This window comes from Lampris incognitus, chromosome 7 (genome assembly GCF_029633865.1).
Source record: "Lampris incognitus isolate fLamInc1 chromosome 7, fLamInc1.hap2, whole genome shotgun sequence".
In the NCBI taxonomy this organism is placed as follows: domain Eukaryota; kingdom Metazoa; phylum Chordata; class Actinopteri; order Lampriformes; family Lampridae; genus Lampris; species Lampris incognitus.
In genome coordinates, this window is record NC_079217.1 from 14,630,311 (window position 1) to 14,774,489 (window position 144,179).

General features: G+C 42.0%; 5 protein-coding genes across 5 annotated transcripts; 3 read left to right on the forward strand and 2 right to left on the reverse strand.

The window, feature by feature from the left end:
• Window positions 1-3,907: 3,907 nt before the first annotated feature.
• On the reverse strand, window positions 3,908-4,843 carry LOC130115862 (olfactory receptor 51I2-like). Its single transcript, XM_056283714.1, has one exon. It carries the CDS (start codon window positions 4,841-4,843, stop codon window positions 3,908-3,910), a length of 936 nt encoding a protein of 311 aa, XP_056139689.1.
• Window positions 4,844-13,485: 8,642 nt separating this feature from the next.
• Window positions 13,486-17,421, reverse strand: chrna10a (cholinergic receptor, nicotinic, alpha 10a; the record flags this gene model as incomplete). The annotated part of the gene is made up of 4 exons (XM_056282785.1): window positions 13,486-14,192; window positions 14,844-15,376; window positions 16,928-17,082; window positions 17,269-17,421. Coding segments are annotated over 4 exons (1,548 nt in total), but the record flags the coding sequence as incomplete, so codon positions are not given.
• Window positions 17,422-25,122: 7,701 nt separating this feature from the next.
• Window positions 25,123-31,757, forward strand: LOC130116091 (post-GPI attachment to proteins factor 2-like). The gene is made up of 5 exons (XM_056284030.1): window positions 25,123-25,293; window positions 25,385-25,634; window positions 27,992-28,098; window positions 28,768-28,876; window positions 31,627-31,757. The coding sequence occupies exons 1-5, from the start codon at window positions 25,126-25,128 to the stop codon at window positions 31,755-31,757; spliced, it is 765 nt and encodes a 254-aa protein (XP_056140005.1). The 5' UTR covers window positions 25,123-25,125.
• Window positions 31,758-35,990: 4,233 nt separating this feature from the next.
• Window positions 35,991-96,744, forward strand: LOC130115553 (stromal interaction molecule 1-like). The gene is made up of 13 exons (XM_056283254.1): window positions 35,991-36,097; window positions 36,983-37,121; window positions 55,012-55,142; window positions 58,124-58,238; window positions 62,072-62,183; window positions 62,447-62,562; window positions 70,299-70,476; window positions 77,699-77,876; window positions 84,440-84,607; window positions 85,004-85,104; window positions 87,605-87,837; window positions 89,666-89,729; window positions 92,223-96,744. The coding sequence occupies exons 2-13, from the start codon at window positions 36,995-36,997 to the stop codon at window positions 92,740-92,742; spliced, it is 2,043 nt and encodes a 680-aa protein (XP_056139229.1). The 5' UTR covers window positions 35,991-36,097; window positions 36,983-36,994; the 3' UTR covers window positions 92,743-96,744.
• A 525-nt stretch (window positions 96,745-97,269) lies between these two features.
• On the forward strand, window positions 97,270-107,851 carry LOC130115169 (protein sel-1 homolog 3). The gene is made up of 23 exons (XM_056282786.1): window positions 97,270-97,323; window positions 97,425-97,899; window positions 98,459-98,585; window positions 98,676-98,797; window positions 98,922-99,037; window positions 99,146-99,210; window positions 100,149-100,281; window positions 100,386-100,521; window positions 100,635-100,772; window positions 100,888-101,093; window positions 101,215-101,394; window positions 102,431-102,550; window positions 103,399-103,539; window positions 103,659-103,721; window positions 103,856-104,029; window positions 104,137-104,264; window positions 104,373-104,456; window positions 104,555-104,645; window positions 104,834-104,921; window positions 105,046-105,143; window positions 105,239-105,366; window positions 106,455-106,557; window positions 106,914-107,851. Exons 1-23 carry the CDS (start codon window positions 97,270-97,272, stop codon window positions 107,004-107,006), a joined length of 3,063 nt encoding a protein of 1,020 aa, XP_056138761.1. The 3' UTR covers window positions 107,007-107,851.
• Window positions 107,852-144,179: the final 36,328 nt, after the last annotated feature.

Genomic DNA, 144,179 nt, shown 5'->3' on the forward strand with positions numbered 1-144,179 from the left:
TGTTTTTCCTTATATTCTTTTCTTAAGCCATCTTGGTCTTAGTTTTTTGATGTTTATGTCAGTCTTCTATTTTGTAGCAAAGAAAATAGGAGAAGCTACCTCCGTCCTAATTGAGATGAAAACCTTTCTGCCCAGTTATTACAATATCCCCAATCTTTTCTAGTTCCTACTTTGAGCTTTTCAATCACTTGGCCAAATCTGAGTTCATAGTTTCCCATGTCTCCATGCATGCTCAGTAATCCAGGTGGAGAAATACCAGAAAAGTTGAATCAGTTTTTCTGGACGATAGTTTCCCGTGCAGGCCCCCTCACTGTGTCCCTTTGGCCATTTCACTTTGGGTGAGATATTCTTTTGCGATCCGGCTGGCTAAGGTATAGCGGCTGTAGGCAACCTGAAATGCTGCAAACTTGGATGCGAGATGATCACTGAACTTCCCCGGGATGACTGAGCTGAATTAAAACTCATCATCACGAGGTCCCCACACGTCCTTTCTCAAGTTCCTCGTCTTTTCTGTGCGTCGCGTGACACTTCCCCAGTCACAACAGCAAAGCAGTATGTTTATATATCCTAAACTAAGGTCGTACGCTATCATTTTATTAGTTATGTGTTGGAAAGCTTTGTGACAGTATTTTTTTCAAAAGTCAAAAATCTCTTTCTACAGCATTTAGGTCAGCTGCCGTATGTTACCGCTAGTAAAATAAACACCTGGACTTAGCGCTACATCAGCAAATGAGAGAATTTGTTTGTTTTTTTAGCTGAATGGGAAAATGTATGTATTTATTTATTTTGTTCTGCTGTCCAATAAATGTGCATTAATTGAAAATTACCTGTGCCTGTATTTGTCTGATAGTGGGAGACTGTCCGCCACCAAAAAACGACCCCACAGGTCGTTTGTACAAGCAGCTTATTACGACCTATAGTTACGTTTTAAGCTACTTCCTGGCGGTCCTCCATAATTATAATATGTTACTTTCCCTCTAACAATAAGCCATCTCCTTCCATAAGCTATCGTGAGAACGAATATTAATAAAAACAAAGTTTAGTGTCACATAGCGGTTATAATGTCCATGCTAGCTGACTTTCTAACTTTTGGCTAACATTAAGTTAGCTCTTATAACGTTATTCATAGATAAACATACTGCCAACACAAAAACGCACTGACTACATATTCTATTGTTCTCAAATTGTTTTAAAAACCCACAATGCACAGAGGTGGAAAGTATCTGTATCTGTGAAAGTATCATATCTCCTGGCGTCGGTAGGGGCGCTAATTTAGGAAAGGCTCCTGTGGGTCGTATTAGAGGACAAAGGATCTATGTGGTCGTATGGGTTGGAGGACTTGTTGGATGGTGGGTATGGCAGATTTAGAATATGATTTAGTAAATGTATTTATGCATGCTCAATAATCCAGGTAAGAAAATCCCAGAAAGTTGAATCAGTTCATCCTGACACAATGTTAATTGGGAGTAGGTCTACAGGCCAGTGGCCACTCCTTCAAGGATGAGGATGTGCATGTCCTTGATGGGGAGGAACGCTGGTTTGAAGGGGGAGTCAAAGAGGCTGTCTATGTGAAGAGGGAACGACCATCCCTGAACCGAGGGGGTGACGCAAGAGTACATCTGTCACCATCATACAATGCGGTGATTGCAAACATTCCCAAATCCTCTGTGAATAGTACACATGACCATTATAACTCTAGTTAATGCTCACGACAATTTGCATAAGAAAGCGATCATTAGTTTCAGTCGTTATGCCACTGTATTGTTATAAGGGTGGGGATACCTGCAGTCAGTTTAGACTGAAGGTGTCACTAATGCCCCTTTTCCACTGCATGGTACTGGCTCAACTCAACTCTACTCTATTCGACTCTACTCACTTTACTTTTTGGGATTTCGTTTTCCACTGCAGATAGTATCCCCTCACAACGAAGCCCCACTGGTCATTTGTGGGCATGTTGACTAGGTTTTTTTTTTTAATTATTTTATTTATATTTAAATAGATATACATATATTTAGATTTTATTTATTTATTTATTTATAGTGGTATTTTCATGTCACCTTTTGGTATCGGCTCAGCTCACTTGGAACCTCAATGGAGGTGGTGCCAAAAAAAGTATCTGGTACCAGGTACTATCCCTAACTTTTGCCCAGTGGAAAACCAAAAAAAGCGAGTAGAGTTGAGTTGAGCCGGTACCATGTAGTGGAAAAGGAGTATAAGATGAGTGAAGAAATGTTTCTCTCTTAATAAACCTGTGTCCAGATGAACTGATTCAACTTTCTGTGATGTTTTAGTAAAATCATTTTGTATGTATGGGACACCACCATCTGAAATAATGGGAAAACATTAGTGTCATTTGTACACAAAATATTCTGTTTCACTTTTGTTATGAGGTACACAATTCTATCATACTATTTAATAAACGCAGGTTGTCTTTCCTTTTCACCCCAGGCTGAGCATCTTGTGTACATGACACTTTAATAAAGTGAACTGTTGAAAAACAAAATATCAATAATTGAGGAGTATCGATTGCAGAATTAAGTCTTCATTACTGAATCCAACAAGTAGCATCGTTTAAATGTATCACAATTTTCTGGCTGCCACTTTTGTATGTTACAAGGCTCTTATTTCCTCAACCGTCCATCCATCCATCCATTATCCGAACCGATTATCCTGCTCTCAGGGTCACGGGGATGCTGGAGCCTATCCCAGCAGTCATTGGGTGGCAGGCAGGGAGACACCGTGGACAGGCCGCCAGACCATCAAACAGGGCCGACATACATACATATACACACACACACACACACACACACACACACACACACACACACACACACACACACACACACACACACACACACACACACACACACACACACACACACACATTTATACCTAGGGACAATTTATTAGTACGGCTGATTCACCTGACCTACATGTCTTTGGACTGTGGGAGGAAACCGGAGCCCCAGAAGAAACCCACACAGACACAGGAAGAACATGTAAACTCCACACACAGAATGACCCGCAAGGTTGGACTACTCCGGGGCTCGAACCAAGAACCTTCATGCTGTGAGGTGACCGCGCTAACCACTGTGCCGCCCAAACATGTCCCGTACTTCTAAAATCCAAACAGTGTATGTTGTATGCATGAAGTGTAGCATATTAACATCAGAATACTGACTTAGTGATTGATCAGATGAGCAGTAGTATGTTAGGAAAAACAACTTCCCTTTATTCCTTTTATTGCTTTTTTATTTTCTCCAGTATCAGTACAAATCAATATACAGCAACACATCCAAGTATGCCACAACGTGATAACAAGAAAGCAAAAAAAATTATAGTGTCTAGGACTATTTGATTTTAAGTTGCTCATGTTATCATGCTTTTGAACATTTACATTCATCACATGGTAAAAAGTTGTGTTATAATATCAGAAAGAATGTCTTGAATTAACCCTTTTTACACAAGCACAGTTCATATCACACGAAATATGGCAGTTTCAGTTAATATCTATCCTTTATGATTTTAGTAATTCTGTATGCCAGACATAACTTGACTGTTACTGTCCTTATCTGTTCCAAACCACTGCACAACCTAAAAAACGTGGTTTACCTTGTCAGTTGGGTGACGTTATAGGCCTTTCTGCAATTTTCTTAGTTTCCCACATTATGTTAAAAAAACGTACTTACATCTGTGTCAACATGCACCTCTCAATTTGCAGTAAATCAAACTATGAGGAGCAGGGTTTTCTTTCCTTAAAATAAGAATACAGGCTGATGTGATTGACATTGCTCTAATTAGTGCAAGGCGAGGTCGATTCTCTGCAACACAAAAGAATGCTTCCCAGATGAGCGTGCGGCCACAGTGTTGAGTCAAACCACATTCGGTTAGTAGAGCGTGTGACAACTCATACCAACACCTTATTTCTTAAGACTCTCAGGAGACTTCTCCGTATTTCTCTTGTATTCAGTCCATACACAATTGGATTCAGCAGCGGAGGTACAAGAAAGATCAGCATGCCCATTATCTTTTGCAAGTCAGCCGACACATTCTTGAACCTGTGGGATAAAATGGTGAAAGTCCCCACAACTTCAAATACAATAAATATCACCAACTGCGCAACACATGTGTGGAGAGCTTTGGTCTTTGTCTCAGACCTCCTTGTAACCATGCACGTGAGCAGAATCTTTACATAGGAGAACATCTGCACAGACACACTGATGAGCTGAATGACCGCCGTGTTGAACAACCCTATTATATTATTAACTGTGGTTTCGCCACATGCAAGCTTCAGTAGAGATGGATTATCACAGAAGACATTCATTATGGAAGATTTGCACCTGGGAAGCCTTGTATGCAAAAAGAACAGTGATACAATTAGGATGAAGTCAAGACCCCAAACCAAGGAGTTAATGGAGATGACAGCTCGAGGTGTCATGACTGAGCTGTATCTTAATGGCATGCAGATGGCAACATAACGATCAAAGGCCATGGCCGCTAGAATAAACAGCACTCCCCCACCATAAATGTGAAGCAAAAAACCTTGTAAAACACAAAGAGGATAATAGACCTTGTTCGTCCCCATCACAATGTCTGAAAGCACCTTCGGTAGCATTGCGGATATGCCCATCAGGTCATTGACAGGAAGGCTAAGCAGGATAAAATACATGGGCTTGTGAAGGCTCCTTTGAAAAACAATCAAAGCCAGCAAGGTCAGGTTGCAGAAAATGCAGAAGAAGTAAATGACAACACCAAGGAAAAATATGGGATACTTTCCTCCAGGTGGAATTGAAAAAGGGTCCAGGTATAACTCAAGGCTGACCCCGTAGGATTGGTTTTGCATGGTTGCTTAGCTTTGGCTTTGAAAACCAGAGAAATAACAACCGCAAAATTTACAATCGACAAAAATCAAGTCAATTTATGAAGCAGGGTAAAAATGACACTCCATCTACAGGTGCCTCTTTGTGAGTGTTGCACTGCAGTGTGCTGCACAGCACTGCCTGTCTTGCCATATTTATGTGATCGCAAGACATGTTTACATCACCTCAAACATCCTGTGGGACAGGATACCGTAATCAATGGTTAAACAGTTTATTTTTAAGAGAGAGATGTTATACAATACCAGCAGAACTTATACACCCGTGTAATTGTCAGCCTCTTTTCGAGGATTTAGGAAATGGATTGAAATAGTTTTATACTGTTGAGAAGGGAATGGAGAGCATTTTAAAAAACAACTTTGAATACCTTCAATATTTTACAGGCAACTCCAGTCATTTTCTTCATTTTGTTTTCTCTGTCACTTCGTTATCCCTGTTTAACAATATTTGTATATTCAGAAGCTAATTACAATAGCCTTTAAGCATTTCACCATTCAGCAAAAATAATTTCTACCTGGAAAGATTTTTGTCAAAAACTATATATATATATATATATATATATATATATATATATATATATATATACACATTTTTGCAATGAACTGTCTAACCGAATTGATCAGTTCAATGCCAAATGTATGTTAGCTTATACTACTGTATGTGATGACTGCTCAACATGTCATCGCTTATACTACTACTACTACTATTTAGTATTTACGGAATACCTATGCGTGAATGGGAGTGAGGACAGTGGAATGGTGAGGATGCAAGGAGTAGAGGTGATGAAGGCATATGAATTTAAATACTTGGGGTCAACTGTCCAAAGTAATGGGGAGTGCAGAAGAGAGGTGAAGAAGAGAGTGCAGGCAGTGTGGAGTGGGTGGAGAAGAATGTCAGGAAGGATTTGCGACAGAAGGGTACCAGCAAGAGTTAAGGGGAAGGTTTACAAGATGATTGTGAGACCAGCTATGTTGTATGGTTTGGAGACAGTGGCACTGATGAAAAGACAGGAGGCGGAGCTGGAGGTGGCAGAGTTGAAGATACTAAGATTTTCAATGGGAGTGACGAAGAAGGACAGGATTAGGAACAAGTTTATTATGCCCCTTTTCCACTACATGGTACCGGCTCAACTCGACTCGACTCGACTCGCTTCTTGTCGTTTTCCATTACCGTGACAGTACCCACTCAGTATAGCCGGTCATCATACAGGTCTGCATTGATTTTGGTACCCACTCCAGTTTTTTTGGAACCTCGACAAAGGTGGTACCAAAAAAGTGGTAAAAGTTACCAAAATGCTGGTACTTTCCAATAATGGAAAACGGAAAAAGTCGAGTCGAGTTGGGCCAGTACCTTGTAGTGGAAAAGTGGCATTAGAGTGACAGCTCAGGTTTGGAGACAAAGCAAGAGAGACAAGATTGAGATGGTTTGGACATGTGTGGAGGAGAGATGCTGGGTATATTGGGAGAAGGATGCTGAATATGGAGCGGCCAGGGAAGAGGAAAAGAGGAAGGCCAAAGAGGAGGTTTATGGATGTGGTGAGAGAGGACATGCAGGTGGGTGGTGTGACAGAGGAAGATGCAGAGGACAGGAAGAGATGGAAATGGATGATCCGCTGTGGCGACCCCTAACAGGAACAGCCGAAAATAGTAGTAGTCGTAGATCACTTATACACTGCTGTGAAAAAGTATTTGCCTCCTTCCTGATTTCTTCTATTTTTGCATATTTGTCACACCGAATGGTTTCAGATCTTCATACAAAATTTAATATATGACAAGAAGAACCCGAGTAAACACAAAGTACAGTTTTTAAATGATCATTTTATTTACTGAAGAAAAAAAGTTATTCAACACCTATATTACCCATATGAAAAAGTAACTGCCCCCCTGAACTTAATAATTGGTTTTGCCCCCTTTAGTAGCAATAGCTGCATCCAAACAAGTCCTATAGTTGGAGATCAGTCTTTCATGTTGTTGTAGAAGAATTTTGGCCCCTTCTCCTTTGCAGAATTGCTGTAATGCAGTGGCATTGGAGGGTTTTTGAGCACGAACTGCTCGTTTAAGTTCCTGCCACAGCATTTTGATGGGGATTAAGTCAGACTTTGACTAGTCCACTCCAAAACCTTTTTTTTGTTTTTTGTTCTTTTGAGCCATTCTGAGGTGGACTTTACATGTGTTGTTTTGGATTGTTGTCCTGCTGCATAACCAAACTACGCTTTAGCTTCAGATCACAGACTGCTGACTGGAGATTCTCCTTGAGAATTTTCTGGTAGAGAGCAGAATTCATGGTTCCTTCAATGATGGCAAACCTTCCAGGCCCTGAGGCAGCAACGTATCATCACACCATCACACAACCACCATCATGTTTGACTGTTGGTATGATATTCTTATTGTGAAATGCTGTTTGCATTACACCAGACATAACATTAATTAAGTTTCCTTTATTAATCCCCTTGAGCAAATTCAGCTACTGCAAATTAACGTATCCTAGCTGTGATCTGTGTAACTAGGAGCAGTGGCCTGCCGCCTTGATGCTGTGTACCAGGGGACCAACTCCAGTTCTTTTCCCAGTGCCTTGGTCAGGGGCACAGACAGGAGTATAAACCCTATATACATGTTTCTTTTGATGGTGGGGGAAACCAGAGCACCCAGACAAAACCCACCGCAGACACGGGGAGAACATGCAAACTCCACACAGAGGACAAACTGGGATGACCCCCAAGGTTGGACAACCCCAGGGTTCGAACCCAGGACCATCTTGCTGTGAAGTGACAGCGCTAACCACTGAGCCACCGTGCCGCCATGACACTTGTCTTGACATGACCCGTGTCTTCCAAAGAAATTCCACTTTTGACTCGACTGTCTACAGAACTTTATCCCAAAAGGCTTGGGGGTCATCAATATGCTATTTTGCAAATGTGAGATGAGCACGGTTTCTCTTAGTTAGCAATGGTTGGTGCCTTGCAACTCTCCCATGAATTCCATTTTTGCCCAATCTCTTTCTTACTGTCCAATCATGACCAATGATCTTAATAATAATAATAATAAATCAATCTTATATAGCACTTTTCTAATACTCAAAGTTGCTTTACAATAAACGGGTGAAACAAGACGACATATAAACATAACCCAGACATACAGGGGTGGATGGGAAGGGGGGCTACGAGAGGGAGAAGCGACAGCCTCACACGGCACCAGCAGTACTCTCCGACTTCGACAGATACAAAAGGGAAAGAAAAACAAACATAAATTACATAAATCACAGATGAAGTCTGAAGAGGTGAGTCCCAGCCAATGACCTGAATGTGGGCATTCAGGTCATAGGTCTTAGCTGATCTTAGCTGAGGCTAGAGAGGCCTTAGCTGAGGCTAGAGAGGCCTTAGCTGAGGCTAGAGAGGCCTTAGCTGAGGCTAGAGAGGCCTTAGCTGAGGCTAGAGAGGCCTTAGCTGAGGCTAGAGAGGCCTTAGCTGAGGCTAGAGAGATCTTAGCTGATCATAGCTGAGGCTAGAGAGGCCTTAATGCAATGTTATGTGAGCCTGTCATGGAAGGTAGTATATTTTTATGTTGTTTTGAGCCCTTAATCTAAGAACATTTTCTATCAATATGTGATAGACAATTTTTTTTTTAATCTTGAAAAGGAAAGGCCTCTTTCCAATAATTCCTGGATAAATGTCAAAATATCCACCACAGAGCTCTGTAACGGAATTATATATGACAAGCATCAAATAAGCACCCCTTGAGCATAAAAAACCCCTGTGTGGACACTGTTCTGGGACTCCAGGCAACCCAGTCAATGTGGCCAGGCCCACAAACCCCAGATTTACAGGCACGGATGCCAAATCTGGAGCATTGGCTTCCTGTCCATGTTAGATCAGACTTTAAGGTGCTTCTGCTGACTTAAAAAATCCTAGATGGACTTTTCCCATCATACCTGTCTGATCTCCTTAAACCATGAATTCCATCTCAAGCTCTTCACTCTCAAAATGCAGGGCTCCTGTGTGTACCCAAAGTTAAAAAGAAGTCAACTGGTGGCAGGGCCTTTTCATATCAGGCTGCCTGCTGCCGTCAGACAATCACCATCTGGAGTCCTACAAATCCAAACTTAAAACTCATCTTTCTGCCTGAACCTACAATTAGTTGCCCTTAAATGAGATGATGTTATGATATGATATAATGTAATGTAATAAATATGATATAATATAGGAGACAAAAGAGATAAGAAGACATTGTACCCTTCCACTTGCTTTCTTTCGCGTGCTGAGTTGATAGTGGCAAATCAATTGTGCTGTGTTAGGTAACAAATGAAAATAGCAAAGCTGAAGAATTAAAAAAAATCTCAAAATGTATCAAGACACTTGGAGAAATGCCAAATTGGTTTTAATTTCTACTAGAAGAAGGTGAAATCACTTACTAACATGCTGTAGATTTGTCCCTACAGGATGGTAGCCTCAAACACAACTGGAGTCTCCATTGCATGAGCATAAAAACATCCAATGAAAGCTGACATATGGGATGAATCAGTACTCAACTTTAAATGTGTTATTTCAGTTTAAATTTTTTGCCATGTTTCATATCAACCTTTTCTGAAAAGTCCTAAAAGGTAAACAATACCTATATCAACCTGTAACTGCCTTGCTTTAAAATCTATGTGTAGAGTTTCTCAAGATCCTTGTAAATTAATAATCCATCTGTAAACCAGTGGGTGAATTAATCAAAAATCAGTGGGACTATTGTGACTCACTTGGTTTAAGGCATCTCAACATTTATAGGTAAAAACTAAACCATCAATGCTAAATCTTATTTTTTGACCTTTAGTTCATTCATTCATTCCAGGGTCGGGTCGCGGTAGCAGTAGGCTAAGTAGGGCACTCCAGAAGTCCCTCTCCCCAGCAACGCCCTCCAGCTCCTCCTGGGGGATCCCAAGGCGTTCCCAGGTCAGATAGGACATGTAGTCCCTCCAGCGAGTTCCGGGTCTACCCCAGGGTCTCCTCCCAGTTGGCCGTGCCCGGTAAACCTCCAAAGGAAGGTGCCCAGGAGGCATCCTAATCAGATGCCTGAACCACCTCAACTGGCTCCTTTCAATGCAAAGGAGCAATTTTTTTACCTTTAGTCTGCACCTTTTTTCCCATTCACATTAGTCACATCATCAGGTTATACGTCAACCAGGTATGTGGAAGAATTGGAGAACAGAGTTATCATATGAAGTAGAGGGCATTGTCACCACAAAAGAAACAAGACTAGGTTAAAACCTAGTATATGGCTGGACCGCAACTACATTTGTTAAGCGGCTGTTTTTGCGCGACTTCTATGTTTAAATTGACGACCTTAACAGTGACATGAAAGCAGTGAAAGTGACTGTATAGAATTTCAAACTGTAATTAAGTCCATTCCTGATCCTGCTTCTATTTAACCCCATAGATAAAGACCCCAACATGCCGTTTATAAATTTATTAATTATTCTTGACAGATTCTTTGTGCATAGGACGAAATGGGATGAGGAAAAAACCCAAACTAAGTGTATTCTTGATGGACATGCAAAACTACATCGAGACCATTCATTTATGTAAAAAAAAAAAAGAACTGTTAACATTTTTGAGAAATGTAATTTAATATTTGAATAATTGATTGTACCCCTGTGTTTAATGTTAAGTTTATGTGTGTTTATTGTATTATTGTAATGTCTTGTATGTTTGTTCTTTATCATTTAAAAAAAAGTATTATCCATCCATCCATCCATCCATCCATTATCCAAACCGTGTATCCTGTTCTCAGGGTCGCGGGGATGCTGGAGCCTATCCCAGCAGTCATTGGGCGGCAGGACAGCCGCATGGGTCGGGCTGGCACCACTGTTGCCGTCCAGCTAAAATCGCTACCAAGAAGACTGGAAGCTTAAATTTGCTCAGCACAGTATTTAGACAAGTTGTATTTTGCTGCTCTCTTCTGGCTATCATAGCTGATAACAAGTGGAAACAGCCAGCCATGATCAGCAACCTTTATCAAATGCGAGCAATTTTAGCCATGCAGTGCCACTGGAATGACATGAAAGGTTTAATTAAATAATGATGTAAAGATGTGCATTGTGTTTTTAAACAAAGGCACGTAAATCACATGCAAGCCAATGAAATAACAGCATAATGTGTCTTTTTCTGTTAGCTATACACAGATATTTTCCACTTCACCAAGACAGGAGATTAAGTCACTATATCATCAAAAACAGTGATGATAAACATTTATTTCACATCTGTATTTGCAATTATTCAAACTTCTCTAATGAGATAAGGATGGGGACTATTAACATTTGTTAAATGTATAATATGATTGTACAGTTGAGATGCACATAGTGAAGCGATAGAGAAAATAAATCAGCCAGTCTCTTTCTTGGAGAGGATCTAAAATGCTACAGTATAAATACTGGATCAACACTGCAACTGCATTGCTCAGACAGGAAGAAATAGAAAGAAAGAAGGAGGAGCTTGCACTGTGGCTGTTTTGTAAAATTTTTACTTATAAAGAACGAAACAACCCAATGAAAATGCATATCGTCAAACAAAATTTCTTATAAAATTGTGGAAATTTGTGTTAAGTACATTAAGACTAAGCTGGTCCAAATAAATCCAGTCAAAGTGAGGGGAACTTGCAGATGGGTTTACTGTCTCATTTTATGTCTGTCATGATGCAGCAAGCGATCTGTTATTATCATATTTTGTAACTATAATTACTATTAGCATTTTATTTCAATGCTAGCGTCTAAACTCAAAGCAGTATGCCGAGCAGATCAACCCACATGAATGTCCAATTGTCAGTGTGAAACCAATAGCAGAGGGTTCAGATTCTCTCTGTTGGACTTTCATTTGACCATGTTTACTCAAAGGATAATCCTCAAAAACCTTCTACCAACTATGCCGTACGATTCCCATGTCATGTGACTTTTCAGTCTATGCTGGAATAGTTCTCGACCAATACTTCCCATGCAGTGACTGGCCTCTTGTGTCTTTGTGCTGAAACTGCATAAAAACCTTGTTCAACAATCAGCTTTTTTTGCTGTTTTGTTGGATTAAATTCCATTAAACGAGGGGATTTTCATGATGATTATCTATTAAATGATAGGTTTCCTATACCTTTTCATGGATAGTGTGGAAGTAAAATGTATACCAAGTTTTTTTCCCCCTGCCCTAACAGAACTTTATTCTGCCTTACAGTATATTCAGAATGAGTCCCAGCTAGATAACTGATACAAACTCTTGATGACTTCAGTATCTCTGATTTGCTCAATAAAACTGCCTGCGGTAGTCTTTTGTAAGATTTATCTCCCACTGAAAAAATGCCAGGAGGCCAGAGAAGAATGTTTGATTTGTTTTCGTACAACAAAGGCCAATCTCTTCTTCCAATACCAAACATTTTCTCTCTGTACTATTTGCAAATAAGAGGATATGACTGCTAGTTGTGCCCCTTGTGTAATTATATTTTCTGAATATAATGACTCCCTTGAGAATAGCTTGAGAAAGACAGAATTAGTTGCTGACCACTTTTTGGTGTATTTTGCTGCATTCCAGACAATTTGGAAGTTGAGATCTTCCGACCTCCTACTAGAAAACACACAAGGGAACACCACTCAGTCAGAGTTCTTACTTGTAAACTTGTTATACTGGGCTGCAATATTCTTAACAGAGCTCATTATTATGATCATACTATAGAATTATGCCCCTTTTCCACTACATGGTACCGGCTCAACTCGACTCGACTTTTTTGTTTTCCATTACTGGAAAGTACCGGCATTTCGGTAACTGTTACCACTTTTCTGGTACCACCTTTGTCGAGGTTCCAAAAAAAAAAACTGGAGTGGGTACCAAAATCAATGCAGATCAGCTACACTGCGGGAGGGGGGATACTGTTGCGGTAACGGAAAACGACACTCTGCGAGTCGAGTCGAGCCGGTACCATGTAGTGGAAAAGGGGCATTATTTCTGCATGTTCAAAATAGTGCAATGGGAATATTCAGAGACTTTATCATCTCTATAATAATTCTCCCTTTCTTGTCTTTCTTGTTCATTTTCCCAAACTTCTCATTTATAGTTCCTGAAATGTAGAAATACAAGATTGGTTCAGTGAAACTAGCGGGTAATTCTGACTTTGATCTCAAGCTGAATTGACACGGCAGGAAACATGCCAAAGACGGACGAGTGTGACTGATTCAGGGTGCATAGGTTTATTGGTGCGTCAGTGGTATTAAATTTTATTCATTTACACAAGATAATTCAGGATTGGGGTGGAGTGAGGTAGGGTGCTGATGGGGTGAGTGCGATGTTTCTCATAAACAACACATGGACACGTTTTTTTTATTTTAGCCACTGTCTCCTGTCAGAGTTGTAGTTATTGACTCACAGTTCTAGTTGTACAGGTAGCTGTCAACTATTTATGAGCCTCCTGATGAATCCTGTGACACGTGACTTCTTTAAACCTGAGTAGTTCTGATACAGTAATATTAGCACGATCATTTGATGAACAGATAAACTGAGTGTTCATATTGTACTGCAATGAATCTTGCACTAATCGTCTTCATGTGACATTCAAACCAACCAACACTTTGCCTCATCCCTCTAAGAGCTCTTTGGTTAAATGGCTTTGCCCATAATAAGGAAGCTCATGAGGAACACCATGATGAAAAATATCCACATAAAGAAGCGATCCAAAACCTTGGCTACCTTCTTCCACTCCCCAGTTCTTCTCTGTGTGGCTCTCTGATCTCGGTAACAGTTGGCGATGTACTCAATGTTTTGCAAGAGCTGCTGCTCCTGGCATTGATTTTTGCTAGAGGTCTCTCTCTCTTTATTCTCTCCGTCACTCACGCCTCCCTTCCTGCACCTCCCTGGAGCCCCCAGCGAGTCTCCACAGTCCATGCTGATGAAATTGCCGCTCTTCCAAACGCTGTAGTGGTTGGTGGGGTTCCTTCCCATTGAGCCAATTGGACTCATTATCTGCTCCAAGTCCTCCCTCTCTTCTGAAATCATTCTTGTGACTCCTTCTTTTCCCCTCTCCACCTCCAACACATACTCCTCTCTGCCAGGACCAACCTGTCCATTCAAGGTGCAGTTGGTGGTCTTTACAGAGGGAGGAGGCTCCTGTTTCTCTGGTTGCGGCGACATGCAGTTCTCCCCCACTTCATAAACGAAGCACATCCTGGCCAGGTACTGCAGAATGACCTTCTTGACCCACTTGGGCACAGGCTTGGCATCTGGGCCGCAGTGGTGTATATTCATAATAAAGATGGTCAGGGCAGTAGAGGCCGTTATCATGGTCATAGTTGCAATATAATACTTTCCTACAGAAGAGAAAAAAAGACAAAAAACATTGAATTCTCAAAGTATTTTCAAGAAGTCTCTGCTGAGTTGTAACTGATAGTCATAATCATTAAGCAATGAGTGTAACTAATTTTTGAAGCTGGATGTGGGTGTGTGTCCTGGTCGCTGCACTAGTGCCTGCTCTGGTTGGTCGGGGTGCCTGTTCCAGGGGTAGGGGGAACTGGGGGGACTAGTGTAATCCTCCCATGCGCTACGTCCTCCTGGCAAAACTCCTCACTGTAAGGTGAAAAGAAGCGGCTGGCAACTCCACATGTATCGGAGAAGGCATGTGGTAGTCTGCAGCCCTCCCCTGCTTGGCAGCGGGGGTGGAGCAGTGACCAGACAGCTCAGGGGAGAGAGGTAATTGGCCGGACACAATTGAGGAGAAAAAGGGGGGGGAAATTCAACAAAAAAAAGAAGGAAAAAAAAGAATTCACCTGGTTGCAATGGCAGGACAAATGACCCCTTCCGGCTCCCCAGCCAGGAGGGCTGTTATAATTGCACTCCCCATGACACCCGGCTGAGACAGAGGCAACACCAGGATTCGAATTGTAAGTCTTAGTATTAGGATGCTAGCGTGTTAGTCCACTTCACCTCCCCAGCACACCTCAAACCCATTTCATTGACCTTACCAATAAGTGGTACATTCTCGGAGGGCGGCATTATCTCGGCAACCAGCAGCTGAAAGACCGTGAGGGCCAGCATCACAGTGACGCCCAGAGACACCTTCTCCCCAGAGTCAGCCGGCAGGTAAAAGCCGAGCGGGGCCAGAAAAGAGATCATCACGCAGGGGATGAGCAAATTGAAGACGTAGAAGGACGCCCTCCTCTTGAGTTTCAGAGTGTAGGTTACATCGGGGTAAGGGTCAGCACAGCAGCCGTACAGAATGACGTTCCTCTTGGCAGGCATACCCAGGACCTCCCACTCCACATTCTCCACCAGGTCAGCCAGGTCAGCGCTGTCCATAGCATTCAGAATGTCCAGCTGGTTGCCGTTGTAGGTCCACGATCCATAGGTGAACCTGCACTGCTGGGCGTCAAAGGGAAAGAAGGACACGTCTACTTTGCAGGAGCTCTTGGTAATAGCTGGGGAATCCCACATCGTCTGTCCGTCATGCCGGATCACCACGTTGGTGTCCATGGGGCCAGTGAAGTGATCATCAGCACTGAAATACAGAGACACATTTTCTAGAAAAAAAAGGACACTTATTATAACTATGTGACTCGATATATTGGAAACTTTTTTTCATAATCATTCAAAAACTGCCGAGGTCCATTTTGATCAATCTTGCAGGGGTGAGATTTAAAAAAGGTATATGTTGAACACATTCTAACAGGCGGCAATTCCTTTTTAAAAAAAAACTAAGCAGGAGGCAAAGGCACAAGTACACCAACTGAGGGAAGAGTCAACTCATTTGGGAGAGTTGTACTCATGCCTCAGCATTGTTTCTGCATTTTAGAAAAATCAAGTCATGATAAAGGTCATGTGTAAGAAGTACAGTATCTTTATAACTGTGTTGTTTTGATGGCATCAGCTGCTATCACATCATCTTCTTCAAGATATGGTGATTATTGTTGACACAAGAACATGCAGGTTCCTAAACAAGATGTGCCATTGAAATCTCCCCCATAATGCATCTAATATTGTGCAAGGATCGGGTCCCCCAGCACAAACAGAGCAATATAGTGTACACTGTTAAGTGCTGGGAGGATTGCTGTGACTTTTACATCAGGGAAACCAAACAGATGCTGGCCAAGAAGATGGCACAACACAGGAGAGCTAACATGTCAGGCCAGGACTCCACAGTCTACACCCATCTACAGGCCAGTGGCCACTCCTTCAAGGATGAGGATGTGCACATCCTTGATAGGAACGCTGGTTTGAACAGGGAGTCAAAGAGGCCATCTATGTGAAGAGGGAACAACCATCCCTGAACCGAAGCGGGGGGATGGCTAATGCCCCTTTTCCACTACTTTGTACCAGCTCAACTCGACTCGACTTTTTCGTTTTCCATTACTGGAAAGTACTGGAATTTTGGTAACTGTTACCACTTTTCTGGTACCACCTTTATTGAGGTTCCAAAAAAACTGGAGCGGGTACCGAAATCAATGCAGACCAGCTACACTGAGGGGGCATTGTTATGGTGGTGGCAAACAACACTGCGAGTCGAGTCGAGTTGAGCCAGTACCATGTAGTGGAAAAGGGGCATAAGAGTGCAATGGTCGCCATCGTAGAATGCTGGGATTGCAACTATTCCCCAATCCTCTGTGAATAGTACACATGGCCATTGAAACACTAGTTAATGGCCACGCCTAATTGCATATGAAACCGATCGTTGGTTTCGGTCGTCATGCAACAGTGCTGTTTATAAGGGTGGGGATACCTGCAGCCAGTTGAGACTGAAGAGGTCACTTAGATGAGTGAAGAAACGTTTCTCTCAATAAACGTTGTGTCCAGATGAAGTGAATCAACTCTCTGTGACTAACTTAGTACAGTATAGCTTTGCCTGTCTGAATGGCCACCTCCTGTTTGGGGTCCAGTATAAGACACTGCTGTTATGCTGGTGTATAAAATGCAGACAGAGGCCTGAACACTCCCATGAATAATGGCTTCAAAGAATGTTCAGCTTGTGCCTTTGCACTTACAGCGAGGAGCTACAGTCACACGGTGGGAGTGCAGAAATTTACCTGATAAACCCAATACCAGTCCGACCTACTTGTTATATAGGACTATGTCAGGTCTCCATACATAACTACTAGGTATGCGGATGGTATCGAGTCCATCATAGTCATCTTTATTCCATTTGAGGTGGGCGTCGACCCACACCTGCCGTATCCATAAATATGCCGTCAAAATTTGGTTTCGCTCATCCTGTAAAGAATGTGAAAGAATGTAAAGAATACATATCAAGCAAGGCAGCAAAAGGAAAATATTACAGAGTATCGCAGTAGCTTCATTAACTAATTAGTATATTTTACACGTATTGGCAAGAATAGCTGGTATGGATAAAAAAACAAAAAACAACTATGGATACTTGAAAAAACTGCAGCGTTATACCATGTCAATGATTTGGGACAGTGTAACCTGGAGGGTAACATTCAGTATGTTGTCCGTGTCCTCCACAGGCCTCAGTGCACTGGTGTAGTTGGAGAATAAATCGTTCAGCAGCTTCTGTGCATATTTCCCATGTGCACACAAACAGACTGGTACAGGGCGAAAGGAAGGGGAAAAAAACAATCACGAAAGCTGTTTTGCGTATCAGATCCACACCCTGTGTTCTGTTTTTTCTTTTTCTTTCTTTTTTTTTTCTTCAATGCAACCTAAATTTTAAACATTTGCTGGGAACAATAATCTGATTCTAATGAAATGCTGTCTAGCTTTGCCCTGGCCAGCGGAGGCTGATGAGGTCGACCGCCGGAAAGCATTCAGTACATTCACATTCTGGGGTAAAATGCTATTATGTGTGCCGGGGGAGAGTGGCAGAGAGCATGTGAACACATGACACACATGACAGATGGCACAGGGGGGACAAAGGCGATTTCAGACTGGATTGCCCTTCTATAAAGCTCTGGTAAGAGCTTTGGTAAATCTGCCTGTATGACCCAGCAGAGGCTATTTCTTCCTCTGTTCATCCCGTGTTAGCATGTGCAATTGATGTCTCAGCTTATAAGACATATAACTCCCATCGGCACCCATATCTGTTAGGCCGAATGTAAACAGTAAACTGGAAGACCGATGCACTGGAATCACGGTATTGTTGGAATCAAAGGTCATTTTGAAATGAAATTGAGTTGTTGTTGTTTTTTTTACGCTTTGGCAAATGCTATCATAAATCACCTCTTTCTATCAAAATTGTGCACGGAATTACTGATTCTGCCTAAACATGATTTTTAAGCAGGAATTAATTTGAAATTAGTTGCAAACCCAATCAAATTTATAATAAATAAATAAATAAATCATTCAAAGTATCCACAATGGATTTGGGTAAGCCAGATGTCTAACATGCATTTCAATAAAGCCCTTTGAGTATGATACAGAGAAGGACCTCAGGATTATGGTGATAACACAATCCCTGTACAACTGGCCGTGCGTTTCTGACTTCTATAAAACAGCTGCATAACCTGAGAGGAAATCACATGTAGTGCCATAGACAGTGTGAGAAAGTTATGTCAATAAACATATTTTTATGTGATTATTTAAAATGCTTTGCAGCCTTACAAGTTTCAAATCCTGTTCATTTGAAAGAAACTATATGGTGTGCGAAATCCTCCTTGCCACCATCTCTTGGATCATGATAGAAATATCCCATAAGATGCGTAATGGCAGACCCGAATAGGTTTAAGGAAGCACAATTATGAGCCTTACGCTAATATAGAACTGTAACAAGCAGTTGTTTTTTTCCTCTGTATCCTCTCCGTATCCTTCTCTTGAACTTTCATTTCCTATTGGTACAAAATAATCATCTCCAAGGTTGAAGAAAAACACCAGGTCATTGCTTCAGACCATGTAGTAGGCACAGTCAATAATCTGAATTAGAAAATAAACAGAAATGGAAACTTACGTACTTGGTAAAATACTAACATAATGAAGTAACCAAAATGAAATCTGGATTCTCCATAGTTTCATTTTGCTGCAACTAGTTGTCCCGATCCAAGCACCATTTGAGCGGCTCTGTGTCAACGAAGTCCCACCAACTTTGTTTAAATGAGAGCTGCTGAAAGCTGTACATACTGTAATGTACATGTCCTAGTTGAATACCGAGTGCAGGTCAGCGAGAAAGGAGGGGCAAGGCAGTGGATTTGCAGATGTCCCAAGTGTTTATATAGTATCAGTGCAACCTACCCCTAGCAAGCGATTTAGAAACAGTGGGCTCCGTACACATTCATTTCTCTGGAAAATGCCTGAACACGACAAGATGAAAATGAACAGACTTACGTTTGGTTTAACTAGAATAACAATAGAGTTACTGATAGTCAATATCCAAAAAAGATCACTTAAATTCTGGATGCGCCTTAAATCAAGTCCCCACGACACATTGCAATTTAAAGCATTTCAAATCCAAGAGCTAAGAAAGAGTCCCCTCAGTCAGCTGGTTCTGAAACTCACTAACCCCGTAACCACTAACATAGATGAGTTTCAGACCAGCACTGCTAACCAACCACAGATTAGAGTAAACCAAATCGTCAAACAATGCAAAAACTCACATTTGGAACATTGGGGCATAGAAACCAAATTAAAACACAAATTTCAACGTTATTGGGCCCTAAAAAAGAGAATACAAATGGGCTGACTATCTCCCCACTGTCAGAGATAGTAAGCAGAGACACATCCTTACCAAGTACAGGCTCAGTCGCCACAGTCAAGCCATTGAAAAGGACAGACACAACAAATCTTGGCGACCAAAAGAGCAAAGAATATATGTGGTCGCCGTACGGCGGGTGAGGTCGAGACAGAGATGCACTTCCTCCTAAATTGTGAGGAATTCCAAAACATGAGAGAAAAATACCAGGGGAAATTTGAAAACCACATTCCAAATTTTCTACTCCTGGGTGAGAAAGAGCAACGGCCACTTATTTTAGGAGGGGGCCAAAGTGCACACCTTGCGGCACAATATGTGTCAGAATGCCATAGGCTAAGGGTCAGTGAGTGACCAAAACACTGTCAATTACTGTTCCAGTTACTGTCAGGTGCTGTTCAAGTGCTGTTCTATGTTTCTGCCAGTTCTACCTATTCCTTCATTTATTTGTTTATTTATTTATTTATTGGGGAATATGTTGACCAGTTTCGCTGTCACCTGTTTCTCTGTCACCTGCTTTGGCAATACTGTAATGAATGCAGTCATGCCATTAAAGCATCATTGAATTGAATACTCTGGGTAATGAAAGAGACAGGATCATGTGTTGTTGTTGTTATCAAGTCAAATAACTGCACATATTTTGAGTGCACTTTCTTGCGACAGATTTGCGTTTTGCAGCATACTGAAATCCCTTCAACAGTGTACTTCTGTAACAGATATTCATTTTTATAAACACATAGACGCATCAGTCACGAAGTCTCTCTCTCTCGCTCTCTCTCTCTCTCTCTCTCTCTCTCTCTCTCTCTCTCTCTCTTGCTCTCTCTCTCTCTCTCGCTCCCTCTAAAATTCAGATTCAAATTTAGTTTTTTTATTGGCATGACTATAACAAACTACAGTATTGCCAAAGCATTGTTCAAATAACAAATATGAACAAATACTGTATACAGACAGCTATATACATGAAAGTGTAAAGATATACATACAGAAAGAAGACAATAATATAATACATATAATACATGAATAAAAAGAAAGTAACTCCCCCCCCCTTTTCCCTCCCCAGTTGTACTTGGCCAATTACCCCACTCTTCTGAGCCGCCCCAGTCGCTGCTCCACCCCCTCTGCTGATCCGGGGAGGGCTGCAGACCACCACATGCCTCCTCCGATACATGTGGAGTCGCCAGCTGCTTCTTTTCCCCTGACAGTGAGGAGTTTCACCAGGGGGACGTAGCATGTGGGGGGATCACGCTATTCCCCCCAGTTCTCCCTCCCCCCTGAACAGGTGCCCCGACCGACCAGAGGAGGCGCTAGTGCAGCGACCTGGACACATACTCACATCCGGTTTCCCACCCGCAGACACGGCCAATTGTGTCTGTAGGGACGCCTGACCAAGCAGGAGGTAACACGGGGATTCGACCCTGCGACCCCCACGTTGTTAGGCAATGGAATAGACCGCTATGCTACCCGGACGCCCAAAAGAAGGTAACTTAAACTGATGCCTGATGTAGATCAGCAGCTCATTCTGATTCCCTCATGTGGTGGCAGGCAGAGATAAACTGTCCTGCGAGAAGCAACTTTCTTTTATTTCCCCCAGTATAATTTTTAGTTTTTCATTATCGGATTTGATAAAATGTGGGTGTTTATTGCTGAATTTTGGGAAATATATGTGTGTGTGGGGGGGGGGGGCTGTGACGGCCTGGCAGCCTGTCCAGGGTGTTTCCCCGCCTGCGGCCCAATGACTGCTGGGATAGGCTCCAGTATCACCGTGACCCTGAGAGCAGGATAAGCGGTTTGGGTAATGGATGGATGGATGGATGGATGGATGGATCCTAACATACTACTAATTTAAGAATCTTATTTTAGGAGCGCATAGTCTACTACTACTACTACTTTCTGGTGCTCCCGTTAGGGGTCGCCACAGCGGGTCATCCGTTTCCATCTCCTCCTGTCCTCTGCATCTTCCTCTGTCACACCAGCCACCTGCATGTCCTCCCTCACCACATCCATAAACCTCCTCTTTGGCCTTCCTCTTTCCCTCTTCCCTGGCAGCTCCATATCCAGCATCTCTCCTCCACACACGTCCAAGCCATCTCAGTCTTGCCTCTCTTGTTTTGTCTCCAAACCGTCCAACCTGAGCTGCCCCTCTAATGCCCCTTTTCCACTGCATGGTACCAGATCAACTCGACTTCACCCGCTTTACTTTTCTAGATTTCGTTTTCCACTGCTGATTGTACTCCCTCACAGCAAAGCCCTGCTGATCACTTGTGGCCATGTTGGCTAGTTTTACCTCCCTTCTCTACCAGCCTCCCACAAGTGTTTTATTTTCAAAAAATCCGCAAGACCAACTCAAATGGGCAGTTTCACATGAACAGTATCAGTGTAACTAAGAGATTCGCTGAATTTTTTTTATTTTTCCTCATGGATCGATTATCAATTATGATACAAGTTTTCCCCGCCTGCCACCCAATGACTGCTGGGATAGGCTCAAGCATCACCGGAACCTAATTAGGATAAGTGGCTTGGATCATGGATGAATGGATGGATGGATGGATACAAGTTTCACGAGTCTGGCTTTAGCATTTCCTGGTTGTAAACGGAGCTGGTCAATTTCTCTCTGACCAATCAGTGGTCTGCAGTGTTGTCAAGTGACCCTTTAGTATCGGCTCAGCTTGCTTGGAACCTCGACGGAGGGGGTACCAAAAAGTACCAGGTACCACCAGGTACTATCCCTAAATTTTGTCCAGTGGAGACCCCAAAAAAAGCAAGTAGAGTCTGGTCTAGCTGGTACCATGCGGTGGAGAAGGGGCATAATATAATCGTTCCTAATCCTGTCCTTCCATATTCAGCATCCTTCTACTGTGAACAATAGGAGAAAAAGAGAAAATACATCAAAAATACAATGGATTACTAGAAAATGATCTGACCAACATAACATCTTAAAAACTAACTAATCGTTTAGTCAAACCTTATTTACGATTTAGTTATGTTATTGTTATTTTGCATTTTATTCTGCTTAATTGATTTATTTGTGGTTATTTTGTGTTTTATTCTGCTTAATTGGTTTATGTTATGCCTTTTTTGTATGGTTTGTGTACATGTTTTACATCTCTTGTGGTGTCTGCTCATTGTTTTCTACAGGATAAGTTTTCAATTGCATTTGAATAAAAATAGTCATAATTTTTTTTTAAAAAGAAAGGCTGTGCCACCCTTTTTTAAAATAACTTTATTCAACAAAACAATGTACATATGTCAGGTACAAACAAGAACACACAATACAGGAGAGCTGATAGCAACATCCAAAAAAGATCAATATATATGAGACGAATGATATTCTATATAAGTTGAAAATGAAAATTATAGTAACCCTTCGCGAGTTGCGACGCTTAATGATGCTCCTATCGCCCCCCTTCTCTTCCGGTTCTGCACCACTTTCGCCCCCCCTCCCCTCCCGTTTATCCCTCTCCCACACCATCTCTACACGGGTTCCTCCTTCAGTGTGACGTATGTACAGGGATGCTGGACCTGTCATCCACACTGGTGTAACCGTTCTGTTTCTCTACGTGCTTCTATCTGGTATAGATGTGGTATAGGTGTGGTATAGATATGGTATAGACGTGGTATAAATATGGTATAGGTGTGGTGTCCTATCTGAGCTGCTGTAGGGGAGAGAATATTTTTGGGGATTTTCCGTTTTGTTTTGTGTGTGTGTGTGTGTGTGTGTGTGTGTGTGTGTGTGTGCGTGTGGTTGTTGAAGATAGAAGAGTAAAACGAGGCAGCTGTTATTTGGATACAGGTACTCTAAAGTCTACCGTCCCGTTCCTCGTTTTCCGGTTAAATTACGCAGTCCGGCGAACTCAGAACGCGCGTGTTGCGCCGGTTTGGGAAATGGCGTCAGTAACGTTGAAGTAAAACGAGACGGTGGTTTATCCTTCCCTTTCCCTCCTGCGCTGAGCAGCCCTTGCTGACTCGACGACCGCTTTTTTTGCGTCCCGCTAATAACGACACAAGGAAGGGTAGTTCTGTTCAGGAAATATAACCACAAAAAGACAAATAACAACGTGGGGGGGGGTGTCATGCCGGGGTAGTTCTTATCATTTTTTTATGCAGGTGGCTGGTGTGACAGAGGAGGATGCAGAGGATAGGAAGAGATGGAAACTGGTGATCCGCTTTGGCGCCCCCTAACGGTAGCATCCGGAAGTAGTAGTTGTTTTAAGAAATGTTTTACATAATCGTCGTCCATATGCATGGTTTCATAGTATTTGTGCCCGTACCTGTGTACTCCTGTGTGACTGAGTACACGTGTTAACGTGCAGATGTATCTGGATGTAAACTTGTATCTTAATGCACCGATTGTGGCAAGAAGTTTTCTCAAGGACAGTAATAAATATATCTTAGCCCAGATTAAATACTGATCCGAATGTGCACACCCGAGGCATGTTTTGGGTGATCTTTTTATTTACATTTGAAATTATTTAGTTATTATCTTTCATGTGTTATCAGGGGCGGATCTACAGGGTGGCAAGGGGTGGCAGCTGCCACCTCTGGGACACAGTCTTGCCACCCCTGTTGCCACCCCATTTATAAATCAGATAATATGTTTTTAAAGTATATTTTATGTACATGCATGGTGAAGGTCAATGAGACCCGCACCAAACTCATCTCAAACAGAAGTCGCCGATTTAGAATCCCCCTCCCCCTAACAGGCGCTGATCTACAGGGTGGCAAGGGGTGGCAGCTGCCACCGCTGGGACATAGTCTTGCCACCCCTTTGCCACCCCAGGAAAAAATCTCTAGATCCACTACTGTGTGTTATGTAGTTGGGTTCGAGCCCCGGGGTAGTCCAACCTTGGGGGTTGTCCTGGGTCGTCCTCTGTGTGGAGTTTGCATGTTCTCCCTGTGTCTGCGTGGGTTTCCTCCGGGTGCTCTGGTTTCCTCCCACAGTCCAAAGATGTGCAGGTCAGGTGAATCGGCCGTACTAAATTGTCCCTAGGTGTCAATGTCTGGGTGTGTGTGTGTGTGTGTGTGTGTGTGTGTGTGTGTGTGTGTGTGTGTGTGTGTGTGTGTGTGTGTGTGTGTGTGTGTGTGCGTGCGTGTGTGTGTGTGTGTGTGTGTGTGTGTGTGTGTGTGTGTGTGTGGGGGGGCCCTGTGTGATAGCCTGGCGGCCTTTCCAGGGTGTCTCCCCGCCTGCCACCCAGTGACTGCTGGGATAGGCTCCAGCGTCCCCGTGACCCTGAGAGCAGGATTGGATAATGGAATGGATAGTTATTATTCCCTTTAGTAAAGCTCGTTAAGCTATAATAGCTCGTGTCTCCAGTTTTCGAAGACTCATCAGGCGCGAGCGGAAAAAAATATTTTTAATTCAAAACTTTTGATTAAAAACTTTACTTTCTCCTTTAGCACCCATTTCTTAGTGTAAATTCTGTTATCGTGCATGTTTAGCAGCAGATGTGCAGAGGAGATCAGAAGGCAACTCGTGTGTTGTGTTTGTGTTATTGTAGGTTTATCTATATGCAATATTCTAGCTTTTGTAAAGCGCTTTGAGTGGCTGTTGCAGGTAAAAAAGTGCTATATGAAATGCAACTTGACTTGACTTGACTTCATTGTTCCAAATCCAGTCCAGGATGCTACAAGGTTCAGATATCCTGGGGCATCAGAGGCCTCTGATCATCAGGTTACCATTCACCGCATGTGTTCTGGGAGCTGTCTGCCTGCCATTGTTTGGCCTAGCAACCTGTGTCCTCATATCTTATGTTTTCCATTTTGAGGACTCTACTGGTACACATTGTCAGGTAACAAATCCTTCTTTTAAAATGTGTTCAAACTAATGTGCTGCTTGCCTCACTCTAATAATCTATATAATGATATATTATCTGTTCATAGGTTCCTAATTATCTGCCATCCATCAGTGCCTCAATTAGCCTGAGCCCTGAGTGCTACATCTGGCGGTTCTGCATTGGGCTGCACTCGGCACCAAGGCTCTTAGTGGCATTCACCTACTTCAAATTTTACCATGGGCGCTTTGCTTCAAGGTTCCCGGAGAGTTGTGTCTGCTGCTTGAATCTTGCTTTTTCCTTTTTTGAAAACCTTGGCCTCTTTCTCCTTACTTACGTGTCATCCAGTGAGACCTACTGTGAGTAATTCATGATTGGAATCGTTTGATAATTCAAATATAATTTCATTCCATAGTCAAATTCACAATAACTGTATGATTTCCTCACTTGAACCCATGTTGCCCCACCGCTTTCTTCAGAGATTTGATTCATTGAATGGAGGGTACTTTCTTTCTTACTTAAGTTGATTTACTGGAATTTTCTATAGGACATGGGGTATAAAGTGTAAGCTTCAAAATGTGTTATGGTTGGCTACTATTGAAGTGAAGATGCCTTGTGGTTGTATTAATTGTGTGTTAATTTAAAAGTTTATATTTTAAGTAGTATCAAAGGTTTTAATTGATTTTTGAAGGACTATATCCAATTGGCAAATTATTAATTCCCGGGCAGGTTGTTTCAGAGTTTATTCAACATTTAGAATTAGTTTACATGATTCTGAAGATATTATTCAATTTGTAGTATTGTTTATTGTTTATTTAGATCCCCATTAGCTGTTACCCAAGGCAACAGCTACTCTTCCTGGGGTCCACATTAAAAACATCCAAGTATACACATGCTTTCACATCTATGCATACATAAATAAAACACAATTGCATCAGTAAATTCAATTCATCCCCCACCCCGTCCCACCCACCTCAATTAAACCGGCATTATTAGAGAAGCCAAACACATACCCCCCACACACACACACACACACACACACTTACAGTAGCATCTATCACAGAGTACTCCTACCAACTGTTTTGAGCTACATATTTCAGAATAAAAATATAAAAAGTTATGTGTTAGACATTGTGTATGACTGTACCCAAAAATAACCTCTTAAGTTGCTTTTTAAAACTTTCTTTACTTGCTGCTTGAGTAATAACATATGGCAACGTATCCCACTGTGAAATGGCCCTATACATAGCAGTTCTTTTCATTGCATTTGTTCTGGGTTGAGGAATTGTAACATGACCCCTGCTAACTTGTCTTGTTCTGTGTTCATGTCTGTCCTGGGAAAAAGTTATTCTTGAGTACAGGCAAGAGGGTTGTTTTGACACAACTATATTCCTGAATAACGTTAGAAGATTAGTTAGTAAAGAAGATTAAACATCCTTTGACACGATCTGATAATTATGCCCAGAATCAAAATCAGTTCCTAAATTTCTGGGAGTTGGTGAATGCCAAGTTGCCAAGATGATCATGAATTTTACAGGGTGAGTTTAGTTTATCAAGGCAAAGAATAAAAAAATCAAAAAGCGTAGTCCTCGAAAATGAATCATTGTGAAAGGTGTAGATAAAAGGATGAAAGTACTACTGCTACTACTACTTTCGACTGCTCCCGTTAGGGGTCGCCACACCAGATCATTCGTTTCCATCTCTTCCTGTCCTCTGCATCTTCCTCTGTCACACCAGCCACCTGCATGTCCTCCCTCACCACATCCATAAACCTCCTCTTTGGCCTTCCTTTTTTCCTCTTCCCTGGCAACTCCATATTCAGCATCCTTCTCCCAATATACCCAGCATCTCTCCTCCACACATGTCCAAGCCATCTCAATCTTGCCTCTCTTGCTTTGTCTCCAAACCGTCCAACCTGAGCAGTCCCTCTAATAAAATCGTTCTTAATCCTGTCCTTCTTTTTCACTCCCATGAAAATCTTAGTATCTTCAACTCTGCCACCTCCAGCTCCACCTCCTGTCTTTTCATCAGTGCCATCATCTCCAAACCATATAACATAGCTGGTCTCACGACCATCTTGTAAACCTTCCCTTTAACTCTCGCTGGTACCCTTCTGTCACAAATCACTACTGACACTCTTCCCCACCCACTCCACGCTGCCTGCACTCTCTTCTTCACCTCTGTTCTGCACTCCCCGTTACTTTGGACAGTTGACCCCAAGTATTTAAACTCATACGCCTTCGTCACTTCTACTCCTTGCATCCTCACCATTCCACTGTCCTTCCGTCTTGTTCCTACTGACTTTCATTCCTCTTCTCTCCTCAACCTGCACCCTACTCTCGCTACAGATCACAATCATCCGCAAACATCATAGTCCACAGAGACTCCTGCCTGATCTCGTTCAAAGGATGAAACAAAATCAATAAAGCCAAGACTGTGTAGGATCATACACTGTTGTTATCAAGTCGAATGCTTCTCATACTGAACAGTCATCTTGAGACGTAGCTCCTTTTTGTCAGTGTTTTTTCCACAACAACAAGTAGTTGTACATATCTTGAGTCTACTTTCCAACCTAACGAACATTAGATTGCAATCTAAAGCATGCTGTAACCCTGCGTCAGTATATCTCAGTAATATATATTCATTTTTACAGACACTTCTGCCAATCACAAAATTTCTCTCTCCCTCGCTCTCTTTTCTTTCTTTTCCCGCTCAGTTGTACATAAGGAAGGCTTTGTCCTGTTCATTGTCAGTTCTGTTATCTACATGTCGATAACCTGCTGGCTGTGGAGGATCATCAGAAAGTACTCACTCAATCCTGAGGTAAAAAAACACACTTTCACACGTCACATCTCTATGTACCATTGTTTTATTTACAGATACAGGACTTTTTATATGGTATAAAAGGCGTGGAGCAGGCGTCCGGGTAGTGTAGTGGTCTATTCATTACCTACCAAGATGGGGATTGCTGGTTCGAATCCCTGTGTTATCTTCGGCTTGGTCGGGCGTCTGTCCCTACAGACACAATTGGCCGTGTCTGCGGGAGGGAAGCCGGATGTGGGTTTGTGTCCTGGTCGCTGCACTAGCACCTCCTCTGGTCGGTCGGGGCACCTGTTCATGGGGGAGGGGGAACTGGGGGGAATAGCGTGAGCCTTCCACGTGCTACGTCCCCCTGGCAAAACTCCTCACTGTCAGGTGAAAAGAAGCAGCTGGTGACGCCACATAGTATATCAGAGGAGGCATGGTAGTCTGCAGCCCTCCCTGGATGGGCAGAGGGGGTGGAGCAGTGACCGGGACGGCTCGGAAGCATGGTGTAATGGGCCGGGTACAATAGGGGAGAAAATCCACAAAAAAAAGAGAGAGATGTTTATCTTATCATAAATGTTGTGCTTAATTTATGACATATTTCATTAGGTGTATTTTAGAAGTTAACGTTATTTTTGCCTCTACATGATTATATTAATTCATCATAGGTTTCCCTTTCCCTCTTAGGAAGCTAAATCTTACCACCGGAAAGTACGTTTGTTAACCCTCAACATTTGCTTCTGCGCTTTTGCTGCGTACTTTTATTGGAAACACAACATGTACTGTGAATCAGGGAGTAAGTATTTTATAAAATGTGCTTTGAATGAACATCCTGTTTTGATTGCACTTAGAGGAGACAACCACTCACTTCACATATTTGAATAAATTGTTAGAGCAAAGGAAATATTTGTGAGTATAAACACACCTCTTGTCACACTAAAAACTAATGAGTCATTCTTTTGACGTTATATATTTATTCCAAAGTATAGTCTGAAGCAGCTTCATTGAAAATAAATGGAAGACGGGTCTTGTAGATGTGGCGGCATGGTGGCGTAATGGTTAGCGCGGTCGCCTCACAGCAAGAAGGTCCTGGGTTTGAGCCCCGGGGTAGTCCAACCTTGGGGGTCGTCCCGAATCATCTTCTGTGTGGAGTTTGCATGTTCTCCCCTTGTCTGTGTGGGTTTCCTCTGGGGGCTCTGGTTTCCTCCCACAGTCCAAAGACATGTAGGTCAGGTGAATCGGCTGCACTAAATTGTCCCTAGGTGTGTGTGTGTGTGTGTGTGTGTGTGTGTGTGTGTGTGTGTGTGTGTGTGTGTGTGTGTGTGTGTGTGTGTCGGACCTGTGATGGCCTGGCGGCCTGTTCAGGGTGTCTCCCCGCCTGCCTCCCAATGACTGCTGGGATAGGCTCCAGCATCCCCGCGACCCTGAGAGCAGGATAAGCGGTTCGGATAATGAATGGATCACCTGGTGGTTCTGTCTGATAGCTGTACTGCCTTGATTCTTATTATTATATTTTATTGGAAAGATTGGGTTATGTTCTGTACCAATGAGAAAAGCAATCATTCACCTAATGTGGGGAAGATGAAAAATATTAGAACAGCTGTATGTTGGTAATGTGAGCATCCAAGCATCACTCAATCCAAGCATCATGTCTATAGACAGGGACATCCACTGCAAAATGTTCACCAAATACTGTGGATCGCTAGCAATATTCGTAAATTATCCTGTTGTTAAAGAGTAACTAAACCCTAGACCATCTTAGTGAGTCTGCAAACATCTATGGGTTAAAGACCCCCGAAAGTAAAAAAAAATAAAAGATGTCCGACTGGTCTTGGTATTCTGTGATGTAACCAGAGCATAGAAGTCTTAAGACAACGCTTTGGTCACATCACACATTCATTGACTACTGCAATGAGATCCTGGCAGGCATCCCCAACAAACTTAAATACCCCTTTTCCACTGCATGGTACCGGCTCGACTCAACTCAACTCTACTCCCTTTTTTTGGTTTTCCATTGGGCAAAAGTTAGGCATAGTACCTGGTACCAGGTCCTTTTTTGGTACCACCTCCATCAGGGTTCCAAGTGAGCTGAGCAGATACTAAAAGGTGACAAGAAAATACTACTATAAGTAAATAAATTAGTACTACTATTACTACTTTTGGCTGCTCCTGTTAGGGGTTGCCACAGCGGATCATCCGTTTCCATTTCTTACCACTATAAATAAATGAATAAATAAAATAAGATAAGATAAATAAAATATAAATATAAATAAATATATGTATATTTATTTATATTTATTTAAATATAAATAAAATCTTTAAAAAAAACAAACTAGTCAACATGCCCACAAATGACCAGCGGAGCTTCGCCATGATGAGGGGATACTATCTGCAGTGGAAAACAAAATCCCAAAAGGTAAAGCGAGTAGAGTCAGATAGAAAAGAGTCAAGTTGAGCCTGTACCATGCAGTGGAAAGGGGTTATTATTCACCGACTTCAACCTATCCAAAATTCTGCTGTACAGATTATTACACGTTCAAAGTCCACTGAGCATTTCGCCCCCCCCCCCCACTGATTCAATTACCCTGGCTCCCTGTGTCATAATGGACTAACTTTAAACGACTAAGGTTAGGGCAAGGACGTTCCACCCCTGTCTTGTGGTCTGCAGACAGATGCTTTGCAAAAAAATGGGTGGTTTGTCGCCAAGTCCGAGCACTGGAGAAGGGGAGATATGCCTGGCACTAATCTTCACTCTACTGAGTACACGCTTCTAATTAAGATTAGATTAGTTTAGATTATATTAGATTAGATTAGATTAGATTAGATTAACTTTATTAATGCCCAGACAGGGAAATTTAGGTGCTACAGCAGCAGAAAGAATTAAAAGAAGAATAAAAGAATAGACCAAGAAAATTAAAAGAAGCATACAAGTACTAAAAATAACAGTATTGTAAAAGTGCAGAAGTCATAAAATAGTATTAATAATAGCAATACATTATACAATAAATAATAATAATAAATATCACTAATAAGAAAATAATTAAAGTAGCAGCGTGTGAGGCCAGATTATGTTATGCTTGACACAACCTTTAGTTATGATTATGATTAAAGTTATGATTAGACACATGATATTTTACATACATAGATAACGATTCTGACATACTATTTTCTAGATATCCTTAGATGCCTTTAGTCTTACTTCTTACTTCAAGAATAATGCCTCTTTGTGTTTTTATGTCAGTATTCCACCCAGTCAGGCGCCTTGTATGAGCAAAAATACATGGGAAACACTGGTAGAGTAGAAGCTGGTTGCATTTCAAAATTAAGTCCCCATCATGCTAAATAAAACCATGTTATGAGCAGGAATCATGAAATGTTGAGAGTAGGGATTGCTTTTCTTTGTGTATGTACTTTGGGAAGAGGTAGAATGCCTACATTTGAATCCAAGTGAGGTTTTTCAAAGTGTGCTGGCCCTAATGGGGATTTAAATATATTAAACCTATGCTAAGGTAACATATTCATCTTTTTTTCTCCTTTTCTCCAAAGGTTATACATTTTTTGCCCTGTTTGAGTACTTGGTGGTTCTCTCCAACATGGCCTTCCACCTCACGGCATTATGGGACTTTAAGAGCTGTGAGGTCATGGTCATCTCACTGTCTGAGGATAAAGACTACTGACAAGAAACTCAAGAAGTCTTTCCCATTTGTCCAGCCACAGAATTCACTTTTTAAAAATTTGTATTTGTTATTTTGAGATACTTTATTGATCCCCGTGGGGAAATTATGCCCTGCATCTAACCCATCCTAGCTGTGTAGCTAGGAGCAGTGGGCAGCCGCCGTGCAGCACCCGGGGACCAACTCCAGTTTTTCTTTCTATTGCCTCGTTCAGGGGCACAGACAGGAGTATTAACCCTAACATGCATGTCTTTTTGATGGTGGGAGAAACCGGAGCACCTGGAGAAAACCCACCGCGGACATGGGGAGAACATGCGAACTCCACACAGAAGACGACCTAGGATGACCCCCAAGGTTTGACAACCCCAGGGTTCAAACCCAGGACCTTCTTGCTGAGGCAACGGCACTAACCACTGCGCCACCGTACTGCCCGTTGCTGGTGACAGTGGCCTTGATCCTTATTCAGATGAAGGTCGATAGAAAGAAGGCTTTTTCAGGAAAAGCTGGTTTCATATGACATCAAGTCTTCAGAGCCATAATCAGCAACTTTTCAAGATTAGTACCAGAGACAGTACCAAACAAAATCATTTACTTATGCCAATTTAGCCAGCATGTCATTAAATCACTTTAATTGCATTGTAAAACACATACTCTCATTCATGAACACTTTTACCCACCTTTGTCAGTTCGGTATGGAATTTGAACTTTTTTGCCATCTGGTGTAAACTTATCATAAGTGCGTACCAAAGTAAAACTGAATTTCTTTTGCTATGTTTGTGTCTTACTCTGAAATAAATCAGGGAATGCTGTGGAAAAGATCAGTGCCATTGAAGCCAGGGTAATCAAAAATGTATATTGCAGTTAACAGTAACCTATTCAATTCAATCCATCAAACTTAAATGTGATTAAATAGTTATTACTATTTTTAGACATTCATTTGGCTGGCAAACTGAAACAATCTGCCTAGCATGCACAATAAGCTTATAGAAATTAGCACTGATATGGTCAAGTCAAGTCAATTTTATTTGTATAGCCCGATTTCACAAATTCCAAATTTGCCTCAAGGGGCTTTACAACAACACAACATCCTGTCCTTAGACCCTCGCATTGGATAAGGAACAACTCCCTAAAAAAAAACATTTAACAGGAAGAAACCCCAGGGAGAGCAACAGAGGAGGGATCTCTCTCCCAAGATGGACAATGTGCAATGGATGTTGTGTTTACACAATTTGCAGAATACAACATTGGAAGAGAATAACAGAATTATAAAGAAATTTTAAAATTTATAAAGAATATGATGCGCAGGATGCTAAGCATTGTCCAGGCGCCACCAGGACAGCCCAGGACCCAAGCCACACAACCAGTATCACCATATAAACAAAAAACAAACAAACAGACAAAATTAGTCACACATCTTAGTGAGGGAAAGATATAACATTGAAACAGGATAACAAAATTATATGGCTTTATAAAATATGTAAAAAGAAAATGTGATAAGGGGAATGCCAAGCAGCATCCAGGTGGCCACCACCATCACCACAGAGACCTGGGAGGAGGACTGACTGTTTGTGCACACAAGGGAGACTCACATGACACCATTCACATACAGAAAAAGAGAAAGGAGAAGACATCATTCAGAGAGAGAGAGAAAATACATGTGAGAGAAGAGAATAGTTTGCAATAGTCAGTCATAATCAATTAAGTCATCAATTAGTCATCATCTATATGCTATAATCTCATCAGCAGAACAGTGCTTGGTAAATTTATTGAGACAGAAACCGACCTGCCATGCAGTACAGGTTGTGAAGCACTAACTTAAAGGCACCTAATTGTAGGCTAAGGCAAAAAGACAAGTTTTACGTTTGGATTTAAAGGACTCAACAGACTGTGATTGTCTGATGGCAGCAGGCAGGTTATTCCACAAGAACGGGGCCCGGTAGGAAAAGGCCGTGGCACCAGCTCAATTCTTTTTATCTTTGGGTACACAGGAGCCCAGTATTTTGAGAGCAAAAAGCTTGAGATGGAATGTACGGTTTATGGAGATCAGACAGGTAAGATGGGGCAAGCCCATTTAGGATTTTATAAGTCAGCAGAAACACCTTGAATTCTGATCTAACATGGATAGAAAGCCAATGAAGGGAGGCAAGAATTTGTGTAATACGGTCAAATTTCCTAGATTTAGTTAGGATTCTAGCAGCAGCATTCTGAAACATCTGAATACTTTTAGTACTAGAATGTGGCAGACCTGAAAACAACATTACAGTAATCAAGTCTGGATGAAACAAATGCATGTGTTTGGGTCTCTGCATCAGCCATGGACAGAAAAGACCGAATTTTAGCGATGTTACTTCAGTGAAAAAAGGCAGTCTTGGTGATTTCTTTAATGTGCTTATCAAAGGAAAGGCTGGGATCAAATGTAACACAGTTGTCGATTGTTATCGTTACTTGGTCAAATTCGTGTCTGTGTCTAGCAAGGCCAATGACCAGCATCTCGGTTTTATCTTAATTTAAAAGCAGAATGTTTAGTGACATCCAATTTTTGACAGCAGCCAAACAGGCCTCTAAATTAGTCATTTGAGTATGATCATCAGCCCTTATAGGCACATACAGCTGAGTATCATCAGCATAGCAATGGGAATTTATTCCATAACTGCATATAATTTGGCCAAGAGGTGAAATATAAAGAGAAAGATAGAGGGCCAAGACCTGAACCCTGAGGTACACCATATTTAACATCAGATAATTTTGATGTAATATTACTATAGCAGACACAATGGGTTCTTCCAGATAAGTAGGACTTAAGCCGAATCTAGAAACTCATGGGCGTGAATGGTGAGCAGCTGCTTTTTAGATGGCTGCTTTTTAGTAAATTTAGATACAGTGTCAAAGAGAAATCTGGGGTTATGTTTATTAATATTGATTAAGTGAGAGAGATATGCTGCTTTTGCAGCAGATAAAGCACGTTTGTATTTCAATAAACACTCGTGCCACGATAGGTAAAAAAACTTCCGATTTTGATTTTCACCATTTACGTTCCAGTCTCCTGCAGGCCCGCTTAAGAGCACATGTCTCATCATTAAACCAGGGTGTAAACCTCTTTAGTCGCCTAGCTCTGGTAGTGAGAGGTCAGTTACTGCAATGAAAGGAGCCAAGACTTCAGGCAGCTGTTGGAGGTGACAGAGTTGAAGATGCTAATATTTTCATTGGGAGTGACGAAGAAGACAGGATTAGGAATGAGTCTATTAGAGAGGCAGCTCAGGTTGGATGGTTTGGAGATAAAGCAAGAGAGGCAAGATTGAGATGGCTTGGACATGTTTGGAGGAGCGATGCTGGGTATATTGGGAGAAGGATGCTAAATATGGAGCTGCCAGGGAAGAGGAAAAAGAGGAAGGCCAAAGAGGAGGTTTACAGATGTGGTGGTTAGAGAGGACAAGCAGGTGGCTGGTGTGACAGAGGAGGTTGCAGAGGACAGGAAGAGATGGAAACGGGTGATCTGCTGTGAGCAGCCGAAAGTAGTAGTAGTAGTTATGTAATACCCAATGAAAATAATTTTATCGTTTGAAGTTTAAATTTAGGTTAAAAAGGCAATTTCAGGGCTTTATTATGTTTATTTTCAACATTATCCATTAAAAGCTGTTTTTCGCTTGTCAGTTGTTAGCATGTTAGAGTTGCAATGGAAAATTTTATGAATTTAGCAAAAACTTGAACTTGCTCAATAGAGATTAGCTGTCCATGTTTTGGTCACACCAAGCACATTGAATGAATTTTAATTTTTGTGCCTTGGTGAACTCTAATTCAAGTGTACTCTGCTGCAGTATGACACAGGCCAACTTGGACTTATCAGTATTGATTCTGATACTCTCCACATACCCACCTATCTGACATTTTCAGAATTTGTTACAGGGGAACAAGACAGGGGTGACTTTAATAGAAGACTATGGGGTTAAATGTCTTCAAGTTTAACTAGATTGATTGTTGATTTAAAGTGTGCAAGGGAACTTCCCCACATTCAAACGTTGGCGCGCACGATTTAACGTTACTCGCTGTATCCTCCAGATGGCGCGCTTCAGCTTTTTTTTAAGCGAATTCGGTATCCGTACCTAAAGGGGCAGCACCCCTCTGAAGAACAAACAGCCACACGCTGCGTACCGTAGAAGAAGACAAACTCCGCCTAACTGCATTCTCCCAGCCTTTTTTCCTGCTCCGTCGGTCAACGGAGAAGAAAGACCGAGACGACTAAGGGGAGGTGGAGTCCGCTGCGGGTTTCACGCCAGGGGATCAGACCTTTTGCTGCAATGTTAAGGAGCTGAAACGACCAATTTCTCGGCTCGGGTAAATGACAGGTAACGTGATTTTATTGCTTAAACGAAGTCATAACATTTTATAAGACTTGTGTCTCTACGTGCGGCAGGCGCTCCCAGTCACAAAATGTATTCCCCCAACATCCCACGTCTGAGTCAGGTTAGCTAGCGCTGACGTTAGGCTGCGCTTATAACAATGCAGTGGCAAGGCAGAACCAACACCGGGTCTAAACAAGACAGAACCACCGTATGGTTTTGTCGCGGTGGCTTCGCGACGTGCGCAGGTCTGCGCAGTTTCGTGTCAAAATATTGTCTTCGGCGGTTCTTCCGTTAAGAGTTGGCCGCCTTACGACGCCGACCCTCCAGCTAGCTTACTGTCGGGTCTGCCAGCCGCATACGTTGACGGTAGTGGTTGTGTTGTTGGAGCGGACAGCTGTCCGCATTTCGTTATGGCATTTTTTCTCGAGGGAACACGGAAACATTATCATAGCCGCAAACACGCTGAAAGTATGTCAGCTACAATAAGGCGTCTGGTTGCCAGAAAAAAAAGGTCGGTTTTAGCTTTTGTAATTTCAGCGAATGCCAGTGAGGTGAGCTGCGAGCTAACACGAGCGTTACTGAACCGTGACGTTGACTCAGTCAGTCAGGAAGAACGGCTCGCACTTCATGAATGGTAGGTAGCGTGTCTGCTGCAAGATTGTTTTATGTAACGCTACTCCTTGGTCTGCAGCAACCCAGATTCGCGCTGTTTCTCTGTGTTCTTCTCCCACTAATACTAATGCACATTAAAGATAGGAGGGTGGCACAAATCTTGATTTAAAACATTTTTAATGCCGGTGTGGATAACCGGCGTTACTTTTCTGTCGACGCTTGGGGGGAACCAAGTTGGCCATTTTAGAAATGACAAATCTACCGCCTCTTTTCCAGTAAACGTCAGTGATGGAGTTGAGCAAATACCTGACCCTATGGATTGTATGCTTGTGTCTCCTCGGGGAGAGTTTGACAGAAAAAGCGAGCCCTGCCACGTCAGATCATCATCATCATCATATTGACAGCGGGGTGCCAGGTGAGTAATGAATGACTCACCGAGTTGCATTTAACTTTTTACCTTTTCGACGTTTATTTGTAACCCGCTGTCGAGCTAACACCCACACGCGCTGTAGACTGGAACTGCCAACATTACGTGCCATATCTGTGAAATTGTGCAGACTCTAAATGTGGCCACGCTGAGAATAGTCGGGCAGGCATTCTCCATTAAGCCTTGTCCTCTAACGTGGATCATGGCACCAAGTCAAACGAGAGGGAGAAGCTAATTCATCTCAGCAGTTAGGGGAGGGAATGGAGAGGAACATAAGTGATTGCTGGAATTTGATTCATGGGGCACCATTTCAATTATAAAACAATAATGCATTTTTGAACAATGCGTTGCAACTCATATTTTCCACAATTTGATTGTATTTTGTCTCTAACAGTTGTTTCTCGACTAAACCTATATCGTGTACACAATCATACAAAATATCTTAACGTATATTTATAATTGGAGCCTTATTGACATATATGCTGAGATGAAGGTAAAGTGCTGAAGGCAATAATTCAACCGGACAGTCGCTTGGTTTAAAAGAAAAGAAGACAAGCGTGCATCATACATAGATAACAATAGCCTATAACAGAGGAAGAATAAAGATGCATGTTAGACCCGTGCTATACAGTCGACTGTATGCAAACACAAATTAGGAGTTGACTGGAAAATACTTGGTACACTAAGTGCCCTGCTGCATGATAATATATTCAAAGCTACTACGGTTGCTGATCTACATCAATTTGAAATGTTACATTTTAATTATTTAATAGATACTTTCAATGGAACTATCAGTTCAACATCTATCAGTCATATTTAAGAGAATAGCTAATACAAGAGCATCCAAATCTTGACCATTTGGTTGTTGCTCATTTTAATTGACACTCTTGGTAAGGACCAGCAGTTTACATCCTAAGCATAGCTACCAAATGCCGAGGAAAAAGCAAAGTTGTTTTGGTCAGCAAGTATATATGGCAGAACAAGCTTGTAAATGGCCTTTGTGAATGGACAATACAACATAAAAAGCTAAAACCCAGATTGAGCTACAGGGGATATAAAAAGTACACACCCCTGTTAAAATTAGATTTTTGTGATGTAAAAAAAATGAAACCAAGATAAATTAAATCATGTCGGAACTTTTCCACCCATAATGTGAAATTGCAACCCATAAAATCCAAGTGAAAAACAAAACCTTTTAGGGGAAAAAGAAAATTACAAAACTTTCAATAACCTGGTTGCACAAGTGTACACACCCTTTCATGTTTAGGGATGTGGCTGTGTTCAGAATTAACCAATCACATTCAAACTGATGTTAAATAGTAGTTAGTATACACCTGCCATCACGTGACTGATTAACCCCAAATAAAGTACAGCTGTTCCTGTAGGGTTTTCCTGACATCTTTTTGGTTGCATCCAACTGCAAAACCCATGGTCCACAAAGAGCTTACAAAGCATGTAATGGGATCTCTTTGTTGAAAGGCATTGATTGTGAGAGGGGTAGATAATAATTTCCAAGGCATTAGATATATCATTGAACACAGACAGTCAACAAGTGGAAATAAATATGGCACAACAGTGACATTAGCAAGAACTGGATGCCCCTCCAAAATTCACAAGAAGACAAGGAGAAAACTGGTCAGAGAGGTTGCCAAGAGGCCTACGGCAACATTAATGGAGCTGTAGGAATTTATGGCAAGTACCGGTTGCTCCCTACAAGTGACAACAATCTCCTGTATTCTTCATATGTCTGAGCTATGGGGTAGGGTGGAAGACAGAAGTCTTTTCATATAAAACAAAAACAAAAAAAACAAAAACCCAAGCCTGACAAAAAGATACATCCAGGCTCCCAAAACCATATGGAAAAATGTGTTATGGTCTGGTGAGACCAGAACTTTTTGGCCATAATTCCAAAATGTATATTTCACGCAAAAACAACACATTATGTCACCAGAAGAACATCATACCCACGGTAAAGCATGGTGGCGGTAGCATCGTGCTTTGGGGCTGCTTTTCTTCAGCTGGAACTGGGGCTTCAGCTGGAACTGGAGCTTTTTTTCTTCAGCCAGAACTGGGGCTTTTTTTTCCTTTTTTTTTCAAGATGGAGGGAATCATTTATAGCTCAAAATGCCAGTCAATTTTGCTGCAAAACATTCAGACATCTGAATGCTGAAAATGAAGAGGAATTTCACCTTCCAGCTTGATAACGACCAAAAGCATGCATCCAAATCAACAAAGAAATGGCTTCACCAAAAAAGGTCAGTGTTTTGGAATGGCCCAACCAGAGCCCAGACCAGAATCCAACTGAAAATCTGTGATGACCTGAAGAGGGATGTGCGCAGGAGATGCCCTTGTAATTTGACACATCTAGAACATTTTTGTAAGGAAGAGTGGGAAAATATTGCCAAGTCACGATGTGCCAAGCTGACTCTTATCCAAAAAGACCAAGTGCTGTAATAAAATCAAAAGGTGCTTCAACAAAGTATTAGTTTAGGGGTGTACACATTATGCAACCAGATTATTTGGTTTTTTTTTTTCCCCTAAAAGGTTTGTTTTTCACTTGATTTTCATTGTTTGAAATTTAACACTAAAGGTGGATAAAGTTCTGGTTTGATTTATCTTGTTTTCATTTCTTTATGCTGACATTATATGTTAAACTTTTTCACACAACTGAGCTTCCTCAGAGTTGCATTGTGTATCATCCCTTGCAATTAACTGAAAAGTTGCAAGAAACTTAGTTGCATCAAGTTGAAATTGTTTCAGCTTGATGCAGCAATCAATCACAATCTGTCATTTGATGTCACTGCAAGTTTGACCCGTTCTTTTCTGTTTGGCTATCAAAACCTGGCATTAAAACCACAATGGAGAAACCTCTACCAACATGGAACTTGCACAAGGACATTTTTTTTGATCAAATATTTTGAGGGTGAGTCGATGTAGATTTGCCAATTGTTTGTTTCCAAGTAACGTTAATCAGAATCAAGTTTCTTGGCCACATACATGGAATTTGACTCCGGTTTCATGGCTCTTTGTATTTAACATAGAATAACAAAACAACAATCTTAAGATATATACACAAGGATTGACGATATACAGGTGAAATAAGAGGCAATAAGGTACAGTGGTGCAGAGAATATAGTAGAGATGCTGAAATAAATGTTAGGCATGAGGTAGATGTACATGATGGAGTGTACCAGTATGTGTACAATGTATATACAAAATTGTTGGATTTTGGATTTCAGGTGGGTGCTATGCATTGGTGGTGGTTGGACGTGAGTTGCCCCCTACAATGTGAAGTGCTTTGGGTGTCTAGAAAAATGCTGTATAAATGTAATTATTATTACTATTATTTATTTGACAATGTTAGGCGTTCATTTGAATGACAGCCTGTGGAAAGAAACTGTTTTTGTATCTGGTTGTTTTGGGTGTCCGGGTAGCATAGTGGTCTATTCCGTCCTCTACCAACACGGGGATCACTGGTTCGAATCCCCTTGTTACCTCTGGCTTGGTCGGGCATCCCTACAGACACAATTGGCCATGTCTGCGGGTGGGAAGCCAGATGTGGGTATGTGTCCTAGTCACTGCAGTAGTGCCTCCTCTAGTCAGTCGGGGCACCTGTTCGGGGGGGAAGGGAGAATAGCGTGATCCTCCCATGCGCTACGTCCCCCTGGTGAAACTCCTCACTGTCAGGTGAAAAGAAGTGGCTGGTGACTCCACATGTATCGGAGGAGGCATGTGGTAGTCTGCAGCCCTCCCTGGATCAGCAGAGGGGGTGGAGCAGAAACCGGGACGGCTCAGAAGAGTGGGATAAATGGCCGGATACAACTGGGAAGTAGAAAAGGTGGGGGGGGGGCGAAATAAATAAATAGATATATGTATATGTGTATATATGTATTCACAAAACGCTTTATTTATTCATACATACATATATATACATACATATAAAGCGTTTTGGTTTTTTTGGGGGTTTTTTTGGTTTTTTTGGAAACCGTCAATGGTGTTGATAAAAGTGCTAAACAGATGAGGAGCGGAGATATACAGCTGATTATTGCTTATGGCATGAAACAGGTTTTTACTGCCTCATAAAGAATTTACTTGACTCACTGGATTCTGATTGTTTTGGTGTGCTGTCAAGCCCCTTGAGGAAAATTTGTGATATTTGGCTATAAAAATAAAATTGACTTGACTTGCTGTGTAGCGCCTACCAGAGGGGAAGAGTTGGAACAGGTTCTGACCATGGTGTGATTGGTCTGCAGTGATGTTACCTGCCCGTTTCCTGACTCTGGAGGTGTATAAGTCCTGAATGTGGAGGACAAGTTGGCACCAATGATTTTCTCTGTAGACTTAACTGTCCATTGTAGTCTCTCCCTATCCTGGTTGGTGGCCAATCCAAACCAGACCGTGATGGATGTGCAGAAGACAGACTGGATTATTGCAGTGTGGAAATTAATCAGCACTTCTTGAAGCACGTTGAACTTCCTGAGCCGGCAGAGAAAGTACATTCTCTGCTGGGTCTTTTTTATGATTGCGGCTATATTGGATGCCCATCTTAGTTCCTGGGACATTGTGGAACTCAGAAATCTGTAGGTTTTCATCACAGACACCATGCTGTTGAGTGTGGTGAGAGGGAACAGTGTTGGCGGGGCTCCTCCTGACGTCCACTGTCATTGCCTCAGTTTTGAGCATGTTCAGCTCCAGAGGGCCAGGTATTCAACCTCTCATCTATATGCAGACTCGTGCCCATCCCAGATGAGGCCGATGATGGTTGTGTCATCGGCAAACATCAGGAGTTTAATTGACAGGTCTCCTGAGGTGCAGTCATTATTGTAGAGGGAGAAGAGTTAGAGGGGAGAGCACACATCCTTGGGGGGGCGCCAGTGCTGATTGTCCGGGTGCTAGATGGGCCTTACCCCCCCCCCCCAGACTCGTCTGCTGCCCTCTGTCTGTCAGGAAGTTTTTAATCCACTGGCAGATGGGAGCTGGTACAGTGAGCTGGGTGAGTTTGGAGTAGAGGATTTCTGGTACAATTGTTTTGAACACTGAGCTGAAGTCCATAAACGGGACCCTTGCATGTGCCCCGGGGAGTTCAGGTGTTGGAAGATGTGGCGCAATCCTATGTTGACTGCATCCTCCACTGACCTGTTTGCTCGGTAGGCAAACTGCAGGGGGTCGAGCAGGGGGCCTGTGATTTCCTTAAGTTGGGCCAACACCAGTCTCTCAAAGGATTTCATGACCACAGACGTTAGGGCAACAGGCCTTTAGTCATTTAATCCTGTTTTACGGGATTTCTTGGGGACCAGAATGATAGTGGCACTCTTGAAGCAGGAGTGGACTTCACACAGTTCCCGTGATCTGTTGAAGATCAGTGTGAAAATGAGGACCAGTTGGTCAGCACAGACTTTGAGACAGGAAGGTGACATGCCATCCTGTCCTGGTGCCTTCCTGGTCTTCTGTCTCTGGAAGAGCTGGCGCACATCCTCCACAGATCCTGTGTGCAGGTGGGAGGCTCAGTGGGGAGGGAGAGGAGCTGCCAGGGGGTGCAGTTGGTTGTGTTTTGTGGCCAGAGAGAGGGTGAGGGGTGTGCAAGTGTAAGGTATTTTTACAATAAAGTTAACTTTATTGTAAAAATACGATCTTTTCAGATGAATTCGGGACATGTTAATATCCTTAGCTTCGTTAGGCGTGGGTTTTTCAATTTATTCAAATTCTGGAGAAACTGCTTAATGTGATGTATAAAATAGTGCTTATTATATGCTTGAGCGTTTCCCCTAAAAATGTTCCATCAGTCGGTGAAGGTGGTGAGATGTAGGTGTGCTATGACCAGGGGTATTGTTGAAATTTTTACCTGGCTTACTTCCTTTACTCCGTTTTGTCTTCATGTCAAGGCTACTGTTAAACTTTACACAGCCTTGCATTACGCAATGCTCATAAGTAGTCTGTGTTTCACTGGGGTGATTTGTGTTTTTTAAAAGAGCGTGATATGAAAGAAGGAGTAGTTTCGTCCCTTGATGAGTCACGTTTCAATTGACTGGAACTTTTAACTGTGTGGAATGTTAAGTAATCTTTAGGGAAAATAAATACTGAATTTGGTGTATCATATCTAGTAGTCGCTGTGTTTATAAGCTATCCACCGTCGTCCGGTGAAGACCAAAATACCATACCATCACTTAAGTGCAGTTAACAGTGCTGCATGGATTTATTATGATTTAAAAAATGTTTTAACCGACTAAAGGAGTTGCTAGTGCAGCGACCAGGACACCTACCCACATCCAGCTTCCCACCCGCAGACACGGCCAGTTGTGTCTGTAGGGACGCCAGACTTAAGCTGAGAGGTAACACGGGGATTTGAACCAGCGATCTCTGTGTTGGTAGGCAACGGAGTAGATCGATACGCTACCCGGACACCCCCGAATGTCTTTTTAATGTTTCCAGCAAGAGGCACTATAAAAGGCATTGGTCGCATATGACACTATTTTTTTCCATAATAAAACGCTAGGCGTGTCTGAGAGCGTTGCTTGTACACAGAGGGCAAGAGCACAAGTTGCATAACGTCACCCTTGTTGCAAGGCAACGCAAAGTTTGACGAAGAAGTGTGATGGTGTTAGAAGCCCACTAATTACAAGGGAAATCCTAGATCACAACATTGTGACAATATCGACACCGCTTCCGTTTGTTAAAGTAGATGACCAGTTAACTGAGCTTTGTTTGCTAGCATTCACTAGAAGTTAGCTGGTCAAAGTAAGGGTCACATTACTCATTGGACATTTACATGAGGTATTGTAATTGAGACCTGTTCAACTTGGAGTGCCCCTGAAATGTGTTGCCCCATAAATGCAAGGTGGTTCACTTGGAGGAGACTCGCATCTGCTGTGAGCAGGTCATTGGAAACGACTGAAAAAAAAAGATGCAGGCACATTCCAAGGACTGTTGTACATAATTACAGCCTAACAAAACAGACAAAGAAAGAGTTGGGCAAAAAAAGCCACTACTCAGGACTTTCATTGATTTTTTTTTTCTTAATGGTGATTGGTATCCAAAGTGTTGCATTACCACTGACTGCTGATTTAGAATAAACATTTTCTGAGAGTCGGGACTCTGATGGTTAGTATAATCGTTAAGTGTGTGATGTTTCATCTTGCCCTAATCATTGTGTGTTTTCAATGGCTTAAACACAAAAAAAAAAATCTGTTAAATTTGTCCCTCATATGTGATCTCCCATGCTTTCAGTATCTGTTAGGATTTGAAAAGTTCTCCAGTGTGTGCCCAGGGTATGTGATAGGAAGACACTAGATGATTTGAGAACCAATTATAAACCCGATTTGGCCATGACAACTGATTTTCAAGATAGTGTCTCCACAATCTTGAAAATCAGTTGTCATGGCCTGGTCTGTGCAAAATAGAGCATCAAGGACAGTTGGCATACATTATTTTATAATATGCAGGGTTTTAAGATTCAAATTGCTAACCTCCTGATCAAGCCTTCTGCCAGTTTGGAGCTACCATTATATCAAACACGTTTAATTTTTATAATCAGAATCTGGAAAAACATGAACCTGATCCTATAGTTTGAGCTGGTTAACCACTGCAGTCATAAACCAGTCTGCTTATTCATGGTTGTGATCCATGAAAGTCAGCTGTTAAATGTGTGATGCCAAGTCTTTTCGCTGTTTGTTAGGACTTTGAAAGTCTTCTAGTGTGTTCCCGGCTAATGACCGCACGCTCCAAGATAATGTGGCAACTGTCCTTATTGACCTGTCCTATTTTGCGTACACAAATACAGACTTTCCCTAGTCTTAAAAATCAGTCGGCATGGCTAATTTGGGGTTATAATTGACTTTTAAATTGTCTGTGTTTCTCAGATGAAATTTTGTTGCACATGTGTTTTCCTTTTTACTGAAAATTAAAACATTAATTTTCACATTTTACTAATTGGTGGGTGGGTATTCAACAGTTAGAGGGTGGGCCATGCACCAGTAGTGTATAATTACACATATTGAGCTAGCTAAAGATTTTTTTTTTCTTTCACTTAGCAACTGACAGCAAATTTGAACTAGGGATCAGAAATTATAACAAGTTGTGCTGGAAGGCACATTTTGAGGTTGCACAAATTCTACAAAGGTTTGAGTGCTTGCAGCAAATGCCTCAGTCTTTCAGAACAGAGTAGGGTTTGTCTAAAATAACTTCTCACAAATAGCTTTTTCATCTCTGTCCTGGAGGCTTAAGCTGCTTTTAACTGCTTTTCACAGTGATTTACATTCAACTGTGAATTAAAAAGCAAAAAAAAAGATATTGGAAGATTGAGCACTTGTTCCAGTAAAACCTGAGAATAAAACATTCTCAAATCAGTACTCCTTCAGTGCCTTGTGAGATCCCACTGAAGACTGTTTTAACACATGGAGGATTAGAGAGACGAATTCTATGCAATTTGTGCCCATTGTGCACTTCAAGTACAACTGGGTGGCATGTTTTATGTCTTTAGAGGCTGCAGTCCACAAAAGAATTGATTCCTGACAGTGGTCTCCTTAGCTTGGCTTTTTATTTTTATTCTATGATGACCAAAAATTGGTGCTAGCTCCAGCCATTAATTAGAATGGTTTACTGCATGTTCCCTGAATATATATATATATACAAGCACACAGAATGACTGGTGTAACTTAAGCTCTTAAAAAAGACAAGGCTGGCTTGTAAATATCTTGTTCCTGGAGAGGTTTTCAGACAAAATGTGAAGGCAGGATAGGCCAAGAATTTGAAAGGGCTGCAGGTGATAGGCCTCATACAAGTGCAATTCTTAGGTGTGTGTGTGTGCACATGTGCGCACAGGTCTTTTGTTGCTAGCACATAATGGCTCAAGTTAACGTGTCCAACCATAAGCATGTCTTAGGCTTCCTGTTTTTGATGTTTTTACAGATGTTAGCTGATATTGAGCAGTATTGTATATCAGCAAGTCAGAGCTTAGTCCATTCACATTAACTTTTCTGAACCTAGCTTAAGCTCTTTAAGCATCTTGGTGAGCTTGATTAAAGTAGTCTACTAGTGTATTTCTCTGACTCTAGCATTAATGGCATGTGGCTGTTAATGGACATAAATACAGTGCATCCGGAAAGTATTCACACCCCTTCACTTACCCCACATTTTGTTATGTTACAGCCTTATTACAAAATGGATTAAATTCCTTTTTGTTCTCATCAATCTACACACAATACCCCATAATGACAAAGTGAAAAAGGTTTTGTAGAAGTTTTTGCAAATTTATTAAAAATAAAAAACTGAAATATTGCATATACATAAGTATTCACACCCTTTGCTATGACACTCAAAATTTAGCTCAGGTTCATCCTGTTTCCACTGATCATCCTTGAGATGTTGCTACATCTTGATTGGAGTCCACCTCTAGTAAATTCAATCGATTGGACATGATTTGGAAAGGCACACACCTGTCTATATAAGGTCCCACTGTTGACAATGCATGTCAGAGCAGAAACCAAGCCATGGAGTCAAAGGAATTGTCTGTGGACCTCCGAGACAAGATTGTATCGAGGCACAGATCTGGGAAAGGGTACAAAAACATTTCTACAGCTTTGAAGGTCCCGAAGAGCACAGTGGTCTCCATCATTCGTAAATGGAAGAAGTTTGGATCCACCAGGACTATTCCTAGAGCTGGCCGCCCAGCCAAACTGCGCAATCGGGGGAGAAGGGCCTTGGTCAGGGAGGTGACCAAGAACCCGATGGTCACTCTGACAGAGCTCCAGTGTTCCTCTGTGGAGATGGGAGAACCTTCCAGAAGGACAACCATCTCTGCAGCACTCCACCAATCAGGCCTTGATGGTAGAGTGGCCAGACGGAAGCCTCTGCTCAGTAAAAGGCACATGACAGCCCGCTTGGAGTTTGCCAGAAAGTACCTAAAGTACTCTCAGACCATGAGAAACAAAATTCTCTGGTCTGATGAAACGAAGATTGAACTCTTTGGCCTGAATGCCTAACGTCACGTCTGGAGGAAACCAGGCACCTCTCATCACCTTGCTAATACCATCCCTACAGTGAAGCATGGTGGTGGCAGCATCATGCTGTGGGGATTTTCTTCAGCGGCAGGAACTGGGAGACTAGTCAGGATCGAGGGAAAGATGAATGGAGCAAAGTACAGAGAGATCCTTGATGAAAACCTGCTCCAGAGCGCTCAGGACCTCAGACTGGGGCGAAGGTTTACCTTTGAACACGACAACGATGCTAAGCACACAGCCAAGACAATGAAGGAGTCGCTTCGGGACAAGTCTGTGAATGTCCTTGAGTGGCCCAGCCAGAGCCCAGACTTGAACCCCATTGAGCATCTCTGGAAAGACCTGAAAATAGCTGTGCAGCGACGCTCCCAATCTAACCTTACAGAGCTCGAGAGGATCTGCAGAGAAGAATGGGACAAATATCCCAAATATAGGTGTGCCAAGCTTATAGCTTCATACCCAAGAAGACTTGAGGCTGTAATCGCTGCCAAGGGTGCCTCAACCAAGTACTGAGTAAAGGGTGTGAATACTTATGTACATGCATTTTTCAGTTTTTTATTTTTAATAAATTTGCAAAAATTTCTACCAAACCTTTTTCGCTTTGTCATTATGGGGTATTGTGTGTAGATTAATGAGGAAAAAAAAGGGATTTAATCCATTTTGGAATAAGGCTGTAACATAACAAAATGTGGGGAAAGTGAAGGGGTGTGAATACTTTCCGGATGCATTGTATATGGGCTGCTTTGAGGCTGTACTCTGTGCCTTTCTGGTTATGGAGGCAGACTTTAACCGGAAAGTTCAAACGTATAGCCCAATGACATGTTGTAATTAAAAAGGAAAAGTGGGTGGGAGTTGTGAGAATTGATCAGTGGGAGGAATCGTTGTGTTGTAATTGCAGGCCCAATGCTCAACGATAGCAGCTGATTACATAGTAATCACCCAAATTTCCACCCATAGAGTGGGTGGAAATAATTAACAAAGCAGTATCAGTCGGTTGTATGCACTTATTTAGACTGAGTTTGGTTTTAAATTCAAGGTTGTGCATTTCATTTGACTCTTTACCAGACCATGCACTTGGAAATAATGGAAGGGAGGGTAAAGAGATTGAATTAGTTTGAATTAAAACTAATATTTTTGTAGAACTTGATCAGTGCAAAAAAATAAGGTTTATGTAATGAAAGGTCTTCGATCCATCCAGAAACCCTCCCATTTCCCAGCCGATCAGAGTCAAGTTTAACTCAAGAGGCCATTCAGCATGGCTGTTGTATAGTTATAAGAGGGGCTCCAGCCATCTTTTGCTGCAGTGCATTGGGTAAATTGAGTGTAGGCAAATTCTTTGTGTTGAAGAGGGTAATGATTTGAGATTCAGATTGTCTGCAAGCTATTAAACGGCTACTGCCTGGGCCTTACTTAGCTACTTCGTGGTTGTCTGTGCTTTTGTTATTATGTAATATTTTTTTGCTAACGGTAGCTGATTTACATCCTACTCTGTCTCTGGGAGATGATGGCAAGCACACTGTGATAATGATCGCAGGCACACTTCCATCCTTAAAGTATAAGGCTTACATTCCCCTGCCCTTGCACTTTTTACCTTCCCCTTTTGTGGTTCTGATCCCTTTGTAACCAGGAGCTGTAAACCACAACAAAGTTCTTTGAAGATTTGGTAACCCTATAATTTTCAGGCTGTTAATTACATGATAATTGTGAAGAAATTGCTAAGAAATTACATAGTAATGTGAAGAAACGACCTATCTTTCTTACGCTGTATGTGGACTATACCACTCACTATAACAATTCCCTTATAATTACCAACCAAACCTCTTTATTCTGTTTTAATTTTATTCTACCCAATACTTCCTGGTAATTCTACTACTACAATTTGTCATTATATTGATTTTACTTTACTGTTATTCCTTGGCAATTTCTTCACATTATTACATAATTTCTTAGCAATTTCTTCACAATAACCACATAATTAATGGCCTGTAAATTATAGGGTTAACAAAGATTCTCATACGTTAAGATGTTATGGGGAAAAACGAGGGGAGGCGGACAAAATATGCCCTCCAGTTACTACATGTATCTTTAACATGTGGTTTCACATGACCCCTGGAGTGCCCACAGTTCAAGGTAAATGAGGTTCCCTTTGTGGGAGCAGCGTTATCTCTGATCTGTGGCAGAGACTTCCTAATCCCTCAGGAGAGAGCTGAAACGTTGAGGGTAAACAGGCTCCACTTGCTGGTGGTTTCATAACCATGGTGAGGGTAAACTGTTGATAACTCCTAGCATGTAATGGGTTAATGAGGCTTGTTCTCACAAGCTCCATGGACCTGTTACATGCAAGGGCTTGTCAACCTTCTATTTAAGCTAGTTCTTTTTAGTCATAGCAGTTTATTTGTGCACCTTGTCATTGTTTGAAGCAGCCTTTATATACACTATGGACAAAAGTATTGGAACACCTGGCCATTACACCTACATGAGCTTTTATGATATCCCATTCTAAATCCATTGGCATTAATATGGAGTTGGTCCCCCTTTGCAGCTATAACAGCTTCCACTCTTCTGGGAAGGCTTTCCACAAGATTTTGGAGTGTGTCTGTGGGAATTTTTGCCCATTCATCCAGAAAGAACAGCATTTGTGAGGGCAGGCACTGATGTTGGACGAGAAGACCTGGCTCGCAATCTCTGTTCTAGTTTATCCCAAAGGTGTTCGATGATGTTGAGGTCAGGGCTCTGTGCGGGCCAGTCAAGTTCTTTCACACCAAACTCACCCAACCATGTCTTAATGGACCTTGCTTTGTACACTGGGGCACAGTCGTGCTGGAACAGAAAAGGGCCCTCCCCAAACTGTTCCCACAAAGTTGGAAGCGTAGAATTGTCCAAAATGTCGTAGTATGCTGAAGCATTAAGAGTTCCCTTCACTGGAACTAAGGGGCCTAGCCCAACCCCTGAAAAACAACCCCATACCATTATCCTTCCCCCACCCAACCTTAACAGTTGGCACAATGCAGTCAGACAGGTAACGTTCTCCTGGCATCTGCCAAACCCAGACTCATCCATCAGACTGCCAGACAGAGAAGCGTGATTCGTCACTCCACAGAACACATTTCCACTGCTCCAGAGTCCAGTGGCAGCGTGCTTTATACCACTACATCTGATGCTTGGCATTGTTTGGTGATGTAAAGCTTGCATGCAGCTGCTCGGCCATGGAAACCCATTCCATGAAGCTCCTGTCACACAGTTTTTGTGCTGATGTTAATGTCAGAGGCAGTTTAGGACTCTGCAGTTATTGAGTCAACAGAGTGTTGGTGATTTTTACGCACTATGCGCCTCAGCACTCGTTGACCCCGCTGTGTAACTTTACGTGGTCTGCCACTTCGTGGCTGAGTTGCTGTTGTTCCGAAATGCTTCCACTTTTCAGAATATCTAGCAGGGAAGAAATTTCACGAACTGACTTATTGCAAAAGTGGCATCCTATGACAGTACCACACTTGAATTCACTGAGCTCTTCAGAATGACCCATTATTTCACAAATGTGTTTAAATGCAGACTACATGACTAGCTGCTTGATTTCATCCACCTGTGGCAATGGGTCTGAATGAAACACCTGAATTCAATGATTAAGAGTGTGTCCCAATACCTTTATCCACACATATATATATATATATCCATCCATCCATACATTATCTTAACCGCATATCCTGCTCTCAGGGTCACAGGGATGCTGGAGCCTATTCCAGCAGTCATTGGGCGGCAGGATATATATTTTTATATATGTGTGTGTGTCAATATCAATACAGATACAGGAAAAAAAAGTTTTAATACATTGCAGTACAGGCCTGTTTCGTGCGTCGCACACTCATCAGCTGCTAAAGTCAGTGTGCGACGCATGGAACAGGCCTGCACTGCAATCGGTTTTGGGGAAAAAAACGCTATATATATATATATATATATATATATATATATATATATATCAGGGGTGGAAATGAACTTTTTTGTCTACCAGCCACTCAATTTTTTTACCAGCCACTTTCTTGTTTTAACCGGCGGTGTGTAGCTGCATGTGAAAAATAATAAAACAAGATCTACAATATTCAAGCAATAGGCTATTTTAAATATTTAAACTCTTAAAATACTATTTTCAAAATCTAGTTTACTCTTCTATAGTTTTCAAAATTGTGTACACTACCTTTAAAACATTTAACATATTTGTCAGAAAATAACCAGTGTATCAGTGCCACCAAAATTCCCTTTATTATTACATAAACCAAGACTGTAACAAGTAGAAGGAATTGTGTCAGTATGGGTCTTAATTCAACACCTAATCTAACGTTAGTAAATGACGAGTTACACATAACGTTAGCTAGCTAATGACATTACATGACAGCTATATTCTGACCTTAATTCAACACTTAATCTAACTTTAGTGAATAGATTTAAAAAAAAATTACGATTTACTTGCATTGCCACACGTAATCTGTAAATGGCCTTCCTTTTTTCGCGATTGCGTGGGCATTTCTAAACAGTAGGCTCATCTTCTCCAACTGGGCCGTCTTCAGGCTGTTTAGTGCCCTCGTGGCAGCGGTATCCTGTGGGGTCAATTTTCCCTGTAATATCTTTATTACGTGGATGTGGCATTTGGATGATTCATGGTCTTTTATGGCTTCCAATTTTAGATTTTTAGTCCCAATAATGAAACTGTTAGCTTTCTTGTTGGCATCCGAAGCGTGTTGACGACATACCGAACAGAACATTGTTTGGCTTGTCTCCTCGTAAACTAACCAATCACGGGACTCTCTGTCTGCCTTGTCAGTTATTCTCCACTTCTCATTAAAAAAACGTTTTCGTTTCGTCTTTGACTCTTTAACCTGTCTCCTCCTGGGATGTTTTCTCTGCAGACCTCTTAACCCCTGCGATGTAACGCCACATTGTGTTTTCTGGCTCTCTCCTCGTCCTCGAAAGTGTCTGTGTGAATTAGCAGACTCGCAAGACAAGCGTCCCTATACTCTGCCTCTGATTGGCTAGCCAACGATGGCAACAAGTACTAGCCAATCAGAGAAAGAGTAGGGCGGGTCATAGGGGGGAAAATAAGGCAGATTCGCGATTCAGTATGTCACAAATTGCTACTTTTCTTTACCCGCCACCTTGGCTGGTAGGTTGAGCAAATTCACCCGCCAATGCGCAAAACCACCCGCATTTGGCGTGTAGCGGGTGCTAATTTCCACCCTGGTGTGTGTGTGTGTGTGTGTGTGTGTGTGTGTGTATATATATACACTACCGTTCAAAAGTTTGGGATCACCCAAACAATTTTGTGTTTTCCATGAAAAGTCACACTTATTCACCACCATATGTTGTGAAATGAATAGAAAATAGAGTCAAGACATTGACAAGGTTAGAAATAATGATTTGTATTTGAAATAAGATTTTTTTTACATCAAACTTTGCTTTCGTCAAAGAATCCTCCATTTGCAGCAATTACAGCATTGCAGACCTTTGGCATTCTAGCTGTTAATTTGTTGAGGTAATCTGGAGAAATTGCACCCCACGCTTCCAGAAGCAGCTCCCACAAGTTGGATTGGTTGGATGGGCACTTCTTTGAGCAGATTGAGTTTCTGGAGCATCACATTTGTGGGGTCAATTAAACGCTCAAAATGGCCAGAAAAAGAGAACTTTCATCTGAAACTCGACAGTCTATTCTTGTTCTTAGAAATGAAGGCTATTCCATGCGAGAAATTGCTAAGAAATTGAAGATTTCCTACACCGGTGTGTACTACTCCCTTCAGAGGACAGCACAAACAGGCTCTAACCAGAGTAGAAAAAGAAGTGGGAGGCCGCGTTGCACAACTGAGCAAGAAGATAAGTACATTAGAGTCTCTAGTTTGAGAAACAGACGCCTCACAGGTCCCCAACTGGCATCTTCATTAAATAGTACCTGTTAGAGCCTGCAACAGTATGGGATGAACTTTCTGAGCAATATTTGATTTCCATTGTACAAAAAATGCCACGAGTGTGTTTGGTGGTTATGTCATGAAAAGGTGGCTCTGTTGAGTTAAAAATTTCGATTGAATTTTGTTAAAATGATTTCATGATGACTTTATCTCCAGTTTATTTTTTCTATGCTTTAATTTCTGAGTACACTGAGACATTAGACTGTGTAAATTTAGATGGGTGGATGGACGGATGCATAGGAACTTTTTGTTGTAGATGTAGACAGAGATCAGACTTTCAAGGACAAATTGGACATTGGGATATTCTTATCTGCTGAATTAAGGGAATGAGTGAGTACTGTATTGAGAACAGTACTTTCTCATGTGTAGATGCATCCATGTCTTGTCTAGTCAGGTTTTTCTAGTCGGGACGTGTCGCGGATATCTCGGTTGGTCTACGGTGAAGGTTAAAGAAACAGTTTGTTTTTTTTTGTTTTTTTTTAAGTTTGTCTATTTTATACTCACTGCTCATGTACTGCTTGGGTGGATCGATTTAGTTTTCAGTCAGCCATCCTTTTCTTCTTACTGGACACAGTTCCAATTTCCCTCAACATTTCAATGTGATTAATGTTGGGGAAATCCGGGGTCCATGGTGGTGTAGCGGTCTAAGCATCGGCTTTGTGTCGATGCAGTTGTCCACGGGTCCGGGGGTCATGCCCCAGTCTCGTCAGATCCGACTATGGCCAGACTCGATGAAGCAGCAATAATTGGCAACACTGTCTTCAGGATGGGGGTGGAGTCGGCTTGTGTTCGTCACATGAACGCGTCTCTGGGTGTGTCGGAAAAAGCAGTGGTTCGGCCAGGATTCGCCTTGTCACGAAAGTGGGGAGGCGTCTCCTTCGAGACTGCTGGCTGGAGAGATGCAGTTGGCGAACGCATGCAGTTCAAGGGTGGGTGTATGAACTAAAATAGGGAGCGATTGGCCACTAAATTGGGAGAAAAAAGGGAGAAATCAGAAATAAATTTATATATAAAAAAAAAATGTTGGGGAAATCCACAATACTTATTCAGTGCAAAAAAAAAACAAAACCAAAACACTCCCAAGGTTCAGCCAAAGCTAACATGATGCTACAGCATTCTATCAGGGACTTGGAGGAGGTCTGGCCCCTATATACGTGCGGTACGCAGGCCCACTGGTGTGTGGACATTCCCACACACGAACTACCCACGAGCCACCCCCCAGCTATGTGTTAAATAGTGCCACTGCCTAGTGGATACCTCGGGAGAGGAATAGGCTACGGGTGTAAACCCCTACAGAAAATCAATGTCCACAGTACTGTTGTTTTTTGTTTTTCTTGCCCTTTTGTATCTGTTTAAGTCAGAGAGTACTGCTGGCGTTGCGTGTGGCTGCTGCTTCTCCCTCTCATAGCCCCCCCCTTCCCATCCACCCCTGTATGTCTGTGTTATGTTTATCTGTTGTCTAGTTTCACCGCTTTTTATTGTAAAGCGACTTTGAGTATTAGAAAAGCACTATATTAGTTTGATTTATTGTTATTATTATTATTATTATTAAATTTCAATAAAAACTGGAGAAATGGAGGTGTTTTAAAACTGATTGGTAGTGTAAATCAAGACTAAGTTTCCAGCCTTAAGCCTTTGTGAATTATAGTAAAACCCCTCTTGTTTCATACCTTCAGTTGGAGCATAAATTTGGTAAATTTGCTTATCCTAACCACTGTTTGTGCGTTTTCTAGTAGTTCTGTGATAATGAGCAGTTGATTTTTGTTTCTCCTTTCACTACAACTATAATTTTATTAACTCGGCTTATGTTTCGTAATCGTAGGTAAATAACCCATTGCACCATGAAACTTGGAAAAAATGGTAATGCCATGCTGCACCAGTCAGTGTTAAAGATTTCTCTAACCATTCATTGTCTTGATAAAATTATTTCATCAACAGAATTCTGTCGCATCGATGAGCCCCTATGCCAGGATGAGAATGCCTGGCTCAGCTTCGAGGCCATCCGTAGTATCCACAAGCAGATGGATGATGATAAAAATGGAAACGTCGACGTGGCCGAGACAGACGGGGTAAGTACCAGGCTGAAACGTCATTGACCACAGACCTGTCTGAGCAAGTGGTCCATGAAGGGGATGCTGTGGTTCATTGTATACACTCGCAGGATCAGGCTACTCTAGGTCCAAAGTGGCTTACAGGTGTCTGTGTAGTAATCCCTTGACATTCTAAGGAACATGTGTCCATGATGATCGTGGTAAATTGGTATTAGTTAGTGATAGCTCTGTAATGCCTTTAACTTGCTTGGAGTAAGCAGAGGATTTGTCCCCTGTTTAACGTTATCGTTTCAGTGCGCCCCTTTGGTTTTTGTCAACAATCAAACTAATTCATGCTCATTTGGAGATGTACCGAAATTTCATCCACCTTTAATTCTTGACAAATGTTAGCAGGTTTTGGCTGCTAAATAACTAATTCACCGTAAGTTTAATACATCCATCTGAAAACACAACATCGCAGTCAGCATGCTGAGCACAACAGAACAGAACAGTGTCACTTCAAACTTCTGTCTTCCAACATTCTGACTCTTCAAAAATGGAAAGGAAAGTTTTGGGGAGTAATGTCTTTGGGAAAGGGTTGAGTGTTCTATGCTGTATATTCTGTACTCTGTTCCAGACCATAAGTTCCCCTCTCTTCACTACCGAGCATCAAGAATATGCAGGTTTTCACTTCATCCAAACTTTACACCAGTAAAAACAGCAAATGTAGGGTTTAACTTAATGAGAAACTGCATTTTCTTGGCCCCTGGTTGGGCACTTGGTTTGAAACCATTGGTCTAGACTAACATGTATTCAGAGTTGCCCTTAAGGAGTCGTCCTCACAGCCATAATGCTCCGCATTCGACATTTGTTTCAGGTCAGACCAAAGCAAACAGTCCCCTCACTCTAGCCCTATGTTTTGGGAATGAGCACTTGGCATGCAAAGAGCCTAGAGTGTAAGAGAGTGAGCACTTATATTATTAGTTGATTTTCGCCAAGCAAATGAAATCTCAAAACAGGGAAGGGAGCTGCAAGACAATGGCGCTCATCCCTGTTGCGTTTCATTCATTGAATAATCACGATATGATATATGGTATGATATAGGGATATATGATTTATGAACGAGATTAGGATTTTTACCTGGCAGTTTCAAGATAAGCGACAGCCCTTTCTTAGTCAGGTGTGGGTATGTTAAGTGAGCATGCCAAATCTTTGGTGGCTATACTTTCAGGAGTAGGATGTTACAGAGCACTGTAGTGAAACCCTCCCACACAAATCTATTAAGAAAGAAAGGCATCTTCTTTGTCGTGACTTATGACTGTCCTCCACCCATGTAGCATGAGTTGTTTTTTTGTGGGGGCAGAGGCGTTCACTAGCCAAGATTTTCCTCTTCTTCGGTAGAGTAATCTGGAAACTCTGCTAGCCTACAACATGATGCGCAACCAACATTAATGTCTCTATTTGCCAATATTTGATCGCCAAGAGCAATGTTGCACACAGATTTGATTATGTCTAAGGGAAACCACGTTTGTAAGAATATTTTCTGGGTATCGACCAGAATAAAAAGGAAAAGAAGCACTCTGCTTGAAGAAAGATTGGATTCCTTATACACTTAATTTTAGGTACTCCATGTGCTGTTACATCATATGTGTCTCGTGCTTTTCAACTCTTGGCTCTTGATGTTAATTCATGCTGTTATTAACCCCATGCTTTAACGGACTGCATAGATGCACCAATGAACTTTTAAGTAAATTGCTTTAAATAATAACACAAAATAACCAGTTAGCTATGCACATCCCTAATTAGAACAAATATACAGATTCTTGAAAAAGATTGAATTCCTGCAATGTAGCAAAGACTAGTGGTCCCATAAAATTTTGCCAAAATTATAATCAGATTTTTTATTTTTGCAGGCCAAGATTCTTTAAACACAACAGTTTACAGTATCACCAGTCACCAGTATATTGTAGCCTAATATTTCATCAGTGAGTTCAACTTGGCTGACATTTGTTTGACTTGATCAAATTTAGTGCAGAGTCATTGTTTTTGTTTCATCATTTAAAGTGATTGTGTAACAGTTGACTTATGACATCATATTTTACTTGAAATAAAATTGCTCAGTGAAAATTTTATTTTCATGAATTGTCAGCCTTTGTAGAATATTCCACAAGACAATCATTACTAACAACCGTCGAGCCTAACGTTTAAAGTTTATCAACAAAGCGAACTCTGAAAACAGCCTAGCCAATATTTGTAGTGGCCCTGCTTACACTATTTTGGTCTTTGCTATTGTGGTCACACTTGTTTCTGCAGAGTAGTTGTATGTCAGTGCACGTGTGGTAAAATGGCTGTTCACTGGAGTGAGGGGGGAATTTTTTGTTGTTCGGGATCATTGACTCTTGAGTGGAAAATGCTCTGTACAACCACAAACATGCAAGTATCTCACAGCCATTTTCCTGTTATGGTAGTTTATAAGCAAGTAATTCATAGAGTTTTGTGATCTTTTTTGCAATAACCAATGCAAATACACACATAGGCCACCCGAATTGTCAGTTGTGGAAAATCAGCAATGAGCCTTTACCAGTAATTTGCTTGTGCCAGTGATCTTAAAGCTCACTGATAAAATGGAATACACACAATGATTCTAAGCCACCAATTTGATTGGAAGTTTTCTCATTAGGCTCCTGGGTTTTTAGCCTTGCTACAGAGTTATTATACAACCTACAGTTCCTGAACAGGATGAGCTTTTTAGTTAAGGATGTATGTGTTCGCTTTAGTTTGATAGTGTTTGAACCCATTTTGCAGTGGAAGCAAAACTAACACATTCCGCCAAGCAGAGCACTTACTCACTACAGCTATGCAAACATGTTATGACTGTGTTGCTAAGGAGGCAAGTAATGACAATCCGTTATCAAACTTGTGTTGGATGATTTAGAATAAAAATAACTGCCTGAGTCAGGTCATAAAATACTGTCTGTCTTTGTAAACCCTACATCATAAACACTCCTTTCCCCCTACAGTTCCTAAGAGAGGATCTGAACTACCATGATCCCAAGGCCAAGCACAACAGCTTCCATGGTGATGACCAGTTCATCAGTGTGGAGGACTTGTGGAACGCATGGAAGGGCTCTGAAGGTACTGTAACGGAGTCCCTTTTGTTTTTTTAGATGTAAAGTAACTCATGTGCTTTGAAAGAACCTTAACTCATTCATATAGTTGGTTAATTAATCTCGAAAGGGTGGGGGCAAGGAAGCAGAAGGTGAAGGTCAGAGATTTATAGCTAAATGCACTTAGCAGGCTTGAAACTGAGTACAAAGAAAGTAGGAAACATTTCATAATAAATTAAGTACAATGTAAAAATGAAGTATTCCTGTAGATCATGCCAAGCATTGCTAATGTTAAAGACTAGTGCTAAAGACGTGTTTAGCCAAAACACATTGGCATGTTTAAGATTATGAACAACTGATCAAAAAAAGCTTTTGCCAAAACATGTTGACAACAATGTTTGATACCAGAAGAGTTGCCTTAGTTTTTTTTTTTTAGCCGTTCCTAAGGGTCAAAAATCACACTAAAGAAGTCCTCTGATTGTTCTATGTATTTCGTTTGGTACCTTATGTTTCCTCTCTGCTCCTATCCCCACTTCATCCTTATCGGTTGGTGAAGTGACACTCATGAGCTGTACAGTCTCCTTCAGCAAAAGAAAATGTTGTCATCTTTTTCAGGAATTTTCCCCTCTTTTTCTCCCCAATTGTATCCGGCCAATTACCCCACTCTTACGAGCCGTCCCGGTCGCTGCTCCACCTCCTCTGCTAATCCGGGGAGGGCTGCAGACTACCACATGCCTCCTCTGATACATGTGGAGTCGCCAGCCACTTCTTTTCACCTGACATTGAGGAGTTTCGTCAGGGAGACGTAGCGCGTGGAAGGCTCATGCTATTCCCCCCCAGTTCCCCCCCCCCAAACCGGCGCCCCAACCGACCAGGGGAGGCAGTAGTGCAGCGAATAGGACATATACCCACATCCGGCTTCCCACCCGCAGACACAGCCAATTGTGTCTGTCGGGATGCCTGACCAAGCTGGTGGTAATACGGGGATTCGAACTCGCAATCCCCATGTTGGTAGGCAACAGAATAGACCGCTACGCTACCCGGATGCACTTTGTCATCTTTTTTTTAAAGAGTAAGACCACTCATGGCGCTAAACATCTATAACAGGGTGTCCGCGGATCCTTAAAAAGTCTTAAAAAGTCTTCAATTCATGTATCTAAATTAAAAGCCTTAAAATGTCTTAAATTCATTAAAATGTCGGAAAATGGTATTAAATTCATTACTCAAAGGTCTTAAAAAAGAACTGTCCGGGAGAGGACTATTTCTTCTTCTTCGTTTGTGTTGTGCAAAGATTAATTTAGCTTGGGTTGTGTGCGGAGCGCGAATCATTCTGGTAACTGCTTGCAGTCGTGACTAGAGTTGGCTGCTTTTTTCGCTGCAGCTAATGTGAGGTTGTAAATAGACCGTTCTATGGTGAAATGCATAAATGTGTTCAGCCAGCGACATCTATTGGTCAGATAGAATCGCTTATAGAAGCCTCTGGAAACCGGAAATCCACAGCAGAGATGAAAATTCTGAGCAGTGGTAAGTCACGTTCCGGTAGCTCCGCAAAAATAATAAAATAACGCCTTTTAAAACGAACAAAAAATCTATTGAACACCTAAACTGACATAAGATAATATTTGACACTTATACTGTACATATTCATTCCACCACATGCTATTTTCATGAATTCCAGGTTCGTATCAGGCACACCTGTTTGCTATAGCATGCTATTCCCTATAATTAAAACAAATATGTATCCCCATAGACAAATAAATGACCTGGATGATGCGATACCATGGCAGTATTACCTGCAACTCACGGTTGTAGGTAATGTTAATGTAACTAGTTATCGAAAAGAATACCGATGTTGGTTTTACTGAGCCGTTAATTGCTAAATGGTATAGCCTATATAGAATTTGGCGGACAAATGCTAACTAAGTCATGACAAAATGGCAGCCGAGAGAAGAAGAAAAGTTGATGCTAGAATTGATCGTCCGGGGGGAGGGGGGAGGGACCTCTGCTGCACGCTCTGCTGTGATTCGTTGTTTTGTCATCAAATGCTCACAGCGAATCAACCAATCACAGCAGCGTATAGTTTCTGGCAGCTTTTTCAACATTGAGGAAGACTTCAGCTTATCTGATTGCAATTGCGTAAAATTCTGTGAATCAAATGTTTAAATATTCGGTCTGAACGTCAAGAAATGCGGTTACAACATCAACGTGTCACAAAACATACATTTGTTTAACCATTTCGATAAAACTGCACTCGCGCGTATCAAATGTTTAAATATTCAGTTGTTGGGCGTTAGATCTTACCAACCATATGTATATATTTTGTTGTAGATCTTGGTCTTAAATTCCATTCCAAGTGGCATTAAAAAGGTCTTAAATTTAACTTACTGAAACCTGCAGATACCCTGTATAAAGAGATCAGGTCCCTGCAGTGGGTCAGTCATTCAGTATAGGGAACAATACAAAAATACAGGTAGTGCTTTGTTCACAGGTTTTCAGTGGACATAGACTCTAAACCTGCTAAATGCAAATTCACCAAGTCCTTACTTGCTGCTGGAACTCTTAACAGTTGTGCTTCACGTCCATAACACTGTGTCCTTGTTCCACCAAAGGCCAGCAGCAACTGCACAACCAGGTTTTTCCCTCAGGCTGATATTGCACTGTGCATCTTTTTGCATTAATGAGTCACAGATGCAGTCCATGAATTTTGCTTTGAACACTGCGTTCTGCTTTGATATTCTCAGCTGCGTAACTGTTTGATATCGTATCATTCAGTGTCATTATATGCTTTATCATGAAAACTCTGTTTGCACTTGTGCTTTACACTGCCGGTCTTGGAGGAATGCAGTGTTTTTGATAGTCATCTGCTTTGTCAGGATTTTCTTACCGCGATTAAAAGATGAGGAAGCTGTGATTGCAACTATTCCCCAATCCTCTGTGAATAGTACACATGGCCATTGTAACTTTAGGTAATGGTCATGGCACTTTGCATAAGAAACCGATCGTTGGTTTCAGTTGTTTAGCGACTGTGCTGTTTATAAGGTTGAGATATCTGCAGTCAGTTGAGATTGACAAATTCACTTGGATGAGTGATCAAACACTCCTCCCACTAAACGTGTCCAGATGAGCTGATTCAACTTTCTGGGATGAGGAAGAATCGTTTACTTTATAGACCTCCTACTCACCCACCAAAGGAGGGAAATTGGCATGTTAAAATTGTGAAGCAAAGTGGAAGCCACTCATCAGCTATGGCCTCCTGGTAGAGGGGGGTCATTGAAACTGTCAACACGATATGCACATAAACAAATGCACACACTCACCTCTTTCTCTTTATCTCCATGCAGATAGTCTTGTCATGTACTCTCAGAGAGAGCAGTTATCAGGGCAATGCTTTATCCTAGCACTCATGGCTTTTTACACCCTCTCCTTTAGCCCCCCCCCTTCTCTGTTGCTTTTTTTTTTTCCTTCATGGTTTTGTCTGACTTACCCCGTATTGCAGGTCCTTATCAGGGCTCAGGAGGTTCTGAGCCAGGAAACTGGGTCTTTGTTAAGGCTGGCAGCATGCAGCAAAATTAAAAAAGGCAACCCATCCTGACTTCCCGCCAGGCCCTTGTTGGAGCTGATTTCCCTACCCCTGTTTTTCCTGTTGGCAAATGAGCGTGTGTATGTTATGATAGGGAATACCTCTAAAGCGGATCTGGGATTGAGTTACACATGCTCATAAAATATAGAGTAGAAGAACAGATGTCTCTTTCCAGATGGCATACTGTGAAGGAGATGATGTAGCCTTACTTAAATATTGTAGCTACCAAGCAAATGATAAAGAATTGAGTTTTTTAATTGGTTTTTATTTTTTATTTTTAGTGTATAACTGGACAGTTGATGAGGTGGTTGAATGGCTCATCACTTACGTGGAGCTGCCACAGTATGTGGATGCCTTTCGTAAGATGCATTTCAATGGCAGTGCCATGCCAAGGTAAGTGACATCACATTGCAGACTTAAATTGCCAGGACTTTTTTTTTTTTCATCCTTGAACTCACAGAACAGTCACAACTTTTGAAGGTTGAATGTTTATAGTAGAGCAGAAATTGTCATAGACAACAAATTATACTTTTCACATTTTTGTAATGTGTGTTCTTCTGTTTTTACCTGTGCTAACATGGTTAAAGGTCAAATTTGAACTATGTGCATGTCTGTTCTTTTTTTTTTATCAGTTTCTTGTGCTTCTACTCTCTTAGACTAGCGGTGAAGAATGCCACACTGACAGTATCAATTCTGAAGATGCTGGATCGCAGCCACGTCCAAAAGTTACAGCTCAAATCCTTGGACACCGTTCTGTTTGGAGCCCCATTGAGTAATTTAGCTTCTCTCTCTCTCTCTCTCTCTCTCTCTCTCTCTCTCTCTCTCTCTCTCTTTTTTTTTTTTTTTTAAATATTTTTTATTCCTTTAGCTATCTCCCTTCATAAACCACCAATGAAATGTATGACAACCCTCCAAGCTTGACTTTGTGAGTGCATTGAGAGATTATTAGGTTGCATTTGAATGGTCAATTACATGTAAACACTATAACATTACTACTAAATCAGTGGTCTCATGGGGCCAGGTGTATATTATACATCTGGAGACAACTGTGAGGGAATTTGGCTTATATGTGGATAGGAATGATTACAGGGTTAAATGAACTTGAAAATCTAAACCAATGAAGGCAGAGCTCAGAGTGCGGATAGTGATTCAAACAGGAAAAGGCAATGATGCTCTTGTCAGCATGTCTGACCAACAACAAGCCTGTGATTACCATTGATGTAAGCAAGCATGGCTTATAAGTCAGCAAAAAAGACTTCAGTTCATCAGCAAAAAAGACTTCAGTTAGACATGTAGGTGTGTGTTGCATGTGTGGAGAACACATTACTTGTTAAATATAATCATTACCTATTGTCAGGGAAAAATCGTTCAGTCAAACCGGACGACAGTTTAGCATTAGAAGAGATCCCTGGACTGTTGGTAAAAGTGAACGATGGGTTACCGGTGGCTGTACATGGCCTCAGTTGCAACGATACAACTGGAGTTAATGTGATGTAGAAAGAATCAGCAGCTATGTTCACAAAAAGACAAACTCTCAGGTTTGCATTCGAGGTAAAGGATGTGCCAGATATTTAGCTTGTGTTGTCAGTTATACTCGGACGTTGAGATTGTACAGACTCGAGGAAGTTGGGGGCACATTTTACAGAGAGAGCCTGTTGGCATAGGCTTGTCAGTGGCAGACTTCACTGTCATCCCCTACCAGGATTTCAACAGGTTGTCTCCAGCCAGACGTGAACTCTCGCCCCGAAGTGATGAAGCCGCGTCTGGCTCGGCTCTGCAAGATTACAGAAGTCACAAGCAGATGTTGAAAGTCTTAGGAATGAATTTTAGTAGGTAACCAAGTAGAGTGATCAGTTTCATGATCAGGGTCATTCTAATTTATTTTAGAGAATTAACATCATTTGAGCTCACAGTAGTGTTGCCAAAGTAATAACCCTTGTGATCTCATAACAATAATTTTACAGTAACAGGCAAGAAAGGGTTATGGACATCATTCTCATCAATACCCACTGAGCACTAAGGGGAAACTTGTGTAAGAAAGAAAATGCTCTTGATTTATGTGATAATTGTACAAGATGAAACAAATATTATTTGAACCATTATAGATAGGGCTACTTTTAGGCTTTTGAAAAAGTTGGGATGAGACAAAGAGCTGCTTTGTGCGCAAATCAACAGTTACCAAATTTGGTTATAATTTTTGGCTATGAACATCTCATATCAGACGGGAAAACCCAGCTGTCTCCTTTAGCCTACTAGCTCTATACTCGAATAGGGCCTACAGTGGTGCTTGAAAGTTTGTGAACCCTTTAGAATTTTCTATATTTCTGCATAAATATGACCTAAAACATTATCAGATTTTCACACAAGTCCTAAAAGTATATAACGAGAACCCAATTAAACAAATGAGACAAAAATATTGTAACATGCATGGATAAGTAGACACGTTAGCCTTTGGCTAACGGGTCGGACCCTTTAGTCAAGCGGTTAGCAATGTCTCCCACGGTGCGGGAAATACGGGTTCGCGTCCTGGCTGCAGCAGTTCCTGTGGTTGCGCCCCCCCCCCCCCTGAATTCCTACATTTGGTAGCAGAGGATGGTTTGCGTCCCCATGTTCGCGTCCTGGCTGTGGCGATTTGCAGGGACGCGAATCCCGAAGCAAGGGAGAAATGTAACGATCACGGATGAATAGGTTCAGTAGTCCTTGGCTATTGGGTTGGACCCTTTAGTCGACTGGTTAACGTTGTCGCTCGTGGTGCCGGAGATCCGGGCTCGCGTCCCGGCTGTGGTGGTTCTCTCCATCGGATGCTTTTCCCGAAGGAGGGGGGTGGTGTAACGTGCATGGATAAGTAGACACATTAGCCCTTGGCTAACGGGTCAGACCCTTTAGTCGAGCGGTTAGTGATGTCTCCTGTGGTGCGGGGGATACGGGTTTGCGTCCCGGCTGTGGCAGTTCCTGTGGTTGCGCCCCCCCCCCCCCCAAATTCGCTACAATATTATACTTGGTCATTTATTTATTGAGGAAAGTGATCCAATATTACATATCTGTGAGTGGCAAAAGTATGTGAACCTTTGCTTTCAGTATCTGGTGTGACTCCCCCCCCGCCCCCTTGTGCAGCAATAACCGCAACTAAACGCTTCTGGTAACTTAATCAGTCCTGCACATTGGTTTGGAGGAATTTTAGCCCATTCCTCCATACAGAACAGCTTCAACTCTGGGATGTTGGTGGGTTTCCTCACATGAACTGCTCGCTTCAGGTCCTTCCACAACATTTCAACTGGATTAAGGTCAGGACTTTGACTTGGCCATTCCAAAACATTAACGTTATTCTTCTTTAACCATTTTCTGGTAGAACGACTTGTGTACTTAGGGTCGTTGTCTTGCTGCATGACACACATTCTCTTGAGATTCGGTTCACGGACAGATGTCCTGACATTTTCCTTAAGAATTCGCTGGTATAATTCAGAATTCATTGTTCCATCAATGATGGCAAGCCGTCCTGGCCCAGATGCAGCAAAACAGGCCCAAACCATGATACTACCACCACCATGTTTTACAGATGGGATAAGGTTCTTATGCTGGAATGCAGTGTTTTCCTTTCTCCAAACATTACGCTTCTCATTTAAACCAAAAAGTTCTATTTTGGTCTCATCCATCCACAAAACATTTTTCCAATAGCCTTCTGGCTTGTCCATGTGATCTTTAGCAAACTGCAGACAGGCAACAATGTTCTTTTTGGAGAGCAGTGGCTTTCTCCTTGCAACCCTGGCATGCACACCATTGTTGTTCAGTGTTCTCCTGATGATGGACTCATTAACATTAGCCAATGTTTTAGTTGCTTAGAAGTTACCCGGGGCTCCTTTGTGACCTGGCCGACTATTAGACGCCTTGCTGTTTGATTGATCTTTGATGGTCAACCACTCCTGGTGAGGGTAACAATGGTCTTGAATTTCCATTTGTACACAATCTGTCTGACTGTGGATTGGTGGAGTCCCAACTCTTTAGAGGTGGTTTTGTAACCTTTTCCAGCCTGATGAGCATCAACAATGCTTTTTCTGAGGTCCTCAGAAATCTCCTTTGTTCTTGCCATGATACACTTCCACAAACATGTGTTGTGAAGATCAGACTTTGATAGATCCCTGTTCTTTAAATGAAACAGGGTGCCCACTCACACCCGATTGTCATCCCATTGATTGAAAACACCTGACTCTAATTTTGCCTTCAAATTAACTGCTAATCCTAGACGTTCACATACTTTTGCCACTCACAGATATGTAGTATTGGATCATTTTCCTCAATAAATAAATGACCAAGTATAATATTTTTGTCTCATTTGTTTAATTGGGTTCTATTTATCTACTTTTAGGACTTGTGTGAAAATCTGATGATGTTTTAGGTCATATTTATGCAGAAATATAGAAAATTCTAAAGGGTTCACAAACTTTCAAGCACCACTGTAAATCATTGTGTACTTGAGATTATATTTTTCATTTGATTTGAAATATGGCATTTTAATATTTTTTTTTATTTATCTCTATCAACAACTTTAAAATGTCAAATGTAACTTCATGTTACATTTGACATTTTCAAACGATAACCGTCAAAACATTGTTGCAGCATAAGGCTTTTACTTGTAAATATTTATAAAAGAAATACAGTTGTTTTTCACATGTTTTAAGAGCATGAATGTTTTATTGCTGTTGGTTGGTTTGGTGGAAACCACTTCTGTTTTTCTGCAGCAATGTTTTCTTAGGAAGTAATATATTTTTAGTAACCTGTAAACCAGCATTTTATTTATGACACAATTTTTCTGTGAGATGAAAATTATCGAATTGATGGTTTGTCTCTGGCAGTCTACATCAACATGATCAAAGATATCCACTGCTCCCCACTGAATTGGATCTAATTTTGGCTTATGTGACATGTTTCAAAATGCACAGCCATGTTATTCATATTGAAGTCAATCAAAATTTCTTCATTGGCTGCTTCAGTATTTTCAATACATGTGATGGCTGACCCCTGTCTCCCATTCATTTGTTTGTGGTGGTTTAACATATGATGTTGCTGCCTGACTGATAACGCAACCAAATCTTGGGTTCCAGTTGTACAAGGGTTATAGCTGACACCCAAACCAAATGATATATCAAGAATAAAAAAAATTAAAAAAAAGAGGGAGAGAGAGATATGATCCTGTAAATGTACCCCCGTAGTGGAGCTAATTACCAAGTCCCAAAGGTCATCTTGGTCAGTTTTTGTGGTTGTGGTTGTGAGTAGAGGTGAGACCAGGCTGATTCAAACCCGTCTGTGCTCAGTAAACAAATTAACACAAAGATCCTCCTCCCAGTCTCCTTTTCAACCACAACAACTCTGGTCTACAGCTATAGAATGTGAGCTTTCAGGTTTTCCTGTCTGCGTATAATTCCTCTGCTCCATTTTGTGTGGTTTCATCTGTAGTTATTGCATTTGGCAGGGCTTATCTTGTCAGTCATGTTCTATGAGGTTGAACTGGTTCTCCCATAAACTTAACAGGTTCTCTTTAACACAAATTATCTGGTGAACCTGGAGCAGGACAAAGATATGGCCAGGTTTTGCGCTGTATGGCACAGCTTCATGGAGAATTATTAATCAGGGATTATGCAATTGCACAAAATATTAATGCTGCCAGGTCCCTTCTCTAGCCTTGAAATTCTTTTCACTATCCTTACTAGGGCAAGAGCAAGATGTACTTGGCAGTTGGGTGAAAACAAAGGGGTGGCTGTACGTTTGGAAGACAGATGATGAAAGCATAAAAACGTTAACTGCAAAGCTAGAGGAGGGAAAAATAATGAAAGTCATAGAAAGGCAGCATTTTAAAAAAAGGCTACTGCAGTGCGGAAGTGTGCATGTAGCAGCCTGTGTCTGGCATGTGTCATTGTGCATGTGTTTTGTTAAAGAGTCTCCCCCAGAGGAAAACGGCAGAGAAGGTTGTCTGCCTTTGTCAGCCTCTCAAAGCGGGGGAGGTCCTCCTAATAGTCACATACTGTAGGCTGACTGGACAACGCAGCAGCATGTTAAGACACATCTCACAATCGATTTATCCTAACACGCCTCACAAGTGGGCCCTCCGGTAAACCAAAGTTAACCCATTTATTCCATTCTTGTCTTTTTCCTGAAATGTTGACTGTTCACTGCAGTTTTCATAACAAGGAAACAGACACTTGAGTCTATTACTAGTCATTCCCTACATAATGGTTAATTAAATGTCAGTGTTTAGTCTGGTGGCATTCCTCAAATGCAGTGATGTGGTATTTATTAATGAGCAAATTGCATACCCCAGACTTCGGTTATTACTGGAAAGGCTGGCTAACTTGTAGGTTGTTTTGAACAGATAACATTGTAACAGTAGTAATTACACCAGTATTAAGAATAATCTGACATCCAGGGTGTTTCTTAGGTGACCTGAGGGATGCAGTATATTTGTCTGTATTTGGCTGTGCTGGTTTCCAGTGCAATTCATCAAGGCAAATTGAGCGTAAATGTGTTTTGGACCGAAAGTCATGACCGCATATTTTAGAGTAGTGATCTTGGGGGGTGGATGAAAGACTTTTGACGTACAATAGTAAATGTAGTCCAAACCTCGTTTTCTCTCTGTTTTATGGTCTGCTCAATCAGTAGTATTGAGAACAGAGTGGTGTGAGCTGCAGCTTTGGAGCAAAGCTAGTTTCCAATGGCTTTTGTTTGCTGCTGTAAATTATTAACGGTTCAAGTTCTGTTGGCTCTGGCTGTTGTCTGTTCTGGATTGTACAGTGATGTCCTCAAGAATATACACACAATCCTCCTGGTCGATCTCTCGACACAAATGAAAGCCAAATGATGTGCCCGTCACCTACATTGATGATGGGGAAAGGTAGCTTTATGCCACAGAGGAGGTATTGGTTTATCAGGCAAAAATTGTCAAGGTAGGACTGTGTTAGTTGTAAACAGTAGCCAGTGGAAGAGGGATTCATTTGTGAGGCTCTTCTCCTTGGTTGGTATGTTCTCTTCAACCTTATCTAAAAGATTGAAGTACAACACTTTTTTTTAACTTCCTCTTTGTTTTATCCCAGGAAACAAGTGACGTTGTTTGATATCCTAGTCCCTTTCAAACCCACAGCCATATTAAAAGAATAATCAACTGAAAGGAAAGAGGAAGGGACATCGATGGTGCACAGCAGTCAGTCAGACATTAATACACCATGGCTCCTTTAGAGCAAAACAGTGCTTATATAGAAAGATAAAGCAGCTCATGCAAATTAAATGTTAGAGAATAAGCAGTAATGTAGCGTGCATTAAAAGCAGAAGAAGACTCCCATACACAGTAACTCTACAAAGACAGCGAGAGTAAATGACTGAGCATTTGGCTTAAACATCAACTTTGGACATAAGCTTGACAATTCCTACCAGCTCCTTCCTCTAGGCTAACACACACACACACAGTAATTTGAATAATTAGTTTAGCTTTTATGTTTCATGTTTTTATAATATAAGATGGGATGCCCATCCATGTAGCATTGTGATTGGTTTTCAACATGATTGATGATTGGCAGTGGCCTGACCTGAGTAGTTGTTGGGAAGAACAGGAATGCCAGACATATCTCATGCTATAATCAATTTACAAGATTGTCCTGCAAGGCTATAAAAGCCTCGCTCTGCAGATTTTACCACACATAGTGGTGTTATCTCCTGACCTAACAAAGTAACCTGCTTAGTCCAAAGTTAGTTTTGAGTGAATGTTCTTTTTAAAGTGGCCTAAATGCTCTCTGGGTTGATCTGAATGTTATTAGTATCTTTGAAGCCAATTATAAATGCAGCGGTTGCTGCCCGGCTGACTGCGACTTGATTCCCTAAGGACGACAATATTATAACAGAAAACACTCACACCTCACCCCCACACTGCTCAAAGGATAAGAGCAAGGGTTTGAATCGTCGACTTTTCTGTGTTGGAAAATGTCACAGTTCCTCTGCCTTATTTTTTGTGCATGTTGGTAATTGGCATCAGCTACCAGACTGAAGTAGATCCGGTTAAGCTAGCTTTATCTTGGTCTTTTGAGCAGGCCCCCCATCAGCCCAATCTAAACTTGTAATGCCAACTCTCTTAATTGTGTGACTCCAAAGCAGCTAGAGCATGACAAGCCCCTTGTATGGCCAGGCTGTTGGTTTTCTTTTTTTGTGTGTAAATAGACTTTAATTGGTGGGGGTGGGGGGTCTGGAAGCTGGAAGCCGTGCCAAGGCCTACCGGTTATCTCACTGTTTTCTGTTTGTCGACCTGTGTTGTAATCTTTTGATTCTGTAGAGTTCGATGCGTTGGTGAAATGTTTTATTTCCCTATTTGTTTGGTATGTGTATGTTGCGTTTTGAATGTTTTTTTTTTCTTCTATAGAATGAAAGAAAAAAATTTGGTACCACATAAATTTGGTAGTGGTGTTGACAAAGGACATTCTAAAACACATCTTTTGCTTTTTTCTTCTCCTCATCCCCCCCCCCCCCCCCCAGTGAATAGACATAACCATTTGAAGGACTTCATGCTGGTGGTCTCCATAGTCATCGGTATGGGTGGCTGCTGGTTTGCCTACATCCAGAACCGCTACTCCAAGGACCACATGAAAAAGATGATGAAAGACCTGGAGGGCCTGCAAAGAGCTGAGCAGAGTCTACATGATCTACAACAAAAGTGGGTATTTTTCTCACTGCCCATAATGCAGAAAAATACCCTTTCCTTGGGGTCCATTTCTTCCTCTATTCTGCACATGCGTTGTTTGCGATGCATTTTTACATTTTAACATGATGCGGAATAAGCATATGTGTTGCATAGAGCAACATATATTTTAATCTTTACATTTGCACATTTTGGACATTGAAAACTCATTTATCTGTAGCTTTCATTTCAAACATTGGGACCACCTTGCTGAATCGGTAACGAATAACTGATGGCTATGCCCTTGCTGTTTGCGGTTTTTACTGCGTTATATAGAAATTAGGTGTACGTGCCTGCTTCCTCATGTTTAGAAAATATTTTCCCGATGTTCATGCACAAGAATGATATTTATTATTAATCTCGGGAATTTTACTCTGCAAATGGGAACCACTTATAAGAGAGACATGAAGTGAAAGACAGTTACTGGATCATAAGGGACTGCAGTAAACTGGTTTGTGACTGGCTCGCTAGTGTTTTTAAGTGACACCACCACTGACTGCATACTTAAGCTCTTGGAGCAAAAAGACAACATACTCACAAACATTAGCAAACTCTTGTGTAAAATGGGAATTGAAGCAGTTCAATTGTAACCCTTTCAGTGATTTGCCAATATTACAATATCCCAAGTAAATTGTTTTTCTCTTGTAGAGGAAAAGATTGTCACATTGTGGATGTATCCATTGTCTGTTCTGAGATACTGACACATTTGTGTAACAAGCGTATGGATGTCATCTTGGCTGAAATTAGAGTTAACTGCACACATATTCACAAAATCACTTAACATTGATGTATTATCATATCATGTATTATCTTAGTTGACAGTTTGATTTTTGTTTTAATGGTTAGTGAAGATAGTTTGACGAGATGTTGACTGCGGACTGCAAAAATGGAAAGTTTTGCTTAGGCCAAATACGCTAGCTATGTCATGGATTACTCACTAAAATCGTAAATGCTGACAAGTTCTGTGAGTACACCTTCTCATGTGGAAGAGTTGTAAGGTAAAGGCTGTTTTTAGACTCAACAGTCAGCTATTTCTGGTAATGCCAAACTTTGCAGTGTGGTCGTGTGACGTTCCTTCTTAGATGCTGAAGGACAATTACAAAAATTATAAACAGGCTGTTTCCATTATTCCTTTCATTATTCCTGCCAGGTGGATAGCCTGGAGGGGAATATGCGTTTGGACTTGTGTTTGTGGGTTTGTGTGTGTCTGTCCATGGCTAATCTCGCAAACTACTGGACCTATCAGCCCTTTTTTTTTTTTTTTTTTTTTTGCACAGTTATGAGTGTATGATGAGGAACGCCTTGAGGTTGCAGTCATTCAAAACCTTCAAAAAACGTTTGTTCTCACTATCACCACTCCCTCTCTTCACTCACTCTCTAGCTCGCTCGACCAACGCTGCTCTCTGTTGCTGCCTGATCTAAATCAACCGCGTGCCTGCACGACTCACTTCGACAGTTGACTCGGGTCGGGCAGTGACATAATTAAAAGTTATTAAAAGAATTTTGATAATCAACACAATGTGAAAGTTATAAAGGAACAACTTTATGTTGCAGTCAAAACGGGAAGTGTTGCATATTCCTGTCGCAGTCAGTCAAAGATGTGAGTCAGACATGCGTGTCTGTAAACGGTTTACCCAGCTTTATTATATTATGAAAATAAAGACAGGTTTGAGTTATACCAAAATGGTTGCATAGCAAACCTTTTCTTTCTGGACAGTGCAAGTTCGTATTAGACTTAGTCACATTCATGCGAGGGTCTGTCCAGGAGGCTGTGCATCCACAGACTGACCAGCAAAACATTTTTATTAGATAGATTTCTTTAGCTTGAGCGCTGCATATCAAAATTATTTTCCTTGTATTTCCCGTTTAATTGACTTGGGTGCTGTGCAAAAAAAAAAAATCTTATAATGGCAGGAAAAACACTGGTTTTTCTGTGCATGTATCTGTCTTCTGCTAATCTTGCATACTACTGGGCCTGTCAGCCTAATAATTTTTGTGCACAGTTACAACTGTATGATCAAGGACCTCGTGACTGTAGTGATTCAAAACCTTTGAAAAACCTGTTTTATACAGCAGTTGCATGCCAACTCTTCAGCTGGTTTTTCACAAGAGTTCGAGCATCGCAGAAGGAGAGCTATGCAAGCAGTGGCTCCATGTTTTCCCTTCTCCCGGTAGGTGGAAAAAGGGGTGGTTTATCGCCAAGTCCGGGCACCGGAGAGAAGGGGAGATACGCCTGGTGGTGATCTGCATTCTACTGAGTGCACTGTTCTAGTTATTTACTTTTTTGAATTATAGCCCGCTGTCTTTTCTAGAGCAGGTTGTGATCCATTGACACAAAAATTGTCATTGACCCAGTCAAACTCCTTTCCTCTTTATTAAAGTAATGAATCTCACAAAGCTGTGTGTGTGTGTGTGTGTGTGTGTGTGTGTGTGTGTGTGTGTGTTATTGTCAGCTTACATGCTGGCTTGCTCATTATTCAACCGTAGTGTTGCCATGAAAAAGTTTGTGGGTTTGTTTAAACGGTTTAAAGACCGGGGCAGAGGTATATTTTGTTGCGCAGGTGGGGGGGGGGGGGTCCAAAAGGTCCATTCACAGTTCCATGGAGCCAAAGCTAGGAGGGCCAAAATTGTATCACTTTGAATTAGGGCTGCACCATATATCGAAAATTTACCTCCATCGCGATATCAACACGTGCGATATATGTATGGCAAAAGACTGCTTGAGCTGCGATAAATTGTATATGCAGACTACCAGGAGTTTGTCTTGACTTTGGTGCCCCCTTCTGGAAAAAAAGGCAGTAGTGTCACTTGGCCGATCCCGCCTCAGTGACAACAAAATATAATGTAAAAAATAAAATTCTAACATTAGTTACTCACTCTGCAAAACTGGTAGGACATCAGTTTTAGATTGAGACTGTTGCGTAATCATTTATACTATAAACTCCTAGTAGCTGCTATATTTAAATAGGCCTAGATGTTCTGTTAGAGTGATGAAGAAACTGTATTGCCGTGCAATGAAGTTGGTGCTATTTGTTCATGGTCAATATAGCGGCTGTAGCTAGGTACATTTTTTTCCAATAAAACCATGTTGCTAGAATGGAAATAATGCATTTAATTTTTTTATTCAGTGTACATAGGCTATTCATTGTCTGGGGTATGTGTTAACAGCAAACCTAAAGTAGAAAGACATTAAAACTGTATACTTCAATATTTTTTTATTTGTCACGAGTCATATCGTCATTGCATTATTCAGCAGCGCTATTGCATATCGCATGTTTTCCTATTATCATGCAGCCTTACTTTGAATGACTGCCGTGTCATCCAATGTTGTAGCTCAGAGGCTCTGTACTGTTATCGCAAGTGAATACCCACACTTGTCGATGCCGGCCAGTAGTGACATCAGAAATTTGACAGTAAACCATTAGCCATTGCTTAGCAGTTTACATTGAATTAGTTAGCTTTTTTTATTTTTAATGCATGTCTTTGACATTGCCCTAGCCTGTTAATTTCCTCTTAGCCAACATGAAACTGCCTTCAGTGGATTTTTTTCCTCAAAGTGTTAAAATAAAATGGTTAGCCTCACTATTGTTAGTACCTTGTTTGGCTGGTTTTTATGGGAGGGTCCTCCACAGGTTGATGTCTACAATCCCATGACAGAACAGACTGCAGTATATTCCCCTATCAGTAATGGGTCAGTGAAGCTCTGCCATTCATGGTTTTATGGTGGTGTTGTAAAGTGGATTTAAATCTCATCCCAGGTGCATACAATTGCAAAGAAACAAATGGAAACTAGCTTAGGTGTCATCTGCCCATTGCAAAGCAAAAAGTGGCATTGTTAGTTTTACTCTCTTCAGAGATAGAATGTGTTTAAGTGCTGAGTTCACTGAGGGTATGTCCTTAATGGAGTTAGTGTTTTACATTGTTTGGATAAAATGTAATGTTAAAACTATCCACTGGCAGCAGCTGTTGAAATTAATTTTGCAGGGCATCTCGATGCTATTGGTTCTTAGTATTGGTCATTTTGATTTTCTTAATGACCTTCCTCTATATGCATTAACCTTTGCACAACCAAAGTAGTGCTATACAGTACTATAGAGTTGCTGTGGCTGAGATTGCAGAAGGCTAGCATCTTTCTCACAATACGTTTTTTGGGAGTTACTGTGTGTGTGTGTGTGTGTGTGTGTGTGTGTGTGTGTGTGTGTGTGTGTGTGTGTGTGTGTGTGTGTGTGTGTGTGTGTGTGTGTGTGTGTGTGTGTGTGTGTGTGTGTGTGTGTGTGTGTGTGTGTGAGCGGGAGGAATGTATGTCCTCTGTGTCTGTAGCCATGCCTTTCCTTCTGATCCTTGCTGCCAGCTGCTCTTTCCAGCCCTTCAACCAGATCCTGTGGCAGTATCAAGTGGCCTGGCCCAGCCATGCCCTCCCTATTGGGAGACAGTGGAAGTAGGCTATTGCTGGATATCCTTAGTGTTTTTTACAATGCAAGATGGTGTTAAGCATGACTGCGTAACATGTCGGCTGAAGCACTAACTCACCCACATGTAGACTGACTGGGTGTGGCAGGCAGACAGACAGACGGGGCAAGGACTGGCAAGTTGTTGACAGTGATATTGCTTGCTTGAGAGAAATTCATCAATAAGTTGTATTTCCACACAGAATGGAAGTTACTTGCCTTTGTAAAGTTGGTGTAATAGAAGCAAAAAAGAAACCTGTTTTGTCACATACAGTGAGGGACTGCCTCAGAATCAGGAAAGAACTGTTGTGTTTGAGTCTTGTGATTGCCGCGGGGCTGGGCATTGTAGCCTTTCAGAACTTTAGCAAGAGAATGGCAAAGGTCAGGGTGAAAAGCATTAGCTGCACTGTCCACCACCCACATTTTCCATACCCAGTCATCTGGATCACCTTTCATCGGGTCTCTGTGCTACTCTACCCCCTCTACTGTTTTTCAGTGTGACAGGAATAAGTATACTGCTTCCTAGTGACTGAAAGACGGCAATACTCCTATTTTTTTTCTTTTTGCTGCTTTTCAGTATCGATATGTAGACTCAGAAAGACACAAGATGTTGCCCGTTATTTAGAATATGTTACAAACTACATTTCATTAGATTTTTTTCCAAAGGCTTTTAAGTGTACCTAGATTTGAAAGTTGTATGCCAAATTTGGTGCTCAGTTAGTTCAAGAAGTCTTATTAGTTGTTATAACACTGTTAGAAAGGAGCCATTAAAATGGTGTTGACATATGTTTAAAAAAACTTGTTCCATGGTGATTAGCAATACCTTAATTTCTCTTATGTTGCCATGTAACATTAAACAAGCACACGCTTGTTTGCCTTCCCCATGAAAGGATTGGGTCATCCACAGATGTAGTGTAAGCCTACGTTTGCTTACTGTTTCTTAAGAAACTGCTTTTAATCTGGTTGAACTTCAAATTCTTGCTAAACTTTAGCTGTCTTTAGCAGTTAATGCTATTGAAGTCAAGTCAATTTTATTTGTATAGCCCAATATCGCAAATTACAAATTTGCCTATGCCAACCAAGACACTGAAAGACTAATACCATTTAAGATCATCTGAATTTGTATTTCACTAGTTCAGCTAGTTTTCCACATTTATGAGAACAATAACAGACCCAACTACATTTTTGATTTGACATAAAACACTTAAATTTTGAACATTATATCCAATATATATGGAATGTGTTAACCTTTTTAATTCCTCCGTAACACAAAGCAGAGTGACATTAACTTGGCAAATTTCCATCGAAGTTCCTATTGATTAAAAATCTTGTTTTCTAATGTATGCCGTTAAATTTCAATATAGCTTGGGTTTGCCTTTAAACAAAGATAAATGTAGTGTGGCATGTGTGACAAAGTCCTCTAAGTTTGCATTTATATATTTAAGAGACATTTCTTGGATCACTCAAGATACTCTAGAAGTGCATACTGACAGCTGTGTCGTTATGCCCGTATTCTTGGCCTTGTCTGCTATAATGTCAAGTCAGTTTTATTTGTATAACTCAATATCACAAATTACAAAATTGCTTCAGGTGGCTTTACAGCAATAAAGTAATGTCAGTTACTGTGAGCTCCCTGGCAGCTGAAACAGGCCCTTTGCCTTGATACATCAGCCATTGTTTCCGGATGGTTCTATGGTGGATGAAAGTTCCTCATTCCTCACTCATGTACGGTCCTCACACGATTACATGAGGGACATGCAGGACTGTAGAAAAAACAGCTACACTTCCCACCAGCGCATATACTTAACAATACGGATCTAACGATACACTCAACTCAGGATTTGATATGATTCACGATACTGGGTTCACAATAGGATTTTCTCACAAAAAAAATTTTTTTTTTTAACAAAATGAGATTGACAACAAATTTTGACTGAAAGATTCCTTTATTTCTCAGACAAAATCTACACTTTTTTTTTAAACTTTTCTTGGGTATAAACAATGCAAAACAATGCCAATTTTGTTTGTAAAAGTGAAACTGAAAATATTTTGACTTAAATACCAAAAAAAATAAATTGAATTTTAAATCAAACTCCAAATCAAATAATTAAATAAATAAATAATACAAATAAAGAAAATCATTTCAAATAAACTAAGGCTTGGCCTGTGTTCCTAGCTTGGAATTTACGTTTTGTTTTTTGTTTTTGTTTTGTTTTTTCAAGGAATATCAGCATATCTACATTTTTAGGCAGAAGCTGAGATCTCTGGACATTCACAATGTCCCACCTGATACAGCTACTGATGGGAGTGATGGCACAGGAAGTGACCTCAAAAGTAGAAAGCGCCCTCTGCTGTTTAAAAAAAAGTATCGCGATTCATTTTTCATCCAATTTCAATCGTCGCATATTTTTATCGGGAATTTACTGTCTTAGAAGGATTGTTACATTCCTACTGAACAAATTATAAATCTTTGCCTGTCTGTGGGGTCAAATGTAGCACTTGCGCTAAATGTAATGGTCATGTATACGCAGCACTTCTAGCTGGTGGGTTTAGTTTGGAGCTTTAATAGCATAGGGAGATAACTTAAGATGGATTGTGCTCTGGGTTTTACCCTAACGCACATCAGAAGCACATAATGAAACACTTGTGTCGACCTGTTAGTGTAAACATTTATCAAACAACCGTTTGTACTAAGGGCTTTGCAAACTTCTCTAATTTGTCTCTCTCTGGCCTTTTTACTGTGGCCTCAGGCTACAGATTGCCCAGGAGGAGCACCGCACAGTGGAGGTGGAGAAGGTGAACCTGGAGCAGAAGCTGAGAGATGAGATCAACTCTGCCAAGCAGGAGGCCCAGCGACTCAAAGAGCTGCGCGAGGGCACAGAAAATGAGCTGAGTCGGCAAAAGTATGCTGAGGAAGAACTCGAGCAGGTACCGTTTAGCAGAGTGGTAACACAGGTTAGACAGGGACTTGCTCACCTCCCATAGGTAAGCAGAAGAAAACATAAGGGCGAGGGGTTATGTTTTAAAAAAAGAAAAAGGCGAGGGCTAAGTGCAATACATATCTTGAAGAGTGTAAAACAATTAAACTGGAAGAATGTGTATCAAGTTCCTGGGAGGCAGTCGCAGAGTATGTTTAGGTTTTTCAGATTTAAATTGCCTATAGTGTAAATACAGCACACCCACTCATCTCTGTGTCCATTTGGGAGTTCAGAGGATGAGAAGCCAAGTGCAGCCCACACAAGTAAGCTAGGAGCACACACACGAAGCTCTCACTTATCATTTAAAGACATTCACATTAATCTAATGCAGTCGCCTGAGTCGTTCTTTGTTTGGTTGGACAGAGCTGGCTGTTATTTGTGCGTGTACGGTTAACGTGACAGGTAAATTAGGTCAACCTACATTTACATTTTCTCATGCGCCAGATGCTTTTATCCAAAGTGACTCATTACAATGAACAGCTTCCCACCCAGGATCATGCCAGTTGTGATCCCCACGATGCTCTGCTGAGCTGGAGGGCCAAGGTTCAAACTCAACCTCAACATTGGGGCGCTAGCGTGTTAGTCAGCTGTGTCACCGGAGAACGTTTACTATGAGCTCCCTGGCAGCTGAAAAAGGCCCTTTGCCTTGAACACATAAACCAGTGCAGGGATCAATTTTAAGAACATTTCTAGTTGTACACGAGGCAACCAAGAGCTAATTTTGAGGTCACACCACACAAAACTAAGCTAACCTCCATTCATTCTTTTATTTACTCTAGTAAACAGTGTTTTGAATAATTTTTGTGACGCTTAGGTATTTTGTAGGGAATCAAGCAACAAACTACTACTACTTTCGGCTGCTCCCGTTAGGGGTCGCCACAGCAGATCATCCGTTTCCATTTCTTCCTGTCTTCTGCGTCTTCCTCTGTCACACCAGCCACCTGCATGTCTTCCCTCACCACATCCATAAACCTCCTCTTTGGCCTTCCTCTTCTCCTCTTCCCTGGCAGCTCCATATTCAGCATCCTTCTCCCAATATACTCAGCATCTCTCCTCCACACATGTCCAAGCCATCTCAATCTTGCCTCTCTTGCTTTGTCTCCAAACCGTCCAACCTGAGCGGTCCCTCTAATATAATCGTTCCTAATCCTGTCCTTCTTCGTTACTCCCAGTGAAAATCTCAGCATCTTCAACTCTGCCACCTCCAGCTCCGCCTCCTGTCTTTTCGTCAGTGCCACTGTCTCCAAACCATATAACATAGCTGGTCTCACAACCTTCTTGTAAACTTTCCCTTTAACTCTTGCTGATACCCTTCTGTCGCAAATAACTCCTGACACACTTCTCCACCCACTCCAACCTGCCTGCACTCTCTTTTTCACCTCTCTACTGCACTCCCCGTTACTTTGGACAGTTGACCCCAAGTATTTAAACTCAAATGCCTTTGTCACCTCCACTCCTTGCATCCTGACCATTCCGCTGTCCTCTCTCTCATTCACGCATAGGTATTCCGTCTTGCTCCTACTGACTTTCATTCCTCTTCTCTCCAGTGCATACCTCCACCTCTCCAGGCTCTCCTCAACCTGCACCCTACTCTCGCTACAGATCACAATGTCATCCGCGAACATCATCGTCCATGGAGACTCCTGCCTGATCTTGTCCGTCAACCTGTCCATCACCATTGCAAACAAGAAAGGGCTCAGAACCGATCCTTGATGTAATCCCACCTCCACCTTGAACCCATCTGTCATTCCAACCGCACACCTCACCATTGTCACACTTCCCTCATACATATCCTGCACCACTCCTACATACTTCTCTGCCACTCCTGACTTCCTCATACAATACCACACCTCCTCTCTCGGCACTCTGTCATAAGCTTTCTCTAAATCTACAAAGACACAATGCAACTCTTTCTGGCCTTCTCTATACTTCTCAATCAACATTCTCAAAGCAAACATCGCATCTGTGGTGCTCTTTCGTGGCATGACACCATACTGCTGCTCGCTGATCGTCACCTCTCCTCTTAACCTAGCTTCTATTACTCTTTCCCAAATCTTCATGCTGTGGCTGATCAACTTTATACCTCTGTAGTTGTTACAGTTCTGCACATCGCCCTTGTTCTTGAAAATCGGTACCAGTATGCTTCTTCTCCACTCCTCAGGCATCCTCTCACTTTCCAGGATTGTGTTAAACAATCTAGTTAAAAACTCCACTGCCATCTCTCCTAAACATCTCCATGCCTCCACAGGTATGTCATCAGGACCAACTGCCTTTCCATTCTTCATCCTCTTCATAGCTGCCCTCACTTCCTCCTTGCTAATCCGCTGAACTTCCTGATTCACTATCCCTACATCATCCAACCTTCTCTCTCTCTCATTTTCTTCATTCATCAGCCCCTCAAAGTATTCCTTCCACCTTCTTAGCACACTCTCCTCGCTTGTCAGCACATTTCCATCTCTATCCTTGATTGCCCTAACTTGCTGCACATCCTTTGCAGCTTGGTCCCTCTGTCTAGCCAATCGGTACAAGTCCTTTTCTCCTTCCTTAGTGTCTAATCTGTCATACAACTCACCATATGCCTTTTCCTTTGCCTTTGCCACCTCTCTCTTTGCTTTACGCTGCATCTCCTTGTACTCCTGTCTACTTTCTTCATCTCTCTTACTATCCCACTTCTTCTTTGCCAACCTTTTCCTCTGTATAATTTGCTGTACTTCCTCATTCCACCACCAAGTCTCATTGTCTTCCTTCCTCTGTCCTGATGACACACCAAGTACCTTCCTAGCTGTCTCCCTCACTATTTCTGCAGTGGTTGTCCAGCCATCTGGCAACTCTTCACTACCACCCAGTGCCTGTCTTAACTCCTGCCCGAACTCCACACAACAGTCTTCCTTCTTCAACTTCCACCATTTGATCTTCGGCTGTGTCTTCACTCGCTTCCTCTTCTTGGTCTCCAAAGTCATCCTACAGACCACCATCCGATGCTGCCTAGCTACGTTCTCCCCTGTCACCACCTTGCAGTCTCCAATCCCTTTTAGATGGCGCCTTCTACATAAGACATAGTCCACCTGTGTGCACTTTCCTCCACTCTTGTACGTCACCCTGTGTTCCTCCCTCTTCTTGAAATATGTATTCACCACAGCCATTTCCATCCTTTTCGCAAAATCGACCACCATCTGTCCTTCCACATTTCTCTTCTTGACTCCATACCTTCCCATCACCTCCTCATCACCTCTGTTCCCTTCACTAACATGTCCATTGAAGTCAGCTCCAATCACCACTCTCTCCTCCTTGGGTATCCTCTCCACCATGTCGTCCAACTCACTCCAGAATTCTTCTTTTTCATCCATCTCACACCCAACTTGCGGGGCATATGTGCTGATAACATTCAGCAATAAACCTTCAATTTCCAGCTTCATACTCATCACTCTGTCTGACACTCTGTTCACCTCCAGCACGCTCTTGACATACTCTTCCTTCAGAATTACCCCTACCCCATTTCTCATCCCATTCACACCATGGTAGAAGAGTTTGAACCCACCTCCGATACTCCTGGCCTTACTCCCCTTCCACCTGGTCTCTTGCACACACAGTATGCCTACCTTTCTTCTTTCCATCATGTCAGCCAGCTCTCTCCCTTTACCAGTCATAGTGCCAACATTCAAAGTTCCAACTCTCACCTCCACATGCCTACCCTTCCTTCTCTCTAGCTGCCTCTGGACATGCTTTCCCCCTCTCCTTCTCCTTCGCCCAACAGTAGCATAGTTTCCACCGACACCCTGCTGGTTAACAGTACCGGTGGCGGTCGTTGGTAACCCGGGCCTCGACCGATCCGGTATGTAAGTCTTATTTATGATCCGCATATTTGATTTGGCAAAGATTTTATGCCGGATGCCCTTACTGACGCAACCCTCCCCATTTGTCCGGGCTTGGGACCGGCACTAAGGATGCACTGGCTTGTGCATCCTCAGTGGCTGGGTTGGAATCAAGCAACAAAGTAAAGGTCAATACATGATATGAAAAGTTTACAACCACAAGCACTCGTTGAATGTCTCTAGTCAGATGATCTGTTGAGCGACTGGGACACAAGGCTTGGTGTTTTCAGAAACTTTGAGTTCAATAACGCAGCACAGATCACAAAGCTGCTTTCACAAGAGGAGGTCATATGTGATTCTATATGTTTTGTAAGCAAGGTCGAGTGTTTTACTGAGAACAGTTGTATGATTTGGCCTATAAGTTTAGATAGTTATCAGAGAATCGGCTGAATTTGTTTGATCAGTTCACAATTTGTTTATTTAACAGGTAATGAAAGCTTGGGACGTGACATGAAATACAGGCAAAAGAAAAAACCCTGAAGTTAAAATGACACTCAGCGATCTATAACAATCTATCAGAAACCTACCGCTGAAAGCTGAGCCAACGCCGTAAAATCTACTGTTTTTTTTTTTAAGACACTCAGCTAATGTGTTTTGTCTTACAAATAAAAAGTTAACAAACATTCGTTTTTTAATAACTCGCAGATCTGATGCTGAATATAAGTTTGCTCATCCTACTATGTGCCAAAAGCTTGTTTTTAGTTGTCCCAAGGAGACCCTATAGTCCATCTTGGTGCCCCATGGTAATTCTAGTTGTCAGAGAGGACCGGATGACTGTAAAAGTCGAACGCTGCATTGTTTACATTCGATGCAGTGTGGATGGGGGTTCCTGTTTCCATCTCACTAAATCCCCCGTACCAGAGAAATCAAATCTTTGCATGGCTTGGCAATGACATGTAGCACGTAAGCTAAATGTGGTGGTCATTAATAGGCAGAACTTTAACTGTTAGCTTAGATACTTTTAATAGCATGGAGGGATCTCCCTCCTTTAGGACCCATTGAGTCCCTCACTCTTCCAAGGGCATGCCAATGGTTTGTTGGATCAGAAGAGAAGTTTAAATATAATTTGTAAGCGAATGGATGTGTAACACTATTTGCCACATGCCTCAGTCCTCTGTCAAAATGATGTTCAGTGTAGGTCCAGCTCATGCCTGCAACGTGGGGTCCCGCTTTATTAGTCTTTTCCCGAACAAGTGAGTAATTATAATGTCTGTACTTACTTACACACTTTGGCTGTCACAAGGTTTAAAGCTACAGCTTTATCCCTCCGGATAAACATCCACAGAGAAAGACAGAACTATCATCCTTCTTGTTAAAAGGGAGTGTGGATAAGTGGAGTGTGAGCAGGCGAACATTTTGATTCATTAATTTTTTTTAACCTTTTACATGAAAAAGATAAATGGAATGAGAAGGCTGTTTTCTTGAGACTGCTGTTGTTAGTCAGCATTGCAGTAAGCTTTTATTATCTTTTGAGCAATCCTCATACTGTTTTTCTGGGTTGAGTATTATGATATTATATTATTATATTTTAGATAATGCCTCCTCTCTTACACGGATAATACCTTTGTGCCAATCTGAACTAAAAAAGCACCGCTTAAAATTGTCACAACAGAATCAAATATCTACTGCATCATCTGAAATGGTCTTCTGCTACTCTGGATATTGTTCCCCATAATCCCTCAAACATGTTGAGGATGCTCTATAGGCTCTATTCTAACATGTTGCACTATGAGTATTTCTTATGGCTGCTTGCATTCTTATTTCAATATGATGAGTGTTCTGCACCGGAGGCACGTTGGTGCAGTGGTTAGCACGGTCGCCTTACAGCAAGAAGGTCCTGGGTTCAAGCCCCGGGATAGTCCATCCTTGGGGGTTGTCCCAGGTCATCCTCTGTGTGGAGTTTGCATGTTCTCTCCGTGTCTGCGTGGGTTTCCTCCGGGGGCTCCGGTTTCCTCCCACAGTCCAAAGACATGTAGGTCAGGCGAATCGGCCATACTAAATTGCCCCTAGGTATGAATGTGTGTGTGTGTGTGTGTGTGTGTGTGTGTGTGTGTGTGTGTGTGTGTGTGTGTGTGTGTGTGTGTGTGTGTGTGTGTGTGTGTGTGTGTGTGTGTGTGTGTGTGTGTGTGTGTGCCAGCCTTGTGATGGCCTGGCGGTCTGTCCAGGGTGTCTCCCCGCCTGCCCCCCAATGACTGCTGGGATAGGCTCCAGCATCCCCGCGACCCTGAGAGTAGGATAAGCGGTTCAGATAATGGATGGAGTGTTCTGCACCCTTTGAAAAGTTCTTCATAACCTATACTTTAATTAATATGGCCCTTATTTTCCAGGTTATGTTTTAAATATGGCACCACCCCACCCACCCACCCCTGTCTTCCCAGATTAAGGGATTAAGATTCAAGATATTTTTCCAGTTTTTATTTCTCAACATTTATAGCACAAAAACTTCCCTTAATGAGGTCAAGGGACAAATCCACTTTGTGTCTAATGCAAGTGAATGACATGTCATTATTAGACTTGTCCTCAGCCTGCAGCTTTGTGCTGTGGAGTATGGTACATTCATTCGCTGCCGTAAAACCCCCTCAACAAATTAGTGTCATTATCTTCCCCAGTTTGTCATCTACCTTTTCATGTTTCGCTGAAGGTGCGCATGGCTCTGAAGAAGGCAGAGAAGGAGTTGGAGTCAAGGAGCAGCTGGTCGCCCCCTGAATCACTCCAGAAGTGGCTTCAGCTCACCCATGAGGTGGAGGTGCAGTACTACAACATCAAGAAGCAAAATGCTGAGAGGCAACTGCTCGTGGCCAAAGAAGGGGTATGTCCGAAAAACTGAAAGGCGATAACAACTCACTCATTATCCATAATTTATTCCCACGACTCTCACCTACTTTGTTACTGTTCTTGAATATATATATATATATAAAAAAAAAAAACAACTTTCAAAGCCAGTAAAAACCATCGGTAATCTTTTAATGACTCAACTTGGTTGTAACCTCAAGAGGTCATATCGTGAATTATTTTCTCTAAATAGTCTTGTATGTAATTTCTGGAAAATACTTTGGAATATTTTTTTTGAGAGCGAGAGAGCAATTCATGCTAATAATTATTGATCCCACTGTCTCCGGCCATGGGGTTCAGTTCTAACAAAATGTTGGAGTGAATAAAAACATTTTGGGAGACAGAAGAGCATAATCAGTCATTTGTTTCACAGGCTGAGAAGATAAAGAAGAAACGAAACACCCTCTTTGGGACTTTCCATGTGGCACACAGCTCCTCCCTGGATGATGTGGACCATAAAATCCTGGCAGCAAAGTAAATCTTGAATTTGTCGATGTGGAAAAAAAATCAGTGTAATGGTTTTGAAATGAGTTATACAAACTAGGTTTTGCATGTCTGTGAATGTCCTCATTCATCCAGGTCATGGTTATCCAAAGGAGTTGAATCAAGTGCAACTGGACTTGGTATATATCCGTGAAGACGTTTCGCCTCTCATCTAAGAGGCTTCCTTAGTTCGTGCCTTTCTGACTAGACCAAGCTAGTCTGACTGGCTGGTGATGAGTCTCACTTGATTCAACTCCTTTGGATAGGATTTGCATTTAAAAAATTTTTTTAAATTAAAAAAAAAAGAATATAAATGTTTAGTCTATAGTTAAACGTGGTCTTTGCATTATCTTAGTTTTTCAACAACATTACTTCATTACTTTTGCTAGAACCACTATTGCAAGCCCATTTTTTACAACATTTTAAAAGTTCACTCAACATTGACTTTACAGCTGGATAGAATCAAAGCCCTATGTCATTTAGTATGAAGAAACTGCGACATTATATTGTGTGTGTGTATGTGTGTGTGTGTATATATATATATATATACACACACACATACATACATACATAAGGGATGGGACGATACTGGATCGAATTCCAAATCGTTCGATATGGTCTTCATGGATCGAGACGCTCTCATTTGGCGAGATCATGTGTTATTAACACTAGAACAACTGGGATTTGGCTCCTCCCTAAAATGACCATGGGCAGTCAAAATGACTGCCGGTTTTTAAACTATTCAATTCGATTCAATTCAATGTATTGTCATTAAAAAAATTTGCAGGCACATGTTAAAAATGAAATGAGGGCTGTGGCTTCACCAAACAGTGCAAGACAGACACAGACAAACACAGTATAAGATATACATGCATGAAGACCAAAAGCTAAAAATAAATTATAAAAAGAGCAAGAGTACAAAATATTTAAACATATGTACAGACATTCAGTGGGTGGCCAGGTTCAGATGGGCAACCTTGTGGAAAGAAGCTGTTTTTGAGCCTGATAGTGCGGGCTCTGAGACTCCGTAGTGCCTCCCAGAGCGCAGGGGGAGAACAGGCCATGGTTGGGGTGGTTGGGATCTCTGCTGATGCTGAGACCCCTTTGAAGGCAGCGTTTGTGATAAATGTCTTTTATGACTGGGAGCTGGGTACCGGTGATATGCTGGGCTGTCTTGACGACCCACTCCAGAGCTTTCTGGTCTACTGAGGTGCAGTTGCCGTACCACACTGAGATACAGCTGGTCAGGATGCTCTCTATGGTGCAGTGGTAGAAGTTTGTGAGAATTTTAGGGAATAGACGGGTGCTCCTCAGCCTCCCCAGGAAATGCAGGCATTGTTGGGCCTTTTTCACAGGGGCCTGGGTGTTTAATGTCCGGGAAAGTTCCTCGCTGATGTGGACTCCATGTTCTGTCAAGATAAATACCCAATTGAGATAATAATGCATTGCATATGTTAGTATGTCTATTTGGAAACGACTGACACTAAAATTAACATTTTAACAACTTTAATACTGCAGCGAATTCAGGGGGTAGCCGGGAATCTGCTGCACCCGGGATGCGAACCCAGGCACCACGGGCGACTACGTTAGCCAGTCCACTAGAGTGTCCAGCCCGTTAGCCAACAGGCTAGCGAGGGCTACACATCCGTGATCGTTACAATACTATTTTTCAAATTTCCCATTTGCCCAATTTCCCCTCGGGGATGAATAAAGTATTCTGATTCTGATTTCAAACAATTAAAATTGCGGCTGTACCCAGACATGTTGGAAATAATACCTGAAAAACAAAACGGAAATCACATATTGCTAATCTAACAAATGTAACGAGGCTTACAAAACGTGAAATGTAAAAAAGAAAAAGAACTGAACGTTGTGAAGGAAATGGTGCGAACAACACATCATAAAAATGACATGACATATGATGATGCACAAATTATGCGCGGTCATTTTGACCGCTCATGGTCGTTTGAGGTAGATCTTATACTTTTTTTGTGCGATTAATCTAAAACTCATTTTAATGCAAATATATGCAATTTTAGGAGCATTAAGGGAGCGGCAGGTCTGTATCCCCCCCACACACACACACAAAGTAAATTAAACTCTGAAAATCCAAAACGGTCAAAATGACCGCCTTGGTTGTTCTAGTAGTTTAAAGTTTTAAAGTAAAGCAGTTGTGTTACACAACAAGAAAAGATGGTACAAAATGTTGTTAGAACTTTTGCACTTGCATTACGTTTGGATACGTGCCTTGATAATACCAAAACGTTGGGCCTAATTCTTAAAATAAATGTAAAATGGAGAACTGCAATGGTGTTTTGTCTCTTGCTTACCAAGGCATCCACTGTGTCGTATTGAATCGAATTCGTGAGCCCTGACTCATGAGACGTATCGAACTTTGAGATTTGTGAATCGTCCCACTCCTAATAAATATTTATATATTTTTTTTTCCTTAACTTCCTGTCTTTCTGTTGTTCCTCTTTTGTCTGCGCAGACAAGCCCTGGGTGAGGTGACAGCAGCCCTAAGGGAGAGGCTGCATCGCTGGCAGCAGATAGAGATCCTCACAGGTTTCACCATCGTCCACAATCCCGGGCTGCCTTCACTGGCCTCAGCCTTGAACCTTGACCCAGGCTTTATGGGCGGCAGAGCAACACCTCAGCACTTCATCATGTCTGACGACCTTGACGATATGGACGAGGACATCTTGCCGCCCGTAGCTGTGCAATGTAAGAGTTCGTCTGAATGTGTCGGCCAAACTGTGGGGCTTAGCAAACGAACCCATAAACACACCAAGGGCCTGCTGGGGAAAACCAAAAACCAGCCCGCCTGACTATGACAATTAGAAGCTATTCTGAACTGATTTTGTCACCGTGGCCTCCATGCTGATGGAAAACATTGAAGGGTCACATGTCTGTGATTGAATGAGTTTGTCTTAATGTGTTTCATATCAGAACTGTAATTAAACATTTTTTTGTCCTTTTTTTTTTTTTTTTTTTTTGCACATCTCCGGTTGAATGTCTTTTGTAAAGCACACTTCCATTATGAAAAAGTGGTGCTTGGCTCTCATTCAAGAATGGAGATGGAACAATCCTGAGCACAATATGTCCAATGTTTTGGAAATTGAACCATAAAGAAATATATTCCTCTTAATGAGACCCACGTTTTTGTGCTTGGTGCATTTGTGGTGTGTTTGTCTCTAAATATGGAATATGGTGTTGGTCAAATTACTGCAACTACTGAATATGGATTATGTATGTATTATCTGGCGCTCCATAACCTCTTCACTGAGGGGTACATATTGAGATTTAAATCCTCATTTGGGATAAAGTATTGTAATACACGCTTTTAACACATACAATCAACCCTGAATGTTGTTTCTCATCATGACGTCTCTGACAAAGAATATTACATATCTTGTGCTTAACAGGAAAAATCAATGTAAGATTGTTTGTCATGCGATGAAGCCTTTATCCTCAACATTTGGGTTGTTGTTATGGCAGAATTTGGTACAGGCAGATGGGTTGACTAACTGCAGAGGGAGGTTCTTCTCCTGAACCCCTTTGCATCTGCAGTAGAGAGTAAGTCTTTTAATCCACATTAATTCCACTACCTATTTCACCCCCCTCTCTCCCATCACCACCTTTCCGGCCTCTGGCTCCCGCTGTTGTGTAATTGGCCCGACTAAAGATGCCACGCGGCGATTGGAACGCCGAGCCAGTGACCTGTGGTCCGTGAGTTCAGACTGCCAGCTGCAGCGGAAATATTCCGGTTGGCTATTTATTCATGCCCCAGTTCCACCCTGAGTCCGACATCTCTGTGTCCCACCTTGAGTCAAAGCCACACACGGCAGCTTGTAATGTCTTTAGTCGGACGGGGGCCCTCTAGATGGACACGGCTAAAAAGGACACGATAACTCCATGCTGTGTTCATCCAAAAAGAAACCCTGTCCTTGTCTTCAACCCAACGCTTGCTAGATTGACCCCGTCTTCTTAATCTAGCAAACACACAGCACACTTCTCCTTTGTTCCATTAGTGGTCTGTCACTTATTTTTTTTGTCCTTATGCTCGGAGACGGTACCTTTTATTCCTGGGACACTGCTATTATTTGATACAAAATCAGAAGAGCACTTTCATTCTCTCTCCCTGTAGTTACACGAATTATACAAGCAATATTTTGCCTGCACTCTGTAGTTCCCGTTGTTTGACTTCCCAGTGCCATCCATATACTTCTTTCCTCTGTTTGATATATGATTTTGCCTTTTTTCGTTATAATAATGCGAAATTTTGAAAGCTCAATTGTTGGGATTTAAACTTACAGAAATAACTTGTATGACAACAGCAAAACAATGTCTTTGGCTCCTAAAACTGATCCAAGAGGTTGAAAGCAGTTTAACAAGAAGCTGATCAGCTTCACATAAATTTATTCCAACATCTGAGTCTTTTAACAACCTGATTTTTTTTCACCCTGTTTACTTCCCCTTATCTTTTTCCATCAGTTGATTATGCATTAGCAGCGAGCAAGTGTTGACGATGCTGTTGTTCTTGTGCCCACAGCTCCCAGTATGATGTCCCTGCGCCAACGCCACATTGACCCTCACCTGGCCATGGGCTCCCAGAGGTTGGTAGAGAGTTTCCCATTGGCAGGGCTGCAGAGAGAGGGCACCCCATACCCATCCCGGTCTAAACCTACTTTGGGACAGTCGCACAGCCAGTCTGTTGGACAGTTTGAGGCTCTACCTCTACCTTCTCTTTCCTCGGCTGTCTCTCACCCCTCTGTCATCTGCACCTCCAGCCCAAATCCTCACCCCATGTCCTCCCTCTCTTCCTCTTCATCCTGCTTGCCCTGCTCTTTGGGCAGCGCTGCGGCCGCTCATTCCTTCCATGTTTATCACTCCTGTTTTCAGCCCATGGACACCATCCCTGACTTGCCCTCAGCAGATGTCACCAAAACGCGCAGCGGCAGCCTCGGGTACCCCTCTGTATTCAATTCTCCACACGCACCGCATGTGTAAGGCTGCCCCCCCCCCCATCCCCACAATAAAAATAAAAATCTAGTTCATTGAAAGCCTCACAGGGTCAGTTGAAAAGATTCTACCACAAGAATCAGAAAGGCGTCTGAAAAGTCCATCAGATTTTACTTTTACAGCCAAAACTAGTAGTAATAGTAGTAGTAGAGTGAAGAAGTCAGTGTTGAAAGTATTTGGAGTGTTTACTGAAGCCAGGCAGATGTTTGATCAATTTGTCAGGGTTGCATAACAGAGTCTTCCTTCACCGTCTGAACCAAATGTTCCCTGTGCCAGATTTAACCTCTTTCTGACCGAACTGAAAGTGCCCATAGCCTTATCTTTTCTCCTGAACAAAAGCATCCTTTACATTGGGCTTTTTTTAATTTTAATTATACATAATAGGTAGCCCTGACACTAATCTTTTCACTGTAGATTCAAAAATTAAAGATCATGTATTTCTACAAATAAAAAAGCAAACATGTAAAGCATTATCAGCAATGTAGGCTGGTTAAAAAAGATACTAAAAAGCAACACAAAATACAATGAAATCCTTAGAGAAGAAATACAAACAACTCCAACTAGCTCAATCTATTGGCCAATATGTAATAACAAAAACTAGCAGCCCCTCAGGGTACCTGACAGGGAGAGACTTAATAGGACACTTCAAGTAGTGTTCTGTTAGCTTACTTTACTTATTTTAAATAAGAGAAACAAACTATAGGTAGTCCCTAAAGAAGAGAAAGCATTTCATTTTAAAACGTGTATCATAAGTACTTGGTTTCAGTTACTGTTGTCATCAGTCTATCCATCACCTCTCTCCATGTTGATGTATTTTTGAGTTTTTATCCCCGCCAGGCAGCTAGCCTGGAGGAGATTGTGTTTAGTCGTGTGGGCGTGTGGCTGTCCACGCCGTGGCTAATCTCGTAAACTACTGACGCTATCAGCCTAAAGTGTTTGTGCACAGTTATGACTGTATGATGAACCTCTCGTGGTTGTCGTGATTCAAAACTTTCGAAAAAACATTTGTTCTTGCTATTGCTGCTCCCTCTCTTCATTCACTCTCTAGCTCGCTTGACCAACGCTGCTCTCTGTCGCTGCCCGATCTAGGTCAACCATGCGCATGCGCAACTCACATCTCCGGTTGACTTGGAGCAGGCAGCGACATGATCAGATGTTATTAAAGGAATTTCTGTAATCCAAAAAATGCAAAAGTTATAAAGCAACAACTTTCTCTAGGTTGCAGTCAAAACAGGAAGTGTTGCATATTTTTGTCACTGCCTGATCTGAGTCAACTGTAGATGTGCGAGCGTAAACAGTTTACCAAGCTTTATTACATTAAGAAAATAAAGACAGGGTTAGACCAAAATGGTCGCATAGCAAACCTTTTCTTTTTCAGCTCGAGCGCTGCATATTAAAAACTTTTTCCCCCGTATTTCATGATCAGTCGGCTTGGGTGCTGTGAAAAAGTCTGATAATGGGAGGGAGAACACTGGCTTTTCTGTCCGTGTGTGCGCTGTTATCTTGTATACTTCTGGGCTTGTCAGCCTAATAATTCTTGTGCACAGTTAGGGCTGTATGATCAAGGAACTCTCGTGGTCACAGTTATTCAAAACCTTTGGAAAAACCTGTTTTATACCACAAGTGAGTGCTAACTCCTCAGTTGGCTTTTCACCTAAGTCCGAGCACCGTAGAAGGGGAGATATGCAGGCACCTTTCGCCTAACCTTATCACGTTAGGCGAAAAAGGGGGGGGCGTTATCGCCAAGTCCGAGCACTGGCGAAGGGGACATACACCTGGTGGGGATCTGCACTCTCCTGAGTGCACTCCTAGTTTTTCCTTTGATGCTTTTTGCTTAAATTTCTTAGCAACCTCTGCTGCCGTCTCCTTCCTCAAATGTATTTTACGTTCCATTCCCTCTCCCTCTTGCTTTCCACTTGCCCTTTGCCTGCACTACTAACCAGTGTTGAGTTTCAGTGTCCAGGGTGTGGCCGGAGTGGCTATTGGTTTTTAGGCATACACAGAAAAGCCTTGGCATGCAAAGCATTGGTTTTAATTAGCCTGTCATTGTACTCTCGTTTCGTTAACCTCATTTTGTCTCTCTACAGGGACCTAAATCGCTCTGACTCCGACTCCTCCTTGTCCCTATCTCAAGTTGGTGATCGGCTTTCTGCCTACAGCTCCAGAGGCCATCTGGTAAAACCCATCTCTCTTATGCACGGCCAAGCTACCCGTGGTGATGAAGCAGGCTCGCTGCATGCCCACACACCCAATGGGGGCAATCGCATCCACGAGGGGGGAAGTCAGCCAGAGCCGGTCCCAGACAGCCCCATTCTCATGAAGAAGGTGTATGGCATCGAAAAGTCAACTAGCCTGGGAGAAATCAACAGCCTGTCCATGTCTGAGTCCTCCCGCTCCCTCAGCCCCACCTCCACCGAACCTGACACGCCGTCACCGACAGGAGGGCAGTCAGGGGCCATAGGGGCCAAAGTCAATAGCCGCATCCCCCAGCTCTCCTCCAAGAAGAGCCCCCTGGAGGAGGACAGTGGCTCGACAGGTGAAGACACAGATTCCGTTGCCAGCCGCAAGAAACACACCTTTAAGATCTTCAAGAAACAGAAGAAATAAGGGCTATGAACTAAAAGATATTAGAAACCGTTTGACTGTATTCCTTTGTTTTTTGTTTTGTTAATGGTCAACGAACGATGGCATAATTTGTTGCCATATCATTTTGTAAGTACCTGCTCTGAGTACTTTAGAAAGCAATCAGCTACTCACTTGTGTCTCCTTATTTGGTCAATGTTGAATATGTGGGTCTTGGGTAATGGGTTGGGTTGTATATTGCAATGTAAAGTACTATTTATTCTGCAGGAAATGTGCCAGTCTATCAAAGGGAAATAAGTCCCCGGGTGTTTTTCTTTCTTGTACTTCGATCTATATCAGTTTGCATGTCTTCATTTATGTTTGATTGATGCTCGAATGCTCTTAGTGTTTGCTTGATTCTTGTCCTTAAGCTACTTAGGCAACACATTTTCTTTCAATATTCGAACCTCGTATCCGAAGAACCCAAAACGAATCCACTCTCACTGACTCCGTTTGACAAAACAGGTAGCCATGGTAAGGAAAAATCCGCTTCATTTGTCATCTTCTCAGTGGAGGAATGGCACATTTGAGTGGTCCTCGTAAACTGGCAAACTACAATGCAGACAATTTACTAAATGATTCTCTGAAGTCAAATGAACTTGTGAAAAATATTGAAAGACTGTTAGTTCAGTGTTTATTTTGGCTCGCCAGCCTCACAAATCTAAAGAAGGGCAATCGTGACTGATAACTGGTCTTATGAATGTGTTATACATGCCTAGCTGGCGGTGTCTTTGTACCAAATACCAAATTACATGCAACATGGACTCATCCAGAGCAGAGTATTGCTCTCAAAAACAATTAAAATAACACAAGACTAAAACTTAAAAAACTAATGATTCTGTCATAAAATTGAGCTGGTGCATTCAGTGCTAGGATTGCTTGGATGCTTGCTTATATATATATATATATATATATAAGCATATACTAGGTTCATCACTGTGCCTTTAGTAAAGCACAGAGATGGCATGGGTCCAATGAGTGGCATTTGCAAGCGTAAAACTCTAGACACATGGAGGGGTTAGCCCTTCAGAGTCTCCAAACATGGCCAAAGGCCGTGTGTAGAGCCCTTCCTGATATGTCCACCCAAGGCTTTTTATTAACATGAACATAACTTGGTCCATGTGGCAGTGGCAGGTTGACTTACTGGTTTTCACTGTGGCCTCCCAGCAAGATGGTCCTGGATTTGATTCCAGTTGAGCTTTGGTGTGTGTGAATGACTGGATATGTTTGGCCCTGTGATGGACTGTCAGTCTATCCAGGGTCTCTCCTTGCCTTTCGCCCAGTGTCTGCTGGGATAGCTTTGAATTTAATAAACTCGGGATAGACAACGAATGGATGGGTAACTTTCTCAAGAACTTGTTGGATGTAAAGCCTAAGTCACTATTGATTTGTAGTCTGCACAAAACGGGCTTTTGGTTGATCCTAACGTAAGCTTGCTAATCTTGCTTCACGAGCTCCTGATCGACCCGTTTTTAGGTCACTGTGTAACCATGATCTAAATTTGTGTGAGAATCTCCCTCTTGTGGCACATATGGGATCTAACTTTTGAGTTTCATTTTAAATGTGGATGATTTTCAGAGTTGTAGTGAATCAGTTAAACGGCGTGCAAGTTAAGGTTTGATTCTTGGGTTACTGCTGTCTTCCCTCTTTTCTATTTAAAAATCTTATGTGGACACTGAATGCTTTTCAACAATCGGTATTAGTCGGTTAGGAAGGGGGGCTTAAAAGCCCCAAATAAATTTGAACCCCTTTAGTGTGAGTAGTGGTAACCTGGTAAAGTTGTATTAAAGCTTAAATTGCAACTTTTCTCCGTTAGTAAGTTATTTTATGTATCTGGGTCATGGAGTCAGGTGACATCAGACTCTAACCAGCATCCTCCGACTCCCTGTTGTTGTTGAAAACAACTCAAGCAGGAACAAGTATTGAAACGTGATGCCGATGTAGCGATACTTTTGTTAGACAAATAATACTACTGTAGAAAAGTGTTGCAATATTTTTTGATGAAGTTTTTAAATACATTAAACTGCCTGCATTAGCTTTGGTCCGATGATGCCATTTTTACAAGGGTGCAGGCAGTTTACTGGCAAGCTGACAACACGAGTGACAATGGCTGCTACACCTTGTTTGCAATCCCAAGAAAATCCATTGCAGCAGGTCTATTTCTGTCTGCCTCCTACGTTGACCTATATTGGAGTATCTTTCTACTGTAATATTGATTCTTTCTAGAACTGTCACATCATGTTTCAAATGGAACAAATGTCAAGAAAAGTCGCAGGTTGCAGCTTTAATGGACACTGCAACTCCTGCTCTTATATGCTGTGAAATTCTTTTGGCTTGCTCCCTGTTTTTCAGGGGTCGCCACAGCAGATTTTATAGTTTCTGTCAGTACCTTGTGAGGGCATATCACCAAAGGCAGCCGTTGTTAACCCGGACCTCGACCGATCCTGTATGGTCTTGTCAATCCCTATTCTGATTTGGCAAAATGTTACATTGAATGCCCTTGCTGACACAACCACTAACCCTATGGACGGGTCGCATCAGGCTGTTCCGTAGTGGTTGATGTAGTGGTTGATGGCATAGTCCAGCGACGGGAGCTGGTAGTTTGAGCCAAAGACGGCTGCCTCGCATGCATACGAGAGCAACACTTCCTGATTTATATTGTCACTGCTTAGCAGACACTCCATTTCAAGGAAGTTAATGATGATGCCATATACATATATATGCTGAATATTTTATTTAAATCAGCAAGGCAAACCACTGAAATTTTGCCTTTTACAGTGTAGAGATGGGATTGAATGAATTAGTTTGCCTGCGGTCACCATTTTCTCTCAATTAGTTAAGCTACTGTATATACCAATTTATGATTGTCAGCTTGTGGCGTATTTAATTAGGCACGATAGTTAGCCGAAAACATTTAATTACATATCCATCTCCAAACGTCCTTAGATCCGAACATCTAAACATCAGGGCCAGTCATGTCAAAGTGCCAAACCGCTATTAATATAGGGGCCTTTCCAGTAATTAGTCATATCGCACGTGTTTCCTTGGGGCCCTTTCATGCCAGACACAAAGCACCCAATAAGTCACCCCCCTACCAATTGTCTTTGAAATGACCGTTGTCTTCTTTCCAACCAAATTGTCAAGGAAAAAAAAAGTTAATTTATATGATTTTGTAAGTCAATGTCTGGTCAGTTTACACAGTGGGTTACTGTTGGAGCAACAGTTATTCCCTGTCGGTATGTTTACTTGAATTGCACACATTACTGAGTGTGTACCGGAGAAATTTAATCTTCCAGTCACTACAACCAGGAATATTCTGTCTTTTCTTTTTTTTTTTTCGATGGCTGCATATGAGCACAGAACTATGCATCAAAATTAATTTGGACTCGAGTGGTAGACCCACGGTTAAGAGTAGTGGTGTTGCTTGTACACCTAGTGTGGTCCTGAGTATACTGAAAGTACCAAATAGTGCTGCAAATAACACCAACGCCCCCCCCCCCCAACAGAAGCCTGTTGGTGTAAGAGATGATATGGATGTAGAAGACATTGCTAAATATTTTGTTAAACAGTCAGCTGAAAATATGAATTTCCTACTGGTACTTTTTTTAAATTGTCCATTTGTACTTCTTTTGCACGACGAAGCTGTTAATGGGTTACGCTCTCGGTGTATGTGTGTGTGGGTGTGTTGTGTGTATGTATGTACGTGTGTGAGTGTGTGTGAGTGAGTGATGTTTGAGCGTGTGTCAATCTGTCCGCTCCCAGTATAATGCACTGTCATGTTGATGCATGTCAACTGCTATAATGAAACATGTATTGAGTTGAGGAGGGGATCAACTGGAGCATTTAACTCTTTACCCTGTCTTCTATCCACTTCTCCTTTTGAGCTTCTATTTATGAATACATATATTTGTACAGAGAAAATAATTTTTGCATCTCCTGTGATGTTCCAGACTTTGATGGCACCCCTGCATGATAGCAATAAAGTATTTTGAATGAAATCTTGAGATAATTTGGTTCTTGGAAATTGTGATACTGCATCTGTTGTGTTGCACTAAACCCTTTTAAATCAGTTTCGCATCACATGTATCTCGGCTTTAACCGTGTCTGAAATGGTTGTGACCAGCCAAATGTCTGTGATTGGGTTACATCACACTTGAATCAGTTATTATAAATTGGCCTTGTACTGTATGACTTAGCAGTTGTGCTTGCTGTTAAACAATAGCCTTTTTGTGACGTCAGTTTACATTTGAGCATGTGTTTTGGAGTGACTACCTGTGTCTGTCTACCTCCACTCTGTATATCCACCTGCACTCTAACTTGACTGCGTAAATAGGTGGAGCATTGTGCAATTCAATATTTACTTAAGTGCCTTATTCACTGAGGCGAGGCAGGATGGAGGTCCGGGTCCCGAGGCTTTGTTGTGTGCTCACTTTTGGATGATACTCCGTAAACTGCTACATGCACCTTTTATTACATTTTAATGGACACGTTCATAAATAGACTGTGTATACCATGGATTCCAATAGACTGTGCAGATACACCTTGCAGTTCTGCCTGAGTATACAGGTAGGAAAAGGAAGGTTTTCCTTCAGCATCTGTCATATGGTAGTTACTAATGTTGGTAAAAAGTTCGCTAACGGGAATCTGCTTATTTCTGTCGCCTACAGATTGTTCTGGGTCTAGATAAGGTGACACTCCTGAATCCTCCAGAGGAGCCTACATCAGGCCATCCTTTGAAAGTACTTTACTCTTGTGATAAGACTGCTACTGTGTGGCTGGAGTGTATTGTATCTTTCGACACGGGTGCAATGTCCACACTTACCCTAGGACACTGGACCTGTGTTCCCGGTAAGGCGAAAATAAAGGTAGTGAGGTTGGGCTTCCCAGATTGGTTGGTATACCGAGCGGATGGGATAGTTCCTGACGTTCAGTGGGTGCTGAGCGCTGTCCTTCGAGTTTCAGTCGGGTACAGTGGACTGGATGATAGACACAGGTCTGTCCTGGTTCAGGATGTGGCGACTCTGCAGCCTGTACCTTCTCTGAGCCGTCCTCGGAAGCAGCATCCACTCTGCCCTGCCTGGAGTGCAGAGATGCTCCTGCTAGCCCATAAAACATGGAAGAGTCAGTGCCCACTCGAGAAAGGTAAGGCCAGAGACGCCATGGGATTCCTGCACACAGCACATTTTAACGACATGCCAAGCAATGAACAAAGCAAATGACAAAATGATTATATTTGGGGCAAACCAAGAGTAGGGTTTTATTTTATGTCTGATTTTGTTCAATTTGAGTTTTTAATCATAAGAGTGAAGGCTTTCTTTTCAGTGTGAGGGCATTTTGGCCAGGTTTCACTTGAAGTGGCTAATTTAGAGTTAAGATGGGTTAAAGTTAGACAAGTATTGCTGATCGTTAAGGGCTAGGGAATGAATGTAGTCATTGAGGGTCCCCAAAAGTATTGTAGCGTGCATGGATAAGTAGACACGTTGGTCCTTGACTAACGGGTAGGACCCTTTAGTCGACTGGTTCACGTTGTCGCTTGCGGAGTGAAAGATCCGGGTTCGCGTCCCGGCTGTCGGGGTTCCCAGACTGCTTCCCGAATTCGCTGCAGTATAGGAAAAACTAACTGTGTGTGTGCTAGGGGGGAGGAATTACAAAATTTCCAATAGTACTGTAAAATTTAAGAAGATATTACGTTGTCATCTAGAGACAGTCCATTTGCTTTCCTCGATGTATGCCTCAACCGGAGAGAACTTTGGCATCACAAAGGTTTTGGGCGTCTACGGAGATAAAGGCTTGGAGTACTTGCGTCTGAAAGCTGTCGCTTTTCCATGGTAAAAGAAAAAAACCAGTAATTCTACTTTTACACACAATACGGTTGTCAGTTTTGGGTTTGTTCACCCAAGTTTTCAATTTGTCAACAGGTGTATGTTTTCCATTTGGGTATTTGTGATCAGGCACTGTCAGCAAAGTATGTGTGGGGTGTTTCACCACATAGACTCCCACGAAAACTATTTCACACCAGCGCTCTTCCTCACAAGTTCAGGTACAAATACGTTTGTTTTTTTGTTTTACTTCCCACCATCCCTCAGCTGATCTCTCATCTGTTCGCCATTGCAGCGCAGCTGTTTTTACTGCCATCGTCCCTCAGTCTCCCCTTCCGTCCACAGGCAAGCTACACGTGCAGATGAACGGAGAGTCCGGGGACTCTTCCGCGTTTCTGTGCCCGTTCCAGGTGCCTCTGAATCAGTGGTGTAACTTCAATGTGGCGCTGCGTGGAAGAGCGGTGAGTGAGCTTTGCCTGCAGAGCGCATGAGATGACATGAAACTAAGGGGACACTAAAACCAAAACAACGCAAACGATTAAAAAGAGTCATTTTTTACCGAACCTCAGGTGACTGTCTCCATGAAGTGCACGGACGATAAGAAGCGCCATATAGTTCATTCTTCAGACCATACGTAAGGCTACTTTTGGCTTGGAAAACTTAAAGGTGCTATATATGAGATTTCCAACATTAATATTGTAAACTACTAATAAGACACGTTAGCCCCTAGCTAACGGGTCTGACCCTTTAGCCGAGCGGTTAGGTACGTCGCCTTGTGGTGCAGTACACCCTATATCGAGTCCCGCACCGGGCAAGAAAATAACCGGTTACAATATAATCTAACGTGCATGGATAAGGAGACACGTTAGCCCTTAGCTAACGGTTCGGACCCTTCAGTCGAGCGGTTAGCGCTGTCACCCGCGGTGCGGGAGATATGGGTTCGCGTCTCGGCTGCGGCGGTTACAACTACGGCAGATGGCTGTTTGTGTAGAGAGATAGTGGGATAAAAGCGGCCTGGGGCTGCCTGTGTGTGTTGTAATCCGAGTTTCTCTGTTTTGTTTTGCAGCCGGTCCGGCCGCGCGCGCGCTCATGTGAGGTAGCTAGTGTTAGCAGGATAGCTAGCAAGCTAATATGTACTTTACGTGGAATTAGGTCACTCGTCAGATTGAAGAAGTAGCTCCTTACCAAGTTACTACTAATGTAACCGGTTATTTTCTTGCCCGGTGCGGGATTCGATACGGGGTGTACTGCACCGCAAGGCGACATCACTAACCGCTCGGCTAAAGGGTGAGATCCGTTAGCTAGGGACTAATGTGTCTTATTAGTAGTTTACACTAATGTTAATACAGTAACTGTAAAAATCAATATTCCAACCAACGAAATGATAGCCAAGAATGCGAAGGGAGGGGAAAGGGTTTTTTTTGTTTGGTCTGAGAAACTGATGCTAAATGTCGTATATAGTACCTTTAAACTACGGCATTAAAAAAGACATTCTTCAAATTGGTCTGCATGTGCTGCAACTATTTAAATCTGTGTCACAGTGGAGTGGATTTATTTTTCGATCTCTTGCAGATTTAGACATCCTGTAACTTTAGATGACACGGATGGTTATTTTGTGATTGGAGGAGGGAAATACGTGAGAGGACTGGAAGGTTTTTACGGGCCCTTGGTTTACTACCGCAACAGAATACCTCAGTACAGCACGGTAAAATCAATCCCTCCTGCATCTCAGCACTCAGCAAACTCTGCATTTTGTGCTGCTGTTGGGTCTGCTTCTCTGCACATTAACACGATTGCTCCCCTCTGCAGTCTGACGTTGCTGTTCCAGAGATTATTGAGAATGTGAACCTTATGGGATGGCTACAAGCATGTCAAGAGTTCCGTCTTGATCTGAATGTAAAAATCACTGGATATTCACTAAAGGCCAGGAAGGAGGCCGAGTCTGGTAATGTACTTTTTTTATTAGCCACTAGATGGCACTGAAGGAATTTAGAAAGTGCATTTCCCTTGTGGCGTTAGAAAAGAGCCTGACATGATTCACTGCCTCTCTCTTTTCAGAGCGCTGTGTTGATGCTTATTACAATTGGATGGTGAAGGATACACGCCCATTAAATTTGAGTTGTGAACCCTGGGAAGAGACTTTCCCGCGTAAACAAAAGGCTGCAAAACTGGCCAAGTTCTTGGTTTTCAAACATGGTAAAATAGGGAAGTGTTTAACAAAATTGGCTTCCTACTATTACTGTCGCTGACAAAGTTCATGTGTTATAAAGCATAAAAGGATAAACATCTATCCAATTTACCACGTACACAGGAGGAAGAGAGGTTACCCTTGCATCAGTGGGCAAAGCCCTATACGCCTCATCCCTTCGTAAGCTGAGTAAAGCAAGTCGTTTTGGAGAGCTGAAAAAAATATTGCCGCTACTGCTCCAAGCTGACTGCTTAGGAAATAATGAAGCTCTGCACTTGTCTGCTTCCCTCTACAACACCGGCCTGGGAGTGAAGAGGCAGCCCATTAAGGTGTGTCTCATACGGTGTACCCAAGCATCCTAATGTATAGCAAATTCATTTTTGAGAGGCGATAAGAGGAATTGATTAACAAGGTTTATTGTGTTCTCATATGCAACTGTGGTCTGTGTAGGCATGGCTGCTGACCTTGCTGGCCGCCCAGAAGGACTCCAGACTGGCACTCCTTCGTCTTGGCTACCTGCACCAACAGGGTGACCTTGACTTTCCACCAGATACAGACCTGGCCTATGCATATTACGCCAATATAGCTAAGCAGACAACTGTAGACCGTCAGAAACAATCAGCACAGCAGGTAATGCATGCATCTTTTGATTAAAGCCATGACTCTTAGCATTTTGACTGTAGCGGAACCAGTCTTGGTGCCGTCTCAATCACTCTTAAACCCTCACGTGACACTCTTCTCATTCCCCCAAAATAGAAACTAGCCTTTACTTGCCCTCTATCATAGGGTTGTGGATGGGGTTTTGAACCTTGGCCCTCCAGTTGAAGCACATTCTCTCCAAACCCTATACCACACCCCTACCCAAATAGATAGCTAGTAGAGGAAGATTTAATTATGATATAATATCCAACTTGACGTTAAAACTGCAAAATATTGAGCTTCATGCAGCAACCACAAATCTCTAATCCAGGCCCTGCAAACATTTCCTGGATCTATGCACACTTCTAGGTGGTGAAACCGAAACCTTTGTATTTACACTTTCAGCACATTTTCACTTCCCACTCAGATTTCACTGAAAACTTTATGGATTGCTGTAAGGAGATAGGATCGTGGCAGTTGCAGATAATAGGTTACAGAGAAGAGAAACTGGATGCTGTAGAAAATGAATGTATTATTAGCTTTAATGAGTGGTCCTAACACAATACATGCTTGAATTAAAGTTTAGTTACATAGTGGGTCAGAAAACATTAGCTTTTACTTGTCTTAAGTCATAAATTACTTTCTGGGTTCTTATGGGCCCTCTAATTCTCCAAATTCAAGCAACTAACTTAAACAAGTTACCTTTTAAAAAGGAATACTTTAACTAGATGAACAGAATGACAGACATTTCTTAAAACAGAGGGGTTCTTTCAAACACTTAATACCCTCAAAAGCTGTGAGACTTGTGTATTATGTCCTTATATTAGGTAGCTGGAGGCCTATAACAACATGTGATTGACATATGATTTGCATCCTGGCACACCATCTGGCCCCCTGTAGAACATTGTAAATCCCCATTCCCATCAAAATGTCTCTTGTAGTACAACATAAAATGGCGGTGCTCCACCACCCCCCGAAGAGCTCAAATTCAATGTCTCAACAATTGTTTTCTCTCTGTATTTTGTAGACATTTGTTGAGTCCATTTACCTGAACAATGAGGAGGTTTTGGAACTCCAAACCAACGAGAACCATCACATCTTCCAGTGGCTGAGTCTGCAGGCCCGCAACGGAGCAGCAGAGGCTGAGGTGCCCTTTTCCGTCACCTTCTTTTTAAATGTCAAGTCTGTTTCGTAGAGCATGTTTGGCCAACAGGTATGTCTCAGTTAGTTTCTCTTCAGACAAATTATACAACGGAAGACACTCGAGCAGAGCCGAGTCTCGTCACATGAGAAACCGTTTGTCATTTGTCCTGTTTGATTGTTTTTTGATTGTTTGAGCAGCTACTTTGTGTTACGCAGACCCACAATCTCCAAATGTGCATGAGTATAATCGAGTCTTGCCCTGGCAGGAAATGTTTGTCATCTGGCTAAATATTTTGTGTTACACTGATGCACAATCTGCAAGAAATATATCAGTATTTAATTAATCCACAGGTGCTGTTCCAGTGAGTTTGCCCGGGTAGAAATACTGGTGGACTGAATTTCAGTGCATTTTATTGGGACGCGTTGCACCCATCTGATTAGCCTTTTATTGTTTAACCTGTTCTGGCTATTTTATTTCTCTACGATTTTTTTTACATTTTGTTTTATCTGATTCTGTATTTCTTGTTTAATGTCTTTTTATGCCTCAAGTAAAGCACTTTGAATTGCCTTTGTGAGTGAAATGTGCTATACAAATAAACTTGCCATGCCACGGTTATTGACAAAGATACTAAAATATTGGAACCTCAGTCCATCTTAAAGCCCAATATGAGATACTGTAGTTACTAAACACATTTTTTTACCCCTTTTCTGTTATACAGCAATTTTAATTAATTGTAGTCTTTTATGAGGACATGCCATAGTAGCATGGTGGTCAAAGGCACACAAACAAGGTCATCATAACATTTATTTATTTATTTATTTGATCATGATAATAGTTTATTCCCCTTGTAGCAAGCTATTGGCCGCATGCTGTTCTGGGGTCAGCAGGGGGTGTCTCCTGACATCCAGAAAGCTGTGAGACACTACGAGAGGGGTGCCACCAGACTCAGAGACCCTGTGGCAATGTACGACTACGCCATAGTCCTAATGCAGGTTAGTTTACATATGATGCACAGCGAAGCAGTGCTAAAACATGACAAGAGATATTTTACCTGCTGGGAGAGTATTATTGATGCCTAGCCAATCTTGAATACTAATTTTGTGCTCTGCAGGGACATGGAGTTGAAAAGGATATCCCGAGAGCTGTTGCCTTCCTGAAGAAAGCAATGGAACAGGTTTGGTAGCCTAGTAGTGCTACGGTGTTAATGTGTATTTGATACATAACCTGTAAACTGATGTTACCTGTACAGTGGCTGTTGTAAAAACACACAAACTTTGCACACTCTGTTCTTAATATTCTACCTCACAGGGTTTTTCACCTGCAATCAATGCCCTTGGCTGGTACTATGAGCAGTTTGAGAAGGACTATGAGCGTGCAGTGCAGCTGTGGGAACAGGCTGATCTCCATGGGAGCCCTGATGCTGCCATGAATCTTGGTGTCATGTACTCCCAGGGCCTCTATCCCGGAAAAGCTGCAGATCAGGTAGGGTCAACTGTGAATGGGCTCTGTGGTTGTCTTTTATCATATTCAAACAGCAGATTTAATGTATGTGCATTGGATGAAGTGGCAATGCTTTGTCTCACCCACAGTCCATGGCCTATAAGTACTATCTGAAATCTGCACAGAGAGGGCATGTCAGTGGAGCTGTTCATTTAGCTGATCTGTGGACCACTGGGATTCCTGGCCATGTCGAGAGGCGTCCGTCAGACGCCGTATTGTGAGCCACTAACCTTATTGTTTGATTTGCTTCTATGTCACATTGTGTATTTGTATGCATGTCATTGGACTATTGCTACATGCTTAAACAGGTTTTGATTAACAACAGGTGGGCGAAGTGGGCAGCCGAACACAACGGATACCTGGGCAAGGTCTTGCGGAGAGCCTTGGACTCCTACCTTGAAAGTGACATGTAATTGCTTTATTTATCAACCCTTGTTACGACCCTGATCAGATGACTTGACTGGAATTACAGCTAATTCATTTTCTGGTTTTGCTTGCTTTTAATAGGTTGATGTCATTCCTGTTTTATGTGATGGCTGCTGAATCAGGGTTTGTGGCTGCCCAGTTCAATGTGGCATATCTCTGTGAGCAAAATCTAGTGAGTTGGAGAAATGCACAATAGAGATGCAACTATATATATATAATGTGTTCTGTCATAGTGTTGTTGCTGTTGTTATGGCGTTGCTCTCATTGTATTTGTTAGCATAAAACGTTACACTATGGGATCAGTCCACTTTGTTCAGAGTTATGATTTAGTGTTTGTGGTATTATTCCGGATGTCTATAGGGAGATTTGCTGGACCCTGATTTTGCAGTGCATTGTATGAAGAAATATTACAACCTTACAATCCAGAGTCAAACTCCCGACACCTATGGTAAATACATCATATCCATTTACACCCTTTCTTGACGCCGTTTGGCATCTTGTGTACTTATGTAGCCAATTATGATCTTTTGCTTTGATCTCCAGCCTTTGATATTTTCCCTCTATCTCTCCAGCCCTGATCAGAATGGGTGATCTGCTGTACGAGGTGCAGAAAGACCTGTTCTCTGCAGCACACATGTACAAAAAGGCAGCGCTCGGGCACAATGCACAGGTAGGCCTCTCCATGTGTTTGTGTAGGTTGTCTGTGTGCGCTTGTGTTGAAGTCTGAATTTATAATTGGACTCATGCTATTCTCTTTGTTTGCAGGGATGGCACAACCTGGGGTTTCTTGTTGAAGAAGGATATAGGCTGCCGTTGTCAGTTTTAATTGAACTGGGTCTGTCGGAGCTGTACCTGGCAGATAGCAATGTGCTTGTAACTACTTTGTACACCAGGTGTGTACCGACTGTGTTTAGATGTTTTGTGTTTGTGTATGAAGTCCACACGCTGTAACTCCGGTTCAGATACCTTCATCATTAGACAGTGTTTCTAGTTGGATCTTCACCTTTTAGAGCTGCTGTCACACCAATACATACACTATTTCGTATAAATCACAGCTGACAGATTAAGCGAGGATAGATTAAGTGTCCGAATATATTTAAAAAGACAGGGATAATTTTCAACAATTTTTTGAATAATATGAAGCAGCACGATTACAAAAATGTATAATCTAGACTTGTTGAAGTATACAATACATATCAAATACACAAGGAATGCGAAAACCCTCTAGAATCAACAAATAATGAATAAACTGATATCAATGTTGAATACATCATAAAAACAACAACAACAACAACAACAGCGCATTGGGCTGTTTTATGTCATATTCTTGGTTTGGATCAATAGGAGTCAGAGTTTGGAGAGGGGAAATATAATCACTCTCTCTTCATACCAGAGGGTTATTTATATCCACTCCTCTCCTTAGGGTTTTCACAAACTCAATGCCTGTGCATTTCAAAGACGACACCGGATGTTGAGCCTCCATGAAAAGCACAGCCATCAGGTTACTAATGTAACTCAATTACTGAGCATCTTTGGGTCTTACCCACAAGGCCATATAGGAACTTGATGGAAAAAGTAATTTTATTGGAGCAGGAGATTACGCCTCTTATTTCCATTGTTCTACCACTAAAAGGATGATTATATATGGTGCATTTAACAGTACAATTACAGTGTGCACAAGAGCCAAGTGAAAAGTTGCTCTGATAAGTAATGTCAAGACGTGTTAACGTGCAAGACAAGCATAGACAATGGCCCTAGCTGGAAGATAATCTGACATATCTTGAGTTCAAGTTGTTTTAGTTGTCAAATGCAAAACAATACAGCGTGGCAGGCATTGCTAGCAATGAGATGCTTGGGCATCAGTTCAACCTCATACTAACCATATACTAAACTCATCTCCAGTGTTTCTGTATACAGAATTACTTTATCCAGTAACAGAAAATCAGATAAAACAGTAATCATGCTTTATTTCTTTCAACAGATGCAGAGACTCAGAGGGAACAGATTCCTACTTGCCTTGTGCCCTCTCGCTCTTCAGTGTTTACTGGCAGTCATTCCAAAAGGACTACATTCCTACTATTAAGGTTTGTTTATTGGGTGGACATTCATGGCCATTCGAAAAGGCCTTTGTTTTTCTTTCTTTCCTGCATTTCTCATGCATCCATTCAGCATTACTTGTCAGGGCAGTTGATTTGTGGATTTTACACAATACGGCCAAATCAGCACAATTTAACATACGATTTTAGTGTCCAATAAAAAAGTCGCCAGACCTTTCGACAGGTGAACCCAAAATTCAGGAAGTGAGAACAGCAGCAGTTTATCAGGCTCTCAGAACAGTATTGTGGGGAACGATGGGACTCTTGAGAGACACAGTGGTTATCATGGAGGTTGTGACCTGTGTAATGTGTCGTTAACACTATTGTCATTTTCTTCCCCGCAGCTCTCCAGTACTCTTGCAGTGGTTGTTGCAGCTCCACCAGTAGTTATAATCGTTCTCAGTCTTCTCAGGGGGCGTGGCTTGTCTCCGCACTAGGATGCAAGGATCTTATTGGATTGAACGGCACAAAGAAATGAACTGGTACTGTCACCTGAGTTCGCTGAGAATATAATCTTGTTTATCATAACCAAATGAACATGGTATCAGATCCTGAGAACTTTACTTTAGCTTGATAGCAAACTCTGGACCCTGTGGAGGTTCTTGGATGTCTGAGCTCTAGGTCTACAAAGACTACATGGTGTGAAGTCCCAAGGGTTTTCTGGTGAGAATACTGCTTCTGCAGTCAGAAACTAGGATTTTTAAACAGTGGAAACATTCTCCCACTCCTCTAACTGAAACAGCAGGATACACTGCCAGGTGATGCTATCAGAGGAGAATAGCTGACTTATGTTTATGTCACAGAGTTGGCTGTTATGGAGTAAACACCAAGGTGCAGACTTTTTATTATTTTTGTACTCATTCATCATAAGAATGAGAAGTTTGATCTGTAAATACTAAACATGTATAAATCATGTCATCTTAACACTATTTTTTTCTATATAATTGGCCTGCATTTTTGCTTTGAAAAGGATTTATGATGATAATAATGGTAAACATTTTGCTGCCACACTAACCTCCATTCCAGACTTCATTGTTCATCCATCGTTGGTTATTCTCTGCATGTCCCGTTTTATTTGAAATTGCCACTTAGACCTTCCTCTGTATGTAGCATTTTCAGCACGATGCTCCCTACAAAGTTTTTCCAACTTGTTATATAAATTGTTTACTCAGACCTGTCGCCTTGCTACCATAATGCTTGTTTGTACCATTATATCTGGACGACCTGGGTGAATGTTCACCTGCTATCAATAAACTGAAATAAAATAACAAGTCATAGACACTCCTCCCAACATAAGAGGTAGGAGTCAAACTAGTACACTGCATTTCATTCAATAGACTATAAGAGTAAGTCTGATTACTCCTGCTTCTTTGTTCCAAAGGCAGAGAACCCTGGGTGACTATTTTGGGTGTGCATGATCGATGGGAATAGATTTGGATAGTCACCAAGAATGGATTGGAAAACACCATATAACAACCAAGGCAGTTATTTTGACTCTTGGATTTTCAAAGTTTAATAACTGTGGGGGGAATACAGACCTGCCGCTCCCTGAATGCTCCTAAAATTGCATATATTTGCATTAAAATTAGTTTTACATCAATTGCACACAAAAAAAGTTATGAACCTCTGGCAGCAGATGGGTATGTTGCCCAGATACTTGGAGTTCATCAGCGGGACTAGGGGTTTGTGATCCGTGATCAACTTGAATCCCTCTAGGCCGTTCAGATATTTTCCAAACCTTTTACAGGCCCAGATGCTCGCCAGACACTCTCTCAATCTGAGCATACCTGGTTTCTGTGTCACTCGGACGTTGGGAGCAGTATGCCACGGGCTTCAAGTCCTCGCTGTGGAGCTGCATCAACACACCAGCAACCCCGTAGCTGCTCGCATTTGCAGAGACTGCTGTGGGCTTGTAGACATCGTAATATGTCAGGGTAGGTGAGGTGGTGACGAGTACTTTGATCTGTTGCTCTGGACCCCACGTCCATGCTGACTTGGACTTCAACAGTTGATACAGCAGTTGGCCCACAGTGGCCAGGTTGGGGATTTATTTCCCCAAGTAGTTCAGCATACCTAGGACCCTCTTGGGTGGGGAGAGCTCATTGATGGCTGACACTTTGACTGGGTTAGGCCGCACATCGTCTGCGTCAATCTCATGGCTCAGAAGCTGCAGCTTTCTCTGTCTCAGTGCACACGTTTCAGCATTCATTTTCAGCCCAGCAGACTCCAGCCACTCCATGACCCTCTGTAGGCGCTGGTCGTGCTCTGCCATGTCCCTGTCATGAACGATGATGTCATCCATGTACACAGCCATCCCCTGCAGGCCTTCCAGTGTTTCTACCATTTTCCTCTGGAATATTTCTGGGGCACTGCTAATGCCAAAAGGCAGCCGTTTAAAGCAATATCTGGCAAAAGGGGTGATAAAAGTTGTTAGTCTCTGACTGTCTTCATCGAGTGGTATTTGCCAGAACCCTGCTGCTGCGTCCAATGACGAGAATACAATTGACCTTCTCAGTTCAGCTGTGAGCTCCTCTTGTCGTTGGCAGGATGAATCTCTCGCTCTTAACGGCTTTGTTTAGTCTTTTAAGGTCTACGCACATACGCACCTTGCCTGACTTCTTTGGGGCTGGCACCATGGGGGCGCACCACTCCATGGGCTCGCTCACCTTCTCAGTGATGCCGTTGGCCTCCATCCTTTCCAGCTCCTCCTTGACTGGCTTCATAAGTGGGATGGGGACCCGGCGTGCAGTCTGGACTGTGTAGGGTTGTGTGTCCTCCCTTAGCACTAATTTTACTGGCTGTGTCTTGAGCAGGCCAAACTCTCCAGTGCTGCGAACCACATAAATTCTGTTCATGAGGCCCATTTCCTGTGTTACTGGTCAGCTGAGTAAATTGCTCACGCTCTCTCCTCTGACAACATAGACCTCAAATGTATAGTTGTTGTCCTTGTGCACCGTGTGTGCTGTGAATTGGCCTACACAATTCAACCGGCCGCCTGGGTCACACAGTAGTCTTAGCCTGATGTAACTTTCTCTCTGGTTTTAGCGGCTTGGATAATGGATGGATGGATGCGTCAAAGACTTTGGTTCACCACCTGGAACCGCGCGCCAAGGCTATTTTTTCCTTCAAAACTTCTTCTTCTACATCCTGGTAGACAAGGCACGGGAGGTGCATTGCTGCCTCCCGCTGGTTAAAAAACAACAATGCATTTGGTCTTTGCAAAGGGGAATGTTGTGTTTATTTGCATATACGTAGAGCAAAGAAGTGAGATCCAATCACAAGCGATCACTTGAGATCCATTTGGAGATGCATTCTAATGCCAGGTGTGAACTGACTTTAAGGCCATGATACACGAGCCACTTTTTGGGGCAGCTGACAACAATTGCCGCAAATATTTTGCGTTGAAAAGCAGCAACTTTTCATTATCTGAAGGAATTGAATGGACCCCAATAATGCTCAAGCTGTAGCGTTACTTTTCCCTGGCCAGTTGTTCCAGTTTTCCAGTCTGGTATAGTGTTCGGACAATCTGGCATCCAATTCTCATCCTTGACTTAAGCTTTAGCAGACCCCCCCCCTTTTTTTTCGGGTCACCGTAGAATATGCCCAAGGGGTTCATGGATCCCCTCTGAGGGTCATCGGTTGGGCTTAAATCAATTTGAGGGTGAGTATCCATAGTTTCAGTTTCCATAATCATTGTTTTGACAATATGGTGGGTCATTAGCCCAAGCACCTGTTTCCACTAGTTGTACGCAATGGACATGATCCATTTTCCTAAAAAAAAAGGCCCCATGGTCAGGAGAGGTGGTTTGACTGCGTGTTGTCCCTACCCTCGCCCTAGACCTGTCCGATTTGATACAACATGCCAGGAGTTTCCTCTCACTGGCCTAGCTCCGAGGTTCAGTGGGGTACACAAGCTCCCTTTCCGCGACAAGGGTTAGTGGTAGAAGAGCCTTCTGAAGAAGGGTGACCAAAAAGGGATTTTTCTTATTGCTTCTTATTGCTTAATAAAGTGTCATTATTTCAGTTTATTGCCTGTAAGCTAGAGAAAGCAATTTGATGACATCACATTCTACTGAGAACACACAAAATGGTGTACTCACTACCTTTCCCCTCCCCAAAATCACTCAAATTAACCCCGCCAAAACACACACACACACACACACACACACACACACACACACACACACACACACACACACACACACACACACACACACACACACACACACACACACACACACTTTACTTCACTTTTATTGTCGGGAGTCCATCAAACATGAGACAATCCAATCTAATAAACTCACAGTACAATTATGACTGGCTCCTTTAAAGTGCATTATTTATTATCCCTTGTCAAAGCAGAGCATGCCTCATTAAAAGTAAAGAAAATATAACAGAGAGCTGGAGTGCTGGATTGATATCCCAACAGTCAAAGAGAGCTCACATTCCCCATCTGCCCTTCATCTACCCTTGTATTAATACACCGGGGGGCATTCTTTCCCAAATGTGGCGGATAGACTTTGGAAAGCATGTTGTACCACAAAACTTGTATGTTAAAGTCTATGTCTTGTCAGATGTTTTTATTTGGACTTTCTGATGAATGAAAAAATAAAAAAGCATTGAATTTCCCAGAAGATGTCCTCTTAGAGAAAGAAAAGCAGTGGAGCAGTAAGTGGCGAGAGTGCGCTAAAATGCTGCGACTGCTTTGTCTCTACATTCCAGCGACGAGCCCTTAATATTCCAGTAGGGCTTGACAAGAATTCTTTATCATTGTTCATCAGCTTTCACTGGCATTGCATTGGGATTAAATTTTGATGTTATGTTGTGATACACAATGTTGTTTCAGTTAACAATAATCTTTTTACCTAACAATTCTCACAAAATGAGATCTTACATATTTGAGGAAGTATTATTTGAACACTAGTTTTGGTTTGACATACTTTACCAAACAGTTCAACGGGATGAACTTCATTTGGATTATGAAACATGGTATTTTTGTATCTGTAAGAAGATATTGTTATATACTTACCTATCGTGTAGAATTCCATGTGATGACTGTGATGATAGTTTCCATATCACCCAGTACTATACCAGTCTGCACAAAATCCCCCGTTGTGATTATGCCAGCAAAACATTTATAATCTACATTTAGTCTGGCCATTACTAAAGCAAAAACGCCTCCCTGATGTATGATACAGTTCTGTGCAGTATTTGATAATCCATGATGCTGTAGCCTAACCTGTGAGACTCTCAGTCTATGTGTATTTATGCATGCTCAGTAATCCAGGTAAGAAAAACACAGATTGAATCAGTTCGTCTGGACACAACCTTTATTGAGAGCAATGTGTCATCACTCATCCAAGTGACCTCTTCAGTCTCAACTGACTGCAGGGATCCCCACACTTACACTCACTGGCCACTTTATTAGGTACACCTTGCTAGTACCGGGTTGGACCCCCTTTTGCCTTCAGAACTGCCTTAATCCTTCGTGGCATAGATTCAACAAGGTACTGGAAACATTTCTCAGAGAGTTTGGTCCATATTGACATGATAGCATCACGCAGTTGCTGCAGATTTGTCGGCTGCACATCCATGATGCGAATCTCCCGGTCCACCACATCTCAAAGGTGCTCTATTGGATTGAGATCTGGTGACTGTGGAGGCCATTTGAGTACAGTGAACTCATTGTCATGTTCAAGAAACCAGTCTGAGATGATTCGAGCTTTATGACATGGCGCGTTATCCTGCTGGAAGTAGCCATCAGAAGATGGGAACACTGTGGTCATAAAGGGATGGACATGGTCAGCAACAATACTCAGGTAGGCTGTGGCGTTGACACGATGCTCAATTGGTACTAAGGGGCCCAAAGTGTGCCAAGAAAATATCCCCCACACCATTACACCACCAGCCTGAACCGTTGATACAAGGCAGGATGGATCCATGCTTTCATGTTGTTGACGCCAAATTCTGACCCTACCATCCGAATGTCGTAGCAGAAATCGAGACTCATCAGACCAGGCAACGTTTTTCCAATCTTCTATTGTCCAATTTTGGTGAGCCTGTGCGAATTGTAGCCTCAGTTTCCTGTTCTTAGCTGACAGGAGTGGCACCCAGTGTGGTCTTCTGCTGCTGTAGCCCATCTGCCTCAAGGTTCGACGTGTTGTGCGTTCAGAGATGCTCTTCTGCATACCTCGGTTGTAATGAGTGGTTATTTGAGTTACTGTTGCCTTTCTATCAGCTCGAACCAGTCTGGCCATTCTCCTCTGACCTCTGGCATCAACGAGGCATTTTCGCCCACAGAACTGCCGCTCACTGGATATTTTCTCTTTTTCGGACCATTCTCTGTAAACCCTGAGATGGTTGTGCGTGAAAATCCCAGTAGATCAGCAGTTTCTGAAATACTCAGACCAGCCCGTCTGGCACCAACAACCATGCCACGTTCAAAGTCACTTAAATCACCTTTCTCCCCCATTCTGATGCTCGGTTTGAACTGCAGCAGATCGTCTTGACCATGTCTACATGCCTAAATGCATTGAGTTGCTGCCATGTGATTGGCTGATTAGAAATTTGCGTTAACGAGCAGTTGGACAGGTGTGCCTAATAAAGTGGCCGGTGAGTGTATAAACAACACAGTGGCATAGCGACTGAAACCAACGATCGGTACTGTGCTGCCTTTAAAGTTAAGTTAGTAATTTAAATAAATTAGGTTAATCAGTTAGTTAAATAACTGGTCGGTTTGGCGGACATTATGGGCGGACTATTTTGGCACCTATGGCGCAGGGGGGGCACGGTGGCGCAGTGGCAAGAAGGTCCTGGGTTCGCGCTCCGGGGTAGTCCAGCCTTGGGGGTCGTCCCGGGTCGTCCTCTGTGTGGAGTTTGCATGTTCTCCCCGTGTCTGCGTGGGTTTCCTCCGGGGGCTCTGGTTTCCTCCCACAGTCCAAAGACCTGCAGGTCAGGTGAATCGGCCATACTTGCTCCGAGGTGTGTGTGTGTGTGTGTGTGTGTGTGTGTGTGTGTGTGTGTGTGTGTGTGTGTGTGTGTGTGTGTGTGAGAGAGTGTGTGTGTGTGTACATACACACAGGGTGTTGTGATGCGTCTAGTGCAGCAGTGTGTAGTTGGAGGGAAGGTGCATGTGTTCTTCCAACCCGCTTGTGTCCTACCTGCCCTTAGCTTGCTGCCGCTGGCTAGCCTTTGTGGCGAATAGGGAAGCATCCTAGCGTGTAAGCCTTCCCTTGCCAGTACATAGCCTCTCCTTCACCAAGACTCCTGCCAGGCCTCCCCGTGGCCACACATGGTAACTGGGGTCTTGCGGCCCCAGGCTAACTTGGCAGGGGATCTCGGAGCAGCAGTGGGCCCCAGAGATATGGTGTGCAGGCCCACCCTGGTGGACACGCCCTGGCACCTATCAACCACTGCCCCGCTGCCTTGTGGGTGAGCCTGGAAGACATAAGGCTAAGGGAGCTTACCCCAACAGAAAAGCAAGCTGTGGCGGCACGCTTCGAGGCGGTTTCCGAAAAACTGGATTTCCGGCAGCCCCCTGCAGTTGTGTGGAGGTGCCGGTCGTCTAGGGATCCCCCTTGCCATCGGAACCATCTCCTCTACAATCAAGTCATGTGGCGTTGGGAGAAGCGCACCCCCCATGCCACTTTAAAAACCATCTCTGCGCAGGTATCTTCTGCTATCTGAGTCCTCAAAGGACCCACAAATAGAAGAAGATGGTCATCATCGGGCACGATGGACAACCAGCAAGCAAGCAAGTGAGAGAGAGAGAGAGAGAGAGAGAGAGAGAGAGAGAGAGAGAGAGAGAGAGAGAGAGAGAGAGAGAGAGAGAGAGAGAGAGAGAGAGAGATGGTTTGGCGGCCTGTCCAGGATGTCTTCCTGCCTGCCGCCCAATGACTGCTGGGATAGGCTCCAGCATCCCCGCGATCCTGAGAGCAGGATAAGCAGTGGATGGCGCAGGGGCTTGTGGGAATGTGTTGCTACTCTCCGTGTCTTCCGCTAGCTTAGCTTTCTTCAGTCGAGCACAGGCAGGCAAGACGGACGGTGATGAATACATGTTGTCGCTGAATGTATTTCGATATGCTTCTGCCTTGGAGACTATTCGTCTGTAAGTAACGTATGTAAATAGTTATCAAACACATTTTCTGAAGGAATGTCGTGGAGGAACTTTTTTTTATCGTTTTGGTAAAAATGCGCTCTGCTAGTTAGCATGCGCTCTGCTAGTTAGTGTAAACTACTAATAAGACACGTTAGCCCCTAGCTAACGGGTCTGATCCTTTAGCCGAGCGGTTAGTGATGTCGCCTTGTGGTGCAGTACACCCGTATTGAATCCCGCACCGGGCAAGAAAATAACCGGCTACATTAGCATGCACTCTGCTAGTTAGCATGCACTCTGCTAATTAGCAGTTACAGTAGAAGTTAGCTCTGTTCACTAATGATTTTTTGATTTGTAGTTGTGATTGTTGAGCTGTGTTTCTGTACAGTACATTGCTGCTTTATGTTTTGGTAGGAATTGTGCGTTTATGTAGTTATGTGTATGTAAACTACTAATAAGACACGTTAGTCCCTAGCTAAGGGGTCTGACCCTTTAGCCGAGCGGTTAGTGATGTCGCCTTGTGGTGGAGTACACCTCGTATCGAATCTCGCACCGGGCGGAAAAATAACCGGTTACATGTATAATACTTACTGTCAGTATGACTGTGTTGATGTTTGTATACCGATTTATTTTCTTATTTCTGTAATGATTCAGTTTTACAAAAAAAAACGCAAAAAAAAAAAACGCAAAACAAAAGAGGAAACAAAACTTCAGTAAAATGCAAGAAAAGTCTAGCCTTGTGTGTTTATTGGAGGACTTTTGGATGTTAACTGGCTGTCTAGCTTCGCACAAGAGTACGCGCTGTGAGGGCAGTACAGTAAAAAGACAAGCGCACGGTGGGCTCAAGCATTAGAAAACAATACTCAGCAAACACGAGTCTACGCTCAGGAAGAAATTATATCAAGGAAGACACCACTATGCAGCAAAATGAAGCTAGTGGAGAACAACAAGCAGAGGTTGTAGATCAAGCACCCAAGAGGCAGGAGCCTCCTCGAGCATTTGATGCTAAGTCACAGTTATCTAGTGCAGCGGTCCCCAACCCCCGGGCCGCGGACCGGTACCGGTCCGTGGGTCATTTGGTACCGGGCCGCAGAGAAAGAATAAATAACTTACATTATTTCCGTTTTATTTATTATCTGAGTCTGAACGATGTTTTATTTTGAAAAATGACCGGATTCCCTCTGTTACATCCGTCTATGACTCACTCTTGACGCTTGTCTCGGTCACGTGATACGTTGCCGCTAAAATTAAACCCACAAGCTAGCAAAATGAGTAAAAAACAAACGTCTTTGGAAAGTTTCTTTGCGAAGGGGAAAAGGCCCGGCGAGGAGACAGAAGAAGAGCCTACGACTTCCAAGAAAAAGAAATCTGCATTTAACAGACAATACCAGGAGTCCTACTTAAAATATGGATTTATCGCGACAGGTGATTCCCGCGCACTAAGCCCGCTCTGCATAATATGCGGCGACCGGCTCTCTAATGAGGCAATGAAGCCTTCAAAACGGCTTCGCCACTTGGAGACCAAGCACCCTGCATTAAAAGACAAGCCTTCGGAGTATTTTGGAAGAAAAAAAACATGAACAAGAAGGACAGAAGCAATTACTGAGGGCCACCACATCAACACATGCAAGTGCACTGAGATCATCATACTGGGTGGCTAATCGTATTGCTAAGGCTAAGAAGCCATTCACCACTGGTGAAGAATTGATCCTGCCCGCCACTAAAGACATTGGCCGTGAACTTCTAGGAGAGGCTGCGGTTAAAAAGATAGCACAGGTGCCTCTTTCGGCCAGCACCGTCACTCGGCACGTTGAGGAAATAGCAGAGGACATTGAGACACAATTGTTGGAGAGGATTAATACATCACCGTGGTACACACTCCAGGTTGACGAGTCTACAGATATTGACAACAAGGCAACACTACTTGTTTATGTCCGATATCTTTATCAGGAGGATGTGCATGAGGATATGTTATGTGCACTATCGTTGCCAACCAAAACCACAGCCGCAGAACTATTCAAGTCGCTGGATGATTATATATCAGGAGAACCGAAATGGTCCTTTTGTGTCGGCATATGCACAGACGGAGCTGCTGCCATGACCGGACGGCTGTCTGGTTTAACTACTCGGATTAAGGAGGTTGCACCTGAATGTGAGTCACCTCTCTTTGCTTTTAAAAGAGTTTGAGCGCTACTTCCCAACCACGAAAGACCCACGAATTGCCAAGGAATGGATCCACGACCCATTTGTCAACAAACCAGGTGAATCCAGCATGTCTATGCAAGAAGAAGATCAACTGCTGGAGATCGCAAATGGCGGCGGCCTTAAAAGTATGTTCGAGACAACAACTCTGCCGGTGTTCTGGATTAAAGTCACGGCAGAATACCCTGAGATCGCCACAACAGCACTGAAAACCCTGTTGCCATTTCTGACATCCTATTTGTGTGAAGCGGGATTTTCTGCAGTGACAGCAACCAAAACAAAATGACGGAGTAGACTGGACATAAGCAACACACTTCGGGTGTCATTGTGTCCCATTACCCCTAGATGGGACCGTCTCGTTGCAGAGAAACCAGCTCAGGGCTCCCACTGATTTAGCGTTATGGTGAGTTGTATTTTCATGCAATTTATATTTGTTTTTGTGTTGTATCTTATTTTGAAGGCATGCTTAAACGTTACCATGGCGACCAGAGAGTGTTAGGAGGCAGAGAGGATGTTACTCATGTTATGTTGTTGACGCGATGTTACGAGGACGCTGCTAATAAAGTTGCATACGAGTACACAGTGGATTCACGTTTATCATTATATTTAGAAAATACCACAGTTTTTATGCCGGTCGTATCATTTCATTTTGTGTATTTATCCGCCACACCTTAAAGGCCGGTCCGTGAAAATATTGTCTGACATTAAACCGGTCCGTGGCGCAAAAAAGGTTGGGGACCGCTGATCTAGTGCATTGTTTCCGAGCCCAGTCCTCAAGGAGCCCCTATCCTGCAGATTTTCTTTGCAACTCTGAATAGGTACCTGTTTGTAGTTATTCAACCAATCAGCAATGAATTATGTCAGATGTTGCACGCCTTGCATAATTAAGTGCTGTGAGATGATTGGTTGAGTAAGTACAAGCAGGGCTACCTATGCAGGGTTACAATGAAAATCTGCAGGATAGGGGTTCCTTGAGGACTGGGTTGGGAAACGCTGATCTAGAGCATACACCAGACTCAGTGGTCAGCAACAGCCTCCTTAGCCACAAAAGCCTATGCTAAAGCAAAAGCTGCCCAAGCTCAGCTAGCGTACGCCGAAAGAACCTCCGTTCACCACTGTTGGCCTTGATGTCTTTGGACCGTGGTCTATCATGACACGTCGCACAAGAGGAGGAGGTGCGGAGAGCAAATGCTGCGCTGTGCGTTTTACATGCATGTCTACCAGAGCAGTGCGTATTGAACTGATTGAAACCACGTCAACAGACAGCTTTATCAAGGCTCTAAGATGGTTTTTCTCGATTCGTGGTCCAGCAAAACTTCTGCGGTCTGACAGAGGAACCAACTTTGTGGGAGCTTGTAAGCAGTTGGATATAAACACAGATGACATAACAGTCAGGAAGTCCCTCCAGGAAAAAGGATGCTCCTGGGTGTTTAATCCCCCTCATGCTTCCCACATGAGTGACTCTTGGGAGAGGCTCATCGTAGTTGCCAGGCGCATTCTGGACGCAATGCTGCTCCAGACAGGACCAACTTGTCCCACACATGAAGTCCTGAGCACTTTTATGGCAGAGGTGATGGCGATCTTGAATGCAAGACCCCTTGTGTCGATATCCACTGACTCAGATATGCCTGCAGTAATAACTCCTGCGATGCTTCTTACTCAGAAGGCGAGTGCTGTTTTAGCCCCCTCCGGAATCTTTGGCACGGGTCAGTTGTACGGAAAGCAGTGGAAGCAAGTCCAGTGTCTTGCTGACACTTTTTGGAAGAGATGGAAAGGAGAGTATCTGTCGACTCGACAGAGCCGCAGGAAGTGGACAAAAGACAAGCCGAATGTCAAAGGATATTTTGTCCTACTGAAAGACAGCCAGGGTCACAGAAATGAATGGCCAATGGGACTGGTCGTTAAGGCTTTATCGAGCAGTGACAAGAGGGTCCGCAAGGTATCAGGACTCAGGAACACTTCATTTGTCATTTCACTTCATGCACTTGCGTACATGGAATGAAACGAAATGCAGTTTCCCCCAGCCCACAGCAGTACAACACATAGATAAAAACATACAAAAATTACAAGAACACACATACCAAAACTAACACATATATGCAAACTAAAAAAAAAAATCACTGTCCAAGGCAGATGTGCGGGATGTAAAGGATGGGACAGCCAAGGTGTTTCTAAGGCGATTCTAGAGCGATTCTAGTCCTCAGAGATTCTAGTCCTTCTTTCAGAGACTTAGTGAAAAGACTCGTAAGAATGTAGTTGCCAGTCAATATTCCCCTTCACGTTTGGTTGTATCTGTAGTGATGTATTATTATAACAAGCGGGGAGTGTGCTGCCTTTAAAGTTAAGTTAGTAATTTAAATAAATTAGGTAAATAAGTTGGTTAAATAACCGGTCGGTTTGGCGAACATTACGGGCGGACTAGTTTGAAGCTTATGGCGCAGGGGCTTGTGGGAATGTGTTGCTACTCTCCGCGTCTTCCGCTACCTTAGCATTCTTCAGTCGAGCACAGGCAGGCAAGACGGACGGCGATGAATACATGTTGTCGCTTAGTGTATTTCGATATGCTTCTGCCTTGGAGACTATTTGTCTGTAAGTAACGTATGCAAATAATTATCAAACACAATTTCTTAAGGAATGTCGTGTTATAAACTTTTTTTTAATCGTTTTGGTAAAAATGCGCTCTGCTAGTTAGCAGTTACAGCAGTAGTTGGCTCTGTTCACTTAATGATTTTTTGATTTGTAGTTGTGGTAGTTGAGCTGTGTTTCTATACAGTACATTTAATAATAATAATAATAATAATAATAATAATAAATATAGCCGCAAGCGGCGATTAATGGGGTCCAAGCAGTATTGCAGCCGCCATGTGTCCGATCTGTTTCATATTTGGTACATGGCTTCTATGTGCCACAAAGAATAAGCCTATCAAGTTTCATGAAGATTGGCCATTCACACTAGCAGATATTAGCTGCTGAATTTTGATTGGCTGTTTGGCAGGCAGCCATTTTGGTAATCCAGCCAATCAGCACTTTAGGCAATGTAGCCAAATGGGTCCAAGTATAAGTATACCAAATTTCAGATTTTTTGATCAAGCGGTTTTTGAGATGTTGGATTACTTGGGTCGCCTGTGTCCTAGACGATTACCGTAATTTTTTAAAATGTCGTAACACTTCCATTGCTTCAGAAACATGTGCCAGAGTTTCCAAAACTGGACCAGACGGTGTCTGATTTCTTGCGTCCTAGCCGACTGCCGTAAAAAGAAAAAGTATGTCGTTAAACCCAGGTGTCCTGGCGTGTGCTATGTAGAGCTGCAGCGCTTCCACACCAAATAAGTCAAAATAGCGGGCAAACTATATGACTGACATAGGTGGTCCCAATAGTAAAGTTGTTGAGCACATTGAGATGCATGGGTCGATTAAGTTTTGTGTTGATCTGACTTATGCTGTGGGAGTTATGGCCTTTTAAGCATGACCCTTTGTTATAGCGCCACCATCTGGCTGACATGGGTGATTTTTAGTGGCAGAGTAGTGGGGGGCCGTATGAATGCACCTACCAAATTTGGTTGGTCTAGGACTTATGGTTGCTGAGCCTCAGACACTTTTAGCTGAGAAACCGCGACCAAACTAATACAAGTCAAAATGGCGGGCAAACTATATGGCTGACATATGTGGTCCCAATAATAGTTGTAGAGCACATTCAGATGCATAGGTCTGTGCAGTTTTGTGTTGATCCGACTTATGGTGTGGGAATTACGCATGACCCTTTGTTATAGCGCCACCATCTGGCTGACATAGGTGATTTGTGGTGCCTGAGTAGTGGGGGGCCATAGGAATCCACGTACCAAAGTTGGTTGGTCTAGGACTTACGGTTGCTGAGCCTCACACACTTTTAGCGGAGAAAAATAATAATAATCCTAACAAATACAATAGGGTTCCACCAGCTTCGCTGCTTGAACACCTAATAATAATGTTATTTATATAGCACCTTTCTAAAAAAAAATGTTACAAAGTGCTGTACAAAAAACAAAACAAAAACAAACAAACAGATAAAACCAGACAAGGCAGGAATAAGAATGAGATCAAATAAGAGTAAAATTAAAAACAGTAAAAATAAAAACAAATAACAACATTTGTAAAAGCTTTCATAAAAAGAAAAGTTTTAAGACGAGATTTAAAAGAAGCTAAAGACTTAGTTCATTTGTTGCTTTATATTTTGGTAGGAATTGTGCATTTATGTAGTTATGTGTATAATACTGTCAATACGACTATGTTGATGTTTGTATACCGGTTTATTTTCTTATTTCTGTAAAGTTTCAGTTTTACCAAATCAAACGCAAAAAAACAAAAACAAAAAAAACAAAAACAAAGGAGGAAACAAAACTTCAGTAAAATATAAGAAAAGTCAGGCCTTGTGTGTTTATTGGAGGACTTTTGGATGTTAACTGGCTGTCCAGCTTCGCACAAGAGTGCATGCTGCGAGGGCAGTACAGGTACCATATGTACATAGGCGTAACCATTAACTGGAGTTACAATGGCCATGTGTCCTATTCACAGAGGATCGGGGAATAATTGCAATCACAGCATTGTGACATGGCGACAGATGTACTCTTAGCCCCCCCCCCCCTTGGTCCAGGGGTGGTCGTTCTCTCTCCACATAGATGGCCTCTTTGACTCCCCGTTCAAACCGGCGTTCCTCCCTGTCAAGGATTTGCACATCCTCATCGTTAAAAGAGTGGCCACTGGCCTGTAGATGGGTGTAGACCAGCGCTGTATAACCATATGCCATGGAGAGCCATGTGTATGCAGGTTTTCATTCCAACCTGACTCCACACCAGGTGATTTCACTGATACATTCTTCCTCTTTGGTTGAAGGTTGCTAATCAGTGAAATCACCTTGTGTGGGGTCCGGCTGGAATGAAAATCTGCCTACACATGGCTCTCCATGGCACATGGTTAGCAACCCCTGGTGTAGACTGTGGAGTCCTGGCCAGAGGCATTAGCTCTTCTGTGTTGTGCCATACTCTTGGCCAGCGTTTGTTGAGTTACCCCAATGTACAAGTCATGGCAATCCTCCTAGCATTTAACAGTGTACACTATATTGCTCTGCTTATGCCGGGGGACCCAATCCTTGGGGTGGACCAACTTCTGGCGCAGCATGTTTTGGGGTTTGAAGGCAACTGAGATGTGGTGTTTGGAAAATATGCATCTCAGCTTTTCCGACCCTCCCGCCATATACGGACTCACCACTGATTTACGCTTAGGCAGCTGTTGTCCTTCTCCTCTCTTCGATCAGCTAGTGCGCTGTTTGGGCATCTTCCTGGCTTTGACAAACGCCAAGTTAGGATAACCACACTTAACCAGGGCCTGTTAAACATGAGATTTCTCCCCCTCCCTTCCTGGATGAGTGATGAAACGTTTCTCCCACTAAACGTTGTGTCCAGATGAACTGACTCATCTTTCTGTGACAGTCTGACCACAGTATTGCTCTGATGACCTCAAGTAGCTTCATTTGAGCACAAGGGGGTTGAATGCCTTGCTTAAGGGCCACCTTGGAGGGAGTTGTTTGTTTTGTTTCCCCAACCCAGATTATGTGTTGTAGGTGGATCAACAACAATCCAATGTAATTCTGAGGTTTAAACTATACCTAATTACAGCCATCTGGATTTGTTCCTTGATCACTTTGAAGGAATTTCTGTCATGTGGCATCTATCACATGACAGAAATTCACAAGATAAGGAAAAATAACTATTATTGATAATATTTCTGTTTTTCCTTCATCATGGGCATCACAGTGGCCCAGTGGTTAGCAATATTGCTTCACAGCAAGAAGGTCCTGGGTTCGAACCCCAGGCCATCCCAGGTCCTTTGTGTGGAGTTTGCATGTTTTCCCCATGTCTGCGTGGGTATTCTTTGGGTGCTTTGATTTCCTCCCACCATCAAAAAGACATGCATGTTAGCAGGGGTGCACATAATTTTTTTGGTCTGGTTCTCAAAGGAGCACCTGAGGTTCTTGCTTGGTGCTCACCTTTTTTTAAATGCATTTTTCCATGACCCATCCACCTCACAAAATGAACAAAATATGAGGGATACGTGGATAACATTACATGTACTTTAATTTAAATTGAAAATGAATAAAAGCAGTAGGTTACAACAAAATGTCTGTTCTTTAAAGTGCCATACATGTGACTTTCAAATGAAATGACTGCTCTTCAAGCACTGAAAACTAAATATACAAATGACTGCTTTTTCAAACACTGAAAACCAAATCAAACTCACAACAGATACTGCTATTTAAAGCACTGAAAGTTCTGTTATCCTGCAGGACATCATCGTCATCTTCATCACTCCCCTCCAGACTGTCTTCCTCTATTTCAAAAACACCAGATGTACTAGGCCTGCTCCTTTCTCGCTGCTTCAGCCTACGATTAGCTGTTTGCATCCACAAGTCTACTGCTGGCTTTGGGTCAAAGGTTTCTGTTGTGAACTTAGATAAGCGGATGTGCATTAGAGATGAGAGGCGATAGGCTGACAGGCAGGATCTGTACTTGTTTTTTTATTATATTCAGGTGTGAAAATCCCCTCTCACGCGCAGCACTGCTCAAGGGCAGTGTAAGAGACAGCAGAAGGACTTTCTGAATGTTGGAGTAACTGCCTGGGTTGCTGGTGTTCACTACATTGACTAGATCATGTACAGAGGAGGCTGCCAAACGTTTTCCAGCTTGCTTTAAACGCATCCACTCTCTTAAAGTTGAATCTTTGTCAACATGCATGCTGGCGTCATATTTCTCAAGGATGTTACTAAGTGTTGTGTTGCCAAAACCGTGGAGGTCTTTCATTTCATTAGGCCAAGTTGTAGGATCAAAAATCAAAAAGTGATCGCATGACTTGAGGGATTCATATCTGCTTTCAAATTCATGAATTAAAGCTCTCAACACATCAATCTTATCCCTGTCAGCTTCAGCATGTGCCACAGTCTCCTCCCTGTACTTGCCCTCACTGCCCATCAGTAGCGTCAACTGTCCAATAGCAACCATGAGCTCATCTTTGCATTCACCAATAGTCAGATTGTCTTTCTGGAACCCGAGGGAGGTGAACTGTAAAATGTTCCCAACATCAAGCATGTTGGCTAGGAAACAACGAAAATGCTCTGTGCTGATATGTTTTAGGCTACTGTCATCACTTGTTGCCACTTGGATCTGAATGGCTGGTAACATTCTCCATATTTTAAACAGAGTCTCTTGTCTCCATGCAGACCATCTGATGTTGTGGAACTTACCTAGTTTGACAAAATCAATGTCTTTCTCCTCACATATCTTTTGTAGTTGTGCAATTCGTTTTGCACCCCCTTTCTTTAAGTAAAAACTTAGCAAAGTGATGATAGATTTATTAAATGACTCACAGTATGGGACCGCACGATCAGCTGATTTAGCGTAGTTCTCCAACGTGTGGGCGGTGCACAGGATATGCACAAGGGAATCCCCGATATCCACCATCTGACATAATTTGGGAATGACCCCGTTGTAAACTCCAACGTTGACAGCTGCTCCATCACTGCATACTGACACCAACTTTGTCTTCCACTCCGCTAAACCACAATCATTGAACAGTTGCACAAGTCCATCCACTATGTCCTGTGCTGTTCGGTTGGCCCCCAGATTAATTAATCCAAGGAAGTCTGAGCTGTATTCTCCATTGCGGGGCACAGAAACAATGTACACAATTTCCTGCTCCGTTTTTGTTATATCTTCGGATCCATCGAAAAGCACACCCCAAAATTCAGCTGCTTTCAGTTTTTCACTTAACTCTGAACTTATTGTCTGAGCGATGCTCTCCGTGATGCGGGATCCCCCTTCTCGCGAATGATAAGCAGTCCTGACGTTAACTCCTAACCTCTTGAGAAGCAGAATATCCTCCTCGTATGAACGCATAGGACGTGCGTGTTTCGCTTTGTGAAAGGCCAACCAGAGCATGTTTGTCAGTGCCTGATGTTGTTCTTCCGTCAGTCTGTCTTGCCACCTGTCGAGCGGGCCGCTGGGTCTCTGGTCCTGGCTGTGCCTGTTAGCAATAGCTTCCACTACTTTCTGGTGTTCTCTGCTGTTTGCATGCTTATCAAAAGCTGGATGGCTGAAGTTTTTCGTCCCCATATAAAAGTGGCAGTTTCTATTCGCTAATGTGGGATTTTCCCGACATAGTTTACACCACATCTCAGTGCGGGCGTCACCTGTTTGGTTCAGTATGGCGTTTCTTTGGTGGAGGTGTAGGAAGACCAAAGAAATTACTCAATGTCACTTGCTTCTTTGACATTTTGGAGAAATTAGTGGCTCATACTATAGCATTGGCTAAAAGTAGTGGCTCATACTCTGCACTGCAAAATGTTTGGTACGCAAATGTGCTGTAAAACACTTGAATCTGGTGCTCGTTGAATATTTTAAGTGCGCATGCGCACCTGCGCACCACTTATGTGCACCTCTGCATGTTAGAGTTAATACTGTTGTCTGTGCCCCTGACCAAGGCAATGGAAAGAAGAACTGGAGTTGATCCCTGGGTGTTGCAGCTGCCAACTGCTGCTACACAATAGGATGGGTTAAATACAGAAAACACATTCATAGTAAAACTACAATTTGTTCTAAGAATACAATGACAAAATAATGTGTCTTTCTTCTTCACACTTCTTTTCTTCTTACTGAGATTCCTATGTTAGTATTCAGGAAAAAACTATAGGGTCTACTGTCTAGCTCTGCAACTAGGTTGCATAGATTTTCAGATATAATGGTTTCCTTTTAATGTGGTATAACGGCAGCCAGTAACAGCCAAGCTTGTGATTTGATACTTGGGAACTTGACCCGAAACAGACAAAAAACAAACAAGCAAAAAAAAAGAAAAAGAAAAAAAAGCAGGGGTGAAGCTGAATGTAGAATCAAATTAGTTTAGGTGTGAATTTTACTTCATGTGCATTGGCTCAACAAGCAGGTGCCCCACCCAGCGGCAATCTGCATTATCAGGGTAATCACTCTCCTGTCGTTTTGTTTTCATTCTCCAGTTTACTATTTTTTCCCCTCCCTTCTCTTTTTTCCCCTTCTGTCTGCCTTTCTCTACCCTCCCCTCTCTCTTTTTGTAGATGGGTAGCTTGGACAGTGAGAGAGAGGGGAGAGCTGTGCCAGTTGTGAGTGTGCAGCAGAGGCAAAGACAAGAAACTCAGCCCATACAGCAGAGATAGGAGGAGCCGGTGTCTTTGGCTTGTGGGATATACGGCAGACCAGCAGCACAGTGGTGCAGCACAGCACCACAGATAAAGGTAACGCCACGTGTCTGTGTGTGTTCCTGTTGTGTGGGTTTCTATTTGTGTGTGCATGTATCATTATTGGTGTGTGTGTGTGTGTGTGTGTGTGTGTGTGTGTGTGTGTGTGTGTGTGTGTGTGTGTGTGTGTGTGTGTGTGTGTGTGTGTGTTGAGTGCGGAGCTCAAAGTGGAGGTGACAGAAATGCTTTTAATTTAATAATTTTTCAACCCTGAAATACAGAATTCCCATTTTATGTTTTTCATCAAAAAGTCATTCAGAAAACCTGTTATTCGTGACTCAATTAAAGGGCTTCTGTCATGTGCCAATCTCTAATTTTGTAACTGATTTAAATCACATTAATTGCAGGCGGAAATCAACACACAGGGCAATAAACCCAGTGGAAAACCCCTTTTAGAATCTTGTCAAAAGACCCAAGTTGAGTTTTTTTTTTTTGGATAATTTCTGTAAAAAAATTTTTTTTTTTAATTTAGGCCTTTAATCCAATATTAGCACATTGCAATATGATACACCGTGTTATGGCATTTGAAGTACCAAGTCTGACACTGTTGGTAAGACATTTACCTCTGAACAATTCTTGTTCTCTCCATTAAATTCCCAGTGTATGAGAGGATGAACCGTTACGTTACTATTCTAGTTACTATTCTATTATGACGTTATTATGCTATTATTATTATGTTACTATACTACTATGTAAAATTTTGCGGAAAGCAATTGACATTTGGTATTCGCTCTCACTAGTCTTTGTTACTTTAGTTGAATGGTATTTTTACATTATTATTGATACTAACATTCTGACAACTCGAGCATAATCCCAGTTGCAAACACAATACAAAATTATTGAAAGATATTTGAAGACAACACGTACATCCACACTATTCCTGTCTTTATTCTGAAATTGACAGTGTCTGACATAAACTCTGTTGTTTTCAACAACTATTAATATGACAGTTTCTTTGTTATGAATTAATTATTTTCATTACATATTTTTTTTTCAAAATAGCAATCAGATGGTCCATGCCAGTCACAATTTTTGATTTTATTTTCCATAATGCTTTACGTTTACATTTTTTTTTCATAAATTCCTCACTAAAGCGTCATAGGCAGTTTGCTTTACCAGTATTGCATGGCTGGTACATGGAGTATGCCCCTCTTTACGCCTCCCTGCCATGTTTCCACTGCTGGCTAAGGCACCGCTAACACCCAAGCAGGCAGATTGATAGGAGGAGCGTAATCTTTACCGGAGACAGGAAGGCCAAAGATTAACACTCTGACTAATGGTGCCACCTGGTTTAGGCTGCTCTTCTCCACCCCCTCAGCCCACCCCCTTCATCTCTATCCTCCCAGGGCTCCAGTCAAGCTCGACTCAGTTCAGGAAAGTATCACTTATAGCTGGAAGAGCTATCCAATGGCAACATAGCACATATCCACAGCAGATTTAATTACACTGTCACGCATGCCTAAAGATTTTCGGATGTAGTGTCTGATTTTAGTTACTCTGTTGTGTTATTACAGAGTTAGGTACCATGAGATGAATGGCACTCTGTTGTTTTTTTTTTTTTTATCTTCCTGGCTCGCTTGGTAAGAATGTCTCGGTATGATGTGACGGTGAGTCAGCAAGTGTAACGCTTAACTCCCCAGTTTTGTTTTGTATTTGTGGAAAAAGCTCTCCAGTTTTATTTCGGTGTCCACCGATGCAAATGATCACACCTGCCAAATAATTTTCTACGCTGAGGTGGGTCTGGATGTGAATATAAATGGGTACGAGAAGTGTCAGTGTATTGATTTTTCACCTGAAAGCTTATTGTCAAATATCTGGTTGAGTGATAGCACTTAGTGACCTCTGCCATGCGATGCACATTGGTTTGTGGTTTTGACAGGATGGAGCTACGCTCAGTTCTGGGGGGGGGGAATACTTTGTCCTTTTTTTTTTTCTACACAATAGACAACAACACAAACATTGCAGAAAGAATGTTTAAAGGCACCTGTTGTGCTAGGTTAGTGTGTGTTTCTCGCTTCAGAATTAGATTGGAACCATTTTGAGAAAACATTTTATTTATCCTGTCGTGGCGTGGCTCAAAGCCACGACAACATTAATCAACATAAAGGGTGAGCGTGGTCCGTCAGTACCGTCTGTATGGATGCCATGTGTTGCATTAGTGGAAGTGTAGATGAGTGTTGTTGCAACAAAGCATATCTTAAAAACAAACCTAAACCGAAACGCATCAAATCCATGGCCAAGGGAAAGAAAAACAAAAAAACAAAGCTTAACTCCAAAACGGGAGAGGTAGAAGAGATGTGGATGGGAGGGAGTCTGGTCCACAAAATGAACAGACCCAGTAATACCAGAGGCCTTTTTGGTTGTTTCCGAAATCATATACTACATACTACATATGTGTACTAGCTTCCAGCATACTATTAGTATGTGAGCAAAAAGTACAACGGCTGTTCAGAGCTGCAGCAAACTTCTACCAGTGTGTGGTGACCCACAACTTTTTATAAAATGTAAAAATAAACAATGATATTAACATTTAAACTGTTCCACCGTTGCACGAGTTTGGTTTTGTATTTCCCTTTGCCATTGCTGGTAGTTGTTTTGGAGTATCGCAGTGCATTGTGGGACATTAATTCAAGCGTAGTGTCCGGTGTTTGCATATTCTGAAATTTCTTTGGATGACATCCAGGTATGTTTGCATACTATTTGATGCATACTATGGTTTCAGACATACTAAAAACACTCACATAACACACTATATTGGTGTAATAAATAGTATGCTAGTATGTGATTTGTACTTCAGCCAACTGCCCACAGGTTTACAGATGTTCCTGCACTGGTAGGGTCTAGAAATGAAGCACATAGATTAGATCACAGGCAGCCAGTAACACCACTGACAATAGGCCAGACTATAACAGTACATTTGAGTTCAGCATTGCCCTATGTAATTAGTTAAGAATATTTTAAGTTTTACCCTTGTACCATCAAAGCTTCTTACCTTTACCTTTTAGGGATTTTTTTAGGGAGTTGTTTCTTATCTGATGTGAGAGTCTAAGGACAGGATGTTGTGTTGCTGTAAAGCCCCTTGAGGCAAATTTGTAATTTGTGATATTGGGCTATACAAATCAAATTGACTTGACTTTATGTTCCAGTCTGACCTTGGCAAACATTTGCTTCTTAAATAGACAAATGACACCCCCTTCTTTAAGTCTAAATGACAGGCTGCTATAATTGCCCACTCTCACTTCTGACATTAATTGTAAACAATCACAATTTTCAACACTATCTCTAGATGTTGTAGGAGATAATACAACTTTCAGCCATATCACTGATCAGTTTTCTGTGTCTTTGAAATGCTCCCGAAATTGTGCAGAAAAGTGTCCATCAGAGACATCAATGGTGAACAATCCATGAATGTGAAAACTTAGTTCCTAGTATCCCGAATAGGCTCCATTTATACAATAGAGCCTATTCGGGATACTAGGAAGCCTATTCGGGATACTATAGACAGGCATGTCTGTAGCGTTGAAATATCAATGCTACAGACATGCCTGTCTATAGCGTTGATATTTGCATATTCTTATACAGAGTATTGCGCTTGCTAAAGTGGTGTCATCCCTACAGCATATATGAGAAATAATGTTAAAAATTGTGGTTGTTTCCCAGTCATTGAAGGTGTTTCTCATTGCTTTCTCATTTGGGGAAATCTTAAAGACTTACCAGGGTAAAAAGCCTACAAAAATCTTGAGTTGCAGCTTGAGTCTAGCTCATTCAAGACAACGCAGTCCAGACATTTAGAATGAAAATTATATTTTTTATCCAAAATGGCAGTGTGATTTTTAGCTTTGGAAATTAATGAATCTGCTCGTATGGAGTGGCTGCTCCTAGACTGTTCTACAATAATGAAAAAACAAAAAACAAAAACAAAGCTCATAAATCCTGCATACAGTAAATAGAAACGGGTCCAAACAGATGGCAGTTGGGTTGGACGTGGGTGAGCAGCAGCCAATCAAGTATTACAGCAGCTGTAGCAGCAGCAGAGGCATCAGTGGGCTGCAGAAACTGCTAGTTGCTCCAAATGCCCTTTAGCAAGGTTGACTGTGGTTGGTGAATACATAGCTGAGGCCAACTAGGTCAGCTGTCAGTGAGCATTTCCCAACTAAGCTTGTGCTTCTCGTATGACCATGTTTTTATTTGTGTAGTCTAAATTAAAGATGTAATCTGTAATTTTGAAGTGCCACGGTTAAGTGTAGTATTACAACAATATGAGCGCTCCATTGTAAACAGTCCAGATGTTGATATTGTACATCTCCAGAAATGTACAATATACATGTTTTTAGGAGAATGGGCTGCTAGTGCAGCTCCCCCACCCCTCCCTAAGCACACTCATGCAGCTCAAATGGCAGAACCAACTCGGCCAATAGGCTACAGATCATGCTCTCGGGACAGGTATAATATGATCCATCTTGATTTTGAGATGCTTGAAAAACCTCTTGTGGCTTTTAGTTTTCTCCATTTCTCAAATGAAGACCCAATGTTGATCCAATGGTCTTGATTTATCAGCCTTTTTTTTGTGTTCCGGACAACGTTTCTTTATCATTGCTTGGCTTGCATATCCGATGTCGAATCAGAGCCTGAAATTCTATAAAGACCTGAGAATATTCAAAGATACTGAGTAACCAAAGGACTCCCCCCCCCCCACCCCCAAACACACACACACACACTGTATGATTGTGGCCATTTTGTACGTTTTGCGACAGGACGAAAAGACAAGAGGCAGAGCTGGAAGTGGCAGAGTTGAAGATGCTAAGATTTTCATTGGGAGTGACGAAGAAGGACAGGATTAGGAACGAGTATATTAGAGGGACCGCTCAGGTTGGAGGGTTTGGAGACAAAGCAAGAGAGGCAAGATTGAGATGGCTTGGATGTGTGGAGGAGAGATGCTGGGTATATAGGGAGAAGGATGCTGAATATGGAGTTGCCAGGGAAGAGGAAAAGAGGAGGTTTATGGATGTGGTGAGGGAGGACATGCAGGTGGCTGGTGTGACAGAGGAAGATGCAGAGGACAGGAAGAGATGGAAACAGATGATCCGCTGTGGCGACCCCTCATGGGAGCAGTCACAAGTAGTAGTAGTAGTAGAGTGTATGTCACACTGTACAATAGGAAAATGTAATGTTAAATCCCCTTGTCCTACTGAATGAGCTGAACTGAGACTACTGTCATGTTGTACGAACAGCAACGAGCTATCTATCTGGCCACCACAAAGAGGCCACCTGGTTCCTCGAGGATTCATCATGGTCCTGTGGGGGAAAAAAACATGTATCTATCAACCTGGCAATTTTTGTCTCAAGAAACTTAGAAATAAGAGACAGTATGGGTTGACACTTCTCATTATTGAGCTTGGGGTACGGTAAATAGCTCAAGTTATTTTCAACGAAACAAGTCTCTACTTCATGGGCGGTGTTATAATGTGATCATTATAAAATAAGTTAATACTAATTAGGATAATGTAATGTAGCCATACTCCCGCTAGGGGTAGCTGTTTGTTAGGAGATGCTGTTTTCGGGAGTTTCTGCGTCAGTCTTTTTTTTTTTTTTTAGAATAAACTTTATTTACACAATTGAACTTACAAAATGTTCACAATTTCAACAAGGCAATGCATGCTCGAGGTATTGATAAATCATCCAACCATCCATTATCCAAACTGCTTATCCTGCTCTCAGGGTCGTTGGGGTGCTGGAGCCTATCCCAGCAGTCATTGGGCGGCAGGCGGGGAGACACCCTGGACAGGCCGCCAGGCCACCACAGTTGATACTTCATAATATATAAAAAGAAAATACACAAAAGGATAAAGAAATAAAATAAATGCAAACATAAACAAAATTAAATGAAAATAAATTACAAATGAAATTAAATTGAATTCATTACACGAGGCGCTAGTTTTTACAGCTTTTGAGTTTGTGCAGGATTTTAGTGTGTCCAGGTAGGATTTTCAGTAAGACATGAAAACAGTAAGGTTGGGTTTCTGTTTCGTAAATTTGCTGGCATGTATGTGGAATGTTGCTAATAGAGAAACAAGATTAATGACATACATTTTCTTGACAGGCATTTCATCATCAAAGAGACCCAATAAAATGTATTCAATTTTGAGTTTGAGCTGAATATCTAATTTTCTGTTTAACAACAGATTAAGGTCATACCAAAAGTTTGACTAAAGGTACAGTCGCAAAAAGATGAGTTATCATTTCATCTGTGTGGTGACAGAATGAACAATGAGGATCAACATTTAGCCTGTATTTTACAATAACAGAATTAACAGGGTAACACCTGTGCAATATTTTCAAAGACACCTCTCTCACCTTATTTGAAACAAAATATTTCTTGGGCAATAACCATGTTTTTCCCCAGTGTCTAGCAATATACAAATTATTCCAAACAAAAACAGAAGCAGGTTTACTAATTGTGCCCCCTCTGGATTATTTCCCTTATACATTTATTATTAGTTTTTCTATTCAAAAAAGAATCTGAATTCCCTTTGTATAATTTTGGTGGAGTAGTTTGGATGATAATATCGCTGGTTGATGATGACAACAGAGATTTAATACCTGACGGAATAGCTTCGAAGACGATAGCGAATTCTCTAGGAAGTACAGGAATGTTATATTCTGATAAGAATCCATTCTAAGTAAACATATGACCTTCCTTGTTAAACAATTGACAGACAAGTAGTATGCCATTATCAACCCATTTCTTAAAAAAACAATGATTTGTGCTTCAAACATATATCCTGGTTATTCCAAATGTAGTGTTTGTGAGGGGAACAATGATGTTTGTATACCAAGGACCAGCATAATAGTAACTGTTTATGAAAATTGGAGAGTTTTGCAGGGTGCTTTTCTATATTGTAATTGCATCTTAATATAAAAATAAATCCTCCTAACGTATCAAATACATATGTTGATATAAAGTTCCATAACGAATTTGGATTTGTCAAGTATCTTTTGATCCATTTAATTTTAAAAGGAGTGTAGAGTATGAAAGTCTAAATCATTGAAACCACCATTACTGAGCTTGTTAATCATTACATTTTTCCGAATGAAATGAGATTTCCTTTTCCATATAAAATCAAACAAGGTCTTATCAATTTTTGTACTATATCTTTTTGAGACCTCAAGAGCTGAGCTAGCATAGACAAGTCTAGATAGACCTTAAGCTTTGGAGAGCAAGACTCGCCCAGTTATGGTTAAGTCTCTCTGAATCCATAAATTATATCTCTGCTGTAGTGAAGAAATAAGTGGATTAAAGTTTTCACTCATTCTTGCAGTTTGATCTTTAACAGTGGTGACCCCAAGGTATTTGACTTTAAATTTTACAGGAATTCCTGAAACTTCTGCATCACTGCAGGCCTTGATGAGAAGCAATTCACCTTTGCATAAGCTAAGCTTGAGACCAGAAGCTGCAGAAAATTTATCAGAGTTTAACTACAATATCAATTTGAGATTTATCCTGTAGAAATAGAGTTGTATTGTCCGCTCACTGACTCAGAGAGATTATCCTTCCTGCTCTCGAGATTCCTTTTAAACTACTCTTTTTAATGTAATAGGCTAAAATTTGCATGGGATGTAAAAATAAATATGCGGAGATGGGACATCAATGACGGATCCCCCATTCTATTCTAAATCTTTTTGTAGTTCCATGAGGTAACTTAATCAGATTCAGACAACTTTATTTATCCCAGAAGGGAAATTCAGTTTTTACAATCTACCCAGACCATCCACAAACTCACAGACAAGTGGCAATCATCATTATGTCAGAGACAATAGACAGATCAGTACATGGGCAAGAGATGCACACTGTCACCCTCATGTGGTCTTTCATGCAGACTCGCACGAGGACCAGACGAAGGGTAAAAATTCATATAAGTTAAAAGAATAAAATAATAAATAATTAAATGAAGCATTCTAAGATGCATTGCACGTTACATTCCCCACTACAGTCAGTGAATGTACAGGCCCACAAGCCATGCGAAAAACAAACAAGGTATAAACCAACTATTGTGCTTTAAAACAATATAAAGCGTTCATTTAAAATGACTAATCTCAGCATTTAATAGCCTGAAAGCAGAAGGAATGAAGGACCTAGAATAGCGATTTGTTTTCCAAGGGGACACTTTATCGCGCCGGCCTGAGGGCATTACAGTGAATTCACTGGACAGGACGTGGTCAGATTGGCTAATACCAATCTGACCACGTCCTGTCAGATTGAACTATTCCCAAATCGAGCTATTCCCAAAAGCATATAAAGTGTGTATTGATTTTTTAAAATGTTCTCCAAATCCAAGCACTTTGAACATAAATTTATGCTCTATAGAGTCAAAGGCCTTGTGGAAATCTAGAAAGAGAATGAAACGATTGTCTAGTACTAAATCTGAATAGTCTTAAGATATCAAGGATGAGTCTTATATTATCAATTATATATCTACCAGACATAAAGCCATTTTGAGATTCATCAATAATGTAATTTAGGACTTTCTTTAATTTATTGGCTGTGCATAATGCACTAATTTTATAATCATTGTTTAGCAATGAAATGGGATGCAAATTATCCAATATTAAGACATCTTTCTGGGGTTTTGGAATTAGAGTAATAAACCTTGGCATAGTGAAGGAGGGAGTTCTTCATTGTTTATACTGTTGATAGAAACAATAAGTAGAAAGGGGGCAAGCTCTGTAGAAAACATTTTATAAAATTCACAAGTCAACCCATCTACTCAAGGGGATTTGTTCAATTTAAGTTTCTTAATAGCATCTTTAATTTCCCCAATAGTCGTTGGGGCATCACATATTGTTTTATTAACATCTCCTATCGACTTAACCTCACATAAAGAATTGAAGAAATTTTCCATTTCAGCTGTTGACAAGTTAGTTTTGCATTGAGTTTTATAGTAATTTTCCAAAATTTTAGCAATGTCTTTTGGATTGTCAACAACAGTGCCATTTAGGGAAAGTCTTGTTATGCCATTTTTATTTTGCCTTTGTTTCTCCAATTTAAAGAAATAACTGGAGTTCTGTTCCCCCTCTTTGATCCACTAATAGTCAGGCGGCTTAGGACCAGATTTGAGAAGGATGGGGACACGCCAGACAAAAGCACCAAATTTTTTCCACATGCTCTCCATCACCATAGCTGGGAGATGGGAGCCACTTCATCAAGATAGCTGATGGCGGCCATCTTGGATTTGGCCGCCATGTAAAACTAAGTGCCAATATCTCAGCTTTCAAGCCACTTAGAAGGTCAATCTTGGTGTCAAAATATACATTTTGTGGGTCAATGAATGCATTAAAGCTATTGAGAATATCACTAGATGATTATTTGTGCCAAGATCAAATAAATATGTTCATTCTGACAATGTATTTACATAATTTTCAACTCAGTTCCTAAATGGTCAGACATACACTCACCGGCCACTTTATTAGGCACACCTGTCCAACTGCTCGTTAACGCAAATTTCTAATCAGCCAATCACATGGCAGCAACTCAATGCATTTAGGCATGTAGACATGGTCAAGACGATCTGCTGCAGTTCAAACCGAGCATCAGAATGGGGAAGAAAGGTGATTTAAGTGACTTTGAACGTGGCATGGTTGTTGGTGCCAGACGGGCTGGTCTGAGTATTTCAGAAACTGCTGATCTACTGGGATTTTCACGCACAACCATCTCTAGGGTTTACAGAGAATGGTCCGAAAAAGAGAAAATATCCAGTGAGCGGCAGTTCTGTGGGCGAAAATGCCTTGTTGATGCCAGAGGTCAGAGGAGAATGGCCAGACTGGTTCGAGCTGATAGAAAGGTAACAGTAACTCAAATAACCACTCATTACAACCGAGGTATGCAGAAGAGCATCTCTGAACGCACAACACGTCGAACCTTGAGGCAGATGGGCTACAGCAGCAGAAGACCACACCGGGTGCCACTCCTGTCAGCTAAGAACAGGAAACTGAGGCTACAATTCGCACAGGCTCACCAAAATTGGACAATAGAAGATTGGAAAAACGTTGCCTGGTCTGACGAGTCTCGATTTCCGATTTCTGCTGCGACATTCAGATGGTAGGGTCAGAATTTGGTGTCAACAACATGAAAGCATGGATCCATCCTGCCTTGTATCAACGGTTCAGGCTGCTGGTGGTGGTGTAATGGTGTGGGGGATATTTTCTTGGCACACTTTGGGCCCCTTAGTACCAATTGAGCATCGTGTCAACGCCACAGCCTACCTGAGTATTGTTGCTGACCATGTCCATCCCTTTATGACCACAGTGTTCCCATCTTCTAATGGTTACTTCCAGCAGGATGACGCGCCATGTCATAAAGCTCGAATCATCTCAGACTGGTTTCTTGAACATGACAATGAGTTCGCTGTACTCAAATGGCCTCCACAGTCACCAGATCTCAATCCAATAGAGCACCTTTGGGATGTGGTGGACCGGGAGATTTGCATCATGGATGTGCAGCCGACAAATCTGCAGCAACTGCGTGATGCTATCATGTCAATATGGACCAAACTCTCTGAGAAATGTTTCCAGTACCTTGTTGAATCTATGCCACGAAGGATTAAGGCAGTTCTGAAGGCAAAGGGGGTCCAACCCGGTACTAGCAAGGTGTACCTAATAAAGTGGCCAGTGAGTGTACATTAATATAGGTCATATACTTGTACACTGAAAAACTGACAACATGCATGAATTGAATTGAACTTTATTATCTTCACTAAGATAATATATAATATTCTAAGATAACGTATATTCAAAATATGTCACATTTACAACTGCAAAGATCTGTGCAATTCCAGTGTGCCTTCTTGCATGAGCACCTTGCACCACAACCACTTGTGCTTTGACAACTGCACTTGACTAGTTCACTGCAGGCTTTTGACGCCATCGGTAGAATGCTCCACACAGGAAGCCAGACCTGCCTGTCTCCATCCCCATCCTTCTGGGCTGGGTGTCGGCTGCTGGGCCAGTTCAGATGTCGCCCAGATCCCAGACTGGAAAGCAACTTGCTTCACGTTCTGCAGCAGTGAATCTTGCGGAATGTGTTCCATCGTTTTGTTCTTCTGGCAGAACAACTCTCTCCGTGCTTCATTGACAGATTCCAAATCACTCGTCTTGTCGTAAAGGACAACTGTAGCGCTCCAGAAGTCGAAAGTGTTGGGCATCTATGGTCATGGGAGTGTGCAGATTCGCTGCCATGTAGTTGAAGGCCTGCGTGAACTTTACTTACCTTATTGTCTACTGGAATGCTCACACTGTGTGTTACAAAAATATGTTGTGCATAATGTACATAATTGTGTAGATATATTGCCAGAATGAACTAAATTATCTAATATCAGAAAAAATAGTCACCTATTGATATTCTCAATAGCTTTAATACATTTGTTGACCCAGAAAATGTATATTTTGACATCAGAATTTACCTTCTAAGTGGCTTGGAAGCTGAGATATTGGCACTTATCTTGAAATCCAAGATGGCCACCATCCGCCATCTTGATGAATTGGCTCCCATCAAAAATTGAAAGCTATAGCGATGGAGAGCATGTGGAAAAAAATTTGGTGCTTTTGTCCACCATGTCCCCATCATTTTGCTAAGCCATCTGACTATAAGCCCTTGAGAGTATAAAAGCTCCTTTGGCTTTGCTGATGTAGTTTCATTTGCAGTGTTTGCAATTGTGCTCTTTGAATCTCAGACATGTTTTCAGGCAATATACAAGATAAGGAAATTATTTCAACAATCAAATAATTTTCTTCCTTTTTCTTACCTTTTTTAATATTTGCAGCCATTTCCATTAAAAGTTTCCTTAATTTAAATTTTAGAAGCTCCCAATATTTCCCGTAAGCCGTTTCATTTTCTGCCATTATCAGGTACTCAGTTATCTTATTTTTAATACGTCAATTTAGGGATTCATTTAGTAATAGTGAATTATTAAGCTTCCAATAAGCAGGAGTCCTTTTTATTTACTTCATGCAATGACATTCAAATTCAATAGAATGGCTTTATGGTCTGTTAGAGGTATCAGAATAATTTCAGCTTTACAATGCGAGTAGAATAAAGAATCTGATATTAACCAAAGATTAATTCTTTTGGTCACTCAAGTTTTTATCGTCGTATCGTCACACAATCACTCTGCTAGAACTTCGTCGGAGCCCATCGGCTGTCTTTAACCATCTCACACTGAATCATCCAAGACAGCTAACCACCATTCACAATGACCTGTTTGCCCACGTCAAGGAAATTTTGTCTAAAATGACCTTGTGACGGCCAATATCACTTGGGGTGGCCGGGGGGGGGGGGGTCTTAACAAGACTGCTACTAATTCAACTGGAGTTGTTTTGGTGTGATTTCAAGCATGCAGCTCCTCTGCTCTGGCTCCTCTGCTCTGGCTCCTCTACCTACTTCCCCTCTTCCCCCATGGAAGACCAATGCGGACCATATGAACTCAACTATATTAATTTTATAGTGGAATGTTGTGGAGTTAACGTGTGGGATGGACAGTTAACTGTTCACAATTTGCAGATTGGGGCTACTGATTAGAGCTAAAGTATGTAATTTTTTTTTAGTCTTAATGTGGGCAAACTGGACTCACAATCTGCTGTGAGTGAGTCTCATTAACCAGTGCAGAAGTGCTCCATTCTGATTTTCCAAGCGAGCCTCCTTCTTCAAACCAATTAGAGAAGCTCAAAGGAATTAAGTGTACCTCCAGACTGTCAGTAAACTTTGTGCATGCAATCTGATGTGCATGTTCGGCAGTCCCCTTTTTAGAGTAGACTTGTTTCCTTTGGCCAAATGAAACTAGCAATCTACTTCTATAACTTAAACGGCTGTAAGTAGGAAAGCTACTTCAAGGGAACAATATGCACAAATTTGTTCCTACACACATGGTGTTTTTAGCGCTAAAGCTTGTCTCATAGAAAAGATGTAGAGCCTGGGTAAATCCTGATTTATGATGGACAAATTCATGCAACATTTTAATGACTTTTCCACCTAATTATTTTAAGGGAATTAAAAACTGCTCTGCTAATGTGTTGCAAGTATTTTTGTCGGTTTATTCTTGATTCCGGAGCAGCAAGGTGCAGAGGGAGCATATTAGCTAGTCTATAGAAAGCAAGTTTTTAAACTGTGTTATTTTCTCACAGCATCTCATGGTACAATGGCCACATGGTTCCCGTGCATTGTGGGACATAGACCTCTCCCAGCAGGTGCACTTCTCGTCATCCTTCAACTCATTCTCTCCAGTCGTTTGCTTCATGCCCAGGGTCAAGGTAAGATTGAAATGTTTTCCACTGTGCCTGTCAAGTCAAAATGAGCATATATCCCATTAAGTTGTGTTTGTGTTCCCAAGGTTCCTTGTTGCTTGAACCCTGATTTCCTATTCAGATTTTTATATAATCTTAGGAATATGTTTGAAGTTTTTACATCTGGGGAAATTTGGCTATTCATCAATCAACAGCACTTTTACTGTCATATTAACGTATGCCATATAGTTTGTGTGTGCGTTTGTGCATCTGTATCTATTTTCATTTACCTGGGTGGTGCAAAGGCTTGTTGCTTGTTTGGAGACCAGATTTAATCCCCAGTTCCTGGGGAGACAAGGCCAATGTGCCCTCTGCCGTCAGAGTGCTCCACTGGCTTCCACCCCTCCCTGTGCTCTGCTTTATTTACAGCATGGTGGGACCAGTCGCACTAACAAGTGACAAGGGCTCAGAGCACACAAACACATAAGCATACACACAAATACACCATCTATTTGCCAAATTCAAAGGGTGGTAGGGGGCAACAAGGAGGTTAATTAGGACTGGAGAAAAGTGAGTGTTTTAACATTCTGCAGTTGTACAACGAACCGTGATTAATTGCCCTAAACTAACGCATACGCCAGGGTGAAATGGCATGAGAGGACAGGAGAGGAGAGGATTAGGGACATCCTTAGACAAACGCCTAAGTCATTTACATAAGTTAGCCATATCAAAGCGAAATTCCAGACTGTCAATTTGCACAGAAATGTTCGGTTTTCTTCTTCTTTTTTCTTCTTCAGTGATTGCTTTGATTCTGTGTACGCCTTCTGTGTGAGGTGAATCTTGATTGCTGTTGATAGTCATTTCAAAGGAGGATAGAAAATATATTTCAGCAGATGTGGAAGGAGATTCCCAAAAATAGCTTTAACCTTCAAGTTTGGAGCTTTCTGAAAAGGGTGATTACTTTCTTTGGTTTTGTTGCACTGGGAAGGGGAGATTCATTGCTTTCAGACGAGCAGTCTTGGAGACAGACACAAGGCCACAAAGTCTGAGTGAATCACCTGATAAATTTGTCAAGAGCAGTGAATTGGAACATAAAATTGTGGATGTTGACAAAATGCAAATTTCCCCATGTTTCAACATGGTAAAGCTCACTGGCCTAATTAATTTACTTTTATGGCCTTTGTCCATGTGAAATATTACATCAGAGACTGACATGGTGTGTAGAAAAACATGAATGCCTCTTTGTGTATATCAACCAAACTGGAAGGAGCAACAAGAGAGTTTAATAGACACTGTTTCCAGCATTTGTTGGTGATTTTTGCTGATTTGCTTTTCATTTTTTTGTGTTTACTTGTCTTTAATTTCATTGAATGCATGGTGTGACATTCTCAAGGTAACTTAGGTTTGATTTGTTTCCCATTTCTGGAATTGGTTGAGTAATAGATATAAAAATTTGATTTGATTAAGTTTGCTTTTCAGCAGTGAAGCCGCAGTCAAAATTCATGTTGAAGTGAAAACGGTTATAGTGATCAATTGCTAATACTGGTCAAAAGTCACTGGATGGAGTCATTTCTGTATCTGGTCACTGTGATTAAACAGTCAATTTGAAGTGATCACGTTGGTTCTTTGAAACATGGGAAATTCAAGAAGAAATACTGCAAAACCTATGTAATTCAGGAAATATAATGTTAAAATGTTTAACTATTCTTTCACTGATTCCGACGATACTGAATGACACCGTCTTTGCTCCGAAAATCCTCCTCATCCTCCTGAAGAATACAGTAATTTTTATGTCTGCCAGGCAGTAGCCTGGAGGGGTTTATATGCTCGGTCGTGTGTATGTGTGTGCATGTGCGTGTGTGTGCGCAGGTTTGTCTGTCTGTCCGTGGCTATTCTCACAAACTACTGGACCTATCAACCTAAGCATTTTTGTGCAGTTATGATTGTATGATGAAGAACTTCTCATGGTTGTGGTAATTGAAAATCTTGAAAAACGTCTGTTCTTGGTATCGCCGCTCCCTCTCTTCATTCACTCTCTAGCTCGCTTGTTCAACGCTGCTTTCCGTCACTGCATGATCTGAGTCAACCGTACGCATGCGTGACTCACATCTACGGTTGAGTCAGATCGGTCAGCGATAGTGCCAAACCAAAAAATTATGTATTTTATGAGTCTTGAAAGTAAGCGAGAAGTCGATCGTATCATTCACTGCTGAGTTCCGCACAGGAGAACTGGAGGAACACTGGATGAACCAAAAATAGTGCACCTTATTCACCTGTCACTGCCTGATCTTTCCTGCAGCTATTTCCTGTCACCGCTATCATTTTACGACGTCGTGGAAAAGTGTCTTCTTCTTACCTGATATCATGGATTCTTTTGCTTTCTACAGTCATTCACACCCAGCATAACAGCAGCTCCATCACATCCAAAGCCAACAAGATGCTGTTTCAGGTCCTCCTCTCCCACTCCAACCTTAAGTCCAGCCAGAATAACATCCAAAATGCCCTGGCTATGGGCATGCTCCAGGACAACAATCTGGATGAGCTGTTTTACTGGTTTGCTATTCTGGAGGTAGGTGCAGTAGATAAGCTCCTGGTCCTTCACTGATATGTCGACTGAAGAATCAGATATGACAGAAAAGAACTTGGCAGATTGCAACTTTTCCTGAAGCTCTTCAGTGAAGCATGCACTGATGGCTGTGATAAACATTCGGCATGCCTGGTCAGTGCTATATGTTGTGCCGAGGTCCAGTCCGTTTGTATGATGGAGAGCCACTAGCTTGGGGAACATGGTGAATGCGGCCTCCTCTTTAGCAGTGAAGTAGGCTGTGTTGAAGAGTTTCACCATCTTCTCTTTTATTGCCGCATCCATTCTGTCAAAACCTGACACTAGTGCTCCTCTTTCTGGGTGATCTCTTGCTTGTAGAGCATCTTCAGCTGATTTGTGTGCAGTCGTGGCTGCATGCTCTTTAACGCTTCTCACTCTTACTTTCTCTCCAGTTACACCGTGGAACAGGCTGTTCCCCCTTGCCTGAGCTGGACAGCTCCTACATGTATTGCATTACATAAGTTGTGCAGCTTCATCATATTCAATGAATGAATAACACATTTTCCATTCAGGCGGACATTTTCTTTTCTGTTTTGCTTCATAGACAAAGCTTCTTTGTTTTGGTAGAGAAGTAGAATATAATTGATCTGGTGTAAAAGCTCATTCATTCATTACTTATGAAAATAACGTCACAGTAAAAGATACAGGAGAATCATACATACATATTCTGTACATACACACACACCTGTATATATTATAGACACACACACACACACACACACACACACACACACACGCGCGCACACACACACACACACACACATATATATATATATGCTCATCAAGCTCTTTCTCTCCTCTCCTGATATCTACACACCTAATGTGGTGAATTAAGGACTTTATTTCAGCCAAACCAGAGTTAAGTTATTGCTGCAACAGTGGAAAGACTAACCTAGATGGTGTTGAGTTTAGTACAATATAACTAGTGTTCCTGCAAATGAAGTCTGGTGGGTTTGCAGAGTGGCTGTTTCTGTTTAAAATTATGTTTTAATTCACAGAAATGTCTGGCTCTGAGGGATTCTTCCATAATGTTGTCCGACATAGCAATATGAGCCTGTGGCAAAAACAAGCACTTTAAGTAAGTGGATGTACCTTAACGGTGTGCATTTGCCCGCTGGAATTACATGCAACCCATTTCGTGGCTCCACAAATTCATCCACAAATTGTCCGTATTAGTTGCTAGACAAAAAACGTGGAAAAATATGGTTAACTATGTGTTCCAGTGTAAAAAATACAGAAATTTAATTTAATTTCCTTTTAAGCTGCAGTTCAATGTTCAACGCTACGTTACTCCGAACAGATACTCTCAGTCCTGTAGCTGTAACGTAGCTAGCTGTAAACTCTATTAGCTTTGTTAGGGGTTAGCTTCCTTAGCTGACATTAGCTCAGTTAGCTGTTAATGCTATGGAGCCAATGAGGAGAGGTTAGCTCTGTCAAACACCGCAGGACTGTGTTGGCTACCGGCTACAAACAGCTAACAGCTAGGAGCCAACTAGCTCTATGCAGCCTATTTCAACAGAGATTAACGTTAGCCACCCTCGTCGATAATGAGTTTACAGCATCCTGTTTGGATTTTGACCTAGCAACGTCACCGCGATCATAAGTACGTTAAAAAAACAAAACAATATAAAAACTATGGTGCATCCATTTACATGTGTCCTTACTCCTTACCCCAGACTCGGGGTTCTCGGGTGTACTGGTGGTCATTAAAAGTGATGCAGTAGTGCCCTCTTGCTTTAACCACCGCAACATGCCGAGGCCCTGCCAGCCAGCTGACTGTGACTGAGGGGATTGATGGACCAGTGCAGCAGCAACATTTCAGAATCTTCATCGATCTCATGCTGAGTAGCAAGCCAGTGATAGTGAGTGACCATAGTGACAGCATGAACAGACGCACTCTGATTAAATCAGTGCAAGGTTTAGTTTTCATTTGCTAAGCAATGGTTACTCAAACATTATATACTGTACACACTAAAGTCCTTTTCGTCCCGGGGAAGATCTCTGATCATCCCGAACAGATTTTCTATTGTCCCCGGGACGCCGTTAGTCTCAAGCCCTGCTTACCCATCTGTTTTGAAGGTGTTGTGCAAACAGAAAGACATAACTATGCAGTTGTGAATGTTGGCAGAAAACATAGACGA

Coding starts and splice junctions, on each gene's coding strand:
- LOC130115862 (XM_056283714.1), bottom strand. CDS start 4,843: ATGCAAAACCAATCCTACGGGGTCAGCCTTGAGTTATACCTGGACCCT.
- LOC130116091 (XM_056284030.1), top strand. CDS start 25,126: ATGCTACAAGGTTCAGATATCCTGGGGCATCAGAGGCCTCTGATCATC. Junction 28,099..28,767: donor AGTACTCACTCAATCCTGAG/GTAAAAAAACAC, acceptor TTTCCCTCTTAG/GAAGCTAAATCTTACCACCG. Junction 28,877..31,626: donor CATGTACTGTGAATCAGGGA/GTAAGTATTTTA, acceptor TTTTCTCCAAAG/GTTATACATTTTTTGCCCTG.
- LOC130115553 (XM_056283254.1), top strand. CDS start 36,995: ATGGAGTTGAGCAAATACCTGACCCTATGGATTGTATGCTTGTGTCTC. Junction 62,563..70,298: donor TCTGTTTGGAGCCCCATTGA/GTAATTTAGCTT, acceptor CCCCCCCCCCAG/TGAATAGACATAACCATTTG. Junction 89,730..92,222: donor CTGGCCATGGGCTCCCAGAG/GTTGGTAGAGAG, acceptor GTCTCTCTACAG/GGACCTAAATCGCTCTGACT.
- LOC130115169 (XM_056282786.1), top strand. CDS start 97,270: ATGGATTCCAATAGACTGTGCAGATACACCTTGCAGTTCTGCCTGAGT. Junction 98,586..98,675: donor AAAGCTGTCGCTTTTCCATG/GTAAAAGAAAAA, acceptor ATTTGTCAACAG/GTGTATGTTTTCCATTTGGG. Junction 101,395..102,430: donor AGAAACAATCAGCACAGCAG/GTAATGCATGCA, acceptor TGTATTTTGTAG/ACATTTGTTGAGTCCATTTA.